Genomic DNA, 144179 nt, shown 5'->3' with positions numbered 1-144179 from the left:
TGATTATGTTGTTTCCATGAGGCTTCTGCTATTAGAATATCATCCATATATAATGTGATGTGACGTCTTAAGAAATCAGGTAATATGGAATTTAGCCCGCGAATGAACGCTGCCGAAGAAATGTTCAAACCAAAAGGAAGTTTCCGAAATTGATAACAAACGCCGAAACAAAGAAAAGCTGTGTATTTTCTACATCCTGGATGAAGTTCGATCTGATAAAAGCTGGATCTGAGATCGATGGAAGACAACACTTTTATACCAAACACAAGCCTGATAAATCCATTTTTCTTCTCAACAACATGTAATGGATTGTTGTATGAGCTCACTGGAGGCTTAATAATGCCTTCATCAAGCATAGATTGTATTTCTGTTCTAACACGGTCCCTATAATGTGACGGAATTACATATGGTCTAACACAAAATTTAGTATGCTCACGAACACGAAATAGATATTGAAATCCCTTGATTGTTCCTGTTTTGTGAGTAAAAACTGGTCGCCATATGAGACGTCCCCTCACAAAATGGTTGAAATAGCTCTGAGCACTATGGGACTTAACATCTGAGGTCATCAGTCCCCGAGAACTTAGAGCTACTTAAACCTAACTAACCTAAGGACATCACACACATCCATGCCCGAGGCAGGATTCGAAACTGCGACCGTAGCGGTCTCGCGGTTCCAGACTGAAGCGCCTAGAACCGCTCGGCCACTCTGGCCGGCGTCACCTTAGAAAAATTATTGAATTACTGTGCTGATAAACCTCTTACATTATTTGATTTTCAAACAGCTGAGCAGAACTGAACGTACTCAGACATTTCGCTCCTTACTTATTCTGATCAACACTAAGCTGACACACAATATTTGTAGCTCAACGCAATCTGACTTTCAAAAATCGCTACAAAAGAATGGCCCTGACTAACATTATCCTATACCTTTCACAGATGACTTACCTCACAAAAATCTTCGTTACTCGAACTACTGCAATACAGCGAGCGCACTACTGCCAGCTAAATAAAAGATTGTAACTACTGAAGGCACTAACTACTGATAGGCATAGTTATCAAATGAAAGATTTTGATAAAGAACAAACAATGTATTTACCTTAATAGTGTTCAAAAGTTATATATATATATATATCAGTTCATGATATGCAGTATTACAAATTTACTGTCTCTGATGGACACACGTCCAGATCCGCTCTCAGCACTCCACCATCTCTCTCCCCACATCCACCACTGCTGGCGGCTCACCTCCAACTGCGCAACGCTACGCTGCACAACACTACAATAGCCAACAACAATGCAAATCAGCCACAGACTGCACATAGCACAGCCAGTGATTTTCATACAGAGCGCTACGTGGCGTTAGCAATAAAAAAACCTAAACAGCCTAATTACAATATCACAATTCTTTCACATCTGAGGCTGCCACGCGAGAACAAGAAATTGAATCGCTGCAGTATTTTCATCATCCTAGACCTTTGTCTGGAGATAAAAAGCAACTGTATTATGAAATAACCGTTCAATACGTTGTCTTCCGTTAGTAATAGAACACAAATGGCTGCGTTATGAGAGGTTCCGTGTCTAGAGAGAAAGGCCCATTCTTCCATTGCTTAAGAGAACGATAGAGCTGCTGCTCTTGGCATCATGTTGTAGGAAGCCATGGGTCTCACAGCTGGTAGTGGAACTCTGATAGCACAACGGCACGTCACGGACATCCTGCATCCTCATGTGCTCTCATGCACCGATATCCCAGCGCCAGTTGTCAACACATGGTGCGTGTCTCTACGAATTGCCTGTGTGATGTTGAGGTACTCCTCTGGCCAATAAGATCTACACATCTGTGCCCAGTAGATACTTCGAAGCAGCTCGGATGCCATCCATGATCTAGTGCCAGTATCCGAGATATGAAGGATCAACCACAATATCTGTGGGCAACTTGCCTCACGAGGGGATACACAGGTTTTATAACAGCTTTTCCAACCGAATCAGTGCATGCTTCCAGGTCAGATAGGGTCCAGGTATACTACCAAGTTCGTTGAAATTTGTCTCGCTGTTATAATAAATGAAACAATATCACGCACTGTCTGAACCCGTGGAACTACTTTCGTCCCGTGGGTTCTTTGAATGGTTTGTAAGAAGGCGCATAATACAGGAATACACGAAACATTAGTTGACTTTATTACGTAAATAAATATGAGATTTACTTTGACACACTTCTTTGCCGGAGTAGTATTGGATAATTCACAGTTGTGTTGGACAAGTACATCACTTGATGCACTCATTAACAAGTCGTTCTCTTGTGGTACAATGTGCAACATTAACAACATTACAGGATCACTTGAATGTTCAACTACTCGTTCGTTCTAGACGATGATGTCGAGAACTGTTGCTAAGGTCTGGAACTAGGACAGATCTCTTGTTAGCTCTACATATTATTAACCCCAGTGTGAGTGCGCTGCTACGCTGTGGATGGAGGTATGGTGTTCAGGAGCACCTCCAAGACGTTGTTGCGGATTGCAGCGAGCTGTCGCTAATGACTGTGGTACCAATTCGCATTGTCAACTTTGGAGTGATAACGCGATCTCTTTACGATACAATGTTTTGCTCCTTGCCTTCTGAGACTTCACTTTTGTTGTCAAAGGTGTGATACAGGAAATCTGTTATCTTGACTAGTTCTGTGTTTGCACTATGGTGTTTACAATAATGGAACTGACGTATATCTTACAATTTGATTCAGTGTAAGCGTACGTTTACTTGAGTATGAAAACTACCGAACAAGGAATTTTTTTCATCTCCTCCCACGGGAAATAAAATGTACAGTCCAATGACAACACACGGTATCTTATAGTGCAGGGGCACCTTAAATTTAATAAGCAGCCTGTCCTCGTCACTGATCATTAACAACATTCACACCTTCACTAGTCTGTGACGAAATTAGAATGCTACAAATGAAAATGGTGGATGTTTTCGTTTAAATTCAAAATTACGGCCATCAGTATCGGTAGCATGTGACAGCATGCTTACCAATATGTTCCAAAACGCCAAGCATAAAAACTGGAGTTGTCAGCACTCATACCTCGTGTCCTGTTGATGATAAAAAACTAAAGTAAGGTTTTGGTTAGCCCTAGGTTTGAGGACCATATGTATACCCAACAGTAGAATCTTCTTAGTGTCACTATCCTACAATATGGATATTCACACCTCTACAAGCTTAGGCAAGTGGAGCGAATCAGCCGGTACTTTTTCGGTCTTATGTGAACTACTATGGGCTTGATGACACTTATGGAAGCACTGTTAGTTCATGGGCGGTTCTTCGGAAGACTCTATAAACCGTTTTCTTTAAAATATTTTCGCCGTCATCAGCGGACCAAAACCCAGCCGAAGATTCCAAGATGGCTATGTACAGTAAATCGCTGAACCTTGCAACATATACTTCTGATCCTGTTCTAGGACTATCTTGAAAATTTTCTTAATATCTTTATCCAAGATAAAGGGGTTCAAAGTTACACTACCTGTATCAGTAAAATAAGCACGTAAAAATTATTCAATATATTGACTGATGACGACTGTCATATCCGTGATATACTCTAACTGAAACTGTATGCGCGTAAATGAATGCATGCATAAATGAATGCATGAATGAATGAATTATACATTTCCATAGATTAATGGCAAATCAATGGTGAACCATCAATAAACGTATTTCATCATTTTTTCATCATTAACAGCGGGCAAAACCCCTTCGCGGATTCCAGGAGACAATTCAGTGTGAGAGAAAGAGAGGTACACAGTGGCAACGGAATATACACTCCTGGAAATTGAAATAAGAACACCGTGAATTCATTGTCCCAGGAAGGGGAAACTTTATTGACACATTCCTGGGGTCAGATACATCACATGATCACACTGACAGAACCACAGGCACATAGACACAGGCAACAGAGCATGCACAATGTCGGCACCAGTACAGTGTATATCCACCTTTCGCAGCAATGCAGGCTGCTATTCTCCCATGGAGACGATCGCAGAGATGCTGGATGTAGTCCTGTGGAACGGCTTGCCATGCCATTTCCACCTGGCGCCTCAGTTGGACCAGCGTTCGTGCTGGACGTGCAGACCGCGTGAGACGACGCTTCATCCAGTCCCAAACATGCTCAATGGGGGACAGATCCGGAGATCTTGCTGGCCAGGGTAGTTGACTTACACCTTCTAGAGCACGTTGGGTGGCACGGGATACATGCGGACGTGCATTGTCCTGTTGGAACAGCAAGTTCCCTTGCCGGTCTAGGAATGGTAGAACGATGGGTTCGATGACGGTTTGGATGTACCGTGCACTATTCAGTGTCCCCTCGACGATCACCAGTGGTGTACGGCCAGTGTAGGAGATCGCTCCCCACACCATGATGCCGGGTGTTGGCCCTGTGTGCCTCGGTCGTATGCAGTCCTGATTGTGGCGCTCACCTGCACGGCGCCAAACACGCATACGACCATCATTGGCACCAAGGCAGAAGCGACTCTCATCGCTGAAGACGACACGTCTCCATTCGTCCCTCCATTCACGCCTGTCGCGACACCACTGGAGGCGGGCTGCACGATGTTGGGGCGTGAGCGGAAGACGGCCTAACGGTGTGCGGGACCGTAGCCCAGCTTCATGGAGACGGTTGCGAATGGTCCTCGCCGATACCCCAGGAGCAACAGTGTCCCTAATTTGCTGGGAAGTGGCGGTGCGGTCCCGTACGGCACTGCGTAGGATCCTACGGTCTTGGCGTGCATCCGTGCGTCGCTGCGGTCCGGTCCCAGGTCGACGGGCACGTGCACCTTCCGCCGACCACTGGCGACAACATCGATGTACTCTGGAGACCTCACGCCCCACGTGTTGAGCAATTCGGCGGTACGTCCACCCGGCCTCCCGCATGCCCACTATACGCCCTCGCTCAAAGTCCGTCAACTGCACATACGGTTCACGTCCACGCTGTCGCGGCATGCTACCAGTGTTAAAGACTGCGATGGAGCTCCGTATGCCACGGCAAACTGGCTGACACTGACGGCGGCGGTGCACAAATGCTGCGCAGCTAGCGCCATTCGACGGCCAACACCGCGGTTCCTGGTGTGTCCGCTGTGCCGTGCGTGTGATCATTGCTTGTACAGCCCTCTCGCAGTGTCCGGAGCAAGTATGGTGGGTCTGACACACCGGTGTCAATGTGTTCTTTTTTCCATTTCCAGGAGTGTAGTAAGAAGATGAAAGAGACAGTACTTGTAGGAGAAGAATAAAGAGAAGGAGAAAGTGGAAGTGGGTGAGAGCCAATGATAATGAGAGACAGAGTATACAAAAAAAGACTGTGAGGGAGAGAGAGACGGCGAGAAGAGACATCAGCAGTGAGAAGTAATGAAAGAGACTGTAGCAGTAGGAGAGAGCAACTGGCAAACAGTAGCAGCGAGCGGAGACGGTAGTAGCAGGACAGAACGAAGGAGACTGGCGGCGAGACGGGAGTTGGCGACAGTAGAGGACCTACAAATAAATAATGAAAATCAGTTGAGCCCAATGAGTGAGTGAGAATAGGTACTTGAGAGTAGGTGGGCAAGAGAGATTTACAGCGATGGACTAGTGGGTGTGACAGATTTACAATTAGGGCAGTTTGTGGGAGTGAACGGTAACTTGCGTGTCAAAAAGAGCTCAAATATGTTTATCCGCGCGGAGTGGCCACGTGGTTTGAGGCGTCATGTGACGGATTGCGGTGCCGCTACCGCCAGAGATTCGAGTCCTCCTTCGGGCATGGGTGTAAGTGTGTTGTTCTTGAACATCAAATATGGTTACATCCATGTATTTTTATGAAAATTCTTAAAGGTGCACAGGAAGATAAAATAAAGCAGCTCGTACCCGACTTTTCAGTCAGAGTCTTTTAATAAAGAAGGAATATTCGCCTTACTTGCGCCCCGATAGGAGCATTTTTTCGCTGGTCTATATTGGACAGGCATATCACTAAGCCTCTTCCAAGACGAATACGTCTTCACCATTGTAGAAAAGAGGCTGCGTAGTCGCTTCGACAGTAACATACGAACATGTCCATGCTTTTTGGTGGGATAGCGAATGATGGTAATTTAGTGTTTAGTTCTGAACGGTAATAACAGAAAGAGTTGAAGGCTGACGTAAACAAGTGCCACCGAGATTTGCAGATGCGCTCCCTCAATCGACCACCTCTGTCCTGCACATCTCCTTCTCTCCAGTGTTTACCTCCGGAACGGACCGCTGCGCTGGTGTCACAGCGAGCAACTTGCACGCGCAGTTCCCACTTAAGACAAACTTGCCGACGGAGTTTACTCGGCGACCTCTCCCAGGAGCCCGGCGCCGAGCGCCCGCCCCCCCCCCCCCTCTCCACCCACCTCTCCCAAACCTGTCTACAAACGACGGGGCCGTCTGCTCCTCCGGTCAGCGCAAAGAGCGACCGCAGATATCGTTCTGCACAGTTAAAGCTTGATCTTTTGAAATTCCCAAACTATGTACAGCTCCCTCCACAAACATATTCAGGAAACCACTCTGGGTGCTTGGCAGAGAGTACTCTGCACCCTGAACTGTTCGTCTTTCACTGCAAATAGAGCGAGGGAGAAGCTGTGGTGTCACCGCAAGGCACCACACTTGCTGGGTTGTAGTCTTCAAATCGGTCCGTCAGTACACATCGGACCCGCGAGTCGCCACTGTCGACGCTAGCAGACCGAGCGCCGCCACTCGGCTGGTCTTACGAGACAAGCTAGCGCACTGGCCAGTTCTACAGCCGACTTTAATAGGAATGGTTCACTTGTTATAGCTTCAGAGATCTCATTTACAGAGACACTAGTTAGCATAGCCTTCAGCTAAGTCAGTAGCTACTACCTAGCCAGGCGCCACATACAGTTTATACATTGACAATTCATCTATATGTGAGAAGCAATCAGAATTGTAAAGAAGTATTCGCAGTTCAGTCTATAACTGCACTTGTAAATATTATTGCACAAAGTCAAGATCGACGTTCACTGCTGATGCTGAATTAAAGCTGAGTATTTAATTTTATTCCTGTCTAGTAACTTTCTAATCACCTAAGATGTTCCAGATACATCCCGTCAAGTACATTGATCCTCACGTCAGCCTACGTGATCAACGCGTGCCAATAATGGCCACATCTCGTGATCAGAGCCCGCCGGGGTAGCCGAGCGGTTCTAGGCGCTACAGTCTGGAACCGCATGACCGCTACGGTCGCAGGTTCGAATCCTGCCTCGGGCATGGATGTGTGTGATGTCCTTAGGTTAATTAGGTTTAAGTAGTTCTAAGTTCTAGGGGACTGATGGCCTCAGACGTTGTCTCATAGTGCTCACAGCCATTTTTTTTTTCCTGATTAGACTAAGAGTCAAATTGCATGACTCAGTCGGGTCACCCTTTTTCCATGAGGCCCATAGCTCCGCCTCATACATAATAGAAACGACTATCTGTACCCCCACTGGATGGGTGCGAGATATTCGAAATTCTGAGAAAAGTAGGGTGGTCGGAGGGTGGGGGGGCGTAGGGAAAGGCGGGTAATGTACAATATGTACAAGAACCAAGAGGGAACTGTAAGACTGGAAGCCCAGGAATGAAGTTCACAGATTACAAAGAGTGTAAGACAAGATTCAGTCTGTTGCGTATTCTGTTCAATCTATACATCGAAAAAGCAATGATAGAACTGAAAGAAAGGTTCAAGTGCGGGATTGAAATTCACGGATGAGGGATATCAGTGATAAAATTTGTTGATTACATTGCAGTAAAGGAGAATTACATAACCTGTTCAATGGAATGACCAGTCTAATAAGTACAGATTATGGATTGAAAGTAAACCGAAGAAAGGTGAAAGTAAAGAAAAGTAGCAAAAATGAGAAGAGCGAGCAACTTAACATCACAATTGCGGGTCATGAAGTAGACGACGTTAAGGAATTCCGCGACCTACGCAGCGAAATAACCTCTGATTGACGGAGTAAGGAGGACGTAAAAGCCAGCCTAACACTGGCAAAATGGGCCTTCCTGGCCGTCATTGCTTGATCGACGTATAGATTAAACAGTATACGCAACAGACTGAATCTCTGCCTTATGCCCTCTGTAATCCGAGCACTTCATTCCTGGGCGTATGGTCATACAGATCCCTCTTGCTTTTTGTACATATAGTATATTACCCGCCTTTCCCTCCCCCCCCCCCCCCCTCCCTCTCCCCACCCCTATTTTTCTCAGAATTTCGAGCATCTCGTACAATTCCATTTTACATTGACGACATCACCGTAGCTGGGGACAAACATAGGCCTTAATTGTGGATGAAATTTCTGAGAATGTACGTTTGGAGAACGACATTGTATGCTAATGAAGCGTGGACTGCTGGAAAACCGGAACAAAGGACAATAGAAGCCTCTGAGATATGACTCTGCCAAAGAATGTCGAAAATCTGGTGGAGTGATAAGATAAATAATGCCGAGATTCTCCGCAGACTCGTCTAGTATGGGAATGTATGGGAAACACTGACAAGAAGAAGGGCCAGAATAATAGGACATCTGCTCAGACATCAGCTGTAGAGGGTAAAGACGTAGAGGAAGACAGAGATTTGAATACATTAAGGAAATCATTGAAAAATTAGGTTATAAATACTAAACACCTCACCACAGTACAGGAATTCGTTCTGAGCCGCATGACACCTGTGAGAGGACTGGAAAAACACCTGATTCCTCTTATCTTCATGGTGCTTAGAGGAAATGTACTTTGGTGACAGGAGAATCGTTTTCGTAATGGTGATCTTCGAAAAGAACATCATCCTTCCAGCGATTTCCATTTCAGTTCATGAAGCATCTCTGTACACTCGCGTGTTAACCGCACCTAGCGGTAACATATCTGACTCCTCGCTTCTGAATAGTTTCGATGTCTTCCATAAATTCGAGATGGTGTGAATCCCAAACGCTGGACAGTACTCAAAACTGGATCATACTAGTTCCCTATACACTGTCTCCCTTACAGATGAGTTACACCATCCTAAAATTCTACCAATAAACCGAAGACGACCGTCAGCATTCTCTTCTGCCGTCGTTATGTGATCCTTCCGTCCCATATCGCTTTGAAACGTTACGCCTAGGTAATTAAACAATGTGACTTTGTCATGCAGCTCGCTACCAGTGCCGTATTTAAACATTACGGGATTGTTTTTCCTACTGAGGTACATTAAAGTTGCGGGCTTTCAAAATAAAATGAAATGAGGTGTTGTGGCCCTCAACTACTTACCCTCAGACTCCGCGTTGAAATATCAAAAGTTTTGGCTGGTTTCGTTGTCCAAGGGCTGGGATACGTAGTTGCCACAATACAAGCCAAATACTGCTGAGTCTACAGCATACAATATGAGTATACACATGAATCGAATGGTCGAAGGTTCCTATCACTCGGCAATTGCGAATTTTGTACGTAATATAAACATTTATACATGAAAGCCTGCAATAAATAAATTCTGCAGGTACTATTTTAACGACTTTATATGATAAGTACGATAGCAGAAGTACCTTTAAGAATGCTCTTTATTACTGTAAAACACTTACTGGTGTGATGGTCCAGCAATTAAATAAAATATAAGTTGAATAACAGGGAAACAATAGATTCCGACTGCAAGTAATTAGATACGAGCAACAACATAGCTCGATGGATATTCACTTCTAAACGCATACTACGTCTTCACTGCAGAAGCCACGGAAATCACGTAAGAGCACAAGTCGGCACTCTGAAATATTTCTATCCTCCGCGACCACACGCAAAGTTCTCCACTCTCCAAATCTTTCCCGTGACTGTGCGTCTGTCGCGCCGTACTGTTCAGAACTCTCCCCGTGTCCTGTACAACTGTCCCTCGCACCGCACTGTTCCGAACTGCCCTGTCCTCTCTCGAAACTATCCTCCTTCCCCACTTCCATACAGTCTCTCCATGTGTCCTTTTTGGAACGATCGCTGTGATTGGCTAGAGCGTTACCGCGCACTGTCTCTAAGCCAACGTACACTCACAAACATAATGAAACACATTAGAAATACTGGGTATACATTTAAATAGCTTGAAATTAAATAAATATTCCTAAGGCTGGACCATAAATACGCTCTAACACACATTATTAAATATATAAACAAATTAATAGACATATATCACAGGAATAGCAAGAAAAAGTAGGCCAGTAACCAAACGTCTCTGTTTTTATAGAAAAACAGTAAATATTTGACCAATTTCTTCATGAATGTCATATATCGGTTATAAACAAAGACATAGGTGAATAAACATATTTATAAGCATGCGCTACCGTTTTTTCGTGTAACTGTGGAGTACTTATGGCCTGACGCGATCGATAGTAGTCGGCCACTTTGACCTCCCATAACTCATGTGCTATTCAAGTTAAATGCCCGTAATTTATACCAATTTAGGTTTACACTAATAGCTTTTTAAAGACAAAATCGGATGAACCGTTTAGATTTTCGAAATTCGTTGCTGGATGTTACTTGTATAATTTATAGTCGGATACTAAACTTTAAACTAATAAAGGTACTGAAAATCTGATCACAACACTAGAATCGTCGTGCAAATAATGGTAATGTACATCATTCCTTTTGAGGTATCAAGATTAGTCTCGCTAGTATTAATTTCTATACGAACTGTGAAATGTCTGCCATTAAGGTTTCACAAAGTCCGCCATCTTTGGCACTCCCAGCCTGTCTCCTTCGTGGACACAGCGTCACCAAGGTGTTCCGAGCCATGCAGTGAACGAGACCAAGCGCTGGGCTTCTTGTCTGGCAGCACGCGGTCTGCCTGCGGAGCGGCCCTTGCGGCCACGCCTACTCCGAACTTACAATATTTTCAGGGCGCCACAACTCGCCCGTTACCTCACAAAGTATATTTCTCTGTACTTAGAGAAAACTGTCATTCATCACACCAAGCAGAAGTGTTGTCTAAGTCATCTTGTATGCTTCTATAGTCACAGCACCTTTAAGGACATCGGAGCGTCGCCGGCAGACAGCTGTTGATTGCCGCTCTCCTAGCTCACTAGAAAACTTGTCACACTTTTCTGCGCAATTCCTGATGATACTGTGGTCTCTGGTTAACACTCACACATGTGAACAACATACTGGATACAGTTACATACTCCTGTAACAGTCTGCAGTGGGCCGCCGTGTTAAACGTTTTCCAGAAATCTAGGAATACGGATTATTCTAGTCCCCTTCACTCGCGGTTCGGAGGATTTCACATGGGCGAAGGGAAAGCTGAGTTTCACAAGACTGATGGTTCCTAAATCCGTACTAATTTGTGGAAAGAATCTTTTCCCTGTCAAGAAAATTTACGTCATTCAAACTCAGAATTTTTTCAGGGTATCTGCTGCAATCTGCTATTAGAGATAGTGGTACGCAATTTTTCAGATCGGTTCTTTTATCATTTTTTTTATACGGGAGTGACCTGCTCTTTCTTTCTAGTAGATTGGTACTTCACACTGGGCAAGAGGATGAAGATAAATGTAAGCGAGGTAAGGGACCAACGCCATAATCTCCATAACCTGAATTGAGTTGCCATCCAGACATGGCGAGTTCGTTTTTTCCAACTCTATCTGCTGCATCTCAACGCCTGGGATGCCTGCTACCATATCTTCCATACAGCAGTATATGTAAAAATCAAACGACGGTATCATTAATTGGGACACTGTCTGTGTTGATGACATAGCTTCATTTACTACAGTACAAGGGTCCTTCAGACAGGCATGGGCATCTAAAAGATGTTGTACTCTAATAAATGCAGTTACTGAATCAAAACAGACACTTTTTTTTATTAATGACGGGAAATGACGGAATTACGCCTGGCAGGGCTAAAATGACGATACTAAATAATAACAATAGTCCTATGCTTAGTTTCACGAATGCACGAGCATTTGGATTGTGACTGATTTACATCTGGAGGTTTGAGCCGGAGCTGGGGGGCGTGCTTGGATAGCCCTTCTGAGACGCTCCGACGTCACTTCCACAAACATAAGTTGACGAGCTTCGGACAGAGGCTGATCCAATGAATGACCAGATACCCCCACCTCAGGACAGTCAGCAGGAGACGCCCGTGTCACTGGACGCTGATCCGTGAATGCCGTCAAACACGTCGCCCACGGCTGCGACCTCGACTGAAGCGGAGAAATACTGAAGTGGGACGGATATCGACACCATCGTCGTGACAACAGTTGCTTTCGTCTCTTCCGCGTCTTGATACGGAGGTACACAGTGCCCAACAAGAATGGCAGAAGCATTGCAAGAAACGTAGCTTGGTGCCGTCGAACACCTGGCAGATGCGCTCAACACGAGATAGCGATGTAGACAGCGACGACAATGGGCAGGGACGCCATTGAGGAGGCTCTTTCCATCTCATCCGTTTGAAGTGCAGAATGTGGAATCATCCAGCGGAGACCTATGGACAGGCCGTTATTCCTCCACCGCCACGGGACCGATGTATCCATCCGCCCAGCTGTAGAGTCATGGAGAGAGATGGGAACCTGGTCATGATCACGACACTGATTCACAGACCAAAGCGGCGAATGCTGGAGCTGCTGCGAGAGCCCCCAGATGTTAGACACTTAAAAGATGCAGAAGGTCACGAGGATACCGAAGCACTTGAAACCTTCACCCTCAACGATCTGCTGGATGTATTCTAGATTCTGCCTTCCTCTATAGTTTCTACTCTCCTCAGATTGTACCATGGAAGTTATTCCACGATGTCCATCACATGTCCTAACGTGTCTCCTTATAGTCAGTGTTATGCACATGTTCCTTTCCTTTCCCATTCTGCACAGAGCATTCTCTCTCCTTATTTTATCAGTGCACTTAATTTTCAAAATTCTTCTGTATCACTACATCTCAAATGCTTCAATTCCGTTCTGTTGAGTTTCTCCGAATCCATGTTTCACTACCATACAATGATTTGCTCCAAAAGTATATTCTCAGATATTTCTTCGTCAAGTTCGCCCGTCTTTGGCTATTTTGTTAGCTAACGGTATTCTCTAACTTCATCTATTTCATGACCATCAACCCTGATGTTAAGTTTCTCGCTGTTCGCATTTCTTGTTTCTCCTTCCTTTCGTCTTTCTTCGATTTACTCTCAAACAATATTCTGCACCCATTGTATGAGTGTGGTACATATATTACGGCAACGTATGACGGTGGCAACGAATCGGCGGTACTCTTACGACGTGGTATAGTGGCATAGAACACGGTGTATCTGCCGTGAGCAAGATGACTATCGCTGCACTGTTTGCAGTTCTGATCATTAATATACATTGACGGAAAAAAAATCGCAGCACCGAACAATAATTAATGTAGTGTAATGGAATTTCCAGGATACGTTTCCCTACGTAACATAATTAAATGATTGCAGTATCACATGTTAATGTCTGTCCGAGAAAAATCAATGGAAATGTGAAATGCCATTACATTAATAACTGGTGTAGCCGCAAAAATGCCGAATGTAAGAATGGAAACTTGCATGCTTAGCGTTGTACTGGTGCTGGATGTCAGTTTATGGGCTGGAGTTCCACGCTTGTTGCACTTACTCGGTCAATGTAGCGAGGGTGATTGCTGTTTGTGGATGAGGCTGGAGTTGTCGTCCCGATGATATCCCATGTGTACCCGTTTGGAGATAGATCTGATAATCGAACAGTGCAAGGCAAAATGTCGACACTCTATAGATTACGCTGGGTTACAATACCGATATGAGAGCGTGCGTTATCCTGCTGGAAAAAGCTGTTCATGAATGGCAGAACAACAGATGGAACCACCCTGCCGCACAAATATGCAGTCTGGGTGTGTGGAGAAACCACGACAGTGCTCCTCCTGTCTTCTGAAATCACACCCCATACCTTAACTCCAGGTTAGCCTCAGAGTGTCTATCACGCAGAGAGGTTGGTTGCAGGTCCTTAGCTGGCCACCTTCTAACCAACACACGGCCACCACACGCACAGAAAAAGAACTAACTTTCATCAGAAGACACAACAGATCTCCGCCCTGCCCTCCAATGGGTCTCCCTTGAAACCAATGAAGTCAAAAGTGGCAATGGTTTGGGGTATCAGTTCGTTGTGTCACTGTGGTGCCAGCTGCTGCTCAAATTGCTGGTGCAGATGTCGTACGATCCGACAGAGCCAAGTTTCCTGCAATACCATAGCCCTATTACAAGACTGTATTCCAATTCAGTGAGCTGTGGATAATGGCGTATGAACCGTGATCGGCTGTCGTTCATGCCATTTGTTCTTTGGCATTTTGTCACATCGAGGGGTATCTTGTTTCTTCCTTACTTACTGGCGTAACGAAGTTGCTGGTTTGCCTCCTTCAGTGGCAGAAACTGCGCTTATTGATACTACTACTGTCGTACTATCTTTGGTGTGACCGCTAGTATTTCCGGTTGGTGGTGGTGTGTGTGGTAGTCAGTCGGTTGGGACGGAGCAGCGAGGAAGTCTTTGCGGCGCGAGGCCAGGCTGGGACCGCTGGCGGTGTGCATGCACTGTTGGGTCGTGAGGCGCTAGCTGCGAGAGTAACAAAGTTCGTTGCCCAGCGAACCTGGACGCTGAAGTTGAGTGATCAAAAATCAAAAATGGTTCAAATGGTTCTGAGCACAATGGGACTTAACTACTGTGGTCATCAGTCCCCTAGAACTTAGAACTACTTAAACCTAACTAACCTAAGGACATCACACACATCCATGCCCGAGGCAGGATTCGAACCTGCGACCGTAGCAGTCGCGCGGTTGCGGACTGCGCCCCTAGAACCGCGAGACCACCGCGGCCGGCCGTTGAGTGATCAGTTAACCTGTTATGAAACCTCAACTATTGTGTCGTCGCTTCATTCATATGTGGGTGGTTGCTCCCTGGGCTGTTCGGGCAAGCAGCAACGTATGATGTGTTGGAGCCGGCGAAATCTTACCGCCGTCTTCCTATATTGTGATAAATTAATATATTGACTGTTACTTGCCAGTGAAGTGCACCAGTGGTATTTTCTGGCCTGTGGCTGTTAACGCTCCAGTTATCTGCCATGGTCGTTAGCGTAGTTTTCCAGCAGTGTGCCTTTCCTCGTCGTGTTGATGCTGTCCCGCATGGCATGTAGTTTGACAGCATTTTGTGTTGTTTGGTTCATATTTTTCTTGGAGTAATTATTGTTCCCTTGGCTGCTTTTAGACGTCAATTTCTGAAGACGTAGTGCTGTTCGTATCCTCGTCCTCGGCCGATATTTTCCATCGTTGTGCCGTTAGTCAGACAGAAGGGAATTGGCTAAATGATTGGTCGATACTTCGGCTGTCCCTAGTTTGGGTTGCCATCCGATTATTTAACTTCAACTCTTGGCTGCCTGTCTCACCTCACCTTACATTTGAGGAACCCTCTCAGGCCGACCCTTGGAACACTTCTGAGCACATCTTCTTCTGTTTTAGATTCTGATTTTCATTTCAGTTTTAAGTATTGTGCGAGGCCTTTGGCCGTGTATTAATTCAGTCCTTCTTAAATTTTACATAAAGGCCTTCAGCAGTGTGAAATTAAAATTTTGTAGATCGATTTTATTCTAAATTTTTTTCCTTAAAATTTGTTCTATCTGAAATTGTTTGTAATCCAGGCCGTAAGCCATAAGTTGTTCGATGTGGTATGTGTGGCCTTCTGCCAAGGATTTGCATGAACTCCTTTAATAAGGCCTTCAGCCGAGCGTATTCTTTAAAGGAAAATTTTTTATAAGAAGCAAGGGGTTTATTTTAAATTGTTTGTCAGTCTTGTTCAGGCATTCAGCCGTTGTTTCAAATTGTTTGTGGCCTTCTGCCGTGCAATAAGTTAATATTTCTTTAATAAGGCTTTTGGCCGTTCTGTTGTAGGTTTAATAAGAAATTTCTTGGCTAGATTAAGTTGCTTATTAATGTGTTTTAATTATAGTTGTGCTTCAGACGTGTAGTGTAGGCCTTCAGACGCTAATTGTTTTCAATTTCACGTTTTTTTTCAAACTTTTACCTGATATTTTTAATTGCTCTTGATTTCTAAGCCAGGCCTTCAGCCGTTCTTGTTTTTTGTGTGGTTTTGAGCCTTCAGCCCAGAAAGCATCTCAAGTTTTCTTTAACTATGCCTTCAGCCGTATTGTCTAATTGTGATCTTTTGAAACAATGTGTAAATAAGTGTTTCTTAGAAAAGAAAGTTGTGTGTTTGATTTTGCATCTCACAGTGACCTTATCCTGTGCGCTGCCTGAGTACCTACCAACCAGGTTTGATCGTGTTTGCCTCAAAAGCCTAGTATCCACGTTATATTCCATGCCAGGAGCTGCAGCTGCTGGAGCAGAACATTAATTCGATGGATACTTCAAAACGTGTGCATGGCGACCGTCGCGGACACGAACCACTCAGCAAGATGTATTGATCGAGTTTACGCTGTACGTAGTCTCTCAGATGCTGTCGTTGATGTGGAATTGTGCCCTGTGGTCTTCTCGGATCATACAGCGTATATATGCTCGTTATCACTCCTACGTTAGCGGGTGTAGAGGAGTCGATGAGCTTCAAAGATGAACACAGCACACCTTTGGCACCCGGAGTACGGACGTGTACGGACGACATGTGGAATGTATGTAAACGAAGTCTTCCGACATATCCTTTGACGGTACGATTTTGGTTGGTTTGTTTTAAGCCAGATATGGGTGAGCTTTTATCCCATATGGACGGGAGACCTCGATGTGGAGAAGGAATATAATGGACTTTAATTTCACGATGCTGCCGAAGCTGTCTGGGCGCTCCTTCACGAGATCAGCCTTAAGCAATGATACAGGCCCTAATGTCATGCAACCTAGAGGGAGCAGCAGTCTGAACGTTAGCTTTTGATCGGGGTTTGACAGCACTTCAGATTTATAGCATTTCCTGATACACTTTTGGAGAAAAGACTACTAATAATCAAGAAAATCTAAAAACGAGAATATGCAGTCTTAAGACTTAGTTGATGTATGTCAACATGTGATGGAGTTACTTTGATTTTAAAATCTTCTGTATTGATACTCCTAATCCGACACGTGTCCTTTCTCATCCCTCCATATCTGTATATCCTGTATTTGTAGATTAGAAACAAAAAGTTCAAATGTGTGTGAAATCTTATGGGACTAAACTGCTAAGGTCATCAGTCCCTAAGCTTACACACTACTTAGCCTAAATTACCCTAAGGACAAACACACACACCCATGCCCGAGGGACGATTCGAACCTCCACCGGGATCATGTAGATTAGACAACGATCTGTCAGCTTTGTTCACCCTACTCTGCTGGGTGGTGTACAATGCTTTTGTAATAAATACACCTGCATTTACACCACCTCTATTTAGCATTTCTAACTTGCCATTATTTCCCTCAATGAAATACAAAATTCTCCACTTTAGCTGTAAAAGTATAATTGAATCTGACTTGTGTTTCGACTGATTAAGTTTAAAGATTTGGTTAATATACCTCAGCATGTAATTTACTTACCTGAATTTTATACTGAAGGGCCAAAAGAAACTGGTACACCTGCCTAATATAGTGTAGGGCCCCCGCAAGTACCCAAAAGTGCCGCAACACGATGTGACATGGACTCGACTAATTTCTGAAGTAGTGCTGGAGGGAACTGACACCTTGAATAATGTAAGGCTACCATAAAGCCGTAAGAGTACGAGAGGGTGGAGATCTCTTCTTAAACAGCAGGTTGCAAGGCATCCCATATATGCTCAATAAAGTATCAGGGTACTACATCACTTCAACAGCATACTGCCCATCAGCTTAAACAGTCCTCTGCTGACACGCAGAAGTTGTCTCCATACCCATATAGATCCATTCGCTCAATAAAGTTTGAAACGAGGCTCGTGCGACCAGGCAACATGCTTCCAGTCATCAATAGTCCAATGTCGGTGTTGACGGGCCCAGGCGGGGTGTAAGGCTTTGCGTCGTGCAAGGGCACACGAGTGGACTTTCGGCTCCGATAGCCCATATCGAAGGTGTTTCGTTGAATGGTTCACACGATGACACTTGTTGATGATCCAGCATTGAAATCTGCAGCAGTTTGTGGAAGAGTTGCACTACTTTCACGTTGAACGATTCTATTCAGTCGTCATTGGCCCCGTTGTTGCAGGATCTTTTTCCGGCCGCAGTGATGTCGGAGATTTGATGTTATACCACATTCCTTATATTAACGGTGCACTCGTCAAATGGTCGTACAGGAAACTTACACTTCATCGCTACCTCGCAGTTGCTGTGTCCCATCGCTCGTGCGCCGACTATAACATCACGTTCAAGCTCATTTAAATCTTGATAACCTGCCATTTTAGCAAAATTAATCGATCTAACTACTACTCCAGACACTTGGTGTCTTATATAGGCGTAGCCTACCGCAGCGCCGTATTCCGCCTGTTTACATATCTCTGTATTTGAATATGCATGCCTGTACCAGCTTCTTTCGCGCCTCGTGTAAAATCCTCCATATAGATATTTCTTATCCGACAGGTGTCTTTTCTCATCCTTTTTGATCTGTTTGGCATGTACTGATCGATTCGACAGTGACTGTCAGCATTTTTCACCCTGTTCTGATGGATGGTGTATAACACGTTTCAATAAACACACCTACATTCACAATATCTCTACTCAGCATTAAAACTTGCCATTAATCCGTCATTGAAATACAAAACTGCGTTGCAGACACATACTTTTAGTTCATCAAGTCAACAAAATGTCCTCCTTTAATATCTAACCAAAATTAAACTATTTTTGTTTTCATCCACTACGTCTATTTTTCCATGAACTTACATTGTGTTTAAATCAGGATAAGCAAGAAATCTGATCATGGTTAATTGTATGGTTAATTGTATTCATAAAAGGTTCTGGTAGTAAATCCCTAAACGAATAAGTTTTATTTCTTTTGTTAAGTTTACACCAATCGTCTTTGGGGTGCAAATTATGCGTTGGAGTTTGGTCGATGGACAATTTGTGAAAATAAATTTCCGATGTAGTATGCCTTATTACCACTGAATTGTTTCCGTGAGACTACGTTTCTAAAAACATAGTTTTTCCGCATCTCATTATATGTGTCTATTGACTTCCACGTCACGGGATTTACTAATTCCCTCATCATATACCAGCACGCGTTTCTTTCATCGAAATGCAAATAAACCAAATACACGGTAGTTGTCAGTGAAAGATTTCAGTCAGAGAATTAGTTGACAGCCAGAGATATCGGAAGGAAACATGCAGTACACTCAAAAAAATTCTCTGAAACAAGCATCCCGAAAAGGTGCAAGTTGGCATGAATTCGTAGTTAAAAATTTTAATATTTTAAAGTCATTTATAATACACAAGCATCGAAAAGAGTTTTGCATCACCTCGGTTCCGAAAGTTCCGGAACCTGTACCGAAAACTTGAATAGAGATCTGCATAAACATCATTTCCGCCCTTGTCATTGCTGATGAAAACCACACTTTCCATGTTGTTCTAACATACAGCGAGATATTCAGAGGTGATGGTCCAGATTACTGTACACACCGGTACCTCTAATACCCAGTGGCACGTCCTCTTGAATTGGTGCATGCTTGTATTGGTCTGGCATATTATTCACAAGTTCATCAAGGCACTGTTGGTCCAGATTATCCCACTCCTCAACGGCGATTCGGCGTAGATCCCTCAGAGTGGTTGGTGGGTCACGTCGTCCATAAACAGCCCTTTTCGATCTATCCCAGGCATGTTTGATAGGGTTCATGTCAGGAGAATATGCTGGCCACTCAAGTCGAGCGATGTCATTATCCTGAAAGAAGTCATTCACAAGATGTGCACGATGGGAGCGCGAATTGTCGTCCATGAAGACGAATTCCTCGCCAATATGCTGTCGATTTGGTTGCATTATCGATCGGGGGATGGCAATTACGTATCGTACAGCAGTTACGGCGCCTTCCATGACCACCAGCGGCGTATGTCGGCCGCTCATAATGCCACCCCAAAACAGCAGTGAACCTCCACCTGGCGGCACTCGCTGGACACTGTGTCTAAGGCGTTCAGCCTGACCGGGTTGCCTCCAAACACGTGTCCGACGACTGTCCGGCTGAAGACATATTCGACACTCTTCGTTGAAGAGATCGTGATGCCAGTCCTGAGCAGTCCATTCGGCATGTTATTGGGCCCATCACTACCGCGCTGCATGATGTTGTGGTTGCAAAGTTGGACCTCACCATGGATGTCGGGAGTGAAGTTGCGCGTCACGTAGCCTATTGCGCACAGTCTGAGTCGTAACACGACATCCTGTGGCTGCACGAAAGGCATTATTCAACTTGGTGGCGTTGTTGCCAGGGATCCTTCTAGCCATAATCCGTAGGTAGCGGTCATCCACTGCAGTAGTAGCCCTTGGGCGACCTGCGCGAGGCATGTCATCCTGTATCTCTGTATCTCCTCCATGTCCGAGACTCCTGGACACTTCCCTTGTTGAGAGCTCTTCCTGGCACGAAGTAACAATGCGGACTCGGTCTAACCGCGATATTGAATTACAGACAACAGGAGCCATGTACCTTCTTCCTGGTAGTATGACTGGAACTGAGTGGCTGTCGGACCCCCTCCGTGTAATAGGCGCTGCTGATGCATGGCTGTGTACATCTTTGAGCGGGTTTAGTGACGTATCTGAGTAGTCAAAGAGACAATATCCACATTCAATGTCTATCGTCAGGAGTCCTGGGAAATGAGTTTTCTTTATGTGTGTGAAAAATCTTCTTTCCGAATCCAAACTCAATGCCTTCCCCCTTAAATATCGAACCGAAGCGTCAGTGTGTAACTGCATTCATCTCATTTCCGTCAGTACATCAGCATGCCGGGAAGGAAATAAGATGCTATGTAAGTCACGACATGGAATCAGTATATACAAGGTTGGTGAAACGCCCTGCTTAACCTGCATGACAGGACAGATAGTTAGATTGTGGAAAGGGGCCAAAATAAGGGGCTATCAGTTACACTCGAACATACAGCTTTATTATTTGATCAAACATTACAGGATCCCAAAATGTTCTTAAACACACAGCTTTAATCTTAGGAACTTAATTACTGGCTGAAAGCCACTTTAATTTAGAAACGGCTGAAGGCCAATAACTTAAAACGCAAGCACAATCAGAAATTTAAAAGCCAAGCCTTAAAACAGTTCTTTAGTTAGGCTGAAGTAAACAAGTTAAATTCAAATCGGCTGAAGGCGTAAGACTTAAAACTCCATAGCATTAATTTTTTTTAAATGCCAAAGGCCTTACGTGATACAGTTCTTTAAACTAGGCTGAAGGCCTTAAGAGCAAAACAAATGTAAAAAAAACGTCTAGAAGCCATACAAGTACAAACAACAAGAACAAATTAAAAGAAAAAAGGACAGTACACCCAAGGGCGCTCAGATGTTCGAGGGTCGACCTGGAATTCAAACACTAACGCTCGCTTAGGTAAGACAGCCAGTCGGGGCAACCATCCACTATCCGACGACAACCCAACCGACAGACAGTCAACGGACCAAGCTACAGGATAACTTATCTTTCGTGTCCAGGTTCGGTGAGCCGCGGACCTCGTAGCAATGGGAACAGCCCTTCACACTACGACAGCACGTGGACACCGCTAGGCCTCGGCCAGAAACGCGCCACAGAGACTTCCTGCTCCACGCCAACCAACCAACTGCCCAGGCCCGGAAACGATGAAAGGAGCAAGTATACGTAAGTCGGCCGATGAGACGACCAACCGAACGGCCAACCAACGGTCGTCCCGCCCGAATCTCCCTCCATCGGACAGTACATGTTTGTCGCCAACGATCGGCGAGCACTGGCTGTCAGCGGCGCTCCGTCCCCCGACTTCAATGCTGCTGTGTCCCGACTGCACTGCTGGTCCGACTGCTGCTGCCGCTCACGGGCAAGTAAGGCAGGAAGCAGGAAGTTAGTGACGCTAGTAAATGGAATAAGAAAACGGGGCGGCACTACCATAATAGAAGATGACAATGAATAAATGGGATAAACACAAGCCGTGCACGGCCCAGTTCATTTGATCAATCAGGTACATTTCCAAGAGATAATGGAAAAGTTTTGTTGCACCTTCATGGTTAGTAAGCTTCATTATTCCAAGGAGCGTATAAAGAAGTTCAACAATGAAATGTGTATATAAATTATTATTGATAGCCGTGGTCTAGAGGTAGCGTCTTTGATTCATAATCAAAAAGTCTTCGGTCCCGGGTTCGTACCCCGCCACTGCCTAAATTTTGATAAATAATCAGCATTGGCGGCCGAAGACTTCCGGCATAGGAAGTCAGCCTCATTCTGCTAACGGCCTTGTCAAAGAGGGCTGAGGAGCGGTTAGGGGTTCAGGGCACTCTCTTGTCCTAGGGGTGGGAAATTGCCCCTAAAGGCGGAAGAATCAGCAATGATCAACGACATGAGGATGCAGATGGCAATGGAAACCACTGCATTAAAGACACGCAACGTGTATCCACAGGACATGTGGCCGGTAATTGAAGAAGTGTCATGATGATCTCTCCATCGGCAAAAGATTCCGGAATAGTCCCCCATTCGGATGTCCGGGAGGGGACTGCCAAGGGGGAGGTTACCATGAGAAAAAGATTGAATAATCAACGAAAGGATAACGTTCTACGAGTCGGGGCGTGGAATGTCAGAAGCTTGAACGTGGTAGGGTATCTAGAAAATCTGAAAAGGGAAATGCAAAGGCTCAATATAGATATAGTAGGGGTCAGTGAAGTGAAGTGGAAGGACGACAAGGATTTCTGGTCAGATGAGTATCGGGTAATATCAACAGCAGCAGAAAATGGTATAACAGCTGTAGGATTCGTTATGAATAGGAAGGTAGGGCAGAGGGTGTGTTACTGTGAACAGTTCAGTGACCGGGTTGTTCTAATCAGAATCGACAGCAGACCAACACCGACAACGATAGTTCAGGTATACATGCCGACGTCGCAAGCTGACGATGAGCAGATAGAGAAAGTGTATGAGGATATTGAAAGGGAAATGCAGTATGTAAAGGGGGACGAAACTCTAATAGTCATGGGCGACTGGAATGCATTTGTAGGGGAAGGAGTAGAAGAAAAGGTTACAGGAGAATATGGGCTTGGGACAAGGAATGAAAGAGGAGAAAGACTAATTGAGTTCTGTAGCAAGTTTCAGCTAGTAATAGCGAATACCCTGTTCAAGAATCACAAGAGGAGGAGGTATACTTGGAAAAGGCCGGGAGATACGGGAAGATTTCAATTAGATTACATCATGGTCAGACAGAGATTCCGAAATCAGATACTGGACTGTAAGGCGTACCCAGGAGCAGATATAGACTCAAATCACAATATAGTAGCGATGAAGACATTAGTCAGGAAGAATAAATACGCAAAAAAGTGGGATACGGAAGTACTAAGGAATGACGGATGCGTTTGAAGGCAGTACAGTTGAAGAGGAATGGACATCACTAAAAAGGGCCATCACAGAAGTTGGGAAGGAAAACATAGGTACAAAGAAGATAGCTGCGAAGAAACCGTGGGTATCAGAAGAAATACTTCAGTTGATTGATGAAAGGAGAAAGTACAAACACGTTCCGGGAAAATCAGGAATACAGAAATACAAGACGCTGAGGAATGAGATAAATAGGAAGTGCAGGGAAGCTAAGACGAAATGGTTGCAGGAAAAATGTGAAGACATCGGAAAGGATATGATTGTCGGAAGGACAGACTCAGCATGCAGGAAAGCCAAAACAACCTTTGGTGACATTAAAAGCAACGGTGGTAACATTAAGAGTGCTACGGGAATGCCACTGTTAAATGCGGAGGAGAGAGCAGATGGGTGGAAAGAATACATTGAAAGTCTCTATGCGGGTGAAGATTTGTCTGATGTGATAGAAGAAGAAACAGGAGTCGATTTAGAAGAGATAGGGGATCCAGTATTAGAATCGGAATTTAAAAGAGCTTTGGAGGACTTACGGTCAAATAAGGCAGAAGGGATAGATAAAATTCCATCAGAATTTCTAAAATCGTTGGGGGAAGTGGCAACAAAACGACTATTCACGTTGGTGTGTAGAATATATGAGTCTGGTGACATACCATCTGACTTTCGGAAAAGCATCATCCACACAATTCCGAAGACGGCAAGAGCTGACAAGTGCGAGAATTATCGCACAATCAGCTTAACAGCTCATGCATCGAAGCTGCTTACAAGAATAATATACAGAATAATGGAAAAGAAAATTGAGAATGCGCTAGGTGACGATCAGTTTGGCTTTAGGAAAAGTAAAGCGACGAGGGAGGCAGTTCTGACGTTACGGCTAATAATGGAAGCAAGGCTAAAGAAAAATCAAGACACTTTCATAGGCTCTGTCGACCTGGAAAAAGCGTTCGACAATATAAAATGGTGCAAGCTATTCGAGATTCTGAAAAAAGTAGGGGTAAACTATAGGGAGAGACGGGTCATATACAATATGTACAACAACCAAAAGGGAATAATAAGAGTGGACGATCAAGAACGAAGTGCTCGTATTAAGAAGGGTGTAAGACAAGGCTGTAGCCTTTCGCCCCTACTCTTCAATCTGTACATCGAGGAAGCAATGATGGAAATAAAAGACATTTTCAGGAGTGGGATTAAAATACAAGGTGGAAGGATATCAACGATACGATTCGCTGATGACATTGCTATCCTGAGTGAAAGTGAAGAAGAATTAAATGATCTGCTGAACGGAATGAACAGTCTAATGAGTACACAGTATGGTTTGAGAGTAAATCGGAGAAAGACGAAGGTAATGAGAAGTAGTAGAAATGAGAACAGCGAGAAACTTAACATCAGGATTGATGGTCACGAAGTCAATGAAGTTAAGGAATTCTGCTACCTAGTAAAATAACCAATGACGGACGGAGCAAGGAGGACATCAAAAGCAGACTCGCTATGGCAAAAAAGGCATTTCTGGCTAAGAGAAGTCTACTAATTTCAAATACCGGCCTTAGTTTGAGGAAGAAATATCTGAGGATGTACGTCTGGAGTACAGCATTGTATGGTAGTGAAACATGGACTGTGGGAAAACCAGAACAGAAGAGAATCGAAGCATTTGAGATGTGGTGCTATAGAAGAATGTTGAAAATTAGGTGGACTGATAAGGTAAGGAATGAGGAGGTTCTACGCAGAATCGGAGAGGAAAGGAATATGTGGAAAACACTGATAATAAGAAGGGACAGGATGATTGGACATCTGCTAAGACATGAGGGAATGACTTCCATGGTACTAGAGGGAGCTGTAGAGGGCAAAAACTGTAGAGGAAGACAGAGATTGGAATACGTCAAGCAAATAATTGAGAACGTAGGTTGCAAGTGCTGCTCTGAGATGAAGAGGTTAGCACAGGAAAGGAATTCGTGGCGGGCCGCATCAAACCAGTCAGTAGACTGATGAACAAAAAAAAAAAAAGCCGTCTGAATTCGTCAGTATGTCGACTGCGACTAATGATGGAGAAAACCGTGTTTCGTACTGTCACTAAATGTTTTCATTTGAATGCCTGGGCTGCCACACAAATCAAAAGGACTCAGGATCATCGTTCACGATCACTCACGTTTGGTTAAATGAAATCAAACGTGGTCGTTTGACCTCCCAAGAATATGCTAGTTTCGGCCATCCAATTTACGTCACCACAAAGGAAACCGCTGACAAATTCCGTGATATGGTAGAATTCCGTGATATGGTAGTGCAAGACCGCCGAATAAATATTGTTGTGATCACAGCTGAGGTATTGCATAATGTCTAGCACGGACACTTGGCTATGAAGAAGCTGTGTGCGAGGTGGGGGCGTTATTGCTCACAGTCAACCAAAAGTGTATCAGGCGCAGTATGTTTGGTGATGTTTAATCGCAGTGCGGAAGACTTTTTGCGCCTGTGTCAAAACGGCAGTCAAGACAATGGACAAAAGCGGATAGAGGTCCTCCGACGAAGTAAAAAATCTTTTCTCCATCTACTAAGCTCATGGCTACTGTTTATTCTGATTTCCAAGGAATAATCCTTATATATTACTTGGAAAAAGTTAGAACCATTACTGGATCCTATTATGCTTAATCGTCGAATCGTTTTAAACTTGTGTTGGCTTAAAAGAGACCAAGCCTAGCAGGTAATAAAGAACTCTCTCACATGGTTAACGCACCATCCCACACGTTAGCGATAACTGTGGTGTCACCGCCAGACACCACACTTGCTAGGTGGTAGCCTTTAAATCGGCCGCGGTCCGTTAATATACGTCGGACCAGCGTGTCGCCACTATCAGTGATTGCAATCCGAGCGCCGCCACACGGCAGGTCTACTCTAGAGAGTCCCCAACACTCGCCCCAGTTGTACAACCGACTTTGCTAGCGATGGTTCACTGTCGATATACGCTCTCATTTGCAGAGACGACGGTTTAGCATAGCCTTTAGCTACGTCATTTGCTACGACCTCGCAAGGGGCCATATTCAGTTACTATAATTACTATCGTCAAGAATGTATTCTGAACAGATAATATTGTGAATCATGTACCGTCAAGAGCGACGTTCATCATTAATGGATTAAAATTAAGTATCAAACTAGTTACGTCCACTTTCTGAATTCTCATTCCTTGTCATGTTCCAGATCTCACGTCAGTATAGTTCTTCCTTCCTCACGCCAGCCTGCGTGAGCTAAAACGCGTGCATTTCGGCCTCCACTCGTAACACGCTTTTGGCTCTTCTGCTAACACAAAAATAACAATGGCGAAAGAACTATTCTCAGAAGTGACTTCTTCCTTTTCTATACCTTGAAACTTCGGATTGCTAGGAAGATGAAATTTCATTAAATGACTCAGTGATAGTTGCAGTTAACAAGTATTTTGCAGTGTTTGAAAGAACCGGTTTTTCTGATGGGTCTGAAAAATCTGGAGGATCGCTAAAGCAAGTGTTTATCCTACAAAGGAGACTGTGTCGAGGGATGAGGTGAGTTTTTATGAAACAAACATTTTTCTTCCCTTTTTACGATCCTTATCAAACCACCCTAGTAAGTTAGTGGAACATCACCACTTTTAACCAGTCCAATAATGTCACTAATGTGAAAATACCATGAAACCAGGAAGCTGTCTGCAGGGTAACGAGACCAGCGACAATTCCCATACCATTTCTCGTGGAGAAGACAGGTAAGTAGTGAACTTCAGGTGGCTTCAGTGCGCATTAACAAAGGGTCAGAGTTAACTTGGGACGTTAAGGCTGCGAGTACCGAGCAGTAATTTGTACGGACTGCCGCGGTGGCCAGAAGCAGCGGCTGCAGCGGATACTGCGGATGCGCCGGCCCCGGTAATCACCCCTGCGGTGAACTCGCCTCGCCCAGGGCAGCCTCCTTGGCTGCCTCGTCTAATTAATGGCTGCGAGCCGCTCGCCTAATCTATCAACAGTCGGCGGTCGGGCGCACAGCCGCGGCACGGCAAGCGCGAGGCAAGCCGAGGCACGGCGAGGCAAGGGCGCAGCCCCATATCGCAGCAATTAAGGCCCTGCCCACGCTCAGTCAGCGCCCCGGCGTTTCTCGCGGCTGCTCTGCGGATTAATCAACAGCGCGCCGATTCGGATTTCAGCCATTTTCCTCCCAGATCTGACGTCACTCACTGTTACCGCTCTTATCGCTGGTGACTGAAGACTACTGTACATTAAAATTCCAGCTCCATCAAGGTGGCATCCAACAAACTTCAAATTGGTATCAGCTGCTTAACATTTTTGGGTGTGTAAATGGTTAGTATTACAGCGCAACTACACTAAGTGCGTAGTTTACTACGTTCTGTATGCAAATGGCTCTGAGCACTACGGGACTTAACTTCTAAGGTCATCAGTCCCCTAGAACTTAGAACTACTTAAACCTAACTAACCTAAGGACATCACACAAATGGCAGGATTCGAACCTGCGACCGTATCGGTCGCACGGTTCCAGACTGTAGCGCCTAGAATCGCTCGGTCGCCCTGGCCGTTTTCTATATGAAACCAGAGATCAATTACTTTAGGCTTCATCGACATCTGTGTATGAATATCCATTGCGGGACACCCAATGTGGGAATGCTTCATTAAGAAATGAGACTGTGCGATCGAATGTTGATGCTTGTAGATATGTAGCTAGAAGGATATAACGTTTTGATTGTTGCTGTATATTCTCCCACAAATAAAGTTCCTGACACGGAGAAGTATAATTTATTTCATGATTTGACTGACATTCTAGATGGCATTAGCAATAGGAAGTAGCTGTATCTTTTAGGAGATTTTAATGGATGATTGAGTAAGCAGTATGGTAGCAAGGTTGTAGCCAACTTTGGGGAGGATATTGTGAAGGATAATGGAGAGAGGCTGCTAGCAATGTGTGGACAGTACAGTCTTTTTTTCGGCACAATGAGATCCGTAAGTATACCTGGACACAGTCTACAAGGTTGTTACAATCTATAATTGATTACGCTACAGTGAAACAAAGTAATCGTACAAAGGGGGAGGGCTGCAGAGTCTACAGGAGAGCAGAATGTGTATCTGACCATTTTCTGCTACTATGTGCACTTTGGTTCCTCTTTCAAAATATTAGCAGGTGCCAAACTACTGTAGTGATAATGGAGAGAAACTAGGCTAACCATAGTACAAGTTTAGTTTACTACAGGAGCCTGTAGTTACCTTCTTATACAAACTTTGACTGGGAGCTACATCAGACTGGTGATACAACGGTGGAAGTAGCATATAAGACAATTGTGAGAGCTATTCATGAAGTTTCCTTTGAGAGTCTCGGAACAGTTGAGAAGTTTGGCAAGTGGGGTGATAATATTGCCACAAAGACGAAAGAGGAAAAGAGGCCTATGACAGATGCCTTATGAGCAATAAGGCTGATGACAGAATCAGGTATGTAGGACTGAAGAGGCACGCATAGTAAACAATAATTAGAGCAATAAATGCTACGTGTTACTTAAAATCTGAAGAAATTGGTATCTGGATAGGGAGCTCAAAGTCCAAAGAAGCGTGGAATGTGATAAAACAGCTAAGAACAAATGAAAGAAGTAGTATAAACTTACAGTTGATAAGTATAGATACATACTATAAAGAACTGTTCAACAAGATCGATCAGAATCTCGAGATGACAACAGCGGAAGTACAAGACACAGTTACGCAATTAAAAAATGGCGAAGTACCAGGACTTGGAATTGTATACATGGAGCTGTTGAAGGCATGGCCAATCGTGTTATTGAACATCTTGCAAAGTTATTTAACCGCTGTCTTAGTGGAGAGGAAATTCCTGCCAAGTTTAAAGAAGGGTTAATTATAAATATGTTTAAAAACTGGAGCAAGAATGACTGCGCAGCTTATGGAGGCAGCACAGTTCTCAGTTCTGTGTGAAGAGTGTATGGTGAGATACTTAAAACTAGAATTGGGAGAGAAATTGAGGAATGGAAGTGTAGGGTGGCTTTCTGACAGGAAGGTCATGTATCGATAATACATGCAGCGTTTGCTAGGTGGCTGACAAGAGGCGGGCAAGTAACTTGGAGACACAAGTGGCTTCTACAGAAACACAGAAAGCTTATGCCAGTGTACCACTTCCTAGAATATGGGTAGTAATGAAAAACCAGAACATTCATACATGCTAAGAAAAAACCGCTAGAAAGCTGTGTCCAGATAATAGTTGTCGAACTAAAGTTGGGAAGAAACTATCACAGAAACTTAAAATTAGCAAAGGACTGGGACAAGAATGCTGTTTAGCACCCACCTACTTAGAAATATTTTTGAATGTAGCTCTGAAGACCTGGAAAAAGAAGTGCAAAAACAGTTAGGCAGCGGTAGCCGACCGAGACAGACGCAGCAACAGGGAAGTAAACGGCTTTTGTAATTTACGACTTACTAACCAGGAGCGAATTTTATTATATCATCTGTGGGCTTTAATAGTTCAGTTTCGTGTGTTTCTGCACGTAAATTGAATATCTAACAGCCATATGTTGCCGCGTTTTCGTTTGCGTCGGAAAGTAAACCGATTTTGTGACATATTAAAACTTCCTATTTAGGGGCAAATGATTCAGTTTCACCTGTGCGCTTCGCGTAGATAGGTTTTTGAATATCTGCATATTACTAGACACAGTTCGTGTGTTTTCGTCAGGGTCTACAGTAGAGTTGCGCAGCACGTGCCGATATTGCGTTTATCTGCATAGTTTAGTTTAAAAAATGGCTCTGAGCACTATGGGACCTAACTTCTGTGGTCATCAGTCCCCTAGAACTTAGAACTACTTAAACCTAACTAACGTAAGGACATCACACACATCCATGTCCGAGGCAGGATTCGAACCTGCGACCGTAGCAGTCCCGCGGTTCCGGACTGCGCGCCTAGAACCACTAGACCACCGCGGCCGGCATAGTTTAGTTTTCCACGGGCTTTAGCATGGACAGGGACTGCGACTGTTGTGTGCAGATGCTAGCCGAGTTGGCGACACTTCGCTCTCAGCTTCAGGCTGTGATGGCTTCGGTTACACAGTTTGAGGCTGCAGTGGATGGGCACCACTGTTGTGGGCCGGCCGTGGGGATCCAACGGACGTCCAGCACGTCAGAGTCCTCCGATCGGTCCTCACCAGTGGCCAACCCAGTTACTGCTGTCACTGAGGCTGACCCCTCACCTGTGGTTGACTGGGAGGTCGCCCCGGGCCGAAGTAGACGGCGAAAGACTTCCCAGGTGGCCGCACGTAAGGTCTCCCCGGTTTGTCTGACAAACAGGTTCCAGGTGCTGTGTGTGGCTGTCGCTGAGCCAGATGCTGTCCTGTTTCAAAGGAAGCCACTCACCCTGCAAGATATGGGCACTCGCAGAGGGTGGGATTATTGGTAGTTGGGAGCTTCAACGTTAGGCACGCTATGGGGCCCCTTAGGGTCTTGGTCGACAAGGAGGGTAAGAAATCTAATGTTCACTCCGTGTGCGTGCAGGGTAGAGTCATTTCAGATGTGGAAAGGGTCCTCCCAGATGCCATGAAGACCACAGGGTGCAGCCAGCTGCAGGTGGTGGCCCTCGTCGGTACTAATGATGTGTGTCACTTTGGATCAGAAGAGATTCTTTCTGGTTTCGTGGGGCTAACAGAAGTGGTAAACGCTGCCAGTCTTGCTTGCAAGATGAAAGCAGAGCTGACCATTTGCAGCATAGTCGACAGGACCGATTGCAGACCTCTGGCACAGAGTCGAGTGGAGGGCCTGAATCAGAGGCTCAGACGGTTCTGCGACCGTGTAGGCTGCAGATTCCTCGGCTTGCGTCAAAGGGTGATTGGGTTTCGGCTTCCGCTGAATAGGTCAGGTGTTCACTATACGCAGGAGGTGGCTACACGGGTAGCAGGGGCTGTGTGGCGTGGACTGGGCGGTTGTTTAGGTTAGAGGGTCTCGGGAAAACACAAGAAGGGCTTCAGTCACAAAGCGTGCAGGCTGAACGCTGGAAGAACATACATATAGGAACCATTGGTATAACAGTTGTAAGTTGTCGTAGCTGTGTTGGGAAAGTACCAGAGCTCCAAGCCATAGTAGGAAGCACTGATGCTCAGATAGTTATAGGCACTGAAAGATGGCTAAAGCCGGATATAAGCTCAGGCGAAAATTTTGCGAAGAATCTAACGGTGTACCGAAAGGATAGGCTGAACACGGTTGGCGGTGGCGTGTTTGTTGCTGTCAGAAGTAGTTCAACTTGTCGCTAAATTGAAGTAGATACTTCCTGTGAGTTAGTATGGAGGTCATTGTTGTCAACCGGGATAAAATAATAATTGGTTGCTTTTACCGACCTCCCAATTCAGATGATACAGTTGCTGAAAGGATCAAAGAAAACTTGAGTCTGATTTCAAACACGTACCCGACTCATACGATAATAGTTAGTGGTGACTTGAATTTACCCTCGATATGTTGGCAAAAATACATGTTTAATTCTGGAGGTACGTATAAAATATCATCCGAAATTGTGCTACACGCATTTTCTGAAAATTATTTCGAGCAGTTAGTTCATGAGCCCACGCGAATAGTAAACGGTTGTGAAAACACACTTGACCTCTTGGCAACAAATAACCCTGAGTTAATAACGAGCATCAAAACCGATTAAGGGATTAATGAGCACAGGGTTGTCGTAGCGAGATTGATTGCTGTAATCCCCAAATCCTCGAAATGTAAGCGAGAAATATACCTATTCAAAAAAGCAGATAAAAATTCACTTGAGGCCTTCTTGAGAGACAATCTCCACTCATTCCAAATTAATAATATAAGTGTGGACCAGCTGTGGCTTAAATTCGAAGAAATCGTATCGGCAGCAATTGAGATATTTATACCAAATAAATTAACAAACGACGGAGCTGATCCTCCTAGGTACACAAAACGGGTTAGAACACTGTTGCAGAAACAACGAAAGAAACATACCAAATTTAAACAGACGCAAAATCTCCAAGACTGGCGATCTTTTACAGAAGCTCGAAATTTAGCACGGACTTCAATGCGAGATGCCAATAACAGTTTGCACAACGAAACTTTGTCTCGAATCCTGGCAGAAGATCCAAAGAGCTTCTGGTCTAATGTGAAGTACGCTAGCGGAAGAAACAATCAATGCATTCTCTGCACGATAGCAATGGAAATACCATCGAAGACAGTGCTACCAAGGCAGAGTTACTAAACACAGCCCTCCGAAATGCCTTCACAAGAGAAGACGAAGTAAATATTCCAGAACTCGAATCGAGAACAGCTGCCAACATGAGTAACGTAGAAGTAACTATCCTCGGAGTAGTGAAGCAACTTAAATCACTTAATAAAAGCAAGTCTTCTGGTCCAGACTGTATACCAATTAGGTTCCTTTCGGAGTATGTTGATGCATTATCTCCATACTTAACAATCAAATACAACCGTTCGCTCGACGAAAGATCCGTGCCCAAAGACTGGAAAGTTGCACGGGTCACACACGAACAGCAAGATGGCGTAATACTCTGGATCAGAAACAAAGTGCAAAAGTTTTGTTTTTATGTGCACTAAAGCAGCCACATACCATCCATCGAACGTGTCATGATGTTCGCTAAGTAAAAGGACGGCAAAAGAAAAACAAAGAGCTCAGAAAATATGTCGCAAAGACCGCCAATAATTGCTTAAAACATGCTGTAAAATACAATAAATAATATTTTTAAAAAACCACTGATGATGGTGGTATTTGTCGGCGAAACTAGTTTGGGATAATAAAGAAATAAACGAATAACAAGGTGTTTGGCATCAAAACGGACTCAATTTCTGATATTACTGTTTTTCCGGAAGGCTTTTGACGCTGTACCACACAAGCGGCTCGTAGTGAAACTGCGTGCTTATGGAATATCGTCTCAGTTACGTTACTGAATTTGTGATTTCCTGTCAGAGAGGTCACAATTCGTAGTAATTGACGGAAAGTCATCGAGTAAATGAGAAGTGATTTCTGGCGTTCCCCAAGGTAGTGTTATAGGCCCTTTGCTGTTCCTTATCTTTATTAACGATTTTGGAGATCTGAGCAGCCGTCTTCGGTTGTTTGCAGACGACGCTGTCGTTTATCGACTAATAAAGTCATCAGAAGACCAAAACAAACTGCAAAACGATTTATAAGAAATATCGGAATCGTGCGAAAAGTAGCAGTTGACCCTAAATAACGAAAAGTGTGAGGTCATCAAAATGAGTGCTATAATGAACTCGTTAAACTTCGCTTACACGATAAATCAGTCTAATCTAAAAGCCGCAAATTCCACTATATACTTAGGTATTACAATTACGAACAACTTAAATTGGAAGGAACACATATAAAATGTTGTAGGGAAGGCTAACCAAAGACTGCGTTTTATTTGCAGGACACTTAGAAAATGTAACAGATCTGCTAAGGAGACTGCCTACACTACGCTTGTCCGTCCTCCTTTCAGAATACTGCTGCGCCGTGTGCAATCCTTACCAGATAGGACTGACATAGTGCATCGAAAAAGTTCAAAGGATGGCAGCAGTTTTTGTATTATCGCGAAATATGGCAGAGAGTGTCACAGAAGTGATACAGGATTTGGGCTGGACATCATTAAAAGAAAGGCGTTTTTCAAAATGGTTCAAATGGCTCTGAGCACTATGTGACTCAACTTCTGAGGTCATCAGTCCCCTACAACTTAGAACTACTTAAACCTAACTAACCTAAGGATATCACACACATCCATGCCCGAGGCAGGATTCAAACCTGCGACCGTAGCGGTCGCGCGGTTCCACACTGTAGCGTCTAGAACCGCTCGGCCACTCCGGCCGGCGGCGTTTTTCATTGCGACGGAATCTTCTCACGAAATTCCAATCACCAACTTTCTCCTCCGAATGCGAAAATATTCTGTTGACACCAACCTACATAGGGAGGAACGATCAACAAGATAAAATAAGGGAAATCAGAGCTTGTACGGAAAGATATAGGTGTTCATTCCTTCCGCGCGCTATACGAGATTGGAATAACAGAGAAATTGAAGTGGTTCGATGAACCCTCTGCCAGGAACTTAAATGTGATTTTCAGAGTGCCCATGTAGATGGAGATGTAGAAACAAGGGAATCGGAGCAGCTGGTGACACCCGGTTCTCCCAAAATTTCTGCGACGACCAGGTCATCTTCACCGACGGAGAAGAGAAATAAATGCTATCTGCATAGGGAGCTCAATGTAAGTTAAGAAAGCTTAAAGAAGAATGCGAGCAGCAGGGCGTGAAAATTTACATACGCTGAATATTTGGTTGTCGGAGGAGAAGGAAGGGCTCTTGTTACGGAAGATGCATCTATAGTAAACTGTTGCCGTTCACGTAAATATTTAGGGGGAATGAATTAATTATGAGCGTATGGCATCGTTGGCCGGAAGGCCCCATCCGGGAAAGTTCGGCCGCCAAGTGGAAGTCTTGTTTCAGTGGACGCCACATTGGGCGACTTTTGCTCTGGTGATGAGGATGAAATGACGATGAGGACAACACAACACGCAGTCCATGGGCGGAGAATATCTCCAACCCGTCCGGGAATCGAACCCGGGCCCGCTATACGGGAGGCAAGCACGTTACCACACAGCAAAGCAGGCGGAAATTTAGGCACAAACATTTCAGATAAAGATGGAAGCAACTAGGAAATAAAGCACAGACTAGGAAAGGGAAAGGTGGCAATTATGCGGTTATCAGGAATAAAACACAGCTTGGCAATGCTGGATCGTACGGACACTCACATTGTAGGTGATTGACGGTTCACAATCAAACACCTCGCTAAACAACAGGACGTCTCTGTTCGTGGAGTTTGCACAACAGTCTACCAATTGTGTACTGAAGAGTTTGTGCCTGCTGGGTTCCCTGCTGCCTATTGGAGGCTCATACAGAGCAACGATGGACCATTTGTGCGAAATTCTTTGCGCGTTACGAGATTGATCGCGATAATTTTTTGTCGAACTTCGTCGCAGACGACGAAACATGGCTTCATCACTTTGAATAGGAATCAAAACGGCAATGCACAGAGTGGTGTCACACAACCTCTCCTCCGAAAAAAAGTTAAAATGAGTTTGTTTGTGTGGCCGTCATTCGCAGCAAGCACATAAATATTCGTTGTGTAATTCATACCGCATTTCCTTGCTACGGTGCATTTTACTTCTTCCAGAAGCGTTTCGCCTTTTACTTTATGGCATCTTCAGTGGTATCTAGAATGGTACGCTTTTATTTAGATATGCGACTCTTGTACATTATAAAACACTTCACGTCTTGGTTTTCAAGTGAATAAATGAATACTTACAGTTCTTTGCGTTTTTGGTTTGCGATTGCGTTTCCACTCATCAGGAAGGCAATAAGATGAACTCACAGAAGTTACGACTTCATATCACATTTTTCGGTAAAATATCTACAGGTAGTGATATAAAACTGACTGTTCTTCATAACAATCAGGGCAAAGAATGTGAAAACTGTGATGAAGAAAGTTAGTAACATGAAAATTTACCTGCGTTTCGTAAGTGAAGTTATACTGTGACTTACAGCATGTGACCCGATGTGAGGGAAATCAGGTGCTAACAAGAAACGTGAATAACTCTAAGTAATTACTTATTTAAGTAAAAAAACAAGATATGCACTGTTTTATGTATAATATATCAAATAACTCATCTCAAAACAAGACTGTAACGTTATAGATCAAACTGAAGCTGCCTCAAAGTAAAACGTGAAACGCTCCTGGAAGAGATAAAACTTGAGCAGCAAGAAAAGTCATGTTTATTAACAAAAATGTTCAAACCCTCACCCCCAGCTGGTAAAGTCATAGCGACGATCTTCAGGGCACTGATAGGATTAATTTGCTTGATGTCCTCCGTCATGTTGCAACGATCAACTCTGCCCTGAATAAAATCAACCTCCTTTCAGAAAAAAATTGTTTTGCTTATTTACTGCACGCCCCTCGTACATTGTCTGTGCCGAGTTCTCTGAATTTTCTTAATACTGTTTCGCGAGAATTACGTTCCTTCCCGGTGAAGTCCACAATGAATGTCTGTGACGCTCATGTGTTGATCGATGCTGACACTAAAAAATCTGGCAGCGCGTTTCTGAATTCCTTCGATGTCTTCTATTAATCCGACCTGGTAGGGACCTCAGATGCTCCTGCAGTACTCATCTTTATAGATGAACTTCACATTCTCAAAATCGTCCCAATAAACCGAAGTCGACCATTCGCCTGGACTGCTGCCATATTTATGTATTCGCCCCATTTCATATCGATTTGCAACGTTTAATTTAGGTGACTGTATCAGGAAGCACGTCACTAATAGTATATTCCATGTGCAGAATTATTATTTAATTTAGGGGTGACTAGAAACTTCACAACAACAACAAACAACAGGATTAGCGTTGCCACAACTTAACAAATGCCCTCTCGTTCCCTAATGTTAAAAAAATGGCTCTGAGCACTATGGGACTTAACTTCTGAGGTCATCAGTCCCCTATAACTTAGAACTACTTAAACCTAACCAACCTAAGGACATCACACACATCCATGCCCGAGGCAGGATTCGAACCTGCGACCGTAGCAGTCGCGCGGTTCCGGACTGAGCGCCTTTCCCTAATGTTACAGCCACGCCCGTTCCCAACTGGCCATGGTTGATTCGCTAATGGAGATGGGAGCCTTCAATAACTGCTTACACAACATTACTAATTTAGGTAATTTATTACTAATAGTTCATCAAAAACAAAAAGTCTTAAAACACTTTATAAAAGACTGATTAAATAACTTTCCTTTTGGTAATAAATTCTCAACCAATAACAGTAGTAAACAACATGACTTCCAAATAAAAAGTTACAGAATCGTAATGATAGAAAGGTAGCTTTCAAACATAAAAATTAACTTTCATTTAACATGCAGATATAAAAACATGTGCCAAACTCACAGTTAGCAGATATGGTAATTTCCGGTATTTATAACCCGCTGAACTGCAGCGCAGAACTGAATTTCAAATCTATCGAATGAGTAATCCTGATAACAAAATTATATTCATAATAACTTTATGACAATGCTCATCCGGCATTGGCCACACTCTTACACACTCCTCAATTCCTTTGAAAGTTACTGCTCAATCTCCACACAGTTAAGCAAACTAACACCGCAGAAGTCACTGAAGGTAATGCTCCGTGTTCCACTACTTTCTTCTCCAATATCATGACATCCTTACTGTGGGTGAACATGCTACAGCACAGCGTGTTCAGGTTGGGCCCACGCTGTCTTGTTTATCTGCCGTTGCAAAACACCCACAAACGACATCGGCCACAAATCGCCTTAATTGCGTCCAGACAATTGCAGAGCCCACGGCTTATCGTACCACAACAGCGTTGAATTACCAAGCGTCTCGGTTTCACCATCAGTCCACAACCACAGAGTGGCAAAATTAAATTAATTGCACAATCCTGACCTTCCGGACCCCAACACTCTGCCGTCCTGTCCTTCTCGCTCGGTACTGTCTAATCCTCCACTCCTCGTCGCCGCCAACTCGGCACCCCAGTGTCTATGGCGAGGCCAATATCGACCTTAACCCTCGCGGCCGGAACACAATCGTGCCGAAAATCGGCACATCGAAAATTGCGCTATTGCTTTCCGCCTCAACAGCATTAACACACACTTTCGTGCGTTTAGAGCCACCTGCCATCCATCACACCGAACAGAATTTCTGCCATCTTGTATCCATCTAAAACCATTGAAGAAAGATACTTTCACGCATACTTCTGCGCTATCCGCAAACAGTCGCAGACGGCAGCTCACTGTCAAATTACTGATGTGTAAAGAGACTAATAGCGGTCATATGGCACTTTCCATCCAGCCGGAGTGGCCGAGCGGTTCTCAGCGCTACAGTCTGGAACTGCGCGACCGCTACGGTCGCTGGTTCGAATCCTGCCTCGGGCATGGATGTGTGTGAAGTCCTTAGGATAGTTAGGTTTAAGTAGTTTTAAGTTGTAGGGGACTGATGACCTCAGATTTTAAGTCCCATACTGCTCAGAGCTACTATTTTAACCAGTTCTCTTGTTCTATTGTTAACCGCAGATCTTGTCCGCAGAGATTGTTTTCCTATAAGAGTTATTGACATAGTGTTGTTTTCTGAAACTGTCAAATAGTACTCTTCACAAATCTTACCCAATAAGTATATCATACAATGGAAACCTGCAGGAGATACGACGGTAGTCTTCGAGCATCAGTTTCACTAGCCGCTTGCATACATGCCATACATAGCTCAATTCGTAAGAGAATGTTAGTTAAATCTTGCTCGTTCTAGTCGAAATGACCTCATAGGACTACTGAAATAACATTTTGAAGTAAAGGGAACACAGCGGAGTAATATCCGAAGACCACACGACTTTCTCAGCTCGTACCACGTGTGTCGGGTGACAAACGAAACTTGGTAGAGGCTGAGAAATTATACATGGAAAATGTATCAGAGTTTAATCAGTTTAAACTGAAAAGGGACCGCTGTTGTGGATCTGTTTAACATCACGAGGTACATGAAACAGTATGTAGCACAAGCTAGACTCAGACACAATGGAAGTTGACTCAATTAGGAAAAAATACATAAACCAATCATCGAAACAGAAAATGATATGAAATAATTCTTAACGAAAAAGTGTCTCTTTGATGGTTTGCTTAACACCATAAACTGCGTGACGCACTGTCTGTTACTGCGTGGAATTATGCAAAACAAGTTGATGGATTCATTGCCAAAATTAAGTTAAGTGTCGGAGGAAAATAATTTAAGCAAATATATCGAATGGTCTGTTTGAAACAGCAAGACATCACAAAGTTCCACGAACGACATGAGCTCGAAATCGTGAACACACGTCAACTAAAGTAAGTGATTTAATCGGTCTTACCTATGAAGAGACGCGTCTGTGGCGTTCTTTCCGCTGTCAGACCACTTATTTGTACCATCATAACATCATCCTTTTTTGTTCTGATGCATTCGTACTGTATCAGTTCTTCACGGTATTTCTCAGGCTTCTATCTCATGTCAATTTTTCTGTAAATATTTTATTATCTATGACTATAATTCATAACTGTACATGTAATAACATAAACGTTAACACAGGATCTCATTATTTCGTTCAGACTCTTTCAACTGTAAATTTCGAAGCGCTACATTCTTCTCGAAGAAAAGCTGAATTAACAAGGTTCCTTACTTACTGGAGTTCATAAGCAGCACTCGGGTATCAACTGATTTCAGAAGTATTCTCAGTGAGACAGTAATAAACTTTAGCGCAATTCGGTTGCTAATGGAGGAATTCCTTGTCTCAATACATACATTTAAAATTATTTATGTTTAACTCTACCAAAAAATGGACAAAATGTTGTAAAAACCAGAGTGTCTAGTGACTTTAATGTGACCACCTGCCAAAAGCCAGAATAACCAGCTTTTACGGAAAGCGAGTCGTTGAGGGTCTGGAGGGTACAGACTGGAACACACAGCCACGCCGACTGCAGTGGCGTTCCACATTTGAAGACCATGGGGCGTATAGTGCGATTGAGGTGGCCACACAGATTCTCTGTTGCGAGAAATCCTGGGAGTACGTTGGCCTGGGGAGTAAGGTAAAGTCAGTGCCCTTCCAACTGCGCACGTAGACTGCGAGCTTTGTAACATATTGCGTTGTCTTTCTGGTCTGTGCCGTGGTTCCCAGCAAAAACAGACTGCGTGTAGGGGTGGACATTGTCCCCAAGGATAGATTCCTAATTGTGTTGGTAAATTGTGCCTTTTGGAATGACGAGATCACCCAGAGAATGCCATATAAACATTCTCCAGGACATAACGCTACCTCCCAGGGCCTGAACCTTTCTGACGACTGTTGTAGGATGCTTGCTTTCAGACGTTTCACGCTGTTCACGCCAATTGACATACGTCCGATGGAGCATAACACGTGTCTCGGATGGTTCAAATGGCTCTGTGCACTATAGGACTTAACTGCTCAGGACATCAGTCCCCTAGAACTTAGAATTACTTCAACCGAACTAACCCAAGGACATCACACACATCCATACCCGAGGCAGGATTCGAAACTGCGACCGTAGCGGTCGCGTAGTTCCAGACTGTAGGGCCTAGAATCGCTCGGCCACTCCGACCGACCACGTGTCTTATCTGAAAACCGAAAATGCCACCTGTCTCCGCTCGGAAGACGTTCAGTTGTGGTAGTGACGTACAAATTCCAGCCTTCGTCGTCCATGAACAGCACACAGTGTAGGTTCCTTAACCAGTCGAAGGCCCGCACGTAGCTATGTTTGATGTACAGTGGTTGACGAAACATTGTTAGTAGCCCCTCGATTTATTTTGGCCGTCAGATGGTCAACACTTGCACATCTATACGCCAGTAGACACCTCCGCAGCCCTTCTTCACCCCTGTCATATACATCGTGTTATCCACCACAGTTCCCTTGGCGTTGGTTTTGGATAGTGTCATTTTACCATGTGCGGTATTCGTTAACGATGGCGGCAAGCGAAAAATTTACAAACTTAACGGTTCGGAAATACTTTCACCGTTTGCCCGAAGGTTAACGAGAACGCTTTTTGGACGTCAGATAAATCGCTCCCTTTTCGCTCTATGATAACACTACACTGTTCCCCAAATCTGCCCCCGTTCCCCCCCACACCCTCCCACACCGTTTACATACCATCCACTGCTAGTGTTGCCACAGCAGACGCGTATGAGTGGTTATTGCACGTTTACGCCGAACATAGTTACATTAATACGACTGGACGGTGTACATCTACATTTACATCATACTCCGCAAGCCCCATAATCGTGTGTGGCGGAGGGTACTTTCGGTACCACTATCTGATCCCTACAACCCTATTCCACTCGCGAACAGGGCGTGGGAAGAATGACTGTCGGTAAGCCTTTGTATTGGCTCTAATTTCTGGAATTTTCCCCTTCTGGTCAATATGCGAGTTGTATGTGTGGGGAGGTAATATGTTGTTTTGCTCCTCCTGAAATGTGTTGTCCCAAAATTCCAGTAATAAACCTCTCCGTGATGCACAACGCCTCGCTTGTAACGTCTGCCAGTGGAGGTTGTTTAGCATATCCTTAACGCTCTTTCGCCAGCTAAACGATGCCATGACGTAACGCGCCGCTCTTCGTTGGATCTTCTCTATCTCCTCAATCAGCCCTACCAGATAGAGATCCCCGTTAGATGAACAGTACTCAAGAATCTGGCGAACAAGTGCCTTATAAGAAACTTCTCTCGTGGATGAGTTATATTTCCCAAAGATTCTTCCGATGAGTCTGAGTCATGTGTCTCCTTTACTCACTATCTGTTTTATATGGTCATTCCACTTAAGGTCGCTCTGGATACTTACGCCTAGATATTTTATGGCAGACGCTGTCTCAAGCTGTTTGTCATCAATAGTGTAGCTGTACAGTAGTGGATTTCTTTTCCTACGTATGCGCAATATGTCACGTTTATTTACTTTCAGGGTCAACTGCCAGAGTCTGCACCATTCATCAATTCTCTGCAAGTTGTTCTACATATTCTTACTATCTTCTGGAGCTGCTAATTTGGTATAAACAATTGCATCATCCGCGAATAGCCTTAAAGAGCATCCAACGCTTTCTACTAGGTCTTTTATATATATTGAACAGTAACGGTTCTATTACACTTCGCTGTGGTACTCCGAATATTACCTTTACCTCTGTGGATTTAGCTCCGTTAAGAGCGACGTGTTGAGTTCTATCTGCAAGGAAGTCTTGAATCCGATCGCAGGACTGCTGCGATACTCCGTAAGCTCGTTTTCTTTTTCATTAAACGGCAATGCGGGACGCTGTCAAATGCCTTACTGAAGTCAAGGAACACGGCATCAGCCTGAGCGCCATTGTCCACTTCACTGTGGATCTCATGGAGGAACAGAGAGAGATGAGTTTCGCAGGATCTATGTTTTATAAACACACGTAAGTAAAGTATTCAAATAAGTACTACTTGTTATCCTCTGCAACACTGTGTAGATCAAAATATAAACTGCAGACAGAAAAATTTGTTCTCATGCTTATCCATTTTTGTTAGGCTTCACCTATGGCAAAATGCATCATATACACAAATCCATAAATATGATTTACGATGAGTAGACCAACTTTAAACATGGTTGTTCTTGTAAATGTACATAGCTCTCACTCATTAATAAAGAATAATGGAAAAAATCTATTTTCTAGAACAAGTTGAAAGCTACCTCAGTTCATCTTCAGGTGCTTAACATATAGTTATGTCATTTGCTGCAGACAAATACCTTTCAGTTGACAAGTGAAATATTCTCAACTAAAGTAAACATTTGTACAAAAGTTAGTTATTGTTTGTGTATGCCAGCGAGTGCAGCAATGTGGTTCAAATGGTTCAAATGGCTCTGAGCACTATGGGACTTAACTTATGAGGTCATCAGTCCCCTAGAACATAAAACTACTCAAACCTAACTAACCTAAGGACATTACACACATCGATGCCCGAGGCAGGATTCGAACCTGCGACCGTAGCGGTCGCGCGGGTTCAGACTGTAGCGCCTAGAACCGCTCGGGCACCCCGGCCGGCTCTTTCGCTCATAACAAAGCTTTCGAAATAACTATTAACGAATTAAAATCTGGGACAAAAGTATTAGACATTCAACTGATAAAAATAAAGGCACATAACACTTACAAATGCTTGTGAGTGGCGTTGTGGTATTAACGAGAAACTAGGAGGTCAGCAGTATGGTGAAGGAAGTCTAGGATAATAATGTCATAGGAACGTAGGGTCTTCTGTATAACTAAACACTGCTTTTCTTTAATACTGAAAAACAATTGACGACATGCAGAGACACAAGTTTTCTTGCAGCTGACGTTGAAATTTACTTGCCAATTCCAAGTTTTGGTGAGGGATTCTTTATTTATTTTTTTAAAATGCCAATATATTCATAACACAGCTTATTTTTTTGATGATTGCAGTAGCGGAAGTAGTTTACTAAACGAAAATTTTTTTACACTTTAGTGAGCTTGATTTGGTAAAATTCATAATAATCGCGTAAGGATTAAGGAAATTTTTTTCCTTCTTTAATAATACTCTGGGTAAGTTTAATTCCCTGTATGTTCCAGACGATCTTGTCTCCATTTTAGCAGCGTGGCAGACTGTCCCTTTAGAAGACGAATGAAGTTATACTAACTTCATTCTGTTACTGTTAATAACTGTGTGCCCTTTCTCTCATGGCTACCGACGATTCCATATCAGTTACGAAGTGCTTTTAGATTATGTGTTCCATTATAACGATCAACTGACCCAATGATCCATTGTATATTTACAGTATAACATGCATCAAACTAATTACACTGACGTCAGGTAATAACACTAAACAGAAAATTGTGTTCTGTTCTTTAAACATCTTCTACATTGAAGCGAAAAGGAAAGGGAGATGTAATTTTGGAAAACATTAGCGAATGTGAAATGAACGGAAAACTAGTCGTGGAGAAGTCGCTTCCTATCTCGCCGTGTTGCAGTTCGCCGTGTTTTTATTTTGACTCCCGTCTGTCGACTGCAGTTCCGCCCAGCTAAATTGTGCACTACTCGACGGTTCCAGACTACATCTATTTCCGTTCGTTGCTGCTGGAACGTCTAGTCCAGGTACCAAGGGCTGTCTGACACTATTATAATCTCAGTCTTTCTGTGAAGATGTAACAACAGAAATAGCTCTGTGGTGAATCTCTTTGCGTTAGAAACGGCTAGAGAAGCTTCTCGCAATGCAGAGCAACTTCAGAATATTACGCAGTGTCAGTATCATTTTCTTTTTGATTTTGTTCCGTATGATTTTTTTCTGCCATGTCTAGCGATCTTCTATTCTCAATTAATTCATGTGAAACTAACATACAAACTAGAAATGAAAATTTGTTATATTGAACAAGAATGCTATAGAATAAGTGATGAATACTTCAATTTGTCTAATCTTATTCTTCATTAAACAACGTTTTAATGTAACTATAAATCACTTACCAGCGATGAGTCACTGGAAAGACATGGAATAACGTCAGCTTTCACTGGAAGTAGGAGACTACTAAGGGGGATTTAGACTTGGAGAAGTTGCACAGAACAGACAATCACTTTCAAATTGGTAACGGACTACTACAAAAGAAAGCAATAACAAGGCTTAACTTTTGTGGACTTCAAAAAAGCTTATGACTGAATCCACAGATCTTAAATGACAATTATGCTAGAAACTTTGATCTCCATCCGAAATTAAGAAGAATGATGAACCTCACTGTAACCAACTGTAAAGTTCAGAGCAGAAATAACTGAGAATTCACGATCAAAACATTGTAAAACTAAGAGATGGTTTATCGCCATTACTTTTCAACAGAGCACTCGAGTACGTGATGAGAGAATGCGGCAGGAAAAAGCCTAAAAAGATAAGAATGGATACCAAGAAAGGTAAAATAAACTTAAAATGCTCTCGATTCATGGATCTCTTAGCGTTGCTAGCTAAAAAAATTGAAGAAGCCAGATGTCAAATAAAGAGTCTACGAAATATGTATGAGAAACTGGAATCCAGGTACCTTTCGAAAAGACTGAGATGATGGTACCAGATCCATTAGTAACCAGCCTCACATCAGTAAATAACAAGAAAGTAATTTTAGGAAACAGTTAAAATATGTGGGAGAAATTGTAACATAGAACATGGACGAGACACCTGTATGGCAAGAAAGAACTACCAAAATAATAAAAGCTCAAATATTAATGTGGTCTATATGCAATAAAAATGTCTATTAATTAAACCCAAATTAAAACCTTACAAGACGGAGTCTCAACCAGAGGTGACATACGGAAGCGAAACTCTTTCAAAAGGCATCCAGAAAAACAAAATCGATAAAATAGTAAAAGCAGAGAGAAGGGTAGCTAAAGCAGGCATAAATAAGAAATATAAAAAGAAAAGACAATCGCCGATAGTGCCAAATGAAGTGTTCCAAAGCGAACTTGGGCCCATTGCAGATACTATCAGGAAAAAACTGATCTCTTCTTTGGTCACGTTCTGAGGACACCAGAAAGCAGATTATCAAGAAAAATCATAGATAAATATGGGAACACGAAGCATCGAGCAGGATAGATAAAAGAAATAAGAAAAGACAATACGAAAAAGCTAGAATTAACCCTAGGCGACCTACAAAACCAAACAGAAAACTGAAAGAAATAGGAATACATCAAATTAAAATTTATATTAAAAATAGACAAACGACACCCATTAAGAAGTTTTTTCACAAAAGGGGAAACAAAAAAATTAGATTGAATGAAAATATAGTTGGCAATTCGAATAAAATAGCCTGTTGAAGAAAATGACCAGAAAATGTTTCACTGAAGTGGTCCAATACGGCCGTAAGAGCAGAAGAAGAAGGAAACCCAATTATTGTACTTCAGTGAACCTGCCTAATGTTAATTCTACATGAATGTAACCTGTATCGAAGACGATTTTATAGTTCACCCATTAACGAATAATATTATTTTCCGTGAATGAAACGAAGTCTAAAATGAGTATATTATGATTTCGTAGTAACTTTTATGCTACACATGTCAGCCCATTTACTGGCATCATCAGGTAATTAATGGTCTTAATGATGTGACGGCATGACATAAACGAGAAGAGAGCCACTGAATTACCGAGGATGTTTTCATGCGCTGAACAAGATTTGTTAATGTGACTTCCTTAGAAAAAGGCTTTTAAGATCTAGATCTACGGTAAGTCCTCATCTCCTCTTCCATGATGTGCTTTTTAACGTCAGAGTATGGCTGCCGGACACCACACAATATTTTATTATTCCTAGAAATTGACTTACTGTGAGCGATAATGAGCAAGAGTTTACTCTCTGACTTCTGTAACATTACAATAACTGTGAACGCCGCATTGCGCTTCTCATGAAGAAATTGTTTGAACTTAAAGTGAAATTCGAGCTCGTACATGTGAAACAATTTTGAAATTTAGACTACAAAGGAATTGCACACAACAGACACAATGTAATATAATGGCCAGCATTTTTTGTATCTACGGGTACGACTTGTCTTCTGCCTCCGAGTAGGTTACAACAGAAGGATGAGCACAAATCATACTGAAATAAAGGACAAATTCACCACTGACTGGAAGCCAGAATTCAAGAATACGCAAAAATGCGTAAGTTAATAAAACATGTACACAATTGAAACTAAACGCGCTCGAACACAGGACACGAATTTTGTAAGAGATTGTTAAAATCCCACTCTGACCATAAGGATATAGTTTATTTATTTTTTCTTCAATTTTCCTTAAGTCCTTAAGGCAAAGCCCAGGACGATTTACTTCCTAATTGTTCTTTGGATCAGAGCTTGTATCATGATGGCGTCCTCGACCGGAGGGTCTCCTGTAGCACCCAGTCTTTGGGAAATACATCATGGGAAAGTTCGGGTGAATTAGGGATGTCCAAAGAAAACTTGAACCTTTCAGAAGGTGTATGTGGCGTGCTCGAATAGCATATATGGTAGTACAATGCATTGATAGAGAGATATAGGTACAAGTTTCAATACAGCACGCTTATCAAGTACAATGTAGGATGACGCATTTGTAACAGGACGCAGTAATTCAAGAATGAATAAATAAATGGTGATGAGGTGAGGCTCTATCCAAGTTGTAGCGTAAAATATGATGGATCTTATGGTGTAAACAAGTAACCTTCACGTTTTTAAGGTCCGAATTGCACTGTACATTCTTTCATTTATGTTTTTAAAAAGTTATCAAATGCTCATATATTAAGGATAATGCTGATACATGGTGAAACAACGCTCTGGTGGGCGGTCTGCGGGTTTAAATCACCTCAGGGTATGACCATGCCGTGCATTTGACCTGCGGTCGTCTCACGGTGGCGCTGGCAGCAGTCCACATACGCAGAGCTGTGTTGGTGCATGTCAGAGTACGGTGCAGGGTGTACGTGTGCAGACGTTTTCAGACGTGCTAATCTTGACTGTGTGTTGAAAATGGCTGAAAGACCACATATTGATGAAATTATGAGGGGTAGAATAATAGTGGAACTGGAAGCTGGTCAAAGACAGCAGGTCGCAGCACGGGCCCTCCGTGTGCCACAAAGTGTGATCTCAAGATTATGGCAACGATTCCAGCTGACAGGAAACGTATCCAGGCGCTACAGTAAGGGATATCCACAGTGTACAACACCACCAGAAGGCCGATATCTCACCATCAGTGCCCGCAGACGGCCACGGAGTACTGCAGGTAGCCTTACTCGGGACCTTACCGTAGCCACTGTAACAGTTGTCTCCAGATACACAGTCTTCAGACGACTGAATAGACATGGGTTATTCGCCCTGGGACCTGGAAAGTGCATTCCACTGACCCCTGGTCACAGGAGAGCCCGTAAAGCCAGCTGTCGTGAACACAGTGCATGGTCATTGGACCAGTGGTCCCAGATTATGTTCACGGACGAGTCCTGTTATAGTCTGAATAGTGATTCTCGCCGGATTTTCATCTGGCGTGAACGAAGAACCAGATACCTACCCCTTAATGTCCTTGAAACGGACCTGTATGGAGCTCGTGGTTTGATGGTATGGGGTGGGGTTATGATTGGTGCGCGTATACCCCTGCATGTCTTTGCCAGAGGAACTGTAACAGGTCAAATGTATCGGGACGTCATTTTGCACCAGTATGTCCGCCTTTCCAGGGGTGCAGTGGATCCCACCTTCATCCTGATGGATGATAACGCACGGCCCCACCGAGCTGCCATCGTGGACGAGTACCTTGAAACAGAAGATATCAGGCGAACGGAGTGGCCTGCCTGTTCTCCAGACCTAAACCCCATCGAGCACGTCTGGGATGCTCCCGGTCGACGTATCGCTGCGCGTATTGAAACCCCTACGACACTTCAGGAGCTCCGACAGGCACTGGTGCAAGAATGGGAGGCTATACACCAGCGGCTGCTCGACCTCCTAATCCAGAGTATGCCAACTCATTGTGCGGCCTGTGTACGTGTGAATGGTGATCATAATCCATATTGATATCGGGGTACATGAGCGGGAAACAGTGGCGTTTTGTAGCACATGTGTTTCGGGACGGTTTTCTCAACTTATCACCAATACCGTGGACTTACAGATCTGTGTCATGTGTGTTCCTTCTGTGCCTATACTATTAGAGCCAGTTTTGTGTAGTGCCACGTTGTGTGGCACCACATTCTGTAATTATCCTTATGAGCATGAGTGTACTTATATCTGCGGTATAAGAAAGAGCCTTGGCAGATCACCGTATCAGCCATTTTCCCGTCATTGGAAGCAGTTACACAAGTCTGTCCTGCTGTGTCAGCACAAACGTACAATAGTGAGATGTATAATTTGTCGACGTTTCTGTTCGTTCTAGCAATATTCACTTCAGAATTTTTCATGTCTCTAAGGATTCGTCTGTGTGTGTGTGTGTGTGTGTGTGTGTGTGTGTGTGTGTGTGTGTGTAAGTGTGTGTGTGTGTGTGTGTATGTGTCTGCGTGTGCGCGTGTGTGTTTTGAATTGCATTGCAAAGTGACATTTATGAAGCAGCTAACAATCTTAGGTGAATTATAAGTAACTCGTGTCAAATAGTCCGACTTAATTTTTTGAAACAATGAAAGGGTTATAAAATCGTGTTTCGGTTATCAATTCCCAATCACATTTACAAGAAATGACATTTACATCGTTCTGCTTTGCGTAAAATTCACAGCAAACTGTCTTACTTTAAAAGGTTCCGTCTTATCTTTATTTGTGTGTCCTTCTGCTCTAGGAAAAAGAATATGCGATAAAATTAGTAGACCTTTTTATGCTACATGTAAAAGTTTTTAAACTAGCAATACTCATTTGCTGCAGAATGTCTTTTTATTAAAATGATAGGAAATTCAGAACCATGTCTAAAATAAGGAAGCCAAGATTGGCGACAATTACTCCCACGAATAACTTCATTCCAACTGGTCGAAAAATGCTGACTTCTCCAACTCTGCGTGATGTTCTAAGATAACGGCTTCGGCTAAGAGAGCAAAGTGGAGAGAAAGGCAGAAATTGTCCAGTGGCCACTCTTCCAAACGATATTTATCCTAAAGTGCTTAAAATCGGGGTATAGTAAACAAATTTCTTCTAGTGACAAGGCCAGGTTCTCATTCGAATCAGCAAAAAATGGACAAAATTTGAAAATGTTTCAAACAATGAAAAGACATACAAAGGATCTGTTTGGGAATTATGATTGATCATACTATGAACTGTATTTTAAATCTCCAAGTACAAAAAAATGGCGCTTGGAAATATGGTTTGATCAAGGGTCTCAGAGTTTGAGGTACGCAGACTGTGTGCAGTGTAGTGCTTCACGAGTTATCTGAAATCAAAAACGGATAACATCATTCGATACTACATTAAATTTATGGGAGCTTATATCTAACCAGAATGAAATAACCTGAAATTTAACGACATGGTGCCAATTCCAATTCTGAGTTCGATTTTTGGGAGTTTGTTTCACTCTTTATGGTTTTACCAAAAATAGTTAACACTCTCTCCTTTCATACACAATGTTTACTTTTCTGGGGTCAAAGGTAGAAGTTAAAAGGTCGAACCGTTTTTATTTTATGCGGTACGCAGTTTTTAAAAATCGCTTCATGAAGAAAACCTGTTTAAAGCTAAGGGAAAAGTTTTGTATGTATTATTAGTTCATTAAGCTTAAAAACTGCATGTTATTATATACTTTTGATGTCGTTGAACGCATATCTGAAGTTACATTTTCAACATTAAAAATAGCTAATCCAGTATGGCGGACCAGATATAATGTTTTGACCAATTTTAACCAAATTTTGACCAAAAAAGTGTTATCGTTACTTATGTTCAATCTGCAATTCCAGGACCGCATACGAAACCTTCCTCTAACTCGTTCTTTTCCTGGAGAGCTATACCCTCATTGGCACTGCTTTGACAATGGGCTGTAGAAATGTTTCCAAAACACGTTTTAAAATCCTTTCCGTCTTGGCATTCTAGACTCATATATCTTTAGAAAAATGCAATAAAAATCGAATTGTGAATCAATTTAAATGAGAACGTAGTCTTAAGAAGAAAAATGGGAAGAGTCCAAAAATATATTACTTGTCAGGAGAAAACTGGAATCAGAAGAGGCTTTTGTAGCAACGTTAGACAAGCTCTTTGTTATCGTCAGTTAGAAGTATGAGATTAAGCTGTGTTTAGAATATGAGGGTCTAAATTCAGATGGTACTGACTGTAAAAATGAAGTTCACTTGTCCTGCTCTAGTTCTAAGGACATGAATATTCCTATGAAAAAACTATTGTTTATTAAAAGCATAAAACTGGATTAAACAGTCTGCTTGAGTGTAGAACACAAATCAAAAAGAAGGAGAGGCAAGAAGATAAATTGACAAGAATTTCTGAATAAAAGCAGGAAAGGAAGGAAGAGTTATTATGACAACCAAATGAAATACTTCCGTCCAAAGAAGATTAAGAGACTACTAACGTCACATCTTAAAATTCTGAAGATTCTTTACAGATATCATTTGAAGATCCTGATGTACCGTCTATTTGAAGTACAAGTCAATATAATGTATTACGATTGCTCAAAGTGGCGGTATAAATTTCTAGGCATCTTGTCAGTCTGCATGCTGCAGCTACTATTACCACAGCTGTATATTTGTATGCTGGAATAGTTACTGAGGGTGGCAACAGACTTGTGGTTGATCACAGTAAAATAAAAGGGCCCCAAAATAAAAAATCATGAGATCACCTGAGGGAGAATTTCATGCTCGATACAGGATAGGAAAGACTGAATGTATCTTCTATGAAGGACGCCAAGATTCCTTTAAAATTCTGTTACAAGCAGATAACTCAAGTCATCGATTTCCAAGTACTGTGAATTCAGAGCATTACACTGTCTGCAGTGACGTAGGTGGAAGCTATATTTTCCATATTACTACAGAGAATGACATAACCAAAAGGACACTTGCTGAAGTTATTGCTAACCATCTTGTGGACCTTTTTTTAAACGGAAAACAGTATTTATAAAAGTTTGCAGGCTATTAGTGTTGACTTAACGGATATTAACACTGGCTTGGGAACACATGTTGTTTTGAAACAAAGTTGAATAGAAAACTCATCTGATTATTTTGTGCTCTCACACCAATAACCTATGTTTATGTCATTTGATCCAACAGTTACAGTGTAACAAGTGAGAGACAGGATCCGCAGCACACTTGTTAGTGCAACAGTACTTGAAATCAGTTCCCCATTTGTAGAATATCCTTTCCAGAGCATCCAGTTGTACTGAGTGACATTGTTGTCAAAGATCTCTCTACAGATGACGCTTACGGTTTAAGGATGACATGGTATTATTAGAGATTTGTCCTGTAGTCCGCTCTCGGTGGTTAACAATTGCAAATAAGACCTGTCGCATGTGGGCCTTGAAGGCCACAACTTGAAGACAGTACAACTACTTGTGAAATACACTGTTGACGGTTACTATCCCTGCTGGTTTCCAATCAAATAGAAGTTCTCTTGGGTGGAAGGACTCCACCACTTTCTCTACCAATTAATGCTCCTAAAATCCCAGAAGAAGGCTACTAGATATTGTTTTTCCTGCAATCCAACGTTCATCGCAACTCGCATTTAACGAAATGGTGCTTCAGACTCTTTTATGCTCGGAAAACCAAGAAGAGAGGAAATCAGGGGTCCAGAAGATAACTGAATTGAAAAATGAAGATTGTGATACACCAGAAGACCTACGTGTTCCACCTAGGCAAACACATGCGGTAAATCCTAATGAAACTTCACTTTTGGAACTGATAGACTGGTCAGTAAAAGTATATGAATCTCCACTTACTTATAAACTCACAAATATCAGCAAAAAAAATTTTTGTTCAAGAGCCAGTGCAAGTTCTACAGTGGCCACGAGTTCGACTTTCCATAGGGACGTGTGTGAAATATGTAACAGAGGTTTCTAACAAAGTGAATGCTCACGAGAAACGAGAAGAATACATGAGAGGCCTAAAATCAAGTAGAAAAATGATATCTAGGAATGAATCAAAACTAGACTTGATTGTTCGCTGAAGCTTTTTACATTTTTTGCAATGTGTTTTTAGTGTTTTTGTAATGTAGACGGGATAAAAAGCAAAGTCTTTGAGTTAATTAAAAGCCTTTTTAAGCAAAATTTGGCTGAGTTTATATTAATTTATGTTCTTTCGTCGGAAATTTCAGTACACAGAGTGACCACGATTAAAGATCCACTTTTAAAACTTTGTAGAATGGGAACCACTGCTCAGAACAACGTGAAATTTGGACAACATATTATTGAGGCAGGGGGAAATGTCGTGAATTTATATATATATATATATATATATATATATATATATATATATATATATATAGCGCTGTAAGCGTCAATCATGCACGCCAATACAATCGCGTCACACGGCTGTTCCTCAGATTGCTTTCCAGACGCTCAATATGACTTTCGTCATGGTGGTATGCGCGCTGCTGTTACAGCAAGAACGGTGACTCTGCGACAGTGATACTGCAGAGCTTTCGGACATTCAGTGGTATGAAAAATGCACTGGTGCGTTGTTTGCTCTGGAGAAAATGAGTATGAAATTCGAAAATATGGGCTCTCTTGAGATGTAATGCGGCGGAGGAAGGAAAGGGAATTGCCAGTAAGCAGGACATGCCTGCGAGCATGGTGCACAAAATCCACGAAACATTCGGGATTGCTATCCATAGAAAGTCCACATGTTCAGATGCTGCTGCTTGCTGACCTGCCAGCAAGACTAACACTCGCTCTAGAATTCCATGTTCACTTAGAAGTCGGTAATGAATGATCATGGTATATTCTGTGGACAGACGAAGTCCATATTCACCTTCAGTGGCATATTATTACGCAGAATTGCAGAATATAGATCCCGGAAAATTCTCATGCGTATCAACAGGTACTATTTGATTCTGTGAAGATGACGGTATGGTGTGTGTTGACGGCATCGCTTATCGTACTGCCGTATTTTTTCTAGGAGATGAGTACTGCGGGACCTGTTACCTGTACCGTCTCTGGTAAGCGCCGCGCTTGGAGAGAATTTTGGTACCAGTGTCATTCCAACCATTTAGAAGCATGGATGTGTGGGTTGCATAATGTCTAAGCAAGATGGCGCTCCTCCGCACATTTCACAGAAAACTCGACTTATCAGCTGTCATTTCCCTACAGCCAGGCCGTTCATATCACCTGACGTTAATCCGTGTGAATTCTGGCTGTGCATTTATCTGGAAGACGTTGTGTTCAGTGACCCATTTACGAACGTAGCTGAACTGCACATTGCACAAAGCATTCTGGACGTTACGTTCGAGAAACTGCGATTAGTTGCTATACGCGCTGTTTCTCGATTTCAACTTGTGGGAGAAAACGATGGAGAGCATATCTAACATGTCTTGCGCAAGTCTGACGACATATTAAAACGTCGCTTTGCTTTTTATGCGGTTTTTCGCCTCAGGACAGTTAAATCCTGATTTTTTCCATCCGATGTCGTACGACCTTTCCGTGGTGGACGGGTTTACCTAACTGATAGTGTGAAAAATGTGATACCCGAAATGTCCAGACATGCATTGAACAGTACGGATGGTGTAATATGCCAACTCAAATCATAACCGCCATACTGCGATTCATCTGACATCTGTAACCGACTCCATTCGATTTAAGACGCTTACGACGTCATCTGTTGTTAAAATTTTCGTTTCTTTTTTCCTTGGCTCCCTCCCCCCCCCCCCCCCTCCCCCGTCTCCTGTCAATAATATGCTGTTCGAAGTTGACGTCGTTCTGAGCAGTGGTTCTCTTTCTACACCGATTCGAAACTTTACGGCATATTGTACATTATCAAGAGCAAATGTCCATATATCCGAAAAGAAAAAAAAAATTAAATTAGAATATCATGAAACAGGAAGCACATTTCTGGTCACACCTAGTTATAATATTATTTATTATTTATGGTCCTAGAAAGCAACATTCGTATAAACACATTAACCGTTTTTCACATTTTTTTGTCTTTCAAATATCAGACGCAAGCGACCAGCCACGCATGTTGTATTACACACACTTGTCTAGTAACTTGTTGCCCCACATTTGGGACGAAACGTAGCAGCAATAGTGCGACATGTCCTTGCTAGGCTTCAGGATGTAACTGACACCAGATGTCTAAGCAACGTTCACACACTTTGCGTAAATAATGGAGCTGTAGTCTGTATGCGTGAAGTTCGTGCCTGATAGCATGCCGTCGGATTCAGACCAGGGGAATTTGGAGGGCAAGACATCAATATGAGTTAACTGCCGTGCTCTGCAAACCGCTGTAGTACGATTCTGATCTTTGTACACAGTTATCCGGCTGTTAGATGACATCATCTTCGAATAGGCAGGTACTATGTTCCACATCTTTCATGATACCTTCCATTAGTACCAAAGGCTCCATGTAGTGGCAACCGGCCATCGTTTGCGGCCTGGTGAATGTTGTGGTCAGCCGTTTGCCTGGATGACGGCGTTTCCGGACAAGCTGTCAACACAGTGTAACAAGAGATGAGATTCATTCAACTACGTGACCCGCTCCCACTGATCTACGGTGCAGTCATGATGACTCTTTGGCCACTGGAATCGTATTTCACGATATCGTTGGGTCGACATGGGAATACGTAGGGGTCGTCTGCTATGGAGCACTATGTTAAACAGTTTGCTCTGAACGGTGTACTCTTGTGCCTGGAACAGTATTATACTCTGACGTCAAATTTACCACAGGCTGTCGACTATCCTACTTTACTGAACGAGCAAGCCATCAGCTTCGAAATTCTGTGAGAATGCGATGGCGTCCAACTCACTCTTGCCTGTCAACAACTTTCCGTATACGATTATGTCTGCAGTAGGTACAAGGTCATATTAATCGTTCTGTTCTTTGACAAAGCTGATAATGTCAGTGAATTTCCCCATTCGCGGTCCCTACCGTCGCTAGAATGATTTCTCATTCTCCTCTGCTACGCTTATATATCTTTGTCTGCAAAGCTTAAGGACTAAAGTAAGTTTCACGTACTGTGTCACTGACAGGTACCTGGCTCGATGAACCTCGTACATTACACTGGAAGAACTGCTGTGGAACAGTACAGAAGATAGCTGAAAGAAATATGCCAATGAGACGAACAGGTTTGACACTTTTATACATAGACAATAATTACAGTGAAATGTCCCCTGTACATTATAAAAGACGTGAGACATGCTCTTCAACAGGGAATGTGGACTCGGCGTGTTCTCGTCTCTCGCTATATGACGATACATCCAGCATAGTCTAGAGTCATCACCTTGGAGGTCATCGCCTCAGAGGTCTATGTGTTATGATGTGGGGTGACATAATATTGCACTGGTGCTCTGAGCACCAAACCTTTGAAAATGGTTTTCTTACCGGTCAACGATACTGTGACACAGTATTCCTCCCGGCCCTGACTAATCTTTTAAGGATGACATTACTCGAGCGCATCGAACTGTACAGGACAATCAGCCCTTGAAATTAAGTAGAATTCAACGAATGGGCTGCTCTGGCCGTTCCCCCGACTTGTATCACGTCCAACAGTAGTTAATCGCTCTGGTGGAGGAATGGAGCATGGGAGAATGCTGCAGAGCACACATTGCCATCCGACGTGATTAGACACTGAGAACCGTGTACCACCTTTTGTAATGTCCTTGAGACCATTATGAATCTTGGGGGATTCGGTGTAGTTATTGTCTTCGAATTTATATTCGTCACACTGCTTATTTATTTCTGTTACATTCTGTGCTATATCGTAGCGGTACTTTCTATGTATGGTCCGTTTTTCATATAGCTACATTTCTTGGGAGTGACAGATCATGCGAAAGTTGCTTTTGTCCTTCATTTTGGCACACCACTTTACTTTCCGTGTAATGTGTCGGCAACCAGAAAAATTCAATCTCTCTGTGAGTAGTGGTCACTGTGTTTTGACTCGAGAGAGTGTAATGCCAGTTTATCAGACTTCCGGTTTGTAATAAACTCTCCTTCTGAAAAGGCCTTGAAAGCCTCAAAGGTACCCACCGACCGACGTATCATCATTAGTCGACAGGCGAAACTGGGTGCGGATGTAGAGGGGCATGAGGTCAGCTCACCGCACCCCCGGCGGTTGTTAATTTTCGTGACTGAAGACCCTTCTTTTCAGACAAAAAGACCCTCAGTTGCCCTCGCAAGGGGTGAGTACACCCCACTTGCTAAGAACACTTGGCAGACGCGGATGGTCATTCACCAACTGCTGGACAGCCCCGACAGCGCTTAACCCCGGTGATCTGACGTAAACCGTTGTTACGAACGCGGCAGGGACGTTTAAATTGATAACATGGTTACGCAAAAAATTGATCATTACAAATATCAAGTGATAAAGAATTTTTGACTAATAGAAAACGGAGCGCGATATTGATCGGTGAAATTTCACTAAAAATTTAATGTGATGTGACAACAAAAACTGCCACAGGACTGTTAACATGCTATTATATGAACCATAATTATGTAGTGTTGTGTTTGCCGAAATGCCTTCATTTTCACGAAAGTATCATCTTGGGATATTTGTGTAGATATACTAGTACTTACGACATAATTGTGCCGAACATGGTTCCCGCTTTCACCAAAGGTATCCAAGATCGGCAAATCTTAGGTGATTTTCTCTATAAACTTTGGAGAAAAGACACACTTCTTTAAATGTGGCTAAACACAAAATAATATGCATTAATAATTGTAGAAACACAGTAGTACAAGAAACATTGTAAAGAGCAAACTTATGGAACGCTTGAAGTCAGAGGAATACATGCAGTCGTGCGAAGACTTGTGAAATTGGTGCAACAAATTACGTCAGGAGTTGGAAGGTGGAATTCTACAGACAGACATTTCCGAAGTATTCTAAAAATGTAAGTGTGTCTGTTTTAGATACCGTTTTCAAGATGCTAGTGCACTGTATTAAGATTTTCTGCTCGTATACAGCACATATTAAACAAACAGCCAAAAATAAACACTCTGCTAGCACAGTGACTGGTGAGACGAAAGTATATTACAGATGATCAGAAATTTTGAGTGGTATCCGTTAGAAGAAAAGTGATCATCTCTTGTGAAATTGCGTTGGGGCCAATTGGTTCAAAATGGTTCAAATGGCACTGAGCACTATGCGACTTAACTTCTGAGGTCATCAGTCGCCTAGAACTTAGAACTAATTAAACCTAACTAACCTAAGGACATTACACACATCCATGCCCGAGGCAGGATTCGAACCTGCGACCGTAGCGGTCACGCGGTTCCAGACTGAAGCGCTTTTAACCGCACGACCACACCGGCCGGCATGGGGCCAATTCGATGAATTGGTATATAGGGCTGAAGGTCAATACACTTACCTATTTCATAATTTCATGTAGTAATAATGGGAATAAGGTAAGGGAAATTATAGCTGTAATGGAACTACGGGGTCATTTTCTCTAGTACGTGTGTAAATAAAATTAGACAGGTAGTGATTAATGCTGGCATAAGTATTTTCCACCGCTTACTTCTCAGTGGTTTGAGGGGAACACAGATGCTGGCTTGAAATACAAACAGGCGGCATTTAGTCTCAAACACCCACCTTCTGTTATTGATTAACAACAAACAGTCATGACGGATCAACTGTTGGCATTCCTGATCATAGCTGCAGACCGAGCTCCGCTCCAGAATTGCGGGGTGAGTGGCAGCACGGCGGGCGAGCTGATCCATTTACGCGGCACGTTCCGGAGCCGTTATCTGCTGCGCCCCCAGGGGAACCCTCGAGCAGTTGGCCAGCCTGCGACTCTGTCCGGCTGGCGGGTTATCCAGCGGAGCTGCAACTTCCCGACGTGCCCCGCCTGCGGCGGCCGCCCGCAATGCACAGCGCTGAGGCGCGGCTGTATTAAATGAAAACCGCTCCGGTGGTTCATACGCCGACACCGCTTTCCCGAGCCAACATTAATTAAATTCAGCTTCCTCCGGCGAACCTTCAATCATCATAATTACATCCATCCCAAGTAACACGCGAGGGCACATATCGTCGTTTTCAGAACGGAGACCTACCTAAAGTTGACGGAAATGTGCTTTGTGAATTTTGAGCGATGTGCTTCATTAAATCAAGAAAACAATGGACCGTAATTTTTTGGCAAACACTCATCGACAGGTTTACTTTACCGCGTCAACATCTTTAACTGTTATAGCGTTACGCAGCTAATAGCTTCCGCTGCTTCTTAGGGTTTAAAGAGCAAACGACTTTATTATGCTCTCAACGACGAGGTCATGCGAGACAGAACACGAACTCTTTATAGTGAAGACAGGACAATAAGTCGAACGTATCGTTTTCAAAATAACCATTCTCGCATTTCCCTTAGGCGGTTTAGGAAAAGAAAGGAAAACATAAAACTGGATTATAGGACCACATTTGATCTCATTAATCCCGACTTCGACACCATCGTTTACTCACAGTGCTTGCTTGCTCCCACTTTCATTATTTTCGTTTAATCACGGTTCGCTTAGAACACTTTTCATCAACGCTTTAGAAATTACCGATAGTTACTACCGAAATTTGAGAACGTAGGTCCAAAGCACTATTAATGTTTATGAACCTCATCCGGTGCTGCCCATCCCTATTATATACTCGTCTTTATTGGAGCAGGTGTTTGTATACACGGTGGTTTATTTTTTGGAATAATGATGAAAAATGAAGGCCGCCCGCGGTAGCCGAGTGGTTCTAGGCACTTCAGTCCAGAACTGCGAGACTGTTACGGTCGCAGGTTCGAATCCTGCCTCGGGCATGGATGTGTGTGATGTCCTTAGGTTATGTTGCGGCCACATGTAGTAGACGTTACTTCAAGCAGTAGAGAATGGCAAAACAGAGGCACGCCGGCGACCAAGGCATTGCGAAGTAGGCAGGCACAGATAGCCTTGCTGACAGCAGCAGTCTACCAACAGGCTGACACAAGGACGCACACAGACCGAACGCCGAGCGAAGCCTGGAGACTGCTGAGTAAGGGGAAGTGAGGCCAGCACGCTACGTTACGCTGCAATATACTGCAGGAGTAATAACAAAAAGCTACCACCGAGGGTAAATAACGTCCTACTGCTGGATATAAATAGTGGAGCGTAGGCAGCAACAGACAGAAGCCATTAGGAAGCAGTTCGCATCTGAGGACGGACGTGGTCCGTGTCCAAATGTTCAATCTTCATACGTGACGATTCCAGAAGTCTGTTCCAGCTCCCAGGAGTCATCCGTTCGCCGCCAGATATCAACATCAGCTCTGGAGTTCGGTCCGAGTTTGGTCGGCACCATGACTGACTAACTACAGCGAGAACTTCCAGCAGGGCCGGCCGCAACGCAATCTTGGTCACAGGTGTTGCCGGGGACTGACGCCTGGACTTCACGGCAACCCGACCCCATGTCGCGTGGTCCGTCCATTATGGGACCTCGAGCGGCGACGAGTTCATCTCAACCACAGGGCATCCTGGCTTCAGCGGAGCCCTGGTGGCCTGAGGATCCCGAATGCGATCAGCGGCGCACATTGTCGGAGAATCTACGCAGAAGCAGCCAGGCAGAGGGATCTTTCAGGGCTGGACAGTGACGACGAGGGAGAAATTGTAAAGAAAGTTCAATAAATAATTGTAAAACTCTACGACGTCTCAGTCTTTGGGGCAGCCACTGTGTCTGCTGCTAACAAGTGGTGCCAGAAGTCGTAACAGTTAGTTACGTGTAAGTAGTTCTAAGTTCTAGGAGACTGAAGACCTCAGATGTAAGGTCTCATAGTGCTCAGAGCCATTTCAACCATTTTTTTTTAAACATGAAGTTTTTCTTTGAACTTCAGGCGGTGAATAGGCTGGCAGTACGTCTTGCGAAGATTCTGAGTGGACTGTAGTGCTTATTGTGCTACATGTTGTATTTACGAATGCGAAATACTGTACATCTTCTATTCCAAAGTCAAACAAACGATATTGTAAAAATGAGAAAACAAGCGAAAATTAATGCTGTGCAGTCAATATCAGTATAGTGAATCTGATATGAGCAAGCTGTTAGAAATTTGCCTGAAAGTAAACCAAGTAGAGATCACACTATCACATATTTAACGGAAAACTGCATTACGTCTTCTCTCTGTATCTACGATAATGAATTATTAATTACCTATTTCCGTAAGTACCACCAGATTGTAAAAAAAATATGAGGGGCGTTCACTAAGATAATGCAACAATTTGAGAGATTGCAGGGCATTCTCATTTCTGATACACTGTTATACTGCATAACGGCCTTAGGGAAGCTGATCTTTATTACTTGGTTGCTATACCAGGATGAGATCTGACTTCATTCATATGCTGAAATGGTTTGTAGTAGTTAACGCTCATTCTTGTGTGCTCTTGTCAGGGAATAGCGGCAAGCTTTACCGGCCTTCAAAGGAATAGGGTGTCGATTTAAATGAGTGCAGTAAAAGCGTACGGTGGTTGAGGGTCGAGAGAGCGTTTTCTTCTGCAGAACCTAGGTCAAAACGTTGCGGACTGCCGAGTTCCTCCGTCTCATTGTGTAGAAACGTGGGATGGCGCCGGTCGGTCGGCGGCCACGTCCAGGTAGGCTCACTAGCGCTGAGGATTCCCCGCTACTATGGACAGAGTACTGATGACCCCTTATTAGGCAGGAAGCTAAAGAGACGATTGTGTGTCTTTGCGAATATCTGTGGGACAGGTCAGTGGCGTCCAGACGTCCAGACCCTGCTAAAAAACCTATTTGTGGAGGCACAGGGTTTTTAATTAGTTTACGGCGGTTCTTTGGAAACTTAAAAATGGACGCAACAGGGGACGTAACGGTCTCTTCATGGAGAGCTGTGGTTCCATCCATGACACGCTATTAGCAAAAGATACAGCATAAGTGTGTGGGACAGAGGCCGCAAAGCTGAATCCTTTTTTCTTTTCTCCCAACTGATTTTTATAGTCGCTGATTGGTCAAATTTGTGTATGCAGAGCAGAGGGCGGGCTCACATCTTCGAGTGCCGCGCTCCAGCTCGTGTTTGGCTTGGGCTAAGGTGGGAGTAGTGTAAGATGTAAATGTGCTAGGCTAACAAGCTGGCGAGGAAAACTGAGAGAAAGAGAAGAGAACTCTCTTGTACTGGCACTTCGTTAGTATAGAACTGGAGGTCTTCACCTAAACGGCGAGACTTGTGTTCTTTGTTAGTGTGCCGCTTAGATCCTGTGCCAGTCAGCATCTGATCCATCTGAGGTACTGCTTCTAGCATCACGCACACAACGAGTCGGTCGTCTAACCTTTTGACACATTCCGTCACGCATAGTCGTGGCACGGAATCAAATTGGTTTGGGAGACCAGCAAATGAGTCCACCTGCACACTGGAATCCACTGTGGTTTCAGAGTACCTGAGTTCTGAATTAGCCGAACGCGCGATCGCATACTTGCATTTTTAAGGACGAGCGCCATTAACAACTGACTGCTGCCGTCCATGACTCCAGTCGCCGAGCGCATCGTGGTGTGCCGCACTGACCAGCAGGAGGGTAAAGTATTCGCTGCTAAGGCGTAAATCTTCAATATATGCTTCTCAGCTTCTTGTTCTTCGGATACATATTTTTCTTTGTGGAGTAGTATAGATTAGTTGCTTGATTGTAGCGTAGTTTCTGAGCTATAACACAGATTCACATGTATGAAGTCAGGTAAAGCGATTAGTTCCGGTTAGCGTCGTGCATTGATCCCCAACTGATCACTTTGTTCACCACAGACCGCATACCATTGAAAGCATTTGTCTAATAAAAATGTTGTGTGACGTTCCTTTAGCCATTTTTTAGTCTTGTTAACAATGAATAACTTATTGTCATTTATACCGCAACTCCTCCGAGTGTTCTAATTAACATTATCTTTTAAATTTTCTTTAAAGTCTTGATTGCAATCGAAAGTAGGAAGCTGCCAGGATCTAGGTCCTTGGCACTTCTGTGATGCTGTCATTTTGCGTCCTTGCCAAACAGGTCGACATTATGATGAAATAAAAAAAGAAGGAAAAATACAGTTCATTAGTATGTTGTAGATATTTAGTTCTCTGATTGGGTTGGTTATGTGTTTATTTGTTTTATTTACAGTGGATTTGTGTCAGTGACTTCTGTGTCATTTCTCGACCGTTTTCCCATCGTTGCTAACGACGTTGTCGTATTATTTTTGTGTTGTTTACTATTGTTTTTTTTATTTCTTTGTTTGTTGATTCTGAATCTAGTGTACTATTGTCATAGTCTCGGACTGCAAACTGCTTTGCCAATTTTTTTTTTTGACATCATTGTATTATACTGCGTGTATCTTCTGAGTTAGGCAATACGGTTGTCCACATGTTGTACGGATGATTAAAATTTGTTGTGGATAGAGAATCTGAATGATAACGAGAAGTAGAGCACGGGGACAAGTAGACTGGGATCGGGAAAAGAGAGAATACGTCATGGACGAAGAGCGCGATCAAACTGTGGAGGCACAGTTTGAACATAGGGTGATGTTGATGTTGAACGGTGTTAGCAAGAACTAAATCGGTACTCAGGTAAATCAGATGCGAGGGAACACGAGTAATGGGCAAATAAACTCCAGGAAAACCTATGTCAAGTAAACACCAAAGCAATGAAGCTAAGAAGAGGGTAGAGAGCGCCATGACAGTAGCCACTTTCGCAAGACGAGTAGCAGCTGACGCAATGGTTCAAATGGTTCAAATGGCTCTGAGCACTATTGGACTTAACTTCTGAGGTCATCAGTCCTCTCGAACTTAGAAGTACTTAAACTTAACTAACCTAAGGACATCACACACATCCATGCCCGAGGCAGGATTCGAACCTGTGACCGTAGCGGTCGCGCGGTTCCAGACTGTAGCGCCTAGAACCGCTCGGCAACCCCAGCTGGCAGCTGACGCATTGAAAACGAGTAAGGAAACAGAACTGCAAGGACGACAGGCAGTAATTAATTTGAACAAGAAGATCAAAACCGTGGAAAAGCGGCAAAATGTCGCGGAGCAGCGCATCGACACGAAAATACGTGAAGCCACCGATATTCATGTGACAGCGGCCATGGACTAATGGCAATCTGAACTGTGCACATTAGGGTCTGGTTCGGACGTGACAATTGCAACTCCAGTGAACAAGAATGAAGAGGTCCGGACTCACCTTTCGTACAAATCTCCACAGGAAGCTATCAACATATGGAGAAGAAATTGGACGAGGCGCTAAGGAAACAAATTCAAATGCTGCCAAGCGCGAAAGCATCAGAACCAGATACAAATGCAGACAGTACGGGTTACTGCATACCGGCAGCAGCAAGCGAAGGACATGCTGAGATGAACGTGGCATTTTCTCGAAGCCGTTTGATTTTCAACACTTCTGAAAGTCCGAAAATTAGAAATTTTTCGAGATAAGGGTGAATTCACTCAACCATGCACTTGGATTTTACAATTTGACGTCTCTTTACCTCCAAATTGGGCTTTAAGATACAAATTAGACTCTATTTGCGGACACCTACTAGGGTCAGTTGCTGAGAAAATGCGCGGAATATCAGCGACATTTAGAAGTTACCAGGAGTTCAAGGACAGCTTCCTAAATATCTATTGGTCTAATGAGACGCAAGAGCGCATAAAGTACGAGATGATTGTTGACAAATATTTCGACAGTTCAGGGTACAAAAGCTCAGTCAATTTCCTAGATGCAATGATTGGCAAGTACCCGTATCTCGACGTACCATGCCCTACCAGTGAAATCATACGACACTGTTACACCAAACTTCCGTCAGCATATCAACAAGTATTAGCTGACAGGCGTAATGTGGAGCTCAGTACTTTCTGTGTGACTCTTTAGTAATTAGAGTACGCATTCAGAGCAGAGAATATCAGAGAACACAGAGGAAAGTCTGAAAGATACGTCACAGGCCTTATGTCGCGTCCACAATATAACCATTACGGTAGTAGGAACGGAAATGTACAGAATGGAACGCTTTACGGAAACCATTCACGGTCGGAAAATTTTGTGAGTAATGAAGGTGAACAACGAAGAGACTGGAATGAGAATTACGTACTACCCAACAGAGGCTGGAATGGCAGGAGAAATGAAGGCTATAGACCACAAAACAACGGATGGTGAAACCATGGCTCCGGTTTCAACGATAATGGAAGACGTGCGCAAATGAACAAGGGAGGAAACGGAAATGGAGGTCAGGCTGAGGAAATTGAGATTCAGTGACCGAACCAAGGACTAAGGGCGCGAGGAAATGTCAACCAACGCAGATTACTTGTTGAATAGGCAGAAGAAGCAAGAGGCACAAAATGCATCTGCCACTGAACTCGGACCTAGCCTCATTAATCTTGCTAGATACATCAATTTAGAAGGAACATTGCTGGAAGATTCTTATTCTGTACAAGCCACAAATAGTTTAATGGTCGATGACAGCCGAGCATATCTTAGTAGCATCAGTTTTGTTTAGTTATAATACTTTTAAAGACAACAATCATTTCTTTAGATTTTCTTTTTTTGTGATTCAGTATGGTAATTAGCATAGCAGTTTCTCCCATTACTGCTAGTCGTAAGAGTGAGGCTCTGTTAAAATTTCACTTTACAAGTATCTCCTCGTAACATGCATCAAGTTTATACGCGTACAGCTGGTCAACCCAGAGCTGACTAATTGCAATTGTTGAGAATAGATGTGCCGATTCCCGACGGAAGGTTAGTTGATTTTTTGAGCCCTTTTTCGCGCGAGTTAATATGTTCTCGTAGAAGTTTTGCAATTCGCACGGAACGACAGAATCAGGTGTCACAACAACGCGGGAATTTTATGTCTTCTAGAGCATGAGTTTTATTTATGTATTTATTTTTTTCATTAACAATACAGAGTAACCCACCGCCTTGAAATGTAAGGTGGGTCGTATGCTTCTGAATCTAATAGCAAAGACTCCTCATTGTTACAGTTTTATTGGTATACACTTGTTAATTCTTTCTTTAAATAATATACAGAATATAATATATAAAGATTTCTCTTAGGTTACAGCGAATTGAATGCTTAAAAAGTGTTAAAATGGTTCCATATATTATGTTACTACATAGTTGATGAGAATATAATTTATACAATGTAAATGTTAAGGAAAAATTAAAAAAGAGAAAATGTAACACAATGAGCATGGTTAAGAAAAATTTGTAATATATAGAGGGAAGAGATATGTTGTATATCGATGAGTAATACAGTCTAAGTAGCATGTTAGTTAGTAATAGCCTATTTATATCTATTTCAGATGAGAGGGACTCGGTACAACCTCGAGCTATTCTCAACTGAAATGGTTTTCGCTAATGTATGTTTACACAGATTATACAGATTAAATGCTGAATGATCACTTCATACATGGAATACATGAATTTTAACTTCACATGAGAAATACACATATGTTTGTAACTTGTTAGTTGAAAGAGAATACAGTTCATTCCTACTTGAATGCATTATTCCTTAAATAACTTAATACATTTCTGACATATGAAATTCATTGATTATAGCTTTGAACAGAGAAGAGAATATACTTCTGTCTGCACACAATAAGACGAGCAATACATTACTGCTTGTGTGCAGTATACCTTGAACACTACGCAGGGTGCCATTGGGGAGGAAAAGCCTCGGAATAAAAGTTCTTCGAGCCTTCTCCTCCCAAGCGACATTACCTTATTACTACAGTCTTAGTTGTGTTGTTTGTGACTGTGTTGTGGCATGCAGTGCCATACATTGTTGGTTTTGGTCCCTTACATGTTGATCTCTTCTGAGTCATGTTCACTTAGTGTTCCTTCCTCGGTTTCGGAATCTAGAATACAGTTCATTCCTACTTGAATGCATTATTCCTTAAATAACTTAATACATTTCTGACATATGAAATTCATTGATTATAGCTTTGAACAGAGAAGAGAATATACTTCTGTCTGCACACAATTAGACGAGCAATACATTACTGCTTGTGTGCAGTGTACCTTGAACACTACGCAGGGTGCCATTGGGGAGGAAAAGCCTCGGAATAAAAGTTCTTCGAGCCTTCTTCTCCCAAGCGACATTACCTTATTACTGCAGTCTTAGTTGTGTTGTTTGTGTTGTGGCATGCAGTGCCATACATTGTTGGTTTTGGTCCCTTACATGTTGATCTCTTCTGAGTCATGTTCACTTAGTGTTCCTTCCTCGGTTTCGGAATCTGTGGTCGTGTTCGTGGCCTTCCATGTGGTTTGTTGTGTTGTTTGTGCTTGTCTTCGCCTCCTTCCTTATGGGTTTAGGCTCTTGTATTTTTCGTGCAGTGTTTGATACTATATCGGCTACACTATTTATTGCGTTCCAGTCATCGGGATTACGTATTATTCTGGCGATGTCATTGTCGTTCGGTATAGGTCTCACTTGTGCTAGCGTGTTGCACAGCAGTGTGACGTGTTCGGTGTCCCAGTTTCTCCGCATACGCGTAGTTCATCGTTAGTTTGTCCCATACGATTAAAATGTACCGGATACGGCCCATGGCCTGTCAGGAAATGGACCATCCCCCGGCTTGTGGCGACATGTTTTAGTTGAAGTCTTTCGTGTACATCAGGAAACAAAGAGTGTACTCGGCGACCGTTATCGGATGCATTCCAAGCTCTCTGTCATGTTTGAATCCGCCTTGTTTCATTTGTGTTTCGTTCATAATGTTGCTTCCTGTAGTTTCGGTGACTTTATCTACCCGGTCCCTCTTAAGCTAGTAAAGTGCAGCTCTGTTACGTATGGTTATGTCTATAGGGCAGGTCCCCATCCAACGCAATGTGCCTCTAGTGACGTGGTGTTGAAGGCCTCGCTCATTCTCATGAGTACACTACGTTGACCTCGTGTTTCAATTGTCTTGTTAGTCTTGATGTTCAGTCTGTGAGCCCAAGCACTTGCGGTGAATCATACGATGGACTCAAGAATCGCAATGTGGTAGGTCCTTATCGTCTTAATAGGTAATTTGTACTGAGTTGTGTTTAGCCTTGCTAGTTTGTGCATAATTTTGGAGGCTTTGTCAATTGTCAGTTGGTTGAAAGTCTGTTTTTCGTCTAGATACAGTCCGAGATAACGTGTGGCTTGCTTCATCTGTATGCGTGTATTGTCTAGCTTTAGAATTGGATTCCTCTGTAGTGTCCCTCTGAGCAGTAAATATACAGTTTCGTTGGGAGCTTTTTTTAATTTATGTTACTTTGCACCAACTGTTAATTTTCTGATGCAGTTGCGTGCCTTTTGTCTCTACTACTGCTCTCAAGTTGTCTGACACCACTATGAGCAGTTCATCTGCGTAAGCCACCACACCTCTTACCCTGTCGTCACTGTCCAGGGTGTTCAGCAAGGGCTCGATTGCGATACCCAAAATATTCGTCAGCAGATCGAGTCCTGTGAACATCCCTTTGTTATTCTCTTGACAACCTTCCATGTACTAGCATGAGTATTGGGGACGAAATTCTTCTCGTAACGTCTTGGAGTTAAGCTACAATCATATTTCTTCTGTTTATTGTGAGCATTGCAGTAAACCCCCTTGTACGGTCTTGTGTATACTTCGTAGTACTGTGTGTGAGAAGGGTGTCATTGAGATTAGTTTGCGAGACCCGTGGAGGTGTTTAGCAGGATGGTCGTGTATTGTCCACGCAAGGGGAGTGTTGACTTTCTTGTGTGTTTCGTCGTGGTTTGTGCCCATTGCCCAGTGCAATGTGTCTTTGCTGTGACCTGATTATTGTCATCACCATTGGCGCGATGTATTTGTGGTGTGTTTTTTGTCGATGTGTGTCGCCTTTGGTGCGATGTTTCACGCGATTGGGGTATTTTACTCGAGTGTGGTTGCACAGAATGACCTATCGCGTCTTATGCAATTGTTGTTCACTGTGGTTATTCGCTTGTGGTTTTCTGAAATATTGTGCAATGATATTCGTGTGGGCTTTCGCGAGTAGTTTTGACTTCATTCATGTGATGAAAAGGTTGGTAGTAGTTAACGCTCTTGCTTGTTTGCTCTAGTCGGGGAATAGCAGTAAGCTTTACCTTCGTTCAAAGTAACTGGGTGCCGATGTAAATGACTACAGTAAAAGCGTACACCGCCTGAGGGCCGAGGGGAGGTTTTTTTTCATGTGGACACTAGGTGAAAACATTGTGGACTGTCGAGTGCCTCGGTCTCATTGTGCAGACACGTTGGATGGCGCTGGACGGTCGGCGGCCACGTCCAAGTAGGCTCATTAGCGCTGAAGCGTCGCCGGTGCTATGGACAGAGCATTGATGACCATCAATAAAGTAGAGGATGGGCCCATGTTAGGCAGGAAGCTGATGAGACGACTGCGTGTCTCTGTGAACTTCCACGGGACAGGTCAGTGGCGCCCAGACGTCAAAACTCTGCTGCAAAACATATTTGTGAAGACACAAGGTTTTAGAGAGCATGTGGCCGTTATTTGGAAAGGTCGAAATGGATGCCACAGGGGAGATAACGGTCTTTTTATGGAGGGCTGTGGTTCCATCCAGGGCATGCTATTATCAAAAAACACAGCGTAAATTTGTGGGAAACAGGTAGCGAAGCTGAATCTTCTTTCCTTTTCTCCCAATTAATTTTTAATATCGTTGATTGGTCAAACTGAGTATGCAGGGCAAGGGGCAGTCTCCCATCTTCGAGTGCCACACTCCAGCTCGTTGTGAGTGGCGTGGGTGCTTTTATGTCATTCTGCGCAACGGGTTAATCTGAGGTGTACCCGTTACCCTGTGGCTCCTGCAAAATGCAATTTCCACCCCCACACTACTACAGAAGTCAGACAGACGCTCCTAACGTTCTAAAGAGAAATGCCTGAAAAACTTTCAGCAATAAATACATCTTCTGGAGTCGTCCGCTGTAGGGAAAGGACACAAAAATTCACAAAATTTCTTACGTAACTTGAATACTGGAGTAGTGCTTGTTAGTGTAAGAAAAACATGAAACCAACAAAAATTATTATTTATTTTGCAAAAATTCTGAGCAGTCACACTGGCACTTTTAGTTATGAACTGAACAAGCTATTTCCGGGTTCTTTTCGGAATGTGAAGTTACCTCTTAAGGATTGGATTCGCTAATGAAATTTCTATAGAAAGTTTAAGATTGTTATTGACTTGGCAGAATGGCTGAGAGCCGCGCCTACTCCACTTGAATAATTATCCGTTCGAATGTTGCTAGGTACTGTCGAGGCTGTCACGTGTGAAATGCAGTGAAGTGTACTGTTGTGGAGGAAATATGGGGCTCGAAAGAGCTGTAGCACACAATACCGTATGCTGTGATGACCGCTGTCTGTGCCGCTCGCTGCTGCCAAATAGCATAACTATCTGGATTGACCTTCGCCAATCAAACTCTCCCTATGCCTTGATGAAGTCAGGACTCCTGTTCGCCCCTAGTATCACTATTGGCGTGGTACACCAGTCAGATAACCAGTCCACCGCGATGCCACTCAAAAATCCGCTTGCAGGCGTTTAACTATAACTCTCTCCGTTCACACCACACAATAAGTGTGGCGGCCATCACAGTGAACAACACTTAATCGCAAGGACTCAATATAGAGCGCACTCCGATTCGCTCTCGACAGAGGTGCTCTCCCAGTGAAGTAGTGAGGAGAGACATGTTCCTCATTCTTTGAGTACATGTACGAGCGCACACGCTCTCGTTACATGTTCTCGCTCCAAGAGTGACAACGGAATGGCCCCTCTCTATGCCAGACGTGAAGGGGTATATATTTCGGTCTCTTCCATTAATCCTTCAGCGCAAGGCGTCAGAAATATCGTCTGCCAATCAGCATTACTCTTCTAAAACGGGAGAATGACGTTTCGTTTAGGGCGACCAATCCGTAAATCAGTAGCATCACCATTTGGCGTTTGCTGTCTCTCTGCGAAAATCTCTGAAACTGAATCCTATGTTGTAAATAATGCATAGGCTGGGCGCTCCCAGCCGGCCGGAGTGGCCGTGCGTTTCTATGCGCTTCAGTCTGGAACCACGTGACCGTTACGGTCGCAGGTTCGAATCCTGCCACGGGCATGGATATGTGTGATGTCCTTAGGTTCGTTAGGTTTAAGTAGTTCTAAGTTCTAGGGGACTGATGACCACAGCAGTTAAGTCCCATAGTGCTCAGAGCCATTGGGCGCTCCCACACAACGTAGCGGAATTTGCATTTAAGCCGAACACGGGGTCGTTCTTCCTTTCACTCGGGCAAACGCTGTCTGCTCTATGGGCGGTCACTGGCCGACATAGATAAGGTGAGTCGTCCTCTGAAGGGACTGGCCCCCCAGCGTGCGGTTTACGTCTCCCGAACTAAAAGCCCCTGCGACCGTTGTGTCTTGAATGTGTGTGTGTACGTCAGCCTCGAGAATTTCAATCTTGGGGTGCATTTGGAACTTTACTGGTCATTTGCATATCGTTTACATGAATTCATACAACATTGACTTTATCTTATCGAGTTTGGGTTTGAATGAAGTGTCTTGATGTGCGGAATATGAATGTGAGGGTGGAATATGTAAGCAACGAAGGTCAGGAGACCACGACGTCTTACATAGAGATTGGGTTGGGCTTAGGAGGGTGTGGCCTAAGATGTAAATGTTCTAGGCTACGGAGCTGGCGAGGAAAGAAATGGTTCAAATGGCTAAAAGCACTATGGGACTTAGCATCTGACATCATGAGTCGCCTAGACTTAAAACTACTTATACCTAACTAACCTAAAGACATCACACACATCCATGCCGGAGGCAGGATTCGAACCTACTACCATAGCTGCAGCGCGGTTCCAGACTGAAGCCCCTAGAACCGCTCGGTCACAGCGGCCGGCGGCGAGGATAGCTGAAAGAAAGGGAAGAAGACCATCTTGTACTGGCACTTCGCTAGTAAAGAACTGCAGGTCCTCACCTAAGCGGTGAGACTTGTGCCCTTTGGCAGTGTGCCGCTTAGAGCCTGTGCCAGTCAGCATCTGAACCATCAGAGGTACTGCTTCTAGCATCATGCACACAACGAGTGATGCATGGGAGTATTTATTTGTTTCGAGTTGGTCGTCTAACAATCTGACACATTCTGTCACGCATAGTCGTGGCACGGAGTCAAATTGGTTTGGGAGACCAGCAAATGAGTCCACCTGCACACTGGAATCCACTGTGGTTTCAGAGTCTCATAGGGAAGTACCTGACTTCTGAATTAGCCGACCGCGAGACTGCGTACTTGCATTTTCGTCGCGCGCCATTAACAACTGACTGCTGCCGTCGATGATTCCAGTCGCCGAGCGCATCGTGGTGTGGCGTCCTGGCCAGCAGGAGCGTAAAGTATTCTTTGCTAAGGCGTAGGACTCCAATGTATGCTTCTTAGCACCCTGTTCTTTGGAACCATCTTTTTCTTTATGGAGTAGTAGAGTATGGATGCTTGATTGTAGCGTAATTTTTGGACCATACCACAGATTCACATGGATGAAGTTAGGTAAAACGATTAGTTCTGGTTAGTGTCTTGTGTTGATCCCCAGCTGATCAATTTGTTCACCCTAGACTGCTCATCTTTGAAAGCGTTTGCCAAATAAAAATGTTTGTGTGACGTTTTTTATCCATTTTTTGTTGTCACGTTAAGAATGAATAAATCTGTTGTTATTTAGACCGCAAATCCTTCCAGTGGTCTCATTAACACTACCTTTGTAATTTTCGTGAAATTCTTGATTGCAATCGAAAATAGGAAGCTTGCAACTTTTCTAAAACAGCTTGATTTTATTCAGGATTCGGTACACCAATTTATTACCCATTTTTTCGCTACGAACCTGTATCTTTCAAAGTGTTGGCCATACGCCACGTTACTGGGATGGTCTGTACACCTCTATGGCAGCATTCGACTGGCCAGTGTCTGAGCCAACGTGTCGCACTACTTTCCATGGAGTGCATCTTTAACGTACTCAAGGAGATGGAAGGTGCAAGATCCTGATTGTAGGGGGAATGAGGATGAACACTCCAATGAAGTTTTGTGAGCTCCTCTTGGGCGTGCATACTTGTGTGAGGTCTTTCGTTGTCATGGGAACAGAGACGTTCGTCTTAATTTCTGGGGTGACGAATAAGCTGAAGTTACTTCTTCACTTTTTTGAGGGTAGCACTACACACTAGAGTTCACAGTTCTCATGACGGAGGGCATCTTACAGAATAACCCCTTCAAAGCCCATAAGACCGTTCCCAAGACTTTTCTGGCTGAGGATGCAGTGTTGAACTTTTTTCTTCGGAGCAGAGGTGGTGTAGCGCCACTCCATGGATTGCCGATTTGTTTCCGGTTCGAAATAAAGAACCCATGTATCATCGCCTATGACTGTGTTCGACCAAAAATTGTCTCCATCAGCCTCGTAACGAGTAAGCAATTCCGCACAGATGGTCCTTTGTTGCTCTTCATGGACTTCCGTTAGGCGGCGAGGAACACAGAGAGCACACAGCTTTGAGTACCCCAACTGGTGTAAGAGTGTGTCAGCACTACCAAATGGGACGTCCAGTTGACCTACAAAGTGTCTGTTTGTGATCCGTCAATCGCCTCGAACGAAAGTATCCGGACGTTCCAAAGTTACAGAAGTCGCAGTTGTGTGCGGCTGGCCGGTAAACGGGACATCCGAAAGATGTGCGTGACCTTGTTGTGATGGTTACTGACGCCTCGCCCAACGCGTCACACTGCTTTTGTTCACTGCCAGTTCTAGGTAGACTATCGGCAAGCGCCTACGAACGTCTGCGATGCTGCGGTATTTCGCAAAAAGAATCTCAAGGACAGCTCTCTGTTTGGAGCGCACCTCTATTACAGACGCAATTCTCAACGTTGGCGTATAGCGCCGCCACCAGTCGGATCATCATGAAACTATAGAGGCTGAAGCGGGAATATGCCACAATGTCCCACAACAAATCTAGCATTTTTTTCAACCGAAATTCAGCGAAAAAATAAATTTATTGCGTCAGTTATTGAACGCCTCTTGTATATATTTTACACACGTGCTCATACAACCTTGGGATACTATCTACGATTACGTAAAAATCAATGTTTTCATTTACCTACTATGAGACGCACGACAAATTCTGCGACGACAGCGAAACTCGTTCTATACTTTTGCTAGAATGTCTGTAGTTGCAGCATTCACTGCGACTTCTCTGTTGCATCACAGATCACGACAAACTGTTGAAGTGGAAACATGTAACAGGGCGGCATAATGAATCCACCCACCACCCCAAAAGCAAAGGCACCTCACATGTGGCTACCTTAGATGCCACTGGCGCGATGCGAGATACGTGACGTGGTGGTTTTACAGTCGATTTATCGATGATGCTGCTCATTGTTAAGAAATGATCTCACCTTTAGGTTCCAGTGCGGTCGTGCTCCGTTTTTTGGGAGACATAAATTTTCAAAAATTGTGGGAGAAGTCAAATCAACAACTGACCAAGCGAAGCAGCTGATACCAGCAACCACATAAACTGATAGTTCACCGCTGGTGCCAAGGTAAACTTTTAGTTTTAATGTATAACAGAAGTTTCGCCAGTTCCCATATTCATACTTGTAGAAGGTGCGCTCCGATAATATGGGGCGAATCTGTTTGTAGCAAGCTGCATGCTCATACAGCGCTCAGCGGATTAAAAAAACCAGAAGTACATTGTTTTCCGTGTTGACAAATACAATACTATGTCAAAATTATAATCGATGAATTTCATAACTAAAATATGGGTGGAGATACTTGTAAATAAGTTAATAACATAACTTTTTCTTAGGTTATCTCTCAATTTTCCATGCTTCATCTTATTTGTAAACATTTTCAAAGGTCGCAATCACTTACAGCCACCGACTTGCAGCTGTATTAATTAAAATAAATTCAGGGGAGACTCGTGCAAAATTATACATATCGTTTGCCTATATTCGTTTGATTTACTGTAGAAGTAATCATAACGAGACTGAACTGACTTCCTGAGACTATCTCGATATCATCCAAGTAACTCTCCATGTTGTTTTCATGGTGTTCAGCATAACCTTGCAAAACATATAATATATATAACTGTAGCATGGTGGATCTACTTTCCACGTAAAACATGAAAATGTGGTTGCGCTATACTGCAAAAGGATGAGATCATGTTCACGGGGATTGCAGCCCCACGAAGTTCTTAGACAAGTGTTGTATCGTCTGGAGGGGGTCAAATCCACCAAAGTTAAACACAAAATATCTTTATTTAGAAGCAGATAATTAGTTACATGCTTTTCTAAAGGACAGTCACCACTCCCTCTAGAAGATTTAAATGAACTAGACTGAAGAACCAAAGAATCTAGTACTCCTGCCTAATAGCGTGTAGGGTCCCCATGAGCACGCAGGGGAGCCGCAACACTGCAAGTCATGGACTCGCCTAACGTCTGAAGTAGTGCTGGTGGAAACTGACACTATAAACCCGTAACAATGCTGGGCGTGCTGGAATTTCCCAAGTCGGTTGGAATGCACTATGGACATGAATGGATGCAGGTGATCAGACAGGATGCCTACGTATGTGTCACCTGACAGAGTCGTATCTAGACTTATCAGGGGTCCAATATCATTCCAACAGATCACGGCCCACAAGCTGGAACAGTCCCCTGCTCACATGCAGGCTTCATGAATTCATGAGGTTATCTCCATACACGTACCCTGCCATCCGCTCGATACAATTTGAAACGGGACTCGTCCGACCAGCCATCATGTTTCCCTTCATCAACAGTCCAATGTTGGTGTTGACGGGCACAGGCGAGGCGTAAAGCTTTGTGTCGTGCAGTCATTAAGGGTGGGCCTTCGGCTTCGAAAGCCCATATCGATGATGTTTCGTTGTATGGTTCGCACGCAGAAACTTTTTGATGGATTCAGCACTGAAATCTGCAGCAATTTGCGGAAAGGTTGCACTTCTATCACTTTGAACGGTTCTCTGCAGTCGTCGTTGGTCCTGTTCTTGCAGAATGTTCCTCCGGCGGCAGCGATGTCGTAGATTTGATGTTTTACCGGATTCCTGATATTCACGGTACGGTCGTGAAATGGTCGTACGGGAAAATTACTTCATCGCTAACTCGGAGATACTGTGTTCCATCGCTCGGGCTTCGGCTATAACATCACGTTCAAACTGTTTTAAATCCTGATAACCTGCCATTGCAGCGGCGGTAACCGATCTAACAACAGACACTTGTTGTCTTACGTAGGGGTTGCCAACAGCAGCGCCTTATTCTGTCTGTTTAAATATCTCTGTATTTGACTACGCATGCCTATACCAGTTTCCTTGGAGTTTCAGTGTATCTTGCTCTAAAGTATCCGAATGACCTATCGATCCAGATGCGAATTAATACCATGATAATGCATGTATCAACAAACATTATTAGAGATGACACACCAATTACGCTTGTACACCCAAATTTACTACAATGAATGACATTTCAGGAACCAACGTTCGCCTTGAAATTAGAAGACGAAATTTTCCTATTGGACTGGGAGCCGGAAGTCCAATCTAGCAACTATTCTTCGTGTTAACTAACTACGGGAGATGTTTAATATGGTTTCAATCACAAGCAACAAAGTATGCGCACGTTTAAATTTGAAATGACATGGAGTAGAACTTAGCGTTGAACGAAGTTCGAACCCAGCACCAAAGCAGATTATTGTCTAATCACAGTCAAATGTTAGATTATTCACCAGTAGTGAGACGAGCGAAACTGAAACGATGAGATGAAGTAGTTTTGCCTTACCAGTATTCAAACCCAACATCTGTAGTCGTTGGCTTATAGTCACAAACAGACGTTAGAAATAGTTTTATTTCAGCTGTGTTTCTATACATGAAATACAATGAGAAAAATATTGTATCCTGACTGGCAGCAGGAGGCTATTTATACAATAGTTTTTGGCTACACATGAAGAGATGTTATCGATGGAATCCTTTTTAACCAGTAACTAGGAGTCTCGTGTTTGAACCTGAAATGATATGAGGAAAATTTCTGTGTCTGAGAGTCGAAACCAGTACCCATCGTTATTGTTGACAAAGCGCGGAGATGGATTAAAAATCATAATAGTTTGTACCCACAGTTGGTGTAAGAGTGGTACAAATGGAAATGACAGGATAGAGACTTTTGTGCTAAACCACGATTCGAACCCAGACATGCACCATTCGTGGAGATTCTGATTAGTTATAAATCTTCGGTAAACGATGAAACGATGTAATGTATCGACTGAAAAGCGTCAAAACCAGCAAAATTGGAGATGTGAGATCGCGTCCTATTCCAGCATTAATAGTTTCAACAGCGCAGGTTCCAACACAATAAGAAATGAGTGCCCTGTGACCTTACATGACGAATGGTTCATTAATAAGGAAAACTCTCGTGTGGGAAAGCTCACTGGTTACAGAGTTTCAGTATGGCGTGATTTTCTGCTATGTCATGGTCCAACCTTCACCGACTCACCTCCAATAGGTAACGAACGGACGTCGTGTTTAATGTGGATTGGGAACCACGGTGCACCCTACATTGCTTAGCTGGCGATACAAAGGGTGTTTGTCCTTGTTACTAGCTGACTTGGCTACCCAATGTAGTCTTTAACTCGATTTTATAATCACTGAAATAAAATTTCATAACAGCCAGCTGCACGAAGTGGCAACATAAGAGGATACGGGTATTTCTACAGGAAGCGGTGCTTGCCACTTGTGAATCTGTGGTGCTGTATACAGTTATGGTGTACTCGCAAGTATAACACAGTGCGAACGCAAAGGCCAGATTTCGAGCACACTCCAACCTCTGTTTTTGAACCGGATTTCTCTCATATAATTGCTTTGGCAAGTGGGTTGTGATATTTTCTCTTTCAGCGTTTTATATGAAGGACATTAATGTTTACAACCCACGTAGGTCAAATTTTACCGTAAAAAGTAGGTTAAAGCACAGCATAATGGAGATTTTGCTTAGAGTGTTACTAAAATATTTTTATCAATTCTGTTTTTTTACTACATTGCTCTTGCCGTGACGCATTGTAAACTCAACATGCGAAAAGAGACGAAGGAAACTGCAACTAGTGTTGGAGGACGATTCTGAACCACACCGGGAACTATAGACGATGACACAGCTACCAAACGTATTCTACTACATTGCCAATTCTCCATTACACTAGCGACGGGAAGAATACATTGGCTCAGTTGAAGTGCGAGGTGACTAGCACTTGGGAATATCACCTTTCGAAGATGCGGTGAAACTGTCTGCTACACCTTCGACTTTCATCAAGCGTTGCTCAGATTTTTTTAATTGCATTTGGTGTAAAGCATAGTCTAGAATAATCTCCAAACTTACCTACTATGAATCGAACATCATGAACAATCAGTAGAAGAAATACTTCAATGGCCCTACTCAGGAGTTGCTATTGTAGCTGTTTATCTTTCTATGTCGTCCATGTACTGTGAACATAGAGCTCATTTACCAGAAGTGATTCGTATTTTCAGCAGCAGCTGAAACATTAGCACCAAACACCATTATCACCAAATACCATTATCACCAGATACCATTCATTTTAATATTATTCACTTAAAGCAGTTTTCCGTAAGATTGCTTTAAATACTGCAACCACCTCTGACATATAATAACAAAAATGCAGAAGTACCACAATACTGATTAGAAAGGACGAACATATACAAAGATTTTACCACTCTGCGAGTAACAATCAGTTTCAAATCAGAAAAGCAAACAAAACCAGGAAATATTTTCAGTGCCCAAAAAACGAGACTAAATATCTATGAAGAAGACGAAACAATCAAACGAGTACAGCACACCTTCAATGATGTTACACAATGTGAGAGACTTAATTGCTGATGACTAACTTATTTCTTATATTTCATCTGTTGTGTTCAATAAACTAACGAGAAAACACTATAATATATGCAATGTGCCACTAAAAATTTATTACAACTTACTGTGGTAACATTACAACAAAAGTCTTCTTTAATAAAACAAAGTAACCATAACACAAACGCCTCCAATTCGTCATAAATTATTAAGATATCATGCATGTTTGGCATAAAATCCGTCTGTGACAACGTGCTGTCCACGACCACAATGAAGCAGCGTTACAGGACTACCGTGAAAATATGGAAATGCATCGGTGTGGGCAGACACATAAAAAAATCAAATTAACAAATACTTCAGTGCCCCAACTAAACCACTATAACTGTTTCATCAGAAAAACAAAAAATTATCTCTGCAAAAGCAGAAAAATAGAAATAGAAAGAGTGAAAATCTGTAAGTTTTTCACTTCTATATCTACAGTGAACTGAGTCAAACAAAAATAAAAATTACGAGGTAGAAGTCTTTTAAAGATTTATTTACAGATTTTCGATCTGCCTGAGGATAGCTTTGTCACAGAAGAAGTTAAAATTTCGTTTCCAGCGAGACTTCAATTGGCAACTACTACAGCATTCCCTTTCCCTATTTTCAGTTACTCTTTTTTTAATGTGTTTTTGCCTAGATAATAACTCCTCGCTTTTTCATTGGCGCTTTAACAACACTTGTCAAAAGAAAAGGAAAACAGCAGTCCTAGCCCCACGGGGCACCGCCACTTGTGACCTTACCGAACAAAAATGAAATGATCCCTCTTCAGGCGTCCCCTTTGAGTTAAAGGACAAATGTCGGACGGAGCCTTCTTGATGGAAGGTATGTAATTTATAAGACGGGAAAATACAATTATCAGCTTGGAAAGAGCTTCCTACACTAAAAAACATAAGTTTTCTACCTCTATGCTAACTCTTAGGTGAGAATCGCTCAGAATATTTAATCAAAATGACCGGAAAATATGAAGAGAATGCAGCACGATAAATATCAGCCAGTCCAGGTCACAGTGTGGGCAAATTTATTCTTGGATGTTGTCTAGATAGTGGCAGAAAAATATTTCTACATATTAACTTTATATTGAAAGTCTACGATTTGCTGTTGAAAGACAAAAAACACACATGACTTTGATCTGCTTTTGTGTAACTAGGGGTCGAAGCTGAATCGTAGTTATGAATATTTGTTAGATTCACCGGCGGCAGCCTAAACGCCATAAATTAAGATCAAAGGGAATTACTTGGACGGTCAGACTATTCGATAGCTGTTGTATTTACATTTTTAGTCCTAAGCGTGCTGCTAACAGAAAAGTTAATTCGCTGCTTAACAGCAGCTGATTGCTGCATGATTATAATCCACATTTAATCTTTGAGAGGGATAAAGTTGCTCAAGTATGTGGTAATTGCATCAGCATCATAAAACCCCATACACTACACCGTTTCCTCATAATGGTTGATAAATTAATTACTTACACTGTTTATTGACCGTTTATCTTAATGTAAAGTCTTGATTGAATAAATCCTTGTGATTAAGAGTTCTTGCTGAAAGGCGTAATACTGACAGCAACATTAGCAACAAGTAAAACGTTTCTTGGGTAGCACATAATATACTGAATGGAACTGACAGAGCATTGAATCACTTAAGTCGAAACTAGGTACTGGAGTAGACAATCCTTCCTCAGAATTATTGAGGTCCTTGGTACAAAATACCATGACACCCTATTCCATCGGTCACGCAAAATATATGACGTATGAAAAAGTCATCAGACTTCAAGAAGAAAGTAATAATTAAAGTGCCAAAGGTGGCACTTGATGACAAATGAGAGTCTTCTTCTTTTCCATCAGCGTTTGTCCCGCGTGCCTGCGGGGTCCGCTACATGGGTCCGTTGTCTCCATTTCGCTCTATCGGGGTCTGCATCTGGGTGGATGTTCACGCATTTAAGGTCTTTATGAATTGTATCAGCCAAACGTTGCTTAGGTCGTCCTTTGGGTCTACTGCCGACGACTTCAAGTATGTAACCCGCCTTGGCAACAGATTCACCACCGGCCCGTAAAACACGCCCAAACCATCGAAGACAACTCACACGCATCCCGGCTTGGATCGGTGCAAAACCAAACTGTTTCCTAATGCTGTCATTAGAAACTCGATCTAACTTAGTGAGACCCGCTGTTCACCTTAGCATCTTCGTTTCCGTTACACTTAGGCGGCGTTCTGCCTCAATTGTAGTCGATCAGCACTCACAACCATACAAAGCGACTGGTCGGATGAGAGTGTGATAGATTTTTGATTTTTGATTGTGTTTCATCCTGCGGTCGCAAGTGACTCCGGTAGTTGTTCGCCACTGCATCCACGCTGCTTGAGTTCTGGTGTTGACCTCTTCGGTGAGTCGGCGGTCAACGGTGATCGCGGATACATGGTACTTGCTCGCACGAGTCGGATCTTCACCATTAATCATGATGGACCCCATTTTAAGTCTGTCTGATGTTATGTAGTCGGTTTTCTTAAAATTAAGTCGCAAGCCGTGTTGCGCCAACCGGTCACTCCATTATTGAGTTAGGCTCTGCAGATAAAGCTAGTTCCAGCTGCCAGCATCACGTCGTCAGCTTAAAGTAGGTACCATGGTAATGGCCGGTGCAGGTCAGCTGTCATGGTATTCATCACGAGGATGAACAGAAGTGGTGATAATACAGAACCTCGATGGACGCCGACTATGTTGGGGAAGTCCTTGATTAGTCCTGAGGTTGTACGGACGTAACTTAATGGCTTTGCATAAAATAGCTGCCCCCAGTTAATAAGCTGCTCTGGCGCATCTTGCTGTCGAAGGGCTAGCTAGATGACTGTGTGGCACCCGATCACAGGCCTTTTAGAGATCCAGGAACGCTAGATGCAGCGGCATGACTTTTTCATTATGATTCTCTACTAAGAGTCTTGCAGCAAGAGTCGCATTAGTTCTGCCGCAGTTTTTCACAAATCCAGCTTGGTTTCTGGAAATCTGTGTTATCCCACGGATCCTTTGGTCCAGAACACGCTCAAAGATTTTCATGGCGTAGCAGAGAAGTCGAATCGGACGGTACTTGGTGCACTCAGCGGGATTTCCCGCCTTCTTAAAGATAGGCACGGTGATGCTGTGCTGCTAATCAGTAGGTGTTTGTCCCTCGTCAATGATCTTGTTGAAGATTTCCGTTAACCATTCGGCTGCTTTCGAATTATGGGAACACCATAACACTGCTGGAAGGTCATCTGGGCCGGTGGCTTTCCCAGGCTACATTTTCCTCAAAGCAGTCTTGACATCTTTCATTGCAATTTCTCTTACAGGCCCTTCAACAGCACGACCGGTGGGTATTGGTGGACTATTACCAACTATCGTTCTAATACGTCATAGGTCAAAATACTGACACGAATTACTTACAGAAGTATCGGCGAAAAAACTTATTGATATTGGGCATTTAGTTGATCTGTTTGGATTCCGAAGAGATGTAGGAACACGTGTGCCAGTACTGACACTACGTTAGAAAGTAGGCTGAAGAAAGGAAAACTTACGTTTCTAGCGTTCATAGATTTTGAAAAGAAAAAAGAAACAATGACAATGTTGACTGGATGACACAATGAAACTCCGAATGTAGCAGAGATAAAGCACAAAGAGACACAACTTGTATTAAAACCATACTGAGACTGAAGGTCATAAACGGTATCAGTTATTGAGAGGGCAGCGAGAGATTGTTGTAGTGTATTCCAGACGTTATCCAATCCGTGTATTGAGCAACCAGTCAATGATACGAATGAGAAATTGTGAAAGTAAATTAAAATTCAGAGAGAAAAGAATTAAATTTATAGTTTTGCCGATGACCTTGCAATTCTGTTGATAACAGTAAAATATATGGAGAAATAGTTTAACGGAGTGGATAGCATCATGAAAAGATGTGGTAAAATAAACATTAATAAAAGTAGATCAAGAATAATGAAATGTAGTCGAATTAAACCAGCTACTGCTGAGGGAACTATATTAGGCAACGGGACACTGAAAGCAGTAGATGAGTTTTGTTATTTAGGCAGCAAAATAAGTGAAGACGGTCGATGTAGAGAGGAGAGAAAAAGCTGAGTTCAGTAGCAAGAAAAACATTTCTGAAAAAGAGAAATTAGTTTACATCCAATAAGATCCAAACGTAGGGAAGTCTTTTCCGAAGGAATTTGCCTGGAGTGTAATCTTGAAAGAAGTAGAAGTATGGGCTACGAACGGATCAAATAAGAAGAAAATAGATTTTGAAATTTGGTGCATCAAAAGAACGAAAAAGAAAAGAAGGGTAGATTGGATAATGAAAAAGGGAAGGAAAGAAGGGTAGATTGGATAATGAAAAAGGGAAGGAAAGAAATGTATTTTACAGTTTGACTAAAAGTAGAAGGGATTGGAATATGGTGAAAGTCCAAGTAGATGCAGGTTGTAGTAGTGAAGTAGATATAACGCACATATTCGAGTAATGTAAGGAAATGTAACAAACAAAACTTCGGACTAAAGAGCAAAACTAGACTAACAGCAATAATATATATACAGGGTGGTCCATTGATATTGACCGGGCAAATATCTCACGAAATAAGCATCAAACGAAAAAACTACAAATAACGAAACTCATCTAGCATGAAAAGGGAAACCTGATGGCGTAACGTAAACCGGCATAATATGCACTATTGGGCCACGGAAAATCCACTATGGCTGCGACAAGTGGAACATCAGCGACCTTGGCGGGTTAATGTATGATGTGGCATTATGGGAGGAAGGATAATTGGCCCCAATTTTATCGATGGCAATCTCAATGGTGCAGTGTATGTTGGTTTCCTACGTAATGTTCTACCGATGTTACTACAAGATGGCTCAAAGGGCTCTGGCCACTACGGAACTTGACATCTTAGGTCATCGGTCCCCTAGAACTTAGAACTACTTAAACCAATCTAACCTGAGGACATCACACACATCCATGCTCGAGGCAGGATTCGAACCAGCGACCGTAGCAGTCCCGCGGTTCCGGACTGCAGCGCCTAGAACCACACGGCTACCGAGGCCGGATTACTACAAGATGTTTCACTGTATGACAGAATGGCGATGTACTTCCAATATGATGGATGTGCGGCTCGCGTACGGTTGAAGCGGCATTGAACAGCATATTTCATGACAGGTGGATTGGTCGTCGAAGCACCATACCATGGCCTGCACGTTCAACGGATCTGACGTACCCGGATGTCTTTCTGTGGGGAAAGTTGAAGGATATTTACTATCGTGATCCACCGACAACGCCTGACAACATGCGTCAGCACATTCTCAATGCATCTGCGAAAATTACGGAAGGCGAATTACTCGCTGTTGAGAGGAATGTAGTTACACGTATTGCCAAATGCATTGAGGTTGATGGACATCATTTTGAGCATTTATTGCATTAATGTGGTATTTACAGGTAATCACGCTGTAACAGCATGCGTTCTCGGAAATGATAAGTTCACAAAGGTATATGTATCACATTGGAACAACCGAAACAAAATGTTCAAATGTACCTACGTTCTGTATTTTAAATTAAAAAAACCTACCTTGACTATTACAGCGCCATCTATCACAAAGCGAAAAAAGTGGTCCAACTAAAACATTCATATTTCTTTACGTACTACACGAATATGCAATAAAAATGGGGTGTTTCTCTTTTTCAAAAAAGCAGTTGATACCCCTTTGACCTATGGCAGCGCCATCTAGCGGGCCAACCACAGCGCCATCTGGTTTCCCCCTTCAAGCTAGACAAGTTTCGTTCTTTGTAGTTTTTTCGTTTGACATTTCGTGAGATATTTGGCCCGGTCACCATCAATGGACCACCCTTTCTAGTTTTCTAGCGAAGTGTTCTTCCCTCCGGTCTTCTGAATCTTTTGATGCAGCTCGTCACAAATTCCTCTCCTGTGCCAAACTCTCCATTTGCACTAAACGTTTTCAGTTATGTTATGCATGTATTTCAGTATTTGTTTCCCCGTGAAGCTTTTGGCCTCTATGTTTCCCTCAATTACCGTGGATGTATTCTCCTATTGTCTTAACACGTGTTCTGTCGCCTCGTTTTAATTAATATTTTCCACGTATTCCTTTCGTTGTCGTTTCTGCTGTGAAGCTCCTCGTTTCCTCTGTGAAACCACATCACACACTAATCGACTTTCTTTTGCTGTTTTAAAATAAAAATTCTCAAAGACGAGCCTTGCCTTGTAGAAACTTTTAGAACGTGCCGTCCCAATAGTCAGTACTCATTAGGCGTTTATTTAGTATGTTTACTACGACGAAACATTGAGGAGCAGCCAGTATGTCAAATTTTGAGTTTCTGCTAATAGGAGCTAACTTGTGAATTCGAGATATTGTATCGAAAGTGAGGTCAATACGGGAATGAGTCTACGAAAATGTATTACTCGATATTCTTGGGCACTTTCAGGCAGGTCGTCTTAACTTTGAGCAAATTTCTGAAACTTGAGAGATGGGTGGCCGTGAACTGATTATTTAGCAAATTTTAACACACGGAACATGCGTAGTGACCATCTGTTATGCAAATTACTGTGAATGGAATAAATAAGGCAGGTTTTAGGACAAGTAGCCACTTGGAGCGCCAAGCTGAGAGGCTTGACACAAAAGTAAGATATCTATACAGTATGTATCACAATCACTAACGGGTGCACGTGGTGTCCCAGGCGCCCAAATGCAGTATCTGCGTACTGTGCATATTGCCTCTAGTAACGAAAACTGACACGGTTGAGGTTGTACGAGGGAAAAGGGAGGGCTTGTGCCGAAAAACTTCCTAAAAGAGGCCGTGGGAATCCAACAAAATAACTGTAGCAAGCAACGAATTACAGTAAAGAACAACAAGTTCAAATGTCTCTGAGCACTATGCGACTTAACTTCTGAGGTCATCAGTCGCCTAGAACTTAGAACTAATTAAACCTAAATAACCTAAGGACATCACACACATCCAGAACAACAAGTTGCCAAGAATAAATAACTGCTGTAGGCCTACAGCAACGAAGAGTTTTTGCGCGTTTCTGCAACAATTTCTGATTGTTGGCATATACAACACTGTCTTTGAGCTTTCACAAACCAGGAAAAATTATTTTTGGAAAAGTTCGGACTCATACCACATTTCATCAGCCCATGAAACAAAATTATAATGATGGTCACCGACTGAGTCATATTCAGTCACAAGTAGTCTGTTTTGATAATTACACTATATTAATTCTCTCGTGAAGTTTCGGGTAGCCTTGAGGCTTCGCTAGTGTGAAACAACCAAAGACAAATCGTAGAGCAAACATCGCCAATGCAAAGTCTCCACAGAAACTTCACCTCACTGGTTTGCCTCCGTCTGAAATGACAGGCATGTCGATACAGTCATTCATCAGAAACAGCAAGATTTCACTGATAAAGCTGTATCAGATACTTTCTGTTAGGGAGAACTATTAATTTTTAAAAAAAAAAAACATCCCGGTTTAGGCTTTCTGCCATTTCCTTAAATCGTTTAAGGCAAGGGATATTTCCAGCGAACTATTAAAGTCGATTGCCTTCGTCAAGTTTTCCAATCACAGCTTCGGCTTTATCACTAATAACCGCACAGCAGACGGAGTTTCTTCTAATGCTTCCTTTCTTTCATTTTCACCCAACATCATCCACTGAGTGCAAGAGTTCCAAGGAGGTTAAGCGATATCATTTCATCATCAGAGCAGGCTCTGCTAACGGTGCACATCACTGGCAACGGGTTCTACACAACACTGGTGAGTACTTTGAAGGACAGTAACAGGTTCAAACATGTAACAAATGACTCTGAGCACTATGGGACTTAACTTCTGAGGTCATCAGTCCCCTAGAACTCAGAACTACTGAAACCTAACTAACCTAAGGACATCACACACATTCATGCCCGAAGCAAGGCTCGAACCTGCGACCGTACATGTCTCGCAGTTCCAGACTGTAGCACCTGGAACCGCTCGGCCACCCCTGCCGGCTAAAACATGTAACACTTTTGTATTGGTTTTGAATAAATAGTTGCCACTATTTAATTTCCAAGCCTCGTATACATACAGATAAAAAAATGATTACAGTTTCAGAACATTTTGATGATTTATTCCGGAGAAGAGGTTTACAAATTCAGCAGGTCGATAATGCGTTGGTCCACCCCTGGCTTTTATGAAAGCTGTTACTCGTCTTGACTTCCATTGAGATATTTGTCGGAAGTCCTCTTCTGCAATATAGTCCCAAAATATGTAAAATTTGCACATTACACGTCAAAATCCCGAGATGGTTGGAGGGCATTTCACATAATGCTCTAAATGTTCTGAAATGGGTAGAGATCTGGCGAGTGCAGATCTAGCGACCTATCTGTCAAAGGCTCGTTTGGGCAGCCACGAAGACAAGCAGTGGAAATCTCGAGTGCGCAGGCGGCCATTATCCTGCTGAAATGTAAGCCCAGGATGGCTCTTCGTAAAGGGCAAGAGAATGGGAAGTAGAATATTGTCGATGCACTGCAGGGCTGTAAGGGTACCACAGATGGTAACCAAAGGGGTTCTGTTATGGGAAGACGTGTTACCTCACACCAACACTCCTGGCTGACAGGTGCTATGGAGGGCAACAGTCAGGTTGACATCCCACCGCTGTCCGCATCATATTGAGACACGTCTTTGCAGGTCATTGGGGCTTAGTTCGAAGTTGGACTTATCCCTGAAGACGTACTCTAGTAAATGAGGTGATGGTCTGGGAAGTAATTTCTTTTCATTGGAGGACGATACTCGGTCACACATGGAGAGAGCTTCTACTGCTTGCCTTCGTGCTTGCCAAACCATACCTTCGCCAGCAAATCCTCAGTTCTCTCCAGAGTACGGGACGTTTGGAGCAATATGGCAGCGCTCTCCAACCAGCTTGTGACCTCAAAGATTTAACGTGACAATGGAACAGAATTTGGCACAATATCTCTCAGCACGACATCCAGCAACACTTCCAATGAAAGCCATCCCGAATAACTGCTTGCATAAGGTTCAGAGGAGAACTAATGCGCTATTGACATGTTCAATTTGGGAAGCTTTTGCTCTTGAATAGATCATCGACTTTTTCTGGAATTGTCATCATTTGTTTCTGCGTTCATTTACATAATATCTACTGATCTTGGTCCCCTTAGGATAATTCCTTCATGGCGCGTCGTTTTCCTTTTTCTTTTATAGTGTTCTTTTGAAACAATTATGCTGTACCCTTCCAGTAACATTGCATGAAGAGTTATTAATAACTAATCCTAAAAAGTGCTCAATGAAGAGTTAAACTGTATAGTATTTCGATATAGGCAACAGAGTTGTTTCATTGTTGTTCCAGGCTAGCTGCTTGCGTAATTTACTGTACTGGAGGAAAAAATGGCCGAAGGAAAACGTTCCATAAATATTGCAGTTAGCGTGATAGGGTATCGGATTACAAATCGACGCGAAACTCTACGCCTTGAAAGGCAAAACATGTTGCTGCTCGAGGCAAGTGAAATCCGTTTTTCTACATTCTTCACAACTGACCATAGTAGGATAGGAGAGCGACTCATGTTTGTTAACATGTGGCCATCAGGGGCGGCTGACGACCAAATTGGTTTCGGACCTGTAGGGTCTAGTGTGCGTGTCACTGCGTGAGTCAGCGCCGTCGCAGGTCCCAGCGGACAGAGGAGGACTGCTAGGAGCAGACTCAAGTGGACGCTGCGGCGAGCCGAGTCGATACCTGTCCGCATTGTGCGTGCAGCCTGCGTGTGAATGGCGCTCGCACCTGCTTTAACAAAAGGCGGCGCGTATCGGGCCCTTTGTCTGCGCGTGACGCACGCCGCGCTGACAGCCGTGCCGTGCCCTGCCGCCCTGCCGCGCTCCCGCCCACTGCACACTTGGCGACGTGGCCTGCATCTCGTCGCTCCTCCTGGAGCACAGGTAGGAGTTTCTACTGACGATGGCGGCGTTGTTAACGCTAAAACGTCCCCACTGCAGCACAGTGGATCTACGTGTCCCCTTCTTTAATGAAAGTCATTTTTATCTGTTCTTTTATTAATTAATTGTCTGACAAAGCTTCATTTTAGTACCATTTTATTTCAACGGACTAGTTTCGGGCATTGCCCATCACCAGCGGTATTTGTATCACACAAAGTAGACGTATTTCTTATAATAAATTATTCACAGTGTATACTGCAGCGTTTTATGTATCTGTGATCTTTCAGTTCATTGTCATTTGATTTGCCTGATATAAAAGGCTCGCCAGTGTATCCTCATGACAATGTTTCATAATGTTCATGTAATAATAGGATTACCTGATTCACATATGTCATCAGTATAATGATGTTTTACGAAATTTATGCCTTTGTCTATGGGAACAGCTATGATTTCTAGATTAGGAAAATTTATTTTATTATCTATCTCTAAACACAACAAACTGAGCAATACAGAAATTCGACATCTACCGAAAATAAACAGCCACAGACTGTATAATAGTTAATAATTTTTGTTATACAAAAGCGAAGAAAGAGGCATATATCTGAGCCTGTATAGAGAGAGTAATGAAGCATATACTGAATAAAGAAAACATACCATCTGAATAAAAGAAACTAAGATCAATAGCCAAAAATAACAATTACAACTCCACCCTAGTCGACAAAACACACGAAAATAAAATATAAGACAGCGTTACCTTTGTAAGGGCAATTTACAACAAACTTAAACAATTCATTGTCATACCGAAAACTACAGACAAATGAATAAAAAATAAAAAGACAACACTACCTTAACAAGGAAAAAATATAGCAACCATACACTGTCACACCACATTATGTGAAATTAAAGATAAAATTAGAGTTGTACCCCAGAAAAGCAGTCTGAAAATGGGCTTCAGAACATAGAATATACAGCGATCACAGGCCTTTCGTAACACAGAAAAGTTTTGTAAATTGACACGTTCAAGTATTTTTAAGTAAAAACGCGATAATTGCCAGAAAATTTACTGGATGAAGTTTCTGAACTAGATTTATTGAACTTCTTAAACTAACTAGCATGAAACTGTCTTCGTGTAATACAAACTTACAAGAAAAATCCACACACCCAATGACATGGCACAGTTCCTATCAGTCCTATAAATTCCCGAAAAAAGGCAGTTTCGTAAATGTTTTTGAAGAAATGGATATTCTCACGTACATAATGAAACAATCTGACGTTATTTTAAACGAACAGACCGCCCTAGAAAACTAAAAATTCATTGAAAATTTCGTTAGTAGCCTATATTTTAATGAAAGCATGTTTCTTTTTTCTTGCAGAGGTTGTAAATACCACTTCAGTTGTAAATTACTTTATTTTCACACGACCGGTTTCGGACTGTTACAAGCCCATCTTCAGGTGTCGCAACTGTGCTGTGGCCCCCGATCGCCACGGTCAACATGTACTATTCGCGGAGTGCTACATATTAGCGCAAAACAGGGAGTCCTTGTTCTGCGCTCATAGGTAGCACACCGCGCCTAGCACACGTCGACCACAGCACAGCTACGACACCTGAGGATGGGCTTATAACAGTCCGAAACCAGTCGTATGAAAAAAAAAGTAATTTACAACAGAAGCGGTATTTACAACCTCTGCCATAATGCTCAGTTGCGGATGTTCTGCCAGCAGGACTGTTTCTTTTTTCTGCTAAAATTGATAATAGACATTAGAAGTAGCATTACATGTTGTTATATATAGAATACATCAAATATAGTGTCTGCGTGTACTTGCTCATTTTGCTTCAAAAGAAAGGAGGAAATCGAAAAAATCAACTGCAGACGCTTGACCTACTGCAGCTGACGTCAAGTCGTGGACACCGTATACTCACGCAGTCATTCTTGTGTAGCGTTAATACCGCGGAATCAATTGGTTGGCTGAAAGTTACGACATATCTGTGACAGGGGAAGAGAAGGAATCTGTCTGCTGTCCACCATGCAAAAGCATGACACTGTGAGAGGTCTCACGCAGATCTCCTGCCATTGGGGACCAAGGCGTCAGTTCTCACGACCAAGTCTGCAGTGACTAACATCTTCCACAGGGACGTTATCCCTTTGCATTGGAAGACCGGTGTCAGGGATGCTTGGAGAGTGCCGACTGTCCGCAGTGCCCCGCTAGTCGATGATCAGGTGACACAGACTGAAGGACCCCAGCGGGACCACGGTCTGATTGGTCAACACCTTCTCGTTCCCTAGCGCCAGCTGCGTTACGCGATTTTGCATACGTTTTGATTTGAGATGTCCCTCTTGCCCATAACCCGAACACGTCTGTGGTGACTTCCGTAAGTTGCGATGGCACGGCATCCGGCTATGTTGAATTATGACGGGACATGTTTATTAAGGTCTATGCGCATCTGGTGCATCCTATTTAGAACTAAGTATGTGGTGAAGTGTGCTTATTTGTCGTCATAAGGCTTATGTCAGTGCCATAGGGTCTCAATGCTGCCATTACCATCGCTACAGGCACTTCAAACAGCATCTAGAATACAGGAACCGTCCTCTGGCCGAGACCCGCATTTTCTAAATACACTCTGAACCACGTTTGTCGTGATTTAAGGAGTACGAATTTTCGTAGTTTGTTATTTAGGAACCGAGAATGTATATCTATTTTTAGTATCGTTTCATAAACACCCGCATAAGTATCCTACGTGTGAACATTTGTTTTATAAGCTAAACATTTTCAATGTTATTACTCATAATTCGTTATAAGAAAATAAAATGCGGTTTTCCGAAGTAAAAAACTGTGACAAAAAAGCGAGATGGACTGAAAATGAAACCCATAGAGACATTTGACTACAGCTCTGGCATTTCAGCCGATAAATTAGTGACTTCATAAAATGACAAGGGTGTCGTGACAGTGATGACGAACTGTGGTAATATAAATCTTAACTCATCTAGTAATGTGATATTTACACCGGCAGAAAAGAAGGATAGCGATTCGACGACCCTGAGTAATTTACCACTGCAACAAGTTTATGTGTAGAATTGATAGATCAGCGCGAAATATTGGCCTCGGTACGGTATCTATCAGAGGTTAGAAATGGTACTTCGCTATTATTGCACAAATTATCAATGTAGCCGAGCACAACGCGTGGGAGCTCTACAGGGATAATGGCGGTAAACTGGACGACATGAAATTTCATTGAATAATCACCACTGCAAATTTTGTAAACAAACTGCCGTGTTGTTATGCAAGGAGGAAGACCATGTAAAATTGTTAAAATTTACTCTAGATATGAGACGCTCGCACAGTGTGTCGCATAATTGCCACGTCATTTTATTTCGAGCAGGAAGAAACATTTCACAACTTGCCAGTGTCAGAAAAAAATCTGCAGCACAGTGCGGTAAATGTAGTATATCACCTGGTCAGTTCCATAAGAAATAGAAAAAAACCGTATTGATTTGACACTTAAAATAGTGCATGTACATGCAGCTGTAGTCCTTCCAGAAGGATGAACATTCCTCAAAATCTATGAAAATGAAAAGTATGAAAATATCATAAACATGTAACTTTTATTATAATGAAACGATTAATTAAAGTTCTCATTGAAATGAAAACAAAAATAATTCAATCTTATCTGGGTGAATCTGTAACTGGGTAAATCCGGAGATGGAGTGTTACTAAATCCAGGAAAGATTATATTTGGAAGAGCAGGAGTAAAGAAAATGGCTTGCTATTCCAACTGAAAAATAAACAACTGTTATTCTCACGGTAGATGCTTCATATTCTCTTTCAAACATAAAAGTGTATACATACTGTAACCACAGAAATTGTTTTCTGAAAAGGTGGCTGAAACGGTGATACTTCTAAGACAAATAATTTAATGATGAATGTAGGTGTAACAAGGTGAAGTGTAACTGTTTCACCCCTGTAAGTAGCGATTTTCTGTCTAGTGCCTGCAGCTGGAATATATCGTGGGCCGAGTTGTGGACTTGACGTCGCGACAAATAATGTCGATGTGCACTTACTCACTTCAATTGAGTTTTCTCGCTTTGAGAAGACCAAAGGAGTTTTCTGTTTTACTTTCTATTTCTTTATTTAAGACAACCAGTTTCATCACGCCTTGCTGTCATCTTCCGGTCCTAAAGCATCTTTTAATAGGAAACGTGTTCATTTTACATTGAATCTGACCACAAGTTGTCATGTGCTCATTTTTATCCATATGATAATTTGGCGTTACGACCATCTTAAGATGAACACGTTTCATAAGAAAAAGATTTTTTTAGATCTGAAGATGAGATCAAAGTCTATCGAAACGGTTTTCTTAAATAAAGAAATATTTATGCCGTGTTGGCTGTCGAAAGTTTTTATCTTCTGACTCCACTAATTACAAACTGTGGAGCAAGATGTTCCACACGAGGCAGTCCATTGCTTGTAGTTTCTAACCTGCACCGTTCACAGATCCGCATGAGACCCTTTCTTGTAAAAACGTACAGGAAAGCCAAGGTCTGTTTCTTATGCGTACAAATGCAGGACTCTCTTGCAGTCGAAGGACACGAAGACATGTGACTTATATCCGAACAGATATATTGTATAGCAGAATGATTATATTAAAGTACTAATTGTGTATCCTTAATGTGAAGCGTAGTAGAACAGTCAGTCGCATAAACCTTGGAATCCTATTGACTAAGTAAACTTGTCGTGTTACGTATTTGCATCTACATCGTGATGGGCGAGCTTTTCGAACAGTGGAAGTTCGTTTGGGTATTGGCAAGTCACGGCCCCGTTCATGTCCGGCAATACCGCGTCTGTAGAGGCTAAGACACGGAGCAGGGCAAAGAATAATCTGCGTATAGAACCAGACAGACATAGCAGTTGAGCTCAAGCCAACAGGACAAAGAAAATAGATATACAAAAACCAAAACGCAAATGTGATCCAGCAGAAAACAAAATTACCAACGATGACATACCACCAACACAACAGTTAACCGAAAAGGAAAAGGAAAATCTAACAGTTACAGATACTGACCAAAATGGAAGCCTATATTCAAATGTTGCAGATGTCACTATCCAAATGGAATCGAGGAAAAAAGCCATTCAACAGATACTTAGTCAGAAAATGAAGAGACAGATACAAAAAGTCGTACTAATTGTAAACATGCAGTTCTTATTCCAACTTTAGAAAAAGGAGAAGAGTCTCTGTATACTAAACTAAAGGAAGTAAATCTAGCACAAGAAACCACGGACATAAAATTCAGCCGAAATTGTACCGTAATACTTATCAGTAGTAACCCAAATATTTGAGAACTAACTGTCAAAAAACTGTAGGCAAGTTGCCGACCAGAAATTAAGAAAAAAGCAATAGGGCATCACAAGGATTACAGACAACAACAGCAACAAAATCCTAGAAATTTTGTCCGAACTTCGAGCGTAGTCGTAACAAAGGTCGACTTTCACGTCACAGTTAATGACTATGAAGACGCTCTCAAGGAATTAGGTCACAATTTTTTCTGAATAGCAAGAATGAATTCAAAAGAAACGGGAAACAAATCGCCCGGGAAACGTAATTGCAGAAATGGTGGTGAACACGCTTGATCAACCTACAGTAGACTACCGTTTCAAAAATCACCCGAAAATTCATTGCAAAGTACATATAGTAGAAATTTCAAAGCTTCGTCCTCCGCAACCAGTACGATGCGCTGAATGGTGTAGTTTTGACTACTCTAACAACTGCACAGAGCCACCCAATGGAGAAATGCGCTGGGCAACATTTTACAAGCAGCTGTACAGCAAAAACCGTAAATCCAAAATGTTAAGTATGTGGGGAGATCATCTAGCAACCGATGTGACATGTTCTACGAGACCAAAGGAAGCTGCATCAACAGACAGAACTGCTAAAGTAAACTGTATTAATACGCCAGTGATAAAGGAAGTTGACACTGATGTAAATTTCGTTCAAGCTAAGCTACGACAGCTCTGATCAACATACTACCTGACAAGAAGAACAAAATGGAAACACCTATTGGAGATGTAGCGAAGAAACTTTTCAGCAGAAAAATTGCCATTACAAACAGTTTGAAAGCTATACATATCCATATTAATAACCTCCAGGACTGATCAAATACAACACAAAAATCACAGCAACTGGCACCACAACACTGGCCACCATTAAAAAACGAATGTTTACAAAAGATCTCACTAGTAGAAAAAACACTTTTTCGCTTTCTCCAAAAGTAAGCAGTACATAAGGCTGACCTCATCTAAAGAACATAACCAAGTCAAAACTTTGTACACAGCGGATGAAAATGGATCAACAAGAAAGCAATGAAACAATCCTTGAAACTACCATTGACTTCATTAATGCAAATCGCGTACGATCACCAATTAATTTAATTGAAGATCTTATAGAATTAGAAAGAATCGGTGTCATCGGAATAGCAAAAGGGGAAGACATCTGAATTTCCGATAAAAGTCAAGGACTACATATGTCACAGATATGAATGACACTGGCACTAGTGGAAGGAACAAGTAGAGGTGAAGCCATTTTACAAAATAAAAATTTTCATACATTAGGATTGGTTTACCAGCGAATCTGCAAACTGTAGAAGCTATAATACTTAAGACGTAAACCAAAACTAGGAGATACATCTTTTAAGTAACAGTTTATATTTCTCCAAACGACAGATATACTCAAAGAATTACTTGAATACATGACAATTTATACCGTTGTATTACCAAGGGCGATCTAAATGCAACATCAAACAACTTTAGAGAGTCCGGAATAAACACGAACGGCAGAGCAGTAAAGTACATAGTCAGAAATTTTAATATTCGAGTTGATAACGAAGAGCCTGTTTTTGTAAATCACAGAGGTACATCTATACCCGATCATATTTTATGTAGTAATAATAATCTACATCGACATTTCATTGATCACTAGATAGGGAGCAGTATTACTAACGATCACTTACCACTACTAGTGAAAACAACAGTGTACCATTGAATCAAAATTCAACAAAATACAAGAAAGATATATGATCTAAAAAACATGGATTAAAAATATATCAATTGTCACGTAGAAAGAATTTACCAGAACATATCAATATAACAAAAACTGCAGATATCAGCCAATTTAACGCCTCTTTTGAAACAACTTTAAAACAAGCGGAATATGAAAGCGCCTCAGTTAAAAGAACAAAAGAAAATTTAGACAGGCTGACAGAAAGTATTTTGGGAATTATAAATCAAAACCAAAGGGCACCTTCACGATTAAAAAGATTCCCAAGTAACGAATTGAGGATAGATGGAATAGGTTGAATCTGCTTCCAAAAAACGACAATTTTCGGATAATCGTTCGTCAAGATGGACCAAAACGTGAAAAATCGCTAGACCACAAACAGTCGAACAAGTTCTATAATACTTTTAAATGCATCACAGGCAATAAAACAATAACAGATCCTCCACTGAAATATAACGAGAATGTAATAACAGAAAGTCAAACAAAAGCGCAAATCTTCAGAGATGTATTAGAAGAAACTTACGAAATTCCCAACAATCCTCTCTTCGATAGTATATATAAGCAAAAATTAGAAGATGAGATGTCAGCGATACTAACAGCCCCAGAGGTACTAAATGAAAGACAATAAACGCTTATTCAAGAAATTACTGGAGAGGAAACAGAAACAGCAATAAATACTGGTAAAAACACGGCACCGGGAATGGATAGCACAAGCAAATTACATCTCAGAGCAGCTCCAAGGAAAGAAATACTTAGAACCTTACACTGCATCTACAACAACGCTCTAAAATTAAAACAAATACCGCAATAATGGAAGGCAGTAAAAGTAACCATGCCATCAAAACCAGGAAAACCATTAAATTATCCGATATCTTATCGACTCATAACATTAGTATTAACTGCTGGAAAGTGCTTTAAGTACATATTGACCAGACGTCTACATATGTTTCTAGAAGTCATAAAGTAATACCAGACATACAAGCGTGGTTTGGAGAGCAACATTCAGCTATAGACCCGATCAAAAGAATATATACCAGTAGAAGCATCACCACAGCTTTAAATATTACAGATTGTGTGTCTCAGTTAAGCGTTCGATGCAGTGTGACGGCAAGGATCATATTACAAGCTTATTAATTTTGGTGTTCCATTTCAATTCGTTTTACTTTTCATCTCTATTATTGGCAATAGACTCACGTATGTATCGTTCAATGACGAACTTCCTTTCGTTCAAGAAGCTGGTGTTTCACAGGGTGCTATTCTTTCACCTCTTCTATATAGCTTATAGGAAGCCGATATTTCACAGCCTACCCACAGGAACGAGGGTTAGGTCCTTAACGCAGACGATAAAAGTTCATTGGTGTCATGAGGGAACAACAGAAGAACTGAATCATACCAATACACAATACCTTTTAAAGTTAGAAAAATGGCTTACCACCTGTCATATTAAGCCCATTGCTCAGAAAAGTCACCTATTGATATTTAGACATAGAAATTTCAGAGCCAACAAATCACAAACACCAGCAAAAGCACAATTAAAACTCTGGGGAGAAGAAATTCTACCACAGCCAAAAGCAAAGTACTCAGGTCTTCCAATGGATACCAGTCTATCATAAAAGCCTCGTCTAAGTAACGCCATAGCTAAGGCAAGGCTAAGACTGGGCCTTGTAAGGTTAATTAGAAGAGCGCCCAACAACACACTAACCTACACCCACAAAACGCTTATGAGACTCGTCCTTGAGTATGGTGCACCAGTGTGGATCTCAAATAATATCAGACTGAAAGAGTTTTAAGCACAGAAAGGAGAATCCTGTAAAATTGCCACCAGAGACTGTACTACGAGTCACGACATTTATACCTAAGCAAAAATAGTACCATTAAAGCTCCGAATCATTGACCTTGCCAGCAAAATAGGACAGAATAGACTTCACTTCGACACACCAACAACCAGAACGCTAAAAGAAGAATTTACGCGCTTTAACTTTCTACGTTATCAGTATAAATACCCATCCCACACCATAACACAATGCATCAGAAAAATTAACGAAGAAATTGACTAAACGATTCCACTTGGACCATCCATAAACATCAGCTATTTACGTACCGAAAGTTAAGGTGCAAATACGAAGTACTATAATATACTAACAGAGAAATAAGCTGAATTATGTGAGATATATATAAATATAATGTAAAGCAAAATAGGTGGATTTTTAGAGAAGTTTCACCTACCCTTAAGGTGAATGACGGGATAAAACTCCATTCCCCTGAGGAAGAAGTAGATAATAGTAAATAGGAACAGAAGATATGACTTAATGGACTTAATGAAGTATTTACAGCTACCAGATTGGAGAAGTAAGTAAAACAGGAAGTATTAATCCTACCCTAATTAAAAGAAGTAAATTGAGTCACAACAGATTAAAGGTACCTGTGGCTGAAATGAGCTAAGCTCTAGATGCAGCCCACCCTCCGCAGAGTGGATGAAGAATAAAATTAGAAAAAGGACATAGTTGAAGATAAAGTGGCCCTCTGCTACATTTCTTCGGAGTGCTGGTCCTAGCTTAAGTGTACAATACAAGCGACCGTTCGTCGTTGGGAGCTACGCCGTTATACATTACACGCCCTTGGCGTTGAGCAAAGCTCCACCCCGCTGGCGTGTTGGCCTAAAGCCGAGCATTGGACTAACGTCGCTACATTTCAGTGACTGTGGTGTGTCGCAGGGAGAAATCAAAGTAGCACCGAATTTGTCTTATCCAAGGTTTTTTCCTCTATTTTTTGTTTCTTGCTTTTTTTATTTTAAGTTTAGCTGCTCCTCTCGTGTCTCTTTCAATTTTGTAAGTAATGCATTCCATTGAGACATAAATATATTAAAACATCGTACCTCGGACTATATCAATGCGTCACACTGTTTGCGTCGCATCTCCTGTGAACATTTTCCCCTTCTCCTTACGTCGTAGCTGTAAGATTGGCTTACTTCGTACCATCACTATATAAACGCACCTCATAGTCCACCGATACCACTCAATAATTTTCGTTTTCCTACTGCTATTTCTGAAATTATACTATCACAAATAAGAAAGAGCTGATGGCCCATCACGGTCCAGGTACGGCCTATACGCTCTAATTTACGGCAACGGGTTTGGTTTATATCCTATTTTCTAAAAATGGAAGCGGCAGCTGTTATCACTGGCTAAGTTCAGCGTGTGTCCTTCATTTGTTGTAAAGTAGCACAAAATCCTATAATAATACCGTCAGTTAAAATGCATGTCTGTGCCGGATGTGGTTACAATTATTTTTGCTTCATAGAGGGGGGAACGGTGAAATTTCAAGGCTTAACATAAGAACCTTTACCATCATAAGCTAAGTACAACGCCGTTTCAACAAATCGTACAGTTGGGAACCCATTTCATAAGGATACTGTACACCGAGGTGACAAAAGTAAATGGCTAGCGATATGCACATACACAGACGACGGTAGTGTTGCAAACGGGGTGTTCAATGACGGAGCTGTCATTTGTACTGAGGTAAATCATATGAAAAGCTTTCCGACGTAATTATGGGTGCACGACCAGAATTAACAGACTTTGAACGCGAAATGCTAGCTAGAACTAGGTGCTTGGAACATTCCATTTTTGAAATCGTTTGGGACTTCAGTATTCCGAGATCCACAGTGTCAAGAAAGTGCCGAGAATACCACATTTAAGGCATTTACTCTCACTACGGACAACGCAGAAGTCAGTATGGGACGCACGATGAACGTATTAGAGAGGAATTTGTGGCGGACCAAATCTAACCAATCAGAAGGCTTAAACTCAAAATGAAAAAACTAAGAAAGAAGGTGTTTTTCTAAGAAATACCAAATTAAGGTATATGCTCTTTCAGTAGGTGATCTGTTTATGCATGCTTATAGGTCATCCAAGTCTCCACAGCGCGATCGCGATTCTTAAATAGATGTTTGTTCTCTGTTTTCTACGTAGATAACCTGAAGATGCCTAAATAAGGCGAAACGCGTCGTTGAAAAACAAGAAAAAAATAAAAATTTACAACCAAGACTGTTTTTAACCAATACTAAGAAGGAAGGGCATGTGGTAGGGTTCGACTTTGGCACAGATCCCACGAAGTCATGGACGCAGGTCGTCAACATGGAATTGTGCAAGCAGGTGGTGGCTCCATGATGGCGTGGGCTGTGGACTGTGTTTGCATGGAATTGACTGGGTCCTCTCATCCAACTGATCCGCTCATTGAAAATGTTTACATTCGGCTACTTGGAGGCCTTTTGCAGCCATTCATGGACTTCATGGTCCCAAACAACTATGGAATTTTTATAGATGAGAATGCGCCATGTCACTGGGCCACAGTTGTTCGCATTTGGTTTAAAGAGCATTCTGGACAGTTCGTGCAAACTATTTGGCCACCCAGATAGTCCGACATGCATCCCATCGGACATACTTGGGACATAATCGGTACGTCAGTTCGTGCACAAGATCTTGCACCGACAACATTTCGCAATTATGGACGACTGTAGAGGCAGCGTAGCTCAATATCTCTGCAGAGTACCTTCAACGACTTGTAGAGACCATGACCCTTCGAGTTTCTGCACTGCGCCGGGCAGTAGGCGGTCCAACACGATGTTGGTAGGTATCTCACATCTTTTGTCACCTCTGGGTAATCTATAATGAGTATTTTCGTTGTAGTATATACATGTCTGAACAAAATATCGTTAAGTGATGGTAATTTATTTACCTCTTAGGAAGAGCATTATTTTACGAGTTTGCCTGTATCAACGCTGTTAAAAACCTTCCGCAGCTTGGACAGCAGCCGTAAAGTAGCGACTGAGGTCTATCTCAGCGATCATCGACCGGTGTTTTAAGCAGGTGACGTATCTCTTTCGTACTACTTCCTCATTTTCGTTTACATTCAAGAAAAAAAATAAGAATATGGGACGCGCAATAACTGTACCATTTATGCTACTTAATTGAATGTATAATAGGATACAGTCTCTTCAAGTTACAGAGGATGTTTTTAAAGACAATGTCATTTATATCGGTCACAAAGTGTGTTGAAGCTAATGGCTTTGCTGATGTCATCCTAAACATAATACCGCAATTGCAGTATTTCACAAAAAAGGAGACAGAAGACTATTTATTAAATAGTATACAGATACCAGCCTTCTCTCTGTAACATAGAAGAGGATCACTAAATTCACTATAAACCTGTAGTATAATTGTGTTAATATGAGGTGGGGGAATAACTGGGCTTTACATGTGGATATAATCTAACACATATTTCAAGAATCGAGAGAACTTTGCCTTGGATCTATAAATACTGAGATTTCCACTGAACTACTACAAAAAATGCATGTACAGAGTTTGTATCACAAAGCTTTGGTTCAAACTTCGTCAGCTGTGCAGAACAATACACAGCTTCCATTATATTTCATGTGTGTAGATGGTGGATATGTCCAGTGGTATGACCACTTGTGTACAAGCGCTGAACTGAGATCGTTCTGCAGAGCTTTTACTGTCGGCTAAAGGTTCCGACAAGAGCCAAACGGAACTTTAACAAGGTATTATTGTCGTTTTAACAAAATTTTAAGGTTGGTAAGGCTGGTTTCTACGACAAACGCCAACGCTTCTCGTATTTCTGACGCCTTTTGTTGTTCTGCATACATAATAAATTCGTTTGCAGTTATGACATATCAAAACAGTTTTTAATGTTCTTCTCCTATACAGTCCTTTGAATTGTCGTCTTTTTCAATGTTTAGTCAGATAAAAACCTTCTTTTCAATTTCTGTAACACTAAAGTCGATAAACCTCATTATAACTGGTTATAACTAATGTTGTTTATCAGAGAAAAGACGCCATGTTATTTCCGTTTTTCTGCTACTGTGTAATCTTTGGCTACACCAAAGAAAATTTGTAACCTTTGACGCATTCGCAGTGTATGTGTTTCAATTCGATTTCTTTGACGATCACGTAGTATTTATACCTTTGACAGTTGTAATGTGTCATTTATAAAGAGTGGAGTTATCACCAAACGTGCACTGAATACTGTGTAGTTTGTCTACTCGAAAATTACGTGATTTATCTGTTACATTTAGATATATTTGATTCGTTAATGATAAATATAACGATCGGTGTATCTCAATTCCTAACGTACGTTTTAATTTGGCACCTGAGCAGGGGCTGTTGGAAACGTAAGCTTACTATCGGCTCGCAATGCATTGGTTGTTGGGACAAGCCGCGCACCTCCATCTGCCACGGCAGCCTGCTTACAACGTGTAAAATAAAGTAATATGTAATGTGTTAATGCGTCACAGAAGCCACACCTTCCCCACATTTTTCTTGGCAATGGTAACCACTGCACGCAGCACCGCATGTGAATCTACACTATTTTTATAATACCAGCCTTGTTCCTTTGGTGCACAAAACTGTTACGTACCTAAGACCGGCCGGCCGAAGTGGCCGAGCGGTTCTGTGCGCTACAGTCTGGAACCGCGCGGTCGCTACTGTCGCAGGTTCGAATCCCACCTCGGGCATGGATGTGTGTGATGTCCTTAGGTTGGTTAGGTTTAAGTAGTTTTAAGTTCTAAGGGCTGATGACCTCAGCAGTTAAGTCCCATAGTGCTCAGAGCCATTTGAACCATTTTTTGAACTTAAGACTGTTGTCGAGCGTAAACATTCCGAAGCGGTACGAAGTCAGCCAACTTTCACCGGTCAGCGGGGGACGAAGTTAAACAGTGCGATCAGTACGTTTCTTGGTTCCGCATGAACAAGTAGTATTCAGGGTTAAGATGAACAGAGTTTCGCCCCTGTTAAGCTTTTATGTGATAAACGGTTTTCAGCATCAGGGGAAGTCGCGGCCTGATGATATTACTCCGATATCTTTGAGTGCTCAGAGTACGTTATTATGGATCATTGCGTTCACCGTGTGGGCTAAGTGTTATAGGTTAAAAAGGTAGAGAGAGTAACAGTTGACAAAAACTTTACACCATTCACGAACTGGACACATGAAGTGAAGTAAAACACTTGCAAGATGTGTCGTAGATGATGAATAACTTCATTCAGTTCTTTAATGTTTAGTCGTGTTGCTTCCAAGTTACATCCTTCTTTTTGTGCTTTCTGTGAGCTCGATTCCTCCTACCGTTAGTAAAAACGTCGTATCGCGGTATTCATGGGGTCAAATTCATTTTCTGGAGATAAATGGCATAGCTTCGAAATGTATTCATCACTTTCAATGAACACACCTGGGTGCTCAAGATAGGTGAGTGGATTACATAACTGGGAATGAAATTATAGAAGTCAGAGGAAATTGTCAAGTTGTGGTAAAACACTGTGACAACATATGGTTCAAATGGCTCTGAGCACCATGGGACTTAATATCTGAGGTCATCAGTCCCCTAGCACTTAGAACTACTTAAACCTAACTAACCTAAGGACATCACACACATCCATGCCAGAGGCAGGATTCGAACCTGCGGCCGTAGCGGTCGCGCGGTTCCAGACTGAAGCGCCTAGAACCGCTCGGCCACACCGGCCGGCCATTGTGACAACAGCTCATGATTCCATAGGAGAGTTACTGTTGTGGTGAGCAATTTAGTTTTTATAAAAGGCTGATTTCACCAATTTCACTCTTTAGATCACTCACTATGAGTAGGACTTGATCTTTAATTTGCTCATCAGTTTTTATCTTCAGTTATTTCTCGGGCAGATAGAGCTATGAATGCCACGCAATTCATCTGTACGTTCGATGTAAGTTGCTGAACCATTATTCCGTTGCCGTCTGTCGTAATAGTAATTTGTCAATTAAATGCTCAAGCGGATTTTCTTAATTCATCGCCGTTTCGATTTCAGTTCTTACGAAGGCATCCTTTTCAGACTTTATCTTCCTTACTTTTCTTTTCTGCAGTTCCTTCCCTTTGCTTTTGTTTCTTAAAGAAAAAAATTAATATGTTATGAGCTGTGAATTGCATGCGCTTTGAAGTACAAGAGAAATCTGTATTTGCCTCTTTTAATATTTTATGAAGTCGGCTCGTTAATACATAAAGCTGCTGTCAAAGGGGTTCTAATGGGGCCAGGGACAAAGAGCTTATGCTTTTATATTGAAAGGCTATCTAGAACTTGAAAATATGAGATTCAGTGCTTCATTATTCAGAACTCACGCTCAGTTTAATCGGAGAATATTCTGTAACAACTCTAGAGAAATCGGGCGCTTCCATTAAAAATTTTTTCCATAAAATATAGCCCACAAAGCTCGTTTTCTGCTGCTTTCATTTTATGCAATCTATCAGGTCACTAACACCACCCTTCTTACCGCACAAGATTTCACTTCCAGAACGTGGATCTTACCAAAATAATGACTTGTTGCTGACTTTTCCCGCAATTCACATACACAGTGAAGATTTCCTGTAGCTACAGGGTGAAGATTGTTTGTAGGAAGTACACGGTTCTAAAAGTTAGTTGTCTGTGTTTGGTGTTTGGTCCTAATATTGTTCTAAGCGTTCGTGAGTGGCCAATAGCTTTTCGTAGTAATCACGCATATCAAGACATGCGATTAAACTCTTGCTTGGGATAATGTTTCTCAATTGCTATTTCTTGAAGTACGACCGCTTTCGTTGGTAAATTGCAATGCGTGATCGCTTAATATCAAGTGTGATACATGTAGCTACTATGCTCTGCTTTTCGTTTCTGCATACTTGAAGCTATCAATATTGCTTTGCATCCTGTATACTCTTGAACGATTTGCCTGTTTAATATAGCTATGTATTGCTTTTTATTGTATTACTTATCTCAAGTAACGTGTTATGTTATTGGAACGTAACGGAATTAGCGCATCCTCTTGCATTGAAAATGCGCTGAAGATTATTTGCCTCGTTTTCTTTTCATGATGAATTAGGTAACATGCGTTCACTCGTTTGAGCAAAGTTTCTCGATTTTTTACCGACCTTTTAGGTTTTTCATTTCTTTCTGTCCTTGAATGAACACAGACTTTCGTGTTTGGTACTGAACAATTTGCGGTTGTGAATATGATTTCAACATTTTCGCAGTGCCTACCATAATATAAAGCGTTATGGAATGTGATCAGACATAACCGTTCTAATACGAAGACTAACTACCTCACTATAGGAGGACGAGGGACTGATTGCTTATCACAGAGAAGCATCGGTCACCTGTGTTTGAAACGTTCTGGCAAAAATTCCACAAATCTCCAATAATAAGAAATATGTAGATATGGTGTATGTTTACAGCATCAGCGATTGTAGTGCTACTGCTGCAGTTTAAGAATACCATCGGCACTATCCGAATTTCCAAGTTCGTTTTTCAGGCAATGTTCGGCACACCAAGATTGGTAATCTGGTGACAGGTTCAGTCCATTTAGAAGAGCAAATGATGGGACAGTGTTACTTGCATTCTTTTGGAATACACGCCTGTTGAAAACCCTGAGCACATCCCTTTGGCCACACGGGCTGCAACGTGCTCAACGTGACAAAGGCCAACCCCTCCCCACATTTTACCAAATGTTTGAAGATCTCAACCGCACTTGCCCTAATCGCTGGATTAGTAGTAGTAGTAATGTGATTAACCGGCAACCAAGACCACTGGGCCTTACGCCATTGGATTATTGCTTATGGAGTTGGACGAAGTCTGAGATCTACAAACTAATGGTGAATACACGAGCTGAACTGCACAGTCGCATCATGCAAGCTGTGAAAAGTTCCTTATTATTTTTTCTCTTTCTTCTCGTTTAATTGATGATGTGACTGATGTGTAATAACAGAAAAAGTTTGATGTATAAATAGGGAAACTGTATAGTGGAAGACAATATTCGACGAAGTGCCATGGAACATAAACTTATACATCAATATTACCAGCAAGTATGTATGTGTTGAATGTAAAGCCGCTGAAAAATATGAAGGTGTTCTATTTATTTGTCATATCTTTGTCAGCTAGTCTCTTGTTTGTGGTAGCTCTCGCTGAACAGGTGTAAGTTAAGTAACCTCTTAACTGTTTCCTGACCAAATATTACTTATATCTATATATTTTGTAAAGTCCAGCGTTTATCCTAACCACCACCTTATCTCCTTATCATTTCTTCAATATAATTTCCGATTTGTGAATGTTGTAAGGCGTAGTAGGCAAATCTGGTGGTGGATTGTTTACAGACAAACAGTAGCCACTATTGGTGTTCTTTCGTTAACTGCGTTTCAATTAATAGTCAGAACCCGTCTGAGATCCTTTTCCTGCTGTACGCATCATTTTACGGCGAGACTTACGCTGGTCTGATCGATTACTGGTTCTTAAAAATGACGCGTGCCATGTCACTCACTGGCCTGATAAGAAACTGTTATTTAAAAAAAAAAATCCGAGGATACTCTACACCTGTTAATTAAAATCACAGAAACTTCTATGAAATGCACTGCATCGTGCCATTTGTGCACAATTACCCATTCTGAAAGTGGATTGCCCCCGTGTTGGGACTGTCATACGATTCTGAATGCCTTAACTTGCATATTGCTACATAAATGTCACACACCTGAGAAACCTACACAGAAATACTCTCTTTGCGGGACAGGAGGAAACGCCACAGGTTGTGCTCTCATTAGGGAAAGTGCATGCGCACTCAGTCAAGCAACACATCTTCTCGCAAGTGTGAACAAATATAAATAAATGGGATATTAACTGTACAAAATCTCTAATAAGACCTGTACGAAAATACTTAAGAGATGAATGTGGTAAAAATGCGTATTTTTCCAGTTGACATTCTCTAAAACACGTGTTGCAGTGTATACTGACTCTTGTACATGTGTGCACCTGACAGTGTACTGAATAACACAGAAAATGAAGAACAATGTACATTAGATGTTAGGGCCTGATGACCTTCGCAGTTAATTCTCATAAGACTTCACACACACACACACACACACATTAGATGTGTTCTATGTCGGAAGCCATTTGGAATGGGGCTTATGACCGTATGAATTTCTTTTCTTCAAAGGGTCGTTCATGACATATCGCTTAATACTAATCACCCTTGGGATATCCTGTGTAGTCGTGCTACCGCCTGTGAAGTCACTGATACTCAGCCTTACATACGTAATATTGCAGTCGGAAGACGGCGGTACACTTTCTTCGGATGGCCGGGTCCAAACTGAGCTTAGCTGCAGACCACAGCTTTATCGAGGATGCTGTCAGAAATTATTAACTCGATCCCTTCTTTATAACGCTATGCCAGAAATCTTATGCCCTTTTAGTAATACACTAAGGCACCAAAGAAACTGGTATAGGCTTTTATATTCAAATACAGGCAGAATACGTTCTGCGGTCGGCAACGCCTATGTAAGACAACAAGTGTCTGGCGCAGTTGTTAAATCGGGCACTGCTCCAACAATGGGAAGTTATCAAGATTTAACTGAGTTTGAACGTTGTGTCATAGCCGGTACACGAGCGATGGACACAGCATCCCCGAGGTAGCGATGAAGTGGGGATTTTCCCGTACGACCATTTGACAAGTGTACCGTGAATATCAGGAAACCGGTAAAACATCAGATCTCCGACATCGCTGTGGCCGGAAATAGATCCTACAACAACGGGACCAACGATGACTGAATAGAATCGTTCGTGACGCAAGACAACCCTTTCGCAAATTGCTCCAGATATCAACGCTGGGCCTTCAGCAAGTGTCAGCGTGTGAACCAAAACATCATCGATATGGGCGTTAAAAGCCGAAGGTACACTCATGTACCCTTGATGACTGCACGACACAAAGCTTTACGTCTCGCCTGGGCCCTTCTACACCGACACTGGACTGTTGATGACTGGACACATGTGGCCTGGTCGGATGAGTCTCGTTTCAAATTGTATCGAGTGGATGAACAAGTACGGGCACGGAGACAACCTCATGAATCCATGGATCCCACATATCAGCAGGTGACTGTTCAAGCTGATGGAGGCTCTTAAATGGTGTGGGGCGTGTGGCACTTGGAGTTATATGGGACCCCTGATAAGTCTGGATAACACTCCAACAGGTGACCCGTACATAAGTATCCTGTCTGATTACCTGCATCCATTCACGTTCATTATGCGTTCTGACAGACTTGGGCAATTCCAACAGCGCAATAAGACACCTGACACGACCAGAGTTGCTACAGAGTGGCTCCAGGAAACTATTCTGAATTTTAAACACTTCCGCTGGCCACCAGACCCCCCCAGATATGAACATTATTGAACATATCTGGAATGCCTTGCAACGTGCTGTTTAGAAGAGATCAATTGAGTCCAGGGCAAGTATTGTTGCGGCATTTCTGAGAGCTCGCAGGGGACTTAGGCGATCCTAGGCAGGTGAAGCAGTTTCTTTGGCTCTTCAGTAATTTATAAAATTTCGTTCCCGTTTTCGAGAATACGTTTTGTTACCACTAATTTCTCAGGATAAAACTGTGGGAAAGACGTCTCATGTTATATCTGGTACTGTTCAATAATGCGTGTAGCTTTTCCGACATAAAACTGTCCATAAACAAAAAGGGTTTTGTATGTTCCTGGCGGTTTGAGACCTTCATTGTTTGTCACAGATATCAAGATGATCTAAGTTTGGCTTGAAGACTGACCCAATTTATTCCCGTTTATGAGTCGGCTAACCTTTCCTCTTAGTAAGCCACTAAACGGCATATAAATCAGCCAGCCAGAAAAGTTCTTACACAACACACACACACACACACACAAGTATCTAGATCTTCCATTTAGGGAAGTAAATTGAGACCATCTCCAAAAGTAGCCCTATAGGCAATTCAGGTGAAGAGGAATTGACATCTCTAAAAAGGGGAATCACAGAAGTTGGAAAGAGGTACAATAAAGGCTACTGAGAACATCCATGGCAAACAGATGAGATACTTCAGCTGATTGACTAAAGTAGGATGAACGAAAATGATCAGTGAAATTCAGCAGTGTAGAAATACGAGTCACTTAGGAATGAAATGAATAGGATGAGCAGGGAAGCTGAGGAAAAACGGCTGCCGAAAAAGTAGTGATTGTGGGAAGGACGGATTCAGCGCATAGAAAACTCGAAACATCATTCTGTCAAATTTGAATCAAGTGGCTTGAAGTTAAGCGTGCAATGGGAATTTCACTGTTAAATGCAGAGAGGGAAGGAGTACACTGAAGGCGTCTATGTGGGAAAGACTTATCCCATGACATGTTAGAAGAAAGAACGAGGAGTCGAAGGGGATGAGATAGGGTATTCAGTACTAGAAACCGAAATTGAAAGAGCTTTGTGAGACTTAAGATCAAGTAAGGCAGGAGTGGATAACATTCCATCGGAATTTCTAAAATCATTGGCAGAAGTGGCAACAAAACCCCTATTCACGTTGGTGTGTAGAATGTATGCGTCCAGCGATATACGATATGACTTTCGGAAAAATGTCATCCACACAATTCAGAAGACGGCAAGAACTGACAAGTGCGAGAATTATTGCACAATCGGCTTAACAGCTTAGGCATCGAAGTTGCTGACAAGAATAATATACAGCAGAATGGAAAAGAAACTTGTGGATTCATTAAATGACTGTAGAGGGTAGAAATTGTAGAGGAAGACAGAGATCGGAATACATTCAGGGAAAAAAAAGGAGACAGAGAGAGAGTGAGAGAGAGAGAGAGAGAGAGAGAGAGAGAGAGAGAGAGAGAGAGAGAGAAAGAGAGAGAGGAAGAGCAATGTTCATTCGAAGCAAAAAGCGTCCTGGATACATTTAACTCGTTCCGAATCGTTTGCGAGAGAGAACACATTGAATGTACATTTGTTTTTAGGCCAGTGCTGCACACATATCTATCTTACCTACCCATCATTTTAGACGTTTCATTCTGTGGTATCACACATCGATGCCATCCTCAGTGGCGTCTCACGGGCAATGGAAAGCCATGTTTCTGACAGACGTCCGTAGCGGTCGCACGGCCACTCAACGGATGCAGTGGTGTGCGCGCCCCCTGAAACACGCCTTCGGTGGCTCCGACTAGATCTCCCTCGGCCTCCGCAATACAGAACGCCAGCAGCAGCTACAAAGCACAATCTCAGTGGCAGCCTTCAGCAGTCTTCAGTGCTAATTAGCTTTCGACAGTTCGCTCGTGCATTAGTGGTGGGAGCTTCCCACTGCACAATGCTATTGTAATAGCTGGACTTTATTGCCGTTTGTCCTTTTCTTAAGTTTGTTAGCAACGCTTAGATAAAGCTGTAAGTTACGTAAAACTTTTGGTTACTGTATTTACGTCTTCGATAATCAATTCTGCTCCGGTCCAGCTTCCCAACGATGGCAGCTGCTGCGCCACTGCTTAGCCCACCCCACTTTGCAGTTCATAATGGACCCTCAAATTAAATATATTCATGTATATAAAATGTCTATGTAAATTACCAGAATACACACGACTCACTTACTGGTTTGAATGTGCCAGGAAGTTTCATATCAGCACACTCTCCACTGGAGGGTGAAAATGTCATTCTGGAAACAGAAAAGTATATTGCCAGGAAAAGTTAGCCACAGAGCAACTAGGTCCTCCGAGAATAGATCCTTTGAAGCGTGACGACAAATATTTAACAAGGAAGTGTACAGTTGGTGGAAGTTCTTGTGTTGGTGAAGCGTAAGAATATCTGATTTTCAGACTGGAAAAAAATTAGTGAACTAATACATCTGTTAGGAATTTTGCACATTTGTCTGAAAAAATGGAGAAGCACGTTAGCTCCCACTTACACAAAAATCCGAAATGGAGATTTACGAAAGCTTACATATTATTTTGGTATTACCCTAAACTGTACTTAATTATGTACAAAACAACAAATTTCCACAAAACAATTCTTTCTTTTGTCACACAAGTTTGCATCTTGTTAACTATTATTATTATTATTATTATTATTACTGTTCTAATTATAGGCAGTGGCTGTAGTTGTATAAACTTGTTGATAAACCTAACTGTTATATAGCAGATTCTATTAATTTCACACTCTCAAATTTATCTGAATCTAAAAATTTGTGAACACTTAGAATGTATACCCACGAGTAACCACTGGTTGTCAGTGTTAACGCGCAAGCAACACTGCTCGAAACAACTGAAGGAATCAATGTTGGAAGTATGACGAACGGATCTCTTGGAACAGTGCTGCGAAATTTTGCGTTAATGGGCGATAGCTGCAGCCAAGCAACGTGATTGCCTGCAGTGCTTCTCCTGGGCTCGTGACCATATCGGCTGAACCCTAGACGGCTGGAAATCCGTGTCCTGGTCAGGCGAGTCCTTCTGTAAAGGCCGATGGTAGGGTTTGAGTATGGCCCAGACCTGTGCATGTCCATTCAGTGTCTTCTCTGAGTTTTGAAGAATCGCCAACTGTGTTTTTTAACTTTCTGGTGACTTTTTTTAACTGTCCTCCATGAATGTCTCCGTGTTAGTCTATTTTTTACCTCCATTTCCTCCCATTATTCTGTTTTAAGTTCCCATTTATCGCCTTATGTATGTAACATTTTATTCTTACTTTAAGTTGTCATGTCACTCGGCTGAAGAGCGGCGGATTGTGCCGCTGACAGCCCTCCCCTGCCCATATGGGGCAGGGGAATGAACTCACAATAAAGAAAAAAAAGCTCTGCTAGCCAGTCTAATCGTTGCGTGAGTCTCGACTCATCACCTCTACAAGACAGCGTTTTTTTTTGTACTTTGATCTCGTTAGTCGTGGCCTTCTTGGATTCGTTTGGTTTTCTCTGTCACTACGTTACGTCTTGTGTGTCGTCGTCGTTAGGTCTTTCTCCATCGTCCGTCGTTCTTGCGTGTCCATCCTTTCCGTTCGTTTGTTTGTTCACGGGCTGCTCTCCGTTTGGTCCCGCCGCGCTTTCTCGGCCACCCCGGGACCGTTACGATCGTGGTCACAACATGTTACAACGCCCACAGTAAACAACCAACAACCAACACGAAGTGCCATTTGTGGAAATGATTAAACTCACCTAGTAATAACAACCAAGACGGTCACTTGACTTGGATACTAGATGTTATCAAGTACGTCACAGTAGAAGTGGCTTCTAAGAAAATGAAATGTAATTACTGATGCCCATTTTACCAGATAACCACGTAGTTGTAGGTGAGGGACATGAACTAGGATACAAATGAGGCGCTGAGATCTATAAGGACCTGAAACACACCGCCGTCGATTCCCCATATAAGTGAATATCAGGGAAACAAATGATACCACTTTCTGTGAATTTTCATATATACAATGTGTGCCTACAGCACAGATAAACCTGACTAACTATAAGATCAACAGATTACAGAAGCATCAATAGATCCCACAGTTTCACACTCGCCAGTGATGTGCTTTAGGCGCTGATGATACTCTGCGCCTCAAATGGATTGCTCTATGATAAAATTCATAACTTAACATACCATAACTCATCCAGGAACCCACAAAATAGGTTTACTGTCAGTACAAGTTTTGACATATTCTGAAGTCTGAGCTACTTTTACTACAGTATATAGTGAGTGTTTAGAATATCTGAGGAATGTGTTATCAAATAGCACGATTTACGCTGAGCGAACGGAGATAAAAGTCTGGTGCAGTGTGCTACCATCTTATAGTTGGGTTGCAAGGGTTAGCAGTAAACATTATTTAACAAATTCGTTTGTATTGACCTGTAAGGCTATTACGTCACGCAAGCCGCACTTGCGCAAAAGCTCCTTAAAACTATTACAACTGAAGGCGTGCTCGCGATCACGATGGCAAGTTTCACAGAGTCTACAGGAGCAGCAGAGCGGTAGATTTAAGTGCCGTATCTTTCATATTGCGGCATCAGTATTACGTTTAACAACATCCAAAGAAAAGTGAATAATAACTCCACAATCTTTCGAAAGTCAGACTGTTCACGTGATCTTGTGCTTTTACACAGCAGTCGACACTGCTGACAACTCTACGCAAACACTACTGTTGTTAGTCGACAAGTGAAAGCCGCCGGCCACTGTCTTGCCGTGGTCAGATATAATGCCTGAAATCTGATATTCTCGGCAAACTCTTGACTGTGTGGATCAAGGAGTACTGAATTCTTTAACAATTTCCGAAATGGGATGTCCTATGTATCTAGCTCGAACTGACATTACGCATTCCAAGTCTGTTAATCCCCGTCCTGCGGCAATAGTCACGTCGGAAACCTTTTCACACGATTCATCAGAGCACAAATGACAGCTTCGCCAATGGATTCCCTTTTATACCATGTGTACGCGATCTTACTGCCACCTGTTTATGAGCATATCGCTCTCCCATGACTTTTGAAATTTCCTCTCCTCAGGCTACATTTACGTTTCAGCACTATCCACCATGACGTCACACTTGGTGTGAAGTAGGAGGGGGCCACTCGTGTCTGATATGTTGAGGTGTGTATGTATACTTAAAAGGAAACTCCCCATCACCCTCCCCTCCTCGGATTCAGTGGTAAGATGGCCCAGTGGGTAGCCTGTCAAACACAGAATACAAATCAATCACACAAACAGGAAGAAGGTGTACTCAACTGTGAAAAAAAGGAAAATAGAAACCGTGAACGGTCCAAGAACAAGAAGTGCAATAATGAGCAGCCTAAAAGAGAAATGGCGTAATAGCTAAGTGGCTTCCGAATGGAAGAGCCCCGTTCAAAACTCCCTCGTGCCATTTATTTATATATTTTTTCACAACATTGCGAACTATCTATCCTGTCACTGAAATGTTTGTTCTCTTTCTGTAATCGTAGCAGTTGTCAAACGGTACATTGGTTATAGAATGTGAGTCATGTGGTAAGAATATGTTTCCGTCGCAAGTAGATGTGATGAATAGTGAGAGCAGGTGAGATACCACATATAAGTCTCACAGAACCGAAAACAACAGATGGAAATGGAAATGCCGTGTGGCTAGGGCCTCCCGTCGGGTAGACCGTTCAACTGACGGAAGTCTTTCGAGTTGACGCCACTGCGGTGACTTGCGTGTCGATGGGGATGAAATGATGATGATCAGGACCACACAACGCCCAGTCCCTGAGCGGAGAAAATCTCCAACACAGCCGGGAATCGAACCTGGGCCGTTAGGTATGACATGCCGTCGCCCTGACCACTCAGCTACCAGGGGCGTACGAAAAAAAAAAAACCAACAGATAAACAGCTATGAAATTTGTTATAACAATGGAATTCAGAGTCGAGACATCCAAAACGGGAAACAACTCCAAAAAAACGTAAAAAACGTATGTATTGACAAAGCACAGACAGACTGTGATTGTGGAACTGTTGCGTTCATTTGTTGCAGCATGTATGGAAAAGTATTACGTTCTCATCGTTTGCTTAGGAATGATCACATTCACATTAATAAAAACACCTGTATCTGGAAAGGAATCACATCTGACACACTTAGCAGGCATACAAATTCGGTGCGTCTATAAGAAATATGATACAAGTGCTGTCACCAGTGCCCTGTATGACACGCTTGACGTGTCTTCAGGTGGAGGATTCGGTTGAGTTGCCTCCTTGTCATCAAACATTTAAGGTTCCCATTCGAGAGACACTTCCTTTCCATTGCTAATCGAGCTGTTGTGCAGAATCATCTGTCATTATACAATCCTACCTTACACCGCAGCGTTGCAAGCGGACGTTACAAAGACACAAATTTGAATAAAACGAAAAGAGATGAATTGGCAAGATGGAGGTTTGAACACAGCTCCCCCACGTCGCAGTCGAACACCTTAACCACTTAACGCGCGACGCTGCATCTGTTACTAGCTGCTCTATATTACACTTCTTGTCCTTGGACTCTTAACTGTTTCTGCTTTGTTTTTATTTTTTTCACAGTCCATTAAACCTTCTTCCTGTTTCATGCTTGATTTGTGTTCAGTTTTTGACGGGCAGTCTAATAAACTCTCTTACCAGTAAATCTGAGGGGGGTGGGGGGTGGAGTAGGGAGTTTCTCTTGTTAGTCAGCACGCTCGCTGATGAACGACAGTTTCTAAATGTAGAAGGCATAACCAGAAGTGACGTCATGATCAGACCCCTACGCAAGGAGAGTCTACTAACATGTATACTTATGCTTAGTCAGGAAAGTCACAGACAAGTCGAAAACAATACACTCAGGGTTATGCTAGTCACCTTGATCAGGATGATGGCGGTCACCATGTCAACTGATCTTCATTACTGCAAAAGCATCCAGTTGTAATAAGGGAGGCTGGGGCAACTTGTTACAATATCACTTGATGGTTATTTGTATGTGAATATTAAATGACTAAGTTTAGGGGAACTTCGTAAAATTTTGTTGAGGTTAGTTGAAACAGGATAACAACCAATCCCATGCCACAGAATATGTATTAAATTCGGATGTTAAAACTAAATTTCAGTATGTTGTTTCCTCGAAATCTTTTTGTCTCCCTGCTGATTGATAAGTTAGCATTATTAGCAAAAGATGACAAACGTTTTAAATTAGAAGATAAAGTTTTCACCCTAGTATAGGCTTGCTGACTTTGAAAAGTAGTTGAAATCCTTTTTTATTACTTATATGGATATACGCTGAACTCAGATGATAATACTACTGCTCAATATATTTCATTGAAGGTGCATGTAGTTTCCACAGTGTGAAAGCATAAATCTGTTGTCTGGCAATATGATGGCACACACATAGTATCAGCATCAGGTCTTAGAATACTGACACAGGTCCACTGTAAGTTTATTTCACACACACACACACACACACACACACACACACACACACACAAGCACTGAGTCAGCTTTGGTCCCTTTCTCTCCAAATCAACCAACAGCCAGCATGAGTCGTTAGAATACTATTTGAGATCCATTCGTTGACACCCACTGTCAGCATATGGCACGTGCATGTGCGCTGATACACACACACACACACACACACGCTTGTCAGAGATTCTTGTGCTGGAGTACTACTGAAGTGATGAACAGCTCTTTATATGGAGCTATCCTACATCTGTCAACATTGTTTAAGGTTATGCCTCGATGTAAGTGCAGAAAATTCGAAATTCATGCCTGTGAATTATAGTGTATTACATCCACAATGGAAGTAGTATAATTTTGCCCGGTAGTTGATTGTGGTAAACTGCAAACCGAAATAATGCACAGTCCTTGACTTTATTAAAACACTTTGTCTAACCATAATATTCACACTTACAAACACCATCGAATGTAAGTGTCTGAAATGCATTAGTATTGCCACGTGGTTTTCATGGCTTACATAGTGCATCAAAATGTTCTGAGTGTCACACTTGAACATAGTGACAATAAGAATGCCATCCGTCATTTTTCTGCTGTGGTAGAGAATACAAACAATTTTTGGTTTGTTTCAAGTGCGGTTCAAAGAACGAACTAAAGTTGTTGACAAGAGCTGATTAACTATTATAAATTACACCAGTTGTGCCATCAAGGAAGTTGCACGTATTTTGATAAGTAGTACAATTTATTTAGAAGTGGAAATGTTATCCAATGGTCTGTTGTGACTTGCAAAATGGGAGACAGATATCGATCTTTACTAATCTTTATGTGCACTTAAACCTGTTGGATCGGTAGTGTCAATTTGTTAACGTATTTGATAAATAACACAGACGTCTTATGGTGTTTTTAAAGTGTGAAACATTGATCGAACTTAGGACATTACCAAGTGCAGTTTATCCTGTAAGAATAGTAATTCCAATATGCAAGCGATGTGTGTATTTTTACTGTCATTGAACAATTAAGGTATAACAGTAGTGCTACACGTCTTTTGAACCATTATAGAAGATATTTTTAAACATTTTAATACATACAATATTAGGTGCCATTTCATTTTGGGGCAAAAATCTCTATACAACCTTTTACAGTAGTGTATTTGACGTAAGCAAATCGATTAGCCACCATAATGTTTATCTAATTGTTTACAAAGTTAACATGTCTTATATGGTGCGTTGCGAATCTATAGTTGCATATCACGAAAATATTCAGTTGAAGTGATACACAGCGAAATGTCTGTGTACTAACAACCATTTAACAGCATCAAAGATCACTCCTAAACACATCATACAGGGTGATTCAAAAAGAATGCCACAACTTTAGGAATTTAAAACTCTGCAACGACGAAAGGCAGAGCTAAGCACTATCTGTCGGCGAATTAAGGGAGCTATAAAGTTTCATTTAGTTGTACATTTGTTCGCTTGAGACGCTGTTGACTAGGCGTCAGCGTCAGTTGATGCTAAGATGGCGACCGCTCAACAGAAAGCTTTTTGTGTTATTGAGTACGGCAGAAGTGAATCGACGACAGTTGTTCAGCGTACATTTCGAACGAAGTATGGTGTTAAACCTCCTGATAGGTGGTGTATTAAACGTTGGTATAAACAGTTTACAGAGAATGGGTGTTTGTGCAAAGGGAAAAGTTCTGGACGGCCGAGAAAGAGTGATGAAAATGTAGCACGCATCCAGCAAGCATTTGTTCGCAGCCCAGGAAAATCGACTCGCAGAGCTAGCAGAGAGCTGCAAATTCCACAATCAACTGTATGGAGAGTCCTACGAAAAAGGTTAGTTATGAAACCTTATCGTCTGAAATTGGTTCAAGCACTGTCTGCAACTGATAAGATGAAAAGAATCGATTTCTGTGATTTTATCCTTGCTCAAATGGAAACAGATGAATCTTTCGTTTCAAAGATTGTGTTTAGTGATGAAGCAACTTTCCACACTGACGGGAAAGTCAACCGTCACAATGTCCGTATATGGGGCACTGAGAATCCGCGGGAAACAACTCAGTATGAACGTGACTCGCCTAAGGTGAACGTTTTCTGTGCCATTTCAACCAATAAAGTTTTTGGTCCCTTTTTCTTCGAAGGTGCTATTGTAACTGGACTACAGTATCTGGAGATGTTAGAGAATTGGCTGTTCCCTCAGCTCGAACAAGAAGCACAACAATTCATATTTCAGCAGGATGGAGCGCCACCACATTGGCACTTATCTGTCCATAACTACCTGAACGTCAACTACCCGAGGCGATGGATCGGCCGCCAGGCAGCCCGTGACAGAGCACTTCATCACTGGCCTCCAAGAAGCCCTGATCTTACCCCCTGCGATTTTTTCTTATGGGGGTATGTTAAGGATATGGTGTTTCGGCCACCTCTCCCAGCCACCATTGATGATTTGAAACGAGAAATAACAGCAGCTATCCAAACTGTTACGCCTGATATGCTACAGAGAGTGTGGAACGAGCTGGAGTATCGGGTTGATATTGCTCGAGTGTCTGGAGGGGGCCATATTGAACATCTCTGAACTTGTTTTTGAGTAAAAAAAAACCTTTTTAAATACTCTTTGTAATGATGTATAACAGAAGGTTATATTATGTTTCTTTCATTAAATACACATTTTTAAAGTTGTGCTATTCTTTATGAATCACTCTGTATTTTGTTTGCTCTTTTGTGTTAAAGTGTCAGTATATGTAAAGTCTTTGAATAAATATTATATTACTTACTAGCTGATTGTGGAGATAGAGTAGAACTGTTTTAGAGAGCGTTGACATAATAGTCGAGACCAGCAGTTGTATGACAGTTTGCAGTGGAGGCATCAAGTGCATCTCAAACTTCAAATTACACCATTACTGTCGATATATTTACGTATTTTCTCAGACAATTAATTGATGTGCTAATGGCATTGTGACGCTTTATTCGAAATACTACAGCCCTATGTGCAACTTAACTTATAAGCTACACCAGTGTTGCCCATATTTTCACATATTTTTGACATACGTTTCAGAGATGAATACCATATTGTACCACTTGGCTAAAAGGTGTATGTGTGTGTGTGTACGTGTGTGTGTGTGTGTGTGTGTGTGTGTGTGTGTGTGTGTGTGTGTGTATGTTTTGAGGTAGAGAACACCTTGACTCGCCTATTTCCAAGAAAGTAGTGTGGATTAGGACGGAGTTGAAAAATGAGATTTGTCAATGAAGCACCAGTCTGTAATTGAGGGACCTCAATATGTATTGCTTTGTGTACGTTTAAGAGCTCTTCGTTGGCTTGTTTGCTATAAATGGGTGTGGTCTAGAAGGGTGGAGTGGTATGACAACATATTCCATTCGCTCCCACCGCTGCATGTAGGTAACCTGTGGGCGTGACGTCTTGGTTACGCTACATACATACACCGGTAGGGTACATACACACCCACCGAAAAATATTCGAAAGAGTAGGTAGCTATACTACCATGGATAACTCTATAAACAGGGATGGAAGCTGTTGCTCAAATAAAAAGTGGAATCGTGTACTCAAGGGGTACGTACACGAAACTACAGTACTTTGAAAACCATTTTATAAAAATATAATTTTTTTAGATAATCAGTCCAAATTCGGTACAGTTATTAAGAAATGTTATGAGCATTTGTACATAAATTTTCATTTTCATTGAACTTCTACATCTTTACTTATTAACAATTGGTTCTTTTGAAGAATGTAATTACAAATGTTCCTTTTTTGGAAAAACTGTAAAAGGAAAATTGATGAATTTTTGTTCACACTTTCATACAAAATTATTACAGATATATGTGGAACCGAATTTCGATATCTTCTTTTGTTAAAATTTTACAGGTCTCTAAATTTCCCTGAAAAATAAAATATCAAATTTAAGGAATATATTCTACCATAAATGTCTTACTATTTTACTAAATGAAAATTCCTTCAACAGAATTTTTCACTATAGTACTGACTAGTCATATGCCAAATTTAATTTCTCTACCCTTTGTGATTTGTGAGAAATAGGTACACGAAGTTAGAAAAGTGTAAGTTACGGGAAAACTGAATCAGAGATTCGACAGTATTTGTAATAGGCCTTACCTTCTCTGTGTGAACTAGTGCAAGCCATATGCATACTCCTCTTCATCTGCAAGCAGTCTCATTTTTGCTTGTCTTTTTTGGTTAATCTCTTGTTCACCTTTATTGGCATTAATTTCAGCCACAGCAACTCTTTTGCCATCGATATCGTTCAGTACTGAATATGTGAAAGCTCCTGGTTGAAATCCTAGCCTCTGTAGAGTGGTTATTCTTCCAAGATTACCATTGTAAAAAATTAAACAAGCATCATATGCTGCAATTTTAACAACAGTTATGGAAACAAATGTTGTTTTAGGGCAACGTGTCCAAATAAGTGAGTTGTAACTTTCATTAGGATTTTGAGTTTTTCCATGCACGCACTTTCGTAGGAGGTCTGGCTCGTCTAAACACCTAAATGTTGGTTTTATAGCATTTAACACATCCACAGGTAAACTGTGTTTGTGTGAATATTTGATGCCTTCTCAGTCAGCCTGCTTGAATTTGCACCATGAAATGTCACACAAATTATGTACGGATTTGTCATCTGTAGACAGTTTATGAAAATAAATAGACCACACACCCTTCTGCATGTTCTTCAAATTTTCGCAGTTGTCCCTTATAGCCTTGCCATAGTACAATTGTAAAGAATGAATTTCTTTGTGTGTGAGTCTGTTAGGACCACCTAAAGGTTTTCCATCCTCAAGTTTTCTGCCTTTCAATTGACGTTTCAATTCTAAACGTCTGCCTCCCATTCGTTTTTGCACATGGCCAACACATTCCAACTTTTCTATAGCACACCTAGGACCATAAGGTTTACTTTCCAAAACAGTGTCGAAGGAACTAGAGTCACCATCAGCAAGGTATTTTATGTATCTAACATCACTTTTCCACACTTCGATGGAACACAAGTTCCATAGCTGCAGGTTCCATTCCACCAATAGAACCAGAATAATTTGTACAGCACACTTTCTTGTGTTCAACCTGCCGCTTAGTTTCTTCCACTTCACCAGCTATCTTTCTGAGTCCACAACTATAACAATATTTGCTCATTACCTGAATATCAAGAATTTTTCATTATCAACACTAATTACAGAAGATACTCCATAGAGTGATGTGTCCACGCTTCATCCATGTTCCATCACATGACACACACAAATCTGTGTATGGCGTTTTATCTGCTTTTCTCTCTAATTCACTATTCATCTTCACAGCTTCCTTTCCAGAGGATTTCAAGTTTTCTTCCCCTTCCTCTTCAAGAGCACTTAGAAGTGCTTTATTTCCAGTGGTGTACCTAACACTTGGTTGTGGCATGTTCATGATCCCACAAAACAGTTTGGTACCTTCTCTGCTTATGCCCAAACATCTCATCCCATACATTAAACGCATATTTGCTTCATATATGCGGTTAATTGATGCTGATGTTCTGGAAGCAATGTCTGAATGGCAGCTTTCACAAGTGAGACGCAAGTTACACACTATTCCAATTCTGTTTTCTTCGTCATATAATCTCAAACTTTTTGCACCACAGTTGGCACATACACAAGCAGATCATATAATATCAGACAGAATTTTCATATCAATAAGCCGAAAACCACTAGTAGCTTGAGTGTCTGAGCCACACTCATCACGTGATAGACCGCTTTCAATCTTTCTTCTCGAAGCACTCGCTTTTTTGGTTGTAGTCAAGAACTCATTTGTTAGTGTGGGGCTGGTTTTATCTTTACATCGAGAAGCAAGAGACTTACTAACCATTCTAAACACCTTACTAGAACGAGGCATGCTGCAAAATATAAGAACAGGTCTATGCACCACTTTCGTAAAAGTTTATACGAAACAACACTCGTAAACAAACGCTATAAACCAAAGAGTGTAACATCGGCGGCAGAGATTTTATTCCAAAGCCTCCTTGATGTAGTATACAAACGCTCCCTGCATTGTGATTGCACAAAATTGGAAAAAAGCATAAATACATAATACGAGAAAATGAAGAAGAAGATGGTGGCGTGGCCCTGTGCAAGCTATTACAAATTATTATTTTTTTCGCATTTGGAAGTGGAATTGGAACGTAATAGTTCGCAATTGAAATTTCAATTAAACGTAGTAAATGAAGAGCCAACAAAAAAATTTCAAAATTATGGTCATTTTCGTGTACCTTCCCCCTCAACCTGCTAAAATCTGAGATGTTGCGATAAGTCCCATTCGCATATGTGGGCAGAATCCAGGCATTCGTAGCACTGAGTGGCTCCGCAAGACAAACTTTGTGACATGTTGTTCTGCGTTATCACTTGGAAACTTTTATTGGCGTAGGCAGGTTAGTGTACTACTGAAGTCAGTATAAATCAATATCGAAATAATTGCTTCGATCCACAAGACAAAGAAAAGTTACACAATACTCCAAAGGCAATAATTACGGCTGTGCAACTATGTAATTATTCTCAAAGAGTTTCCAGGATAGGAACATTGCACTGAAAGACATACATTGTCAAGAGTTCATACACCGCTTCTAGATTCCTTTTAACCATTTTATCAACAATATAGTCCAAAACAAAATAGGAGAATTTTAACGTCAACAGCGAAAAGTCAAGCAAAAACACTGCTCTTCAGGATTTCATTGAAAGAAATGTAATCTATCACCTTCAACAGAACGCTGTCACCTCCATTTCATTCATTAATCTTCATCGTCCAGTTACCTACTTAGCTCCACAACCTATCATGAAGCTCAGGCTGAGGCTAGGCACGATAGGTACAATAACGGACCTTGCTCACTGCCAATGTACTTGTTTCTGTAAGCTTAAGAATTGAGTAACAAGAGGAATAGGTCGAAAGAGAATGTGTTTAGCTGCGATAGTTCATTTAAGAGATTTTGGTGAAAACATCAGTTGTGTATTACGAGATACTTCTACATTAATTGAGTACTTACAACAGAATTCCTGGTAGCATGCAGTGGCCGGAGGCAACCACTGTCGCTAGTGAGGGAGACAGAGCACCCGATGATGTCAAGTCATGTGACGGGGGTTTAGAGCATCGCGGCGGAATGGTTTGAGGGAACCGGAATAAGAGTTCGAAAAGCTAATTTACGTGAGCAGACACCCCTCTAAAATAAGCAGGTAGACAAGTGAAGGGCATGGAGGGACAAGGAGAGCAAAATAGTCCATACGAAAAAAAGGGAAGTGTTTTATAAGAGGTAGAATTAAAGGGAGAATTATTACAGATAGCGTTTCGGAAGAATTTCTACTTGAGGAATCAACGTAGGACGTCATAATTCTAATAGGAAAATTATTAGGAAAGCGGCTTGTCTGACGTCGAAGAAGCCCGAAAAGTTGTAAGTCGGAGTGACAGATCACTGTGTAAAGGAGAATGTTGGGGGCTTGGCTGAGGTTTGACCTCATTACATGAAAAGATTTTTATTTGTCCATTGGATGCTAACCATGTCTGAATATGAACAGTCGCAAAGGCAGTGCATTCAACCGGTGCTTCAAAGAACATTTTTGTCGTTGACAACATCTACGGACCTACAGAGAGATAGGTCAATTAAACAAATCTTCTGACATGTCGTATATCACCGCTTAACCAAATATTGGTGAGAACTGTCTCAGTATTGCAATAGATTGTGGGTGATAGCCGTTTGGTCATGTCTGCGGTATTAGAGACGTCCGTGTCTTGCAGAAATCCTGTGACTTACTGTTGACGCATAGGAGGTATCATGTCGGTATTTTCCTAAATCTCATTTGGCTGAGAGGCAGAGCGATTCTAATGGTATATGCGAGTAGCTAATTCGGTTAGATGGTATTGTTTCACCAATCTTCTTAAATTCTGATAAGTGTTATTGCCAATTTTTCGTATATGTTGTGAGGTATACGCACCGAATTAATTCGGATACAAAGCGCTTCAATAATCTGTTTGATTTTACCATCATAGTTTGTGGACATGGACAGTATCTTGAAAGGAGAATATAAGATGAACATCAACAGAAGCAAAACCCGGATAATGGAATGTAGTCGAATTAAGTCGGGTGATGCTGAGGGAATTAGATTAGGAAATGTGACACTTACGGTAGTAAAGGAGTTTTGCTATTTGGGGAGCAAAATAACTGATTATGGTCGAAGTAGAGAGGATATAAATGTAGACTGGCAACGGCAAGGAAAGCGTTTCTGAAGAAGAGGAATTTGTTAACATCGAGTATAGATTTACGTGTCAGGAAGTCGTTTCTGAAAGTATTTGTATGGAGTGTAGCCATGTATGGAAGCGAAACGTGGACGAAAAATAGTTTGGACAAGAAGAGTATAGAACTTTCGAAATGTGGTGCTACAGAAGAATGCTGAAGATTAGATGAGTAGATCACATAACTAATGAGGAGGTATTGAATAGGATTGGGGAGAACAGGAGTTTGTGGCACAACTTGACTAGAAGAAGGGATCGGTTGGTAGGACATGTTCTGAGGCATCAAGAGATCACAAATTTAGTACTGGAGGGCAGCGTGGAGGGTAAAAATCGTAGAGGGAGACCAAGAGATGAATACACTAAGCAGATTCTGAAGGATGTAGGTTGCAGTATGTACTGGGAGATGAAGAAGCTTGCACGGGATAGAGTAGCATGGAGAGCTGCATCAAATCAGCCTCAGGACTGAAGACCACAAAAACAACAACAGTTTGTTCCTTCCCTAATGGCCTACCTTTTATGAATATTTATGGATTCAAGCAAAGTTAAATTAGGGCATGTAGTTTAGCAGGTTGAAGAAGTACAGCTGAACTTCAAGTGTGCTGCATCAGAAAGAAGGTCGGTTTTTTAAAGTCGTATACCTCTTTTAGGCCACAGCTTACTGTTCCAGGCGGGTTGTTCGACATTACGTTTAGATGAACGTTTTTCGTTTGTTCTTGCTGTTGGGGTACCCAGGAATATGTTCAGTGCTCGTTCTTTCCCTTGGTGTAAAGAGATATATGTTCAGTGCTGGACTGATTTATCCACGAAGTTTTGTGTATGGCAGGTTTTATTCTAATTAACCTCAAGTTCTTAAACCACGCTTATATTATAGCCACGGGAAAGTTAACTGTGCTCCAGGGTTACTGAGCATGTACAAACTTGCTAAACACTGGCAAAGAAAATATGGAGCGATCCGATAATAATTCCACGCGAGCACATAGGAACACTTATTGATTCTATCTTGTCCGTGCTGGGCGAAACAGTTTGGTTGATCACCAAAGATTATTTACTCCCGACCTTATAAGTGTATTGCAAAACGCCACAACGGGCACTCTCCACTTACGCCCCACGAAGGCAGTGTTTTCGTGCGTATTTGAAGTCACAGAACTTCCACGAATTTTCTTTCGACAATCAAAACGTGCAGCTAACGAACATTAGTAGCTGGTTTCACGGATTTCCATTGCCCACTTGTGTTCCCGCTAATGCCACTCTTCAGCATAAGCTGCTTCCTGCCACAGCGGGTGCTAGAAGGCACTCGCCTATGGACCAGCGTATTACGCACAAGTCACAACCCATTACGGAAATACCAATTCATTACCGCCACGCTGAACAAAATCGCTCTTCTCACTAGGTACCGGAAACCGGCTCTTGCGTTCACAATAGCGATCAGCGCAGCCGACTTCTGCAGGTAGGAAATCATTTTTTTTGATTTCCGTTATGACCATTTTGCGTAAGAGGCGTTGTCTACAGCATTTCCCTTATTTAACACTTGTTTGTACATTCTCGCATAGACTTTATGTTGATTTTTAATTTATGATGAGTGTTTTATTGTTTACCCTCCCTGGAAATCGCTATGACGGCCTGCAGCACGTATTGTTCACAGTTCAAATAACGTCCAAACAGTGACACCTAATAGGACCACTAGAAAAGCTGGCAAAAATGCGGTTAAAAATAAAATGAGGGATAAAAATCGAATTACATGTAAATCCTCAACTGCATAGAGAAATCCTGAAGGATCACTAGCACTCGGGAGGACGACGGTTTGAGCCGGCGTCCGACCATCCTGATTTAAGTTTTCCCTATATCGCTAAACTGCTTCAGGTAAATGGCGTGCTGGTTCCTTTGAAAGGGCACGGCCGATTTCCTTCCTCATCCTTCCCTATCCTCGCTTGTGCTCCGTGTCTATTGTCCTCGACGGGTCGTTAAACACTAATCTCCTCCTCATTGCGTAGAATTATTATTTAATTTAGGGACGACCAGAGATTTCAACAATAACAACAAACAGCCTGCTGCTGGTGGCCGAGCGCTTCTAGACGTTTCAGTGTGGAACCGCGCGACCGCTACGGTCGCAGGTTCGAATCCTGCCTCGGGCATGGATGTGTGTCATGTCCTTAGGTTGGTTAGGTTTAAGTAATTCTAGGTTCTAGGGGACTGATGACTTGAGATGTTAAGTCCCATAGTGCTCAGAGCCATTTGAACCAATAACAACAAACAACAGGATTAGCATTGTCACAACTTTGCAAATAGCTTCTAATTCCCTAATACCCGTTCCCAACTGGCCATGGTTGATTGGCTAATGGAGATGGCTGCCTTCAATAACTGCTTATTCAACATTATTAATTACGTAATTTATTAGTAGTAGTTCACCAACACCAAGAAATCTTAAAACACTTCCTAAATACCTGATTAAATAACTGATCCTTTGGGTAATACATTCTCAACCAATAACAGTACCAAACAACATCACTTCCAAATAAAAACTTACAGAATCGTAATGGTAGAAGGGAACCTTTGAAACTTCAGAACCAACTTTCATTCAACACGCAGATATAAAAACATATACAAAACTCACAGTCAGTAGATATAGTAGATTCCAGTATTTATAACCCGCTGAACTACAGCGCAGAACTGAATTTCAGCTCTATCCACAAAGTCATCCTGATAAAATTACGTTCACACATAAGAACTAACTTTATGACAACGCCCATCAGGCACTGGCCGCACTTTTACACACTCGTCAGTTTCTTTGAAAAGTGACAGTTCCTGCTCAATCTCCACACAGTTAAGCAAACTAACCACGCAGAAGTCACTTAAGGTTAATACACGTACCGTATTCCACTACTTTCTTCTCCAATATCATGACATGCTTATTGTAGGCGAACATTCTACAGCACAGCGTGTTCAGGTTGGACCCACGCTGTCTTGCTTATCTGCCGTGGCAAAACACCCACAAACGACATCGGCCAGAACTCGCCGTAATTGCGTCCATACAATTGCAGAGCCCACCGTTTATCGTTCTACAGCAGCGTTGAATTCCCAAGCGTCTCAGTTTCACAATCAGTCCACAACCACAAAGTGCCAAAATTATTAAATGCACAATTCGGACCATGCGGACCCCAACACACTGCCGTCCTGTCCTTCTCGCTTGATACTGTCTAATCCTCCACTCCTCGTCGCCAGAGGGCAACTCGCCGCCAACTCGGCACCCTTGTGTCTATGGCGAGGCCAGTATCGACGTTAACACTTGCGGCCGGAACACAACCGTGCCGAGAAAATCGGCACATCATGAAGGATCAGAGCTCGATGGACATTTATTGGCCGTCAATAGACACAGGTTTACTGAATGGTTTCAGCAAAGTTTAACGCAATGAACAAAGATCAATGAAATCGTAACTATTACTATGTGGAAATATTAACTGCTGTCTAAAATAATACAGTTAATCTATGACACAGAATAGATTTTTAATTTCATTTTTGGCGCCACAGAGAAAATGTTTGCCATAAGGACTAATATAAACAGATTTATAGTGGCTACTTGATAATGCAGGATGATCGAAACTAAATTCTTATTTTTATCAGCAGCTCTTGGTGCTTCCAATTTATGACTTCTCATTAAAAAAATAATCATGTCAAACGATAATGTAGTTGTGGACAAAATATTCGTCACGTAGTGTTGCTGTCTTGCTCGGATTTACGTTTCGGACAGCGCGTCCTGTGAGAGTAGAGAATTATGCTCCCTGAGCCGGCTGTTAGCGGGTGAGGCCATTCGTCGCCGCAGACAAATGTCCTGACAAGGAGCGCTTTCGCAGAAACGCACCGTGGACACCGCTGCTGTGTGTCTTCAGTAGATTAACGAGATCCACCGAGGTGAAGCAGCTCATCCCCATTTTACGTTTCGGCCGCTGTCTCGACTCCAGCCGCAAGCATTTCCTTACGGTATGGAGCTGCTATATTGGAATCACAACTCCCAGTGCGCATTCAGATATTGCGGGCAACGCTCTACCGACGAGGCCTCAACTGCGTAGATTAATGGAGACATCAGCGAGAAGAATAACAGCCATTAAAGGGGCGGTTATTTATGTCTCGTGGCTGAGCCCGTAATCCGCCTTTACCAGACAATCCGGGCGGTAAATTACACGATAAACCGGGACCCGACGAGGACAACAACCACGCCTACAGGAATATACTTAAGCGAGACGATTAACAGTCAGGTCCCGGTCAGTGGAAGCGTGCGGATGTACCTGGCGCGGCGGGATAACTGAATTGGCTCGCTCCGTTCTGAGCTCGCGGTTGCCGGAAAGGCGTCTCCCTGCACATTTAGGTGTTTTACTTCCATACAGCTGCGCATTTCGCTTTATTGCGTATTACTGAGTTGCGTGAAGACGGATTCCGGGAACCAATGTACTCTCGTTTCTTACTAAACATTCATTACCCCTAAAGTCACCCCGGTTACTGTGAAACACAGGTGTGTAATTTTGTTGCACAGATAATGAACTGCGTGAAACAGACGAGACTTTAAGCGATTGAAAAAGCGTGTACTTCAGAGAAATGAACGAGAAATTTTTTATTATGATTCTACGGAATAAAAATACTATTCTGAAATACAAGTGTGGGCCGGCCGTGGGGGCCGAGCGGCTCTAATTGCTTCAGTCCGGAACCGCGTGACCGTACGGCCGCCGGTTCGAATCCTGTCTCGGTCATGGATGTGTGCGTGTCCTCAGGTTAGTTAGGTTTAAGCAGTTCTAAATTCTAGGGGACTGATGACCTCCGATGTTAAGTCCCATAGTGCTCAGAGCCATCTGAACCATTTTTACAAACGTGAGTATACCCCAGAACTAATTTAAGAACGTCAGCTTTCATTCTATAGCTGAAGTGCGAAACTGGTCGCTGGTATTTCACCGCAGACGGATCTTCATTGTACCTTATGAGACACCTTTAATTATTCGAATGACTAAACCTAGAAATGGAAGATAGCTTCCCGAAAGTAAACGTGGCATGAGTACATTAATTTACAGTAATAGAGGTTGATTATTTTACATGCTGAGATGACAGAAGTCATGGGAAAGCGGTGTGCGCTTAAACAGATGGCTATAGCATCACGTACACATGGTGTAAAAGGACAAGGCATTGGCGGAGCAGTCACTTGTATTCAGGTGATTCGTATGATACGGTTTCTGACGTGATTGTTGCTGCACCATTGGAACTGAATGCGGAGTATTAGTTGGAGTTACACACGTAGGACATTCCATTTTGGAAATCGTTAGGGAATTCAGTATTCTGAGATGCACGGTGTAAAGAGTCTGCTGAGAATACCAACTTTCAGGCGTTATCTCTCACCCCGGACATGGGAGTGGCCGACGGGTTTTACTTATCGACCGAGAGCAGTGGCGACTGCGTAGAGTGGTCAGTGTTAACACACAAGCAACATTGCGTGATATAACTGCAGGAATGAATGTGGGACGCACGACAAAAATATTTGTTGAGACAGTGTTGCGAAATTTGACGTTAATGGGGCATAGCAGCAGCCAACCAAAGTGAGTGCCTCTGCTAACAACATGACATTGCCTGCAGTGCATCTCCTGGGCTCGTGACCATGTCTGTTGGATCCTAGACGACAGGAAAACCGTGGCCTGGTCAGATGAGTCCAGATTTTAGTTGGCTAAAGCTAATAGTAGGGTTCGTATGTGGTGAAGACCCCAGTAAGCCGTTGACCCATGTTGTAAACGTGGCATTATGCAAGGTGGTGGTGGCTGCATAATAGTGTGGGCTCATTTACGTGGAATGGGCGTGGTCTTAAGTCCAACTGAGGCGATCACTGACTGGAAATGGTTATGGTCGACTACTTCGTTTGTCGCCGTCACGATGGAAGTTTTGTGGACAGCAGTGGGTCGTGTCAATGGGGCACAATTGTTCGCAATTGCTTTCAAGAACATTCTGGACAATTCGAGAGCTTGGTTTTGTTACCAAGCTCACCCGTCGTGAATACCATCGAATATTTATTGGACATGATCGAGAGGCCATTTTGAACACAAAATCCTGGACCGGAAACACTCTCACAGTTATGGATGACTGTAGAGGCAGCATAGTTCAAAACTTTTGCAGGTGTCCTCCAGCGACTTGTTGAGTCCACACCACGTCGAATTGCTGCACGACGCCGCATAAAACGTTGTCAGACATTATATTAGTATGTGACCTTAGTGTATACTCTATTGTGTGATGTGCTATGACGACACAGTGCATTAGTACGTAACGAATGCCGGCCGGAGTGGCCGTGCGGTTCTAGGCGTTACAGTCTGGGACCGGGAGGCCGCTACGGTCGCAGGTTCGAATCCTGCCTCGGGCATGGATGTGTGTGATATCCTTAGGTTAGTTAGGTTTAAGTAGTTCTAAGTTCTAGGGGACTGATGACCTCAGAAGTTGAGTCCCATAGTTCTCAGAGCCATTTGAACCATTTTTTACGTAATGAATACAGATTATACTTGTCAAATACTCCTGCCACATTTCAGTGAAAGTTGACTCAGTGCGTAGTGAGCACTTACATTAAGGACGCAGGAAGTTCGAAGTCGAACGTTTGTGAATAGGTCAGAATGTACTAATTTCATTAATAATTTGAAAATAACGCAGATACTTTGCAGCCATTGTAAGGAGCTATTGTGATTTGAACATATTCGTATCGCACATTTTATTAATGGTTGACTTTCAACGGCTCAACAAAACTGCTTATGTGCTTTAATATTTAGCTTTTGCATTTTGACTATCACTGTTGTTTTAACGCTGGTAATGATTCGATAACTAACAGACTCGTTCGAAAGTAGTCACAATTAATCCGGTATTTAGTGCAGTAAGACAGAAAAATAAATGAGTGATATGACTGTGTACAGGTGTACGTTTCTGCTAAGACAGTGCTGGAATTCGATAAACGCTCTCGTTTCAATTATCACATGGGAATAGTACTAAGAGGTGGGCGGTAATATTTACCTGACGTTAGTTTTCATACACTAGCATTTAAGCCATTCAGAAATGAAATTGGACTTTACCTAACGATTCAGTAAACCTTTTTAACTCTGCATGTGAGGTTTACCCAAGAAACAGGTACAGTCAGTTTCCGAACAGGCGCCGACATTACGTTTCCTGAACTCGAATGCAAACCTATTTAAAAATTAATGAAGGTGGTGAATACAAAAGAAAAATTATGTAAAACTCGTTTAGTCTTTGTTTGAAGAAGGCACAAAGCATGTGAAATTGGAAACCAGAAGTGGACTTGGTGGAAATTATGGAAGGTAGGGAAAATGGTTCAAATGGCTCTGAGCACTATGGGACTTAACATCTGAGGTCATCAGTCCCTTAGAACATAAAACTACTTAAACCTAACTAACCTAAGGACATCACAGACATACATGCCTGAGGCAGGATTCGAACCTGCGACCGTAGTGGTTTCCGCAGTTCCAGACTGAAGCGCCTAGAACCGCTCGGTATAGGGAAAAAGTACTGCAAAATAAGCATTCTGCATGGTCATAAAGGCCTCGTCGCTGGTCACCTGTCAAACAGAAGCTCAAAACCTGGTACCACCAATAGCTGAATAGATGTACACAAGAACTAGAGGTTAACTGATATATATATGAAGATTGTATTGGTTCTTTCGTATACACACACACACACACACACACACACACACACACACACAGGCTCTCCGGCCATTTGACAATCTTCTTCCGTCCGCAGAATTCATGAAGGAAAAAGGAGTGCAGGAATGGTAGTTAGATCAACTGATTTGGATTTCAGACCATGCATTTTAAATGGATTTGACTACACACAGCCCACAGTAAGATACTGGATTTTATGAGGACGCATTTAGAAAGAAAATCGTGTTGTGGAAGGGACTATTCTGACAAACACAGACCAGTTCCTTTAGTTCACTGCTGTTGAAGGAAACGCGAGGCTTGAATACTTCATTGTGGCCTTGAAAAAATGTAACGATAGTTCTCTAAACGTTTTGAGGACACTGTTACACAACTGTTCTCGAGACCGTTTACCTTTTCAGTTGAAAGCGGCCGTGTTCATATGCAGATGTGACTGATTAATCTCCATTGTAATTCGTATTTTAAAGACAAATCCTTTCCAGTTAAAACTGTCAATGACGTCTGCGTCGTTTCCCTCAGGCAGATTTCCCACATCTCCATAAAGAGACAGCAAAAACGTTGCAATATTCCGATCAACGTTTGTGTGTAAAAGACAGTTTTTGTGTTATGAAACTAAATACTTTACTATAATGTGGCAACTTGACTGCGAAAGTCTGTAAAATTGCCTGCAGCTGTCCATACGTTGACAGTTCATACCAAATAAACATTAAATTATGTTTTCAGTGTACCAAAAATAAGTAAATAAAACTCAAAATTCAATTTGCAAGTGATTTAGGTTGTCGAGAAATGTGAAATATAAAAGTCATGTGCAGTGCGTCTGCATTGCCATTTAAATGCAGTGCGTGGGCAGTTTCCCCCATCTTCCCCGACTTCTCACGATAAGACAGCGTGGAGTGTAGGTGGGGGAATGTACAAGCAGGCTAAGCGCTGTTGCACCCACGCTAGGGCAGGGCTGACGAGTCTAATTCTTCGTCGTGCTTGCCCTAATGCTCCCTCTAGCACCATGGAAGCTATTCTTTGAGATCATCTTTCTCCATTATTCACCGTATGTACCTGTCTGTGTTTTCCATATGTTCCTTTGTGCACTGGTACCATGAAGGAACTCTTCATCCTTATCTTGTTACTAGACCTAATTTTCAACGTCTTAGTATTGTACCACACTTCAGATTGTGCCACACATCATTATTCACTTCCATACGGTACTGTGTTTCCCTGGGAGACCCCTAGGCGCAGGCTAAACTGTCTAACTGAAAAAGTTTTTCCTGTCCTTCAAGAACACTGGCACCTCCCATTCGCGAAGTGTGAGATTCACGTTTTATGTGTGGCAGATATGTGTTGATGACTGAAATGTGTGTGTGTGTGTGTGTGTGTGTGTGTGTGTGGATGGGTGGGTGTAGTGTGGTACTATGCTTGCGTTTTATGATGATGAGAGGTGGGAGAGTGTGAAACCGGTCACAACACGCGGCCTGCTGCTCCCGAATAGCACCAAGGGGTCCACCGAACATAGCGTCCACATCCGACAGACTGATTACCATCAGCTGTGCCGCATGCTGTCACTTGTCGCAAGCCGCCACAACATGAGACACCTCGGAAGGGTTTGCACTTAATTCCTGACACTGGCGCAGAGACTGGTGATGACGAACATAACACTACCACCCTTTCTACCCACTGGCGGAAAGGCAAAGGGACAGCTGCCAGTAGCATGTGGCGTACAAGGTCGGTACCTCCCTCCATTACAAAATTGACGATTCCTCGATGCTCCATGCTTCAGGTTATGTCCTATCAAGCTTCAGATTAAGTCCTATCAAGCGATCCGTTCTTTTAGTAATGTTGTTGTGGTGTCACTGCCAGACGCCACACTTGGTAGATGGTAGCCTTTAAATCGGCCGCTGTCCGTTAGTATACGTCGCACCCACGTGTCGCCACTATCAGTGATTGCAGACCGAGCGCCGCCACACGGCTGGTCTAGTCTAGACTAGCACTCGCTGCAGTTGTACAGCCGACTTTGCTAGCGACGGTTCACTGTCTACATACGCTCTCATTTGCAGAGACGACAGTGTAGTATAGCCTTCAGCTACGTCATTTTCTACGACCTAGCAAGGCGCCATATTCAGTTACTATAATTACTATCTTGAAGAATGTATTCTGAACAGATAATATTCATCGTTAATGGATTAAAGTTAAGTATCAAACTAATTACGTAAGCTTTCTGAATTCTCATTCCTTGTCATGTTCCAGACCTTACGTCAGTATGCTTCTTCCTTCCTCATGCCAGCCTGCGTGAGCTAAGACGCGTGCATTTCGGCCTCCACTCGTAACACGGTCTTGGCTCTTCTGCTAACACAAAAGTTCTGACATAAGTTAATTTGTACTCCAATTCCGTTCAGTACCCCCTCATTTACTCGATCTACCTTTCCTGGCTTCTTTAGGATCACATCTTCTTCTCTCCAGCATTTACCGTGCGTTCAAGTCAACCTACAACATCACGACATTAAACAGTTTTAAATTTAAAACATTCACCATCAGCAGAATGTTGTGGGGACTGATCTAACAGGAATTTAAATGACTATTAGCCGTTCGCCTGGCGCTTCCACGAATCCCTTCCGTCAAAAGGAAGCTCCTTCACTGACGTAATTCGTCATGAAATTATCGTTATATAAACGAAAGGTGTGGTTTTCGTATGCTAATGCTTTAATTCATATACGACTAGCGCAGTGAGTTGGCTGAAAGCCCCAGTGCTGCGGTAAAAGCATCCACTGTTCCCAACTGGGGAGACTTATCCTTAGAGTGTGCAGTGTCTTCCTCTCAAAATCGCGTTCTCTGCGGCAGAAAACTTGGTCGAAAAACGGCGCTGACAAGCGCCGCCGGCGAAGATTAAGACAATTACAACGCTGCCAAGGAAGCAGACATTTTTTCTCCGACAACGGCAACAACATTACGTGAAACTCCTCCAGCCAGATTTCGCTACCTCCGCTCTTTCTCAGTAAGCTGCAAGCGAGGAAATCAGATTATCCGGCAGAGTTCCACGAGAAGTGTGAGAGAAACAAGACTACTGGCCTGAAAATCCTTTTCTCACTTTCTAAGTGTGTAGTGCAATCCAAAAGTAAGGTACAAAAATTTAACGTGATACCTGAAGCACACAGTCTCATACACCTAACTTCTTGAAAACAAAGATTATATAATGAAAATCTGCAAATACTAGATGCAACTGAAGTAAATTTAATTTATGTTGTGAGTACTTAGACACGTAACGTCACTTTGGAAATTCCGTAATTTCATTTAAACTAAACGAAAGTAGAGAACAAACATGAGATGAAATGATTTAAATTCATGAAATTTTTTTTAAATACAGTTGTGTGGTATTTTTCACGGTGAATGCTGTATACTCTCATATTTAAAAATGTTCGCCATCGCAACGTGGTGGTCACTAGTAGATCATCTTTGATGTAAATGTTTTTTTCGTTGGAAAGTACGTGATATTTCAATAACCTATTCAAGTTTGTAGGAATATTCTCGAACGATAACTAATGTTTTCTAGTATTCTATAATGTTCACCATAGTTCTAGAACACAAATTGGAAGTGACACATAGCACACTGATTCACACTCCGGTAAAATCGCCTTAACCGGTGATTTGTGCCACATATTAAAGATAGAAGAGTAACTCATCAAGAAGTTGAATCCGCATATAGGCAGAAATTACGCTAACAAATAGTAACTGTGTGAACAAACAATCTTAGCAACAAAACATGACGTTGTTCAATGAACAAATCAGCGAACACAGAAAATGATACCACGGAAAGTAAAAAAAAGCTTGAAACCCTATTGCAGTGATGACGCAAGATGAACAGTAAACTTCCCAACAGAATTCGTACAACGAATTCGACTCACTTTAATTAACGAACCATTTAATTTTAAAAGGCTCCAATTCCACGTAAGATTAGCGGGCAGTATAAATGTTAAAGGTTGATGTCAAACAAATTCATCGTTGTCGAGTGAATTTAAAATGATATAGCTTCTTGTTCGTACAACCATACGTAGCACGTTCATGTGTTGGACAACCAGGAAAGCACAATATCAAATGCAGTTGATAACAATATACAGGCCTTTTAAAAATTATTTATACAAAAATAAACTTTAATTGTGAAAAATGTAATGTCTAATACAGACTGAAAACAGTATATCTTGAAATTTTATTTACAGATGTTCAATGTAGCTACCATTTGTTACACGACAAATGTCCCATCTCTAACCAATTTCCTGCCAAATCCTATGAAACAATCCTTGATGTGGTGGCAAGTAAATGTTTTATCCCTTATTGTAGCTCGTTGACGTTTCCCGAAAGCGGAGCAACAAATACTTTATCTTTAATGTTAGCCCGCTCACAGAAGTTCATGGAGTTTAAATCGGGTGATCGTGGTGGCCAGTATATTGTTCTACCATTGCCAGTCCAAGTCGGCACATTCCTACGGAGATAATCGAGTGAATTGACGTAGTGGTTACCACACTGGATTCACATACGGGAGGACGACGGTTCCCGCGTCTGGCCATTCAGATTTAAGTTATGCCTGATTTTCCTAAATCGCTCCAGGCAAATGCCTGGATGGTCCCTCCAAAAGTACAGGGCCGATATCCTTCACCCATCTTTGATGTAATTCGAGTTAGTGCTACGTCTCTAAGAACCTGGATGACGACGGGACATTAAATCCAATCTTTCTTCCTTCCTTTCGCACGGATATAAGCAACATATTCACGATGATAATCTGCTGGCGCGCCATTTTCCTGGAAACTAGATTCTATATCCAAATACTGTTGTAATTTGTAATTTAGGCATTACATAATGTTGACGCATGTTCAGGTGCGACATTCCAGTGACAGTTGACCCAGCTGAAAGAGAGAGCACCGTACGACTTGTTAAAGCCTACAGCACAAAAACTAAAAGAACATTTACGTAGATGAGTGCCGTACATGTTCTAATACGTAAAGTGGTTTCTACTGACCGCAGATTATTCGAATTCCCTGCGGAAGTATGGAATATCGTTTCGTCACTCAACACTAAGGCCTGCATTTTGTTAAACATTTCTATGCAAAACTAAACTCGTTTTCCTTTATCCCTTTCTCTTAAGGCTTGCTGCAGTTTTGAATGACAAACTTTTTTTTAATATATTCCACACTGTTATACAGACATATTTAATTGTAAACGACTCGTTGATTTTGCACGCACTACGAATGTAACATGGCTGAACTTGTTAAATGGCGGCCTCCGAGACTGTTGGCCGACCCTGACCCAGGGTTCTATGTGATACGCAGCCAGCTCGTTGAAACGGTTGTACTAATTGTTTGTAGTATTTGACGCTGGCAGTAGGTGGTATGAACTGATACTACAGCGGGTAAGCCCAGAAAGGCGGATACTCACCGCATCAAATAGAGAAACCTGTTGATGTTGGAGGGTCTGTCGCAGAAGAGTAATAAAAGGAAGAAAACCATGTGATTGGAGACAGAGTACAATCTGAAATTTAACAAATTCGTAAGCGTATGTGTCACGTGTGCTTTTCAAAGGAACTATTAAGGCGTTAGCCTAAATTATTTTCAGAACTAGCTCTTAATATTAATCTAGATAGTCTATTGGTAAGTAGAATTCTTCTCCTCACAAGTGCTGTTCCTGTGGCTTTAGTACTGTGTTATTTCCTTCGGTAGTAGGTTACTCTCTTGCTTAAGAATTTGCTTCTCTAAAAAGCGGATATTATCACGGAAAAGCCACAGCGATAAGGCGGTACCTTTTTTGGTGCTGAAAGGTTGCATCCAATAAAATTCCGAGTGTAGAGAATATTATTGAAAACAGACAGAACAAAGCTCTGCAATGGACATGAGCGGTACAACCTTCAGTACGCTGAATGTTGTCTTTCGATTACCGATGCTATGAATACTGACCACGTTATCTGGATTTGGCAGTCGATCAAATGTTACAAAATCACCTGGTGCACATCCTAAGTACGCCTGATGTGAGCTTCCAGGTTGATAGTTCACGAACTCTGTTCTCAGTGGAATCTGCGTTCTGGTGATACTTTCCATTTAGATGTCTACCATCAGTTTGAACGATGAGCCATCCGAATCACACTCATTTGACGAAAATTATCCTGTCTACGATATGAAATTCATTACGACTGTGTACTAATATTTTATTACTTTGCTAGATTGTTTTTGTCATATAACTTTGGAATAATCATTTTGAGAACGGTTGGATAAAAAATAATTACCATCTCATTGAAGAGAAATACAGATCTGAGCCGCAATTGGGCACTGAATTAAATTCAGTGGTGGCAAGTGAAAATCTGTGCTGTACCATGAATTCTCAAATTGTCGCACACTACATATGTAGCGTCCGCGGTCCATTACCCTCATTGCTCGCACTTTACCTGATTCCCGCATGGACTATGATGTAGCGTGCATCCGCACTGAAGGTATCATTACCGTCAATGCATTATTTGTCCGGTGTCTGTTTGTCAGACATGTCCTACAGAACAAGCAACACACAAATAATAATCACCATATGTTTACCAGCATGCTAGATCACTTTTTGAACGCAAAACAGCCGCGATTCTGCTTGACATGGAACCTACATTTCCTTGGTAGGTTTTTCCCGAGATACGTGCCCCCCGTTATTTTCCACTGGGATCTGATCAGGGGAACTTGGTGCCCAAGAAATGAATGTGAGTTTACTATCACGCTCCTCAAGCCACGATTGTGGCATTGTTAAGTGGACAGATAAACTGATGGAAGATGCATTCGCCACCGGGTAACACATCTCTCACGAAGGGATACAGATGCTCCGCAATAATTTTGACCTCATCTGCACCTTTCAAGGTGCTTTAGATTACTATAAAGGCCCCCTGTAGGCCCAGGTGAATGTCCGCCATAGCGTAATCCAGCCCTAATTCACCGGCATGTGGTACGGTGCAAGTTTTGGACAGCAGTTTTCCTCGATGTCTTTGTATCGGGACACGACGGTCGACCTGGCATAACAAGAGTAGTTACTGATCCGTCCAGACGAAACGTTTCCATTGATCCTGTACACGCTACAATTCTGACTGATGTCTTTTCAACGTCAGAGCGCATAGGAGTTGCCTGCTGTGTAGACCCGATTTCAACAAGATGCACTGAATGGTTTGCTCAGGAACACTTGTGTTTGAACCAGAACTATGCTCTGTCGTTGACTCTGCCATATATCGCCTCCTGTGGCACTTTACAAAACGGACGTGCCTTAGACGTCCACTTTTTGTGATGAGGCGTGGATTTCAAACACCATTCGCCTTCTCCCGGTTTCATCATCCTTCAGCCACCTTCCACAGATGCTCACGATAGTGACATTCCTAGAGCTGACCACCTTCGCTACTTCTATGATGCTCATTCCTAGGCGCTAGGCGACAACAATCAGCTCCTTGTCAAAGCTGTTTATCTCAGGGGATTTCAACATTTGCAACCAGTGTCGCCGCTGGCGTGGTTCCTCTTCGTGTCCGCTCTGTTTTTATACCTTGTGGCTACAATTAAAGTACAGCTGCTTACGGAGGGCCAGTGTGGGCTGTAATTATCGTACGGCAGTGAAACTTAATAGATTTGCTAATGCGATATGCCTAAACGCTTAAAGCTGAAAAAGAAAAATAGTTTGGCTTACGGCCACCTGGTGAAAATCGTGCTGCACACTGTTGACATCAAGGTATGACCTACACGCTGTCATTTGACAAGCCATAACGTGAGTGGACAGTATTGCTATCGAGAAGAGAGACCTGCGCTTGTGGAGCTGTCTTACGTGAACGGCAGCATTTACAGTGCTGGATCGAGAAGGTATTGCTGTCTGAAAGGTCTGATGAGAGGCTCGACGTCATGAAATGGTTTAAAGTCAGTGAGAACGATATTCTAAAACACCTGTCAGAGGAAGGCGTCCTTCACCGGCGGAAGTTATTGAGGGGGTTGCTGTAACTGACCACGCAGCGCGTACAACGGATAGTGCTGGTGCTCACTTTCCGTTATGCTTCACACTGGTATCCGTACAAGATCAAGACAGTGCAGCAAGTGAAACCTCATGACCCCCGGTAACGTTCTGAATTTGCTTTTCGGTTTCTGGCGTGGATCGAAGTTGATGATACGTGGCCGGGCAATATTCTGTGAAGTAACAAAGCTAATTTTGCACTACAGTGTGCAGTGAATACACAGAAATTTTGAATTCGGGGCAATGTTAAACAGAGTGTTGTGCACAAAGAGGCATTCCACTCTTCATATGCGCCTGTGTGATGCGGATGCACAAGCGCCTTTATTTTTTGTAGATAATACACCCAGAGAGCCTGTCAGATTTGCCTTGACATCTGCTCGTTATTGAATTCCGCTTGTACAGCACGTGATTCCTGCTTTGGACCTTCCACGAATGGGTTATTTCAAGAGGTTTTCCAGATGCATGGCCTACAAGACAAATTTTTTTGAATCCATGTGCCCTTTGGTTCTGGGGATATCTAAGAGAACGTGATTACCCGGCAGACGTTCGGTCTCTACCTGACACGAAGGCCAATATGCTGGAATACGTTTCTCAGATACAACCACAGCTGCTGCAAGCAATCACTGATGGCATCCTTTAACGGATACAGCATCTAGTCGACTTCTCCGGTGCTCATATTAGACAAATTGTGTTACCGGCTGTTAATAATAAAGTCGATATTCAGCCTTTCTCACTTTCTTGATCTTTTCTGCCCACGTCCAGCTCCTGTTCAATTACATATGAAAACTTATGTATACATCTTTTCCGAATTCGCAGCGCCAGATTTGCACCTGGTGCCAAACTTTTTTGTAAGGTAAATCCATTTTGTATCAGTGCTTTACAATATATACCAAGTTCCTCTATCACATTATCACTGCAGCCCACATTGGACACTGTGAGTAGCTGCGCTTTAATTATAACAACATGGTGCTTTTCTCACCATATCACACCATCGCCACAAGGCTGCATTCAGTCTCGCAGAGGGCAGTGATAAGGAAGTTTTAAGCAACACAAGCCACGCACATCTAGAAAAATGGTTCAAATGACTCTGAGCACTATGGGACTTAACTTCTGAGGTCATCAGTCCCCTAGAACTTAGAACTACTTAAAAGTAACTGACCTAAGGACATCACACACATCCCTGCCCGAGGCAGGATTCGAACCTGCGACCATAGCGGTCACGCGGTTCCAGACTTCAGCGCCTACAACCGCTCGGCCACTCCGGCCGGCACGCACATGGAAACACTGTGGTATCAGTTAGTTAGCGTTCGGTTAAGCTGCTCATGACTGAACAATTCCCATTACCGTCAGAGATTGCGTAAAATGGATCAGATACTTTGAAACGCATTGAACGTATCGCTGAGGATGAACTAAATGAAAATGTAATTGCATGCAGAGAAGCGGCTCAGATGTGCTGTATCTTTAATATAATCACTTCATTGTTACTTTGTAAATGTGAAATATCTGTTCAACTTGAGGAAGTGTGACTGACCAGTACTCTTCACTAACTATGTAAGTGACCTGTCAGATATTGTTTTCGGTCTTCTGATGTGCCGGCCGCGGTGGTCTAGCGGATCTGGCGCTGCAGTCCGGAACCGCGGGACTGCTACGGTCGCAGGTTCGAATCCTGCCTCGGGCATGGGTGTGTGTGATGTCCTTAGGTTAGTTCGATTTAGTAGTTCTAAGTTCTAGGGGACTTATGACCTAAGATGTTGAGTCCCATAGTGCTCAGAGCCATTTGAACCATTTTTTTCTTCTGATGTCTTTTGCAGGTAATGCAGTTCTGCGTAGGGAAATAAGGATGTAACAATATTGTCATTAACACTTGTAGACATGCGATTAGCTTTTCAGGCAAAGACTAATCGCAATCCCTCCACAACTAGAAAATAAAAGGCAAGACCATTATCGTAAACAGGCAAAAACACGCAATAGACGGTCCTTTGTTGGACGCAGGCTCATATTTCAAGTCTGTAATAGAATCTGAACCGAGCCGTTTAAATTGAACCGAGTTCATTAACGTAGCTCGACGGTTGGCACATAGTATGGTGATAAACATAAGGACAGGAAATGTAATTAAAAATGAAAAAAGCCATACTCGGATTCATCCTTCGAGCAATTATTAAGTAAAATGAGTCATTCCTTTAGTTTTTGAAGAAGCGTAAAGTCCTTGCAGATACACTCTGCAAACATCTGCCCAGAACGTTGTAAGAAAGGCTGTCAATCGAAGGTGAAACTTTTAAACATACAATTTCTAGAGTTAACGAAAATGCAACTTACCTCTTGTAAACGTTGTAAGGTTCTCATATGTTATCTGCTAATGTACATAATTCACCTTAATATTGCTGGGGCAAAGATGAATGAGTGCAATGCATGAGTAGCGAATAAGATCCTTGACTCTGTGTTTAGTTTTACTAGTGGTAGACTTGATAGTCAGACAGCAGGGCAGCGCTGAGGCATTCTTATTTGCGACATAGCAGAGAGCAGTTGATGATTTCAGAAAATGAGATCTGGTGTTTGTGAATTTGGGAGAAACTGTCTGGAATAATTTATTATGGAGATGAAAACTCTTTTGTAATACTTCCTTTTTATTTACATCGATGGAGAAGAATTGGGAGAACTTTAAATATATGTTTGTAATTTTTTTTGTAATGAGAGCATTTCATAACTGTTAGAGGCTTCTAATTTTGTGCTCAATTTTTCTCAATAATCAGAGTTTACTTTCGCAAGAACTATTTTCCTTAGAGATAAAACCCAGTGCCATGATTCATAGTAAAGCGGAGAAAATTTTGTCGTGTGTTCGATACACCTTACGTCACGCAAAATCACTCATGGCCGTAGTATCTCGTACACAAGGTATAAAAGGACAGTGCATTGGTGGGGCTGTCCCGACGTGATTACGGACACTGGACGGGAATTTACGGAACCTGATCCCGGAATAGTAGTTAGAACTAAACACATGGGACAGTCCATGTACGAAATCCTTAGGAAAATCAACATTCCGAGATCCACAGCGCCAGTAGAGTGCCAAGAATTTCAGGTATTACTTCTCACCACAGACAGCTCAGTAGTCCACCCCTTCGCTTAATGACTGAGTTCAGCGGCTGTTGCGTAGAGTTGTCATTGCTAACATGCAAGTAAAGTTGCGTGAAATAACCACAGAAATCAATTTAGGACGTGCGACGAACGTATCCTTGAGAACAGTGTGGCTAAACTTGCCGTTAATGGCTTATGGCAGCGAACGACTGACGCGAGTGCCTTTGCAACAGCACGGCATCGCGTGCAGCGCCTCTCCTCGGCTGGAGCATATGTCGATTGAGCCCTAGACGACTGGGAAATCGTGTCCTGGACTGATGTGTCCATATTCCAGTTGGTAAAACATGATGGTAGGGATGTAGAGCGGCACAGACCGCACGAAGCCATGGACCCAGGTCGTCAACGAAGCACTGTGTAAGATTGTGGTGGCTCCATAATGGGATGGACTGGGTCCTCCGATCCAAATGAATCGATTATTGATTGGAAATGGTTACATTCAGCTACGTGGAGAGTATTTCCAGCTATTCATCATCTTCAACATGTAACACGTCAGCCTCAGTTTCAAATTGAAACCAATCTTTACCCAGGCTTCAGCCACAATAAATTGGCCTTCTTCAGAAGCCAGTGACACTAAACTCTTGCATGCCAACTTTTGGCCATGTCAAGCATTAAAGTGTAGCGCCGTAGTAACCAGGCATAAATCTACATCACTTCGCAACTCTCGCGACCTACCTACCTCGTCCGCGCAGTGGGGCCTGCTGTTTCTCCTCAGCCCAAGTAATGTAGATTTATGACTGGTTACATGCAACAGTTTAGTGTCACTGGCTTCTCAAGAAGGCCAAATTATTTTGGCTGAAACCTGGGTAAAGACTGGTTTCTATTTGCAACTGAGGGTGACGTGTTACATTTTCAGTTATCACAGTTTTTGACGGGGCTGCACGATGTTAAAAATGTTTAAATTCATCATCTTCATGTTCCCAAACAACGATGGAATTCTTATGTATGTCAATGCGTCATGTCATTGGGGCAAATGCTCGCGATTGGTTTGAAGAACATTCTTGACAACTCGAGCGAATGATTTGGCCCGACATGAAGCCCAGCGAACATTTATGGGATATAGTCTAAAAGTTAATTCGTGCACAAAATTCTGCACCGACAACAATTTCGCAATTATGGACGTATTAGTATTTCTGCTGGTGACATCCAGCGACTTATCTTGACCATACCATGTTGAGTTGCTGCACTATTCCGGCAAATGGAGGTCCGACACAATGTGACGATGTATTCCATGACTTATTTCACCTCAGTGTATTCTTACGTTCTTTCTCATATAATAACATACACCTCTTCTTAAACACCCTGTATACGCAAATATAAATAGAACCGAGATGCGATACTACAATGGTTACTGAATTAAAAAGTCTTCGTGCTTTATTTTAGTAAAGTGGAGATTATTCCGATGGTCTACTTAGACAACGGACTTGGTAAATGGAGCGATATTACTTGAGTTGTCGGCCGTTGTCAAGATAGCAAACTAATTAGCATACTATAATCGCCAAGCAGGGATGGTTCATTAATTAGCACGGGGCGCGGGAGGCGGAGTAGAAGGCTTGACTGACGGACGGAGTGCATCCCGCCTCCAACCTGCGTTCGAGCAGTGGCGCGGAGGGGGGCGGGCCGCGTCCCTCGAGTACTTCCCTTGTGTGCCCCGTTTCCATGGTTACGGCGCGGAACCTGTCTACTATGACAATGGCGCACTCTGTCACACTCGAGATCTTTGATTGTCAACGAAGATAATGGGCGCCCCACCTTCGTCACTTGAGCGTCGAGTTCATCTCAGCAATTTGCTGACAACGTAACGACCCTCTATCAAGAGGGCAGGGTGGGACCCTCTAGCCCACCCCAAACTCCCGTCCCTCTAGTGGTTTATCTACCTAGCTCCTGACTCAAGTGTGAGGCAAGGACCACTCTCATCATGAAGTGATATCTACTTTACGGAAAAGATATTTCAAACCATATGATACGCACTACTGAGATTTGTTGTGAGAGTAAGATCGCAGTGCTGGCCACTGCCACTTAAAAAACTATTTTCATACTCATTACTCCGAGATCGTTTTTTGATATATTAAGCCCGTTTTTCAGGATTTATTCCCAGTGATCATTTTAAATATATA

This window comes from Schistocerca piceifrons, chromosome 6 (genome assembly GCF_021461385.2).
Source record: "Schistocerca piceifrons isolate TAMUIC-IGC-003096 chromosome 6, iqSchPice1.1, whole genome shotgun sequence".
NCBI classification, from domain to species: Eukaryota; Metazoa; Arthropoda; class Insecta; order Orthoptera; family Acrididae; genus Schistocerca; species Schistocerca piceifrons.
Note: the sequence above shows the minus strand (reverse complement) of the source record.